Here is a 143,442-nt window from a genome sequence, read left to right on the forward strand (position 1 = left end):
TGAAGTCCATTCGAACCCATCCTTCTTTAGCATGTTGGTAAGGGGTTTGGCAATGAGGCCGTAGTCCCTTACAAACCTTCTATAGTAGCCGGTGAGGCCTAAGAACCCTCTTAATGCCGAAATGTCTTTGGGCAAAGGCCAATCGGTCATGGCTTCTATCTTGCGTGGATCCACTCTCACGCCTTGGCCGGAAACAATGTGCCCAAGATACTCAAGTTCTTCTTGCATAAAGGCGCACTTGGAAGCTTTGATGTAGAAGTTATGCTCTTCCAAGATACTCATGACTTGATCCAAATGCTTCATATGTTCCTCCTTAGACTTTGAGTAGACTAATATGTCGTCAAAGAAAACTATTACGAATTTTCGGAGGTGAAGCTTGAATACCTTGTTCATGGCCGCTTGAAAGGTTGATGGAGCGTTGCATAGACCAAATGGCATGACTAGGTATTCATAGTGGCCGGAATGGGTGCGGAAGGCCGTCTTGTGGATGTCTTCCTTCCTCATTCTAATTTGATGGTAGCCGGCTCTTAGATCCAATCTTGTGAAGTACTTTGCGCCATGGAGTTCATCTAGCATCTCATCCACCGTGGGTATAGGGAAGCGATCTTTGATTGTGGCTTCATTCAAAGCTCGGTAATCCGTGCAAAACCTCCATGATCCATCTTTCTTCCTTACTAAGAGGACCGGGGATGAAAATGGACTTGTACTTGGGCGGATTAACCCTTGCTTCATCATCTCTTCAACTTGCCTTTCGATCTCACCTTTTTGGAAGTGAGCATACCGGTAAGGAGGTACATTGATGGGCTTGCTTTCATCCTTGAGCCGGATCGGATGATCAAAAGGTCTTTGTGGTAGAAGATGGGTCGGTTGCTCCAAGACTTTTTGGTGAGCTTCAAGAAGTTGGCGCACTTGTAATGGAAGGGTGCTCATGTCTCCATTTGGTTGCGGTTAAGGTCCCCCCGCAGCCCCTCCTTGGTTGGCCATGACCACGGCGAGGCATAAAGCTCCCCCACGGCATAGCCTCTCAAGCATGCTGGCTTCACAAGGCCGAACTTCCTTTGGATGAAGTGCTGTCCATAGCTTCTTTTTGGTGCCGACTTTGAACTCCATTGTCATCGTTTTGTAATCGGTGATGACCTTACCTATATTCGAAGCCATGCGTTGCCTAGAACCACATCTAGGCCAACTAGTTGGAGGACATGTAGATCAGCCACTATGCGGACTCCTTGGATATTGAGTCGAACATCTTTGACAATGGCTTGGCATTGTAGACGATCTCCACTTGCAACCTTCACATCAAAAGGTTCGGTGGCTGCCCCCTTGAGTCCGATCCTATGCAAGGCATCCGGGTTGATGAAGTTGTGGGAGGATCCGTTGTCAACAAGGAGGGATACCTCATGTCTTCCGATCCATGCCATCATCCTCATCGTTGATGGTCGTTGTACTCCGGATAGTGCATGCAAGGAAACTTCGGCATTTTCATGGGCTGATCTTGTGGCTTCATCTTCTTCATCAATGGTGCTATCTTCGGAGGATGAAGTAGCACTTTCGTCGGCCTCATCTTCGCTGCTCACAAGATGGATGGCGAAGGATTGGCTGGGCTTGCATTGGTGGCCTTTCTCCCATTTGTTACCACACTTGAAGCATAAGCCTTTCTTGATGTATTCTTGCAACTCCTCTCGGTTGAGCTTTCGAACTTCATGTTGTGGTGGTTTGGTGGTCGTTGTTGCAGAATTTTGAGGCTTCAATTGCAAGGGTTTGGAGTCCTTGCGGTTGAATGGTTCCTTGGTTGGCCGCCGGTCATGGAAGTTGCTTTGATCCATGATTTCGGCCATCCTCATGGCATCTTGAAGTCGAGTAGGCTGCTTGAGCTTGATCTCCTTGGATAGCCATGATTTGAGCCCATCCACGAATGTACCAAGGAGTGCTTCTTCGGACCACCCTTCCACCATGGTTTGTAGTTGGCGGAATTGGTCGATGTAGTCTTGCACCTTGCCTTCTTGCTTCTATTTGGCCAATTAGCCATGATGATTGATGGTCGGTGATGGTCCCCATTGCTTCAAGAACTCATCCACAAACTCCGTCCATCCCAATGGATTCCCTTCTCTAGCGTAGAGGTTCCTTAGCCACCTCCACCATCGGTTGGCCCTCCCCTCCAAGTGATAGGAAGCTAGAGTCACCTTCTCCTCCCTAGGGATTTCGTACACTAGGAAGTATTGCTCCACTCTATCCAACCACTCATAAGGGTCACCTCCTCCAAATGTAGGGAAATCGATCTTCGGTTTCCGGATCCTATCATGCCGATCCGAAACCCTAACATCTTCTTCCTTTCTTCTCCTCCTTTCCTCCCTATCTCTCCGGCCATAAGGCCTTCGATGTAGAGGACTCCTTTGGGGCTCACTCTCTCCTCCTTCATAATCTCTTGGCCGATCCTCCTCTTGGATACCATCGGCCCATCTTTCAAATGGTTCTTCTCTTCCACTCCTACTTACTCTCCTTCTTCTTTCATTTCGGAGCCCATCACTACCATTGCTCTCCCTCTCTCCATATCTTTTTTCTAGCCTCTCGGCATTGGCATTGCTCTCCCTCCTCATGGCGGCCAATGTCTCCATTACATTGTCTAAGACATTGCCTAACCTAGCACTACTCCCTTCAATGGCCTCTATCAATTTTTGGTTGTTTGAGTCTCCTCCCGACTCTATGACAACTCTTCTACTTTTCTCCCTCTTGAAGACCAATCCGAACCTCCTATGGCCGTCACCCAAAGGATGATCCAGCCCTCCAATGAGTAGTATTACAAGCAAATGCACTCACCCCCAATTAGATCTTACAAGATAAAAATGAAAACAAAGATCTAATTTTCAGACCTCATATGAATTACAATGAGTATGTAGATCCGAAAGAGCTTACGTTACCACTTGAGATCGACCTTCCGTGGGTCTCAAACTAGTCGAGCTCCCGACGATCTCCTTGAAGAATTATCTCAATGAAAGCACCAGTGTTGGGCACCCGGAGACTTGCGGTCCCGATCCCCGGCCCAATCCTCCAATTGAAGTGGCTCGGTTGCCTTGTACCTTGGGACCGACTTGTGGGTAACGCGGCTCTTCTTGTTGTCTTTGGCCTTCACCAATGCTTAGTCCACACAAGGGAAATGGCAAAGGAAATGAATCGATGATGTGGGGAAGAAACTGAGATTCAATTCCAAGAGGACAACGATTCCATGGAATGGTTGGCCAAGGGACGGGAAGTGTCCTTGCCCTATCCTAAGAACAATCTAAGGGGAGTGATATGCTCCTCCTTAGCCCAAGCCTTTCGGCCGAATGACCCCTAAGGGACCTAAAGGATGAAACCCTTTACAAGACTCTAAGTCAAATTGATATGATAAAAGATGGATCCTTTGCTCGGCCTTAAGGGCCTCTACTTATAGGCCTAATGCCTTATTGGCGACATGCCTTCGGAATTCAAATGGTGTTGGCGGACTTCATTTGAATTTGAATTCAAATGCATTCGGCCATGTGCTTCATGAGTTGCTTGGCCGGCTTCGGTTTGAATTTGAATTCCAACCTTCTAAGGAAGGTCTTCAAGTTGGTGCTTGCGCCGGTTGCCATGTGCCGCTGTGGTTTGAATGCCTCTTGCTGTCGGGCTGATAGTGTGCTCGACTATGCACATGCTCGGCCTGGCAAGGCCGGCGCTGCTGTGCAAATCGCGACAAGCTTCAACAATATTAGCGTCGTCTCGGCCATCCGAATAGAGTCTATAAAGGCTCTAAGTAGGCTTATCCACTCCAGTCTTGCCGGTGACTTTGTTTTCATAGCGTACTGCTTTCGCTTTCTACTTCTTTTTTCTTCTTTTTTCTGGGCAACTGAAGGAGTCATTTAGACCAAGCCTCTCAACGATCGTGCTCGTTATAAGAGGAATGAACTGAATCGGATTATTATAACTTGGGAACAAGGCCACCGCAAACCCATATATAGAGAGCTAATCACGCTCTTAGGACAGTATTCTCGTACACCTTAATTTAGGCAAGCTTACTATTAATCTGATTTCCAAAAGTTTTTTAGCTATAGATTTAGATTGATTTCACCGTTCTCATTATGACATAGCAATTTCTAGGCTAATACTGCCAACAGTCTAAGATAGGCAGAGTCACCCTGGTGCGGTCGGTCCTCACCTCGGTTCCGATCTATTTGTTGACCAACTCCATACTCCCACCAAGGACCCTTGAGCAGATCTTCAAGAACTTCATTTAGGGGAGGCGCGATGGCAGAAGAGGTATTCATCTGGTAGCCTGGGAGGTATTGTGTCAGCCAACCAGGACTGGGGGTGCCATCCTTGGTGGCTATGCAGGAGGCCTTGCAGCGAGACTTGCAACCAAGTTTTTGTTGGAGTTTAAGAGTATCTGAGGGCCAAGTATGGGGCCATCCTGGCAGGGGCGAACGTCCAGACGCGTCGACACTCTTCACCTATTTGGCGGGAGATTTGTTGTCAGAGCCTTGCTGGTGCTCCTGGTGATCAGATAGGTCATCGATGATGAGCGATTTATTGATGCACTGGAGGACTACAGCTGGGTGACGAGTTGCCTATTAGCCGATTGCCGATCATGGTGGACATAGCCAGGTTAGCTGGACATAGGATCAGTGACTTGCTTGTCCTTGAGGAGGGCAAATGGAATGAGAGACTGATCCGGGAGGCTTCGATGAGCAGTTGGCAGAGCGGATCTTGACCCTTCCTATTCCATCTCGGAAGGAGCCTGACAGATTAGTATGGATGCCGACAGGGCGGTCCAGAGTACGTGCCAGGGATCATTCCAACTCTATCCATCCTTCTTATCATGTCTCCCACCAAATACAAAGTAAGTATAAGAAAATATAAAATATATAAATAAATCTACCTCATTCTATAAGTTTAAATTTTTGGGATGAGTGTTGATTTTAACATGATATTAGAACAAAGGTCCTGAATTTAAACTCCCCATTATTAAATATTTTACATGTTGGACTAACTCATTAAAGAAAAGTCCGGCCCACATGTAAGAGAAAGTGTAAAAAAATATAAAATATATAAATAAACCTATATCATCCTATAAGCTTAAACTTTTGCGACAAGTGGTGATTTTAACGGTAAGCAAGGACATTATTCTTTGCAATTTTTTTAAATTTAATTTTTTTGTGGAGGATTGCTGGGATTTTAATTTAAAAATATTTAAATTTTAAAAATAAAGCCAACCGTATTTCCTAAATTTTAGAATACAATTTCTGTTTTAATCCTGTATACGAAAACAAGTCTTCTTGCTGCTTATCGATTTTCAAAAAATTTTCATCGTTTTCATTGTAACATAGCAATTCCTGAGCCAATGCCGCGAACAAAATGGAACTGTTGTTCCCTAATCCTCCACCCAGCAGCTTATGCGGTGCCTTTGTTTTGTGGGAAAAGAACGTTACACGTCGCAACTTGCTCGTGTGCTTGTGAGACATTGCGATGCAAGCTTTTGGCAGCAGCAAACTGATTAAGATCATGACTTTTCCCACAAATTACCCGTACATTATAAAAATATAGAACGCTCGGTCAAGTAAAAGTGCACCATAATTAGTGGGGAAAAAGCTCTTGCCCTGTTTAATAAAATGATCATCCCATCAAACAACTTTATACCAAAACAGGCTAATTAGGCGAGAATGTACTCTTTAAATCGTCTCAACACCACTATTTGCCCTTATTTTCAACGTGTTCACGTTCTCCTTCTGGTGCTTTGATTAAAAAAATGGAATATGTAAAATGCATCTCTTTGCAAATTTATTCCTTCAGCAAGAGGGGAAAAAAAAAAAATATAAAGAAGCTGCCCATTCATTTGTCGCCCATGTATGGATGCCATCTTTTAAAAAGGTTATGGTGGTCTACCACGAAGCATCTTAACCTTCTTATGTATGAAGTCACCAACAGGCCCCAAAAGAATTTTGCCCACCACTTGGCTCTGAAAGAAAGAAAGTAGAAGTTATGTACGAACGAGTTTTGTGAATGTCGAAGGAAGAAATGATTAGAAAAATCTAAAACTAAGGTTTCGTGATTGCGTGATAAAATTGTTACCATTCTTTCGTACTTCTCTCTTTTCCCAATGTTACATGCACCTGGGTATAATATACTTAAAATGTCCAGTTGACTATGACACCCTATTGCATTTATAATATATGAAATTATTATTAGATTTCTCTTTTTTTTATAAATTAAAAATAATATTTATCTTTACTTTAATTGGCACCTGCAGCATTGTTGTCGTTGTTTTTGTTTTTCAAAGGAGTTGCTGAGCAGGACAAATTATCAATGCACCAAAAAATTTGGTTACCGATCGAGAGCCCTCCGCTTCGGCAGGTGGTTCTTTCCAAACATTACATGTGTATATAACTTTGATTCTTCAAAGTGATCCATCACCAGCCACTCATCGTGGGACCAGAGGCATGTGATGCTCCCTTCCAGCACGAGGCGCGTCTTGCGGGTTTGCCGGCCAAATTATTTGTCGTTTCCCTTGGTTTTGTGGTATCCTTGCATGGAAGAAGGGGTCATTCACAAATGCTGCAGTTGTTGGCGAGCGGCAGCAGCGCCCTCTCTCATGAGTCATGAGGCTCACGTGGGCGACCCGTGCGAGGGGCGTTATGGCCACCACCGGCATCTTCTTGTATCCCCAAGAAAAATCCAAGCGCATGTTACGTATTATATTATTATATCTTCATTTGACGGCCCCGGTGTGACGCCACAGAATACTGCTCATTTATCACAGTCTTCAGATGGACTGCGGCAGTTCATCTCGATCAATTAATTCTTCATTCTTGATTTCGGAAAGCAGCGCAAGAGAAAGAAAACGAGTAAAAAAATCAAAACATCAGAGAAACAACAGAGACGCTGGGAGACGGGAGGATATATATATATACATATATATACGGTTCTGGGTGCGGTGGACGACGGCCTGGATTTGCGCCGTGAGCGGGCTTTCAGTTCTCTCTGACCCCGGATTCCGTTGGTCCGGCTTTTGTCTTTGTCGCTTGGTATGCTAGCTGGTGAACTGGGGCTGTTTATTTGAAGGCCGTGTTGTCATAACCTTACAGTCGGGATTCTGGGGTTCTGGGTTTCTCTCCCTTCCTTTCCCTCCCCGTATACCTCTCTGCCTCCCTTCACTCCTGGGGCTCGCAGTAAGATTAGCCGTAGAGGGGCAAGGAAACAAGGAAAATATAATATAATATAATATATATATATATATATATATGTATATATATATATCATAGACGGAGAGAGAAAGAGAGAAAAAAAAAAGAAAAGTTTCTTCGAGAAGCCTAAGCAAGAAGAGCGTTCTTCTCCTTCTTCCTTTCTTTTCATTTTTTTTAATTTTTTATTTCCTAACCAGTTGCGACCCTTCCCTCGCTCTTTAAATTGCTCCGCTGCTAGCCTGCTCTGCTATATATATATATAAATCGATCGGGGGTGGCAGACTGGCAGTAGGTAAAACAGAGGGGGTTGGCTTCCTCTTTTTATCTCCAGCCGCATTGTTGGCCCTGACTCTTTGATGGGACGGGTGTTCAGGTGAGAGGTTGAGATCTCAACTGCGTCTAGGTGTTCAAGTCCCTCTTTCTCTTTCTCTCTCTTTCTCGTTCTCTTTCTCTTCGGTCTTTCCTTGTCGTAATCCTCCGAGGGCGTCGACCGAATGACCGACAGTCCAGCTCCACTGCATTCACTTGCGTAATTCCCCAGCAGAGCTCATAGCAACGAACAATCAATCATAGAGAAAAGGGAGAAAAAGAAAAACAGAGAGAAGGGAGAGAGGGAAGGCCCTTATAAATCTCTCCAGATCAGCCCCCCGGCGGCCATTCCCAATCTCTTCTTTCACCTTCCTCCTCCTCCTCCTCCTCCGGAGAGAGATCATGGAGACGGCATCGTCGACGGCGCTGCTCCCGGAGGCGTTCCAGGGGGCTCGGGACGACATCACGGAGCAGATGGGGCTGGTGTGGCAGCAGATCAAGGCGCCGGTCATCGTTCCGCTGCTCCGCCTCGCGGTGTTCCTCTGCCTGGCCATGTCGCTGATGCTGTTCGTGGAGAAGGTCTACATGGCCGTCGTCATCGTCATCCTCAAGCTCTTCGGGAAGCGCCCCGAGAAGCGCTACAAGTGGGAGCCAATGCGGGACGACCTCGAGCTCGGCAACTCCGCCTATCCCATGGTCCTCGTACAGATCCCCATGTACAACGAAAAAGAGGTCCTTCCCCCCCTTCTCTCTCCCCCCAACCCCCAATCGCATTCCGTCTTCCCTCCCTTCCCTTCAACGAGCCCGTCTTCTTTCTTACCTTTTCTTTCTCCCCCACGCTTTTTTTTTTTCCTGATATTTTACCCTCTGAAATCTTTTTAATTTAGTTTTTTGTCGTACCGGGGTTGATGCGTGTAGATTAATTTGGGAAAAAGATTGGGATTGAATCTTGTTTTGTGATGGCGATAATGTCCAGGTGTATCAGCTGTCCATCGGAGCAGCATGCGGGCTTTCATGGCCGTCGGATCGGATCATAATCCAAGTGCTCGATGATTCCACCGATCCTGTTATTAAGGTTTGCGAATTTGTGTATTCGATTTAATTATTCCGTTCAAGTTGGCATGAGGAATGAGCGCGTCGCTCCGTGAATTTCCCGTGGTTTTTTTTTTTTGGTTCAAAACCCGTGGCTTTTTCTCTTCGCTGGCGCCCTCTGCTTTGTCCTCGTGCCTTCCATCTTCGAACCCCTGCTTATTTCAGTCCTCGTCTTTAATATTATCTCACATGCAAATCCTCTGCTTTCCGATCTTGTGATCGGACCGCGCCAACATTTGCCTCCCGGTTCACCATGATCCATATCGGATGCCGATCCCCTTTTATGTTCTTCCAAAGTGGTGCAATCGATAGAATTATATATATTTTAGTTTGATCGATTGGGAAATCTATGCGGTGCAAGTAACCAGCACGAACGCGCGCGCAGGATCTGGTGGAGCTGGAGTGCCAGCGGTGGGCGAGCAAAGGGATCAACATCAAGTACGAGATCCGGGACAACCGGAACGGATACAAGGCCGGGGCGCTCAAGGAGGGCATGAAGCACAGCTACGTCAAGGACTGCGACTACGTCGCCATCTTCGACGCCGACTTCCAGCCGGAGCCCGACTTCCTCTGGCGCACCGTCCCTTTCCTCGTCCGCAACTCAGAACTCGCCCTCGTCCAGGCCCGCTGGAAGTTCGGTATGTCCCTCCCTCTTGCTTTCCCTCCTCCCAAGTCCCACCACGAGGCCCATGGCTCTTCCATTTCTTTCTGTACCCATTTTTACGTTTATATTTCCCACTTTCATGCGTCGAGTCTAGTGCAATTCGAGCGGCGCACGCTTACAATAATATTATAGTCCGCTAATTAATACACGAAAGCTGGGGGGAAACCTACCAATACCATCGTAGTAGAACAGAGTAGGTGGAAGGAAAAAGAGTGTCGGTGGCCATTTGATTATTCTTCGTCTCCCTAATTAAATTCCGTCCCTTTTCCCCCCTTCAAATTTACTCATTTATCCATGAAATTTACCCGGATGTTCTACCTTTCTAATTTCCTCTTTCTCCTCGGTCTTTCCAACGTGGCTCCCCAGCCTTCTCACTTTATCTTTCTTGTAAATAAGTTAATAAAAATCTTCTCAGAGGAAAAGGAGCAAGTTAGATAGAAAACCGAGATCATGGTTCGTGCAGAGTTGGAAGAGCGAGATCATTCAGCACGGCGGCGGCAGCTGCTCAAGGAAAGGAAGACCTGGTCAACCTGGCTTGAGCATTCCCCGTTTTACCTTCTCTCACACACTTTCCCCGTCCCCCCTAACCTAACTACGTGCATGCCATAAATATGAGCTGCCTACCAACTGCCTGCTCCCCATGCCATTTCTTCTGCCCCTTCCTTCCATCCAGCTTCTTTTTCCTTCTTCCCAGCACTCACCATAACAATTGTATGATATTTTCTTTCTTCTCTCACCTTGACCATGTTACTAATGTTACTCACGGACGCCCATCAATTATGGGACCCTGTTTTGACTCCACCGGCCTTTTACGCGTCCTGATTGTTCCTCACTCTCGCCTTTTTTTAATTAGAGCATTGGGGACCCCCTCTGGGGATCGCCCTAGTACTGGCGTCGCCGAAGCTTGCGGGTTACGTGGGGCCCGCCGTCCCTCTCGCCGACAAAAATCAAAAAAAAAAAAAAAAAAAAGACGATAGTCAGAGACGCTCCTCCCACGCTGGCTCCAAGCGTAGGTGGACCACGGCTCCTTTCAAACTACCCCCCATCTTAAATCCTACCTAATTAATCACCCTCATAAGTTATTCTTATGTCGTAACAAATCTACCTATACAACATAAATAAATAAACAAGCGAAGGGTTTTAACTTTTTATTGTTTTCCAAGCGAGTCTTATCTCACCGCTTCATTTATATATATATATATATATATATATAAAAACAAGGCAAAGAAGAAAAGCGGAGTGGCCCACCACCTTTGAGCTGTAATCCCACATCCCACATCCCACATGTGCCACCCGCTGCACATTATATGATGTACATTCGTCCCCTTGTCAGTTCTTTTTGAGTCTTGAAGCAACAGTAATCTAGGTAATCATGACTCGGGAGGAGACCAGGGAACGTGACCCGACTTCATTACGGCCAGCAAACGAGAACCTGGCAGACAGTCTCTCAACCTCTCGCATGCCAAGATTTCCGGGGACATGATCAGCCCTAGCACTCGGTGCTGGCTCCCAGCCCATGGCGGTAGCTAGATACTGTAAAAAGAAACTTCCACGTCAAGTGGCGGAACCTAGACGGGCATTGCCCATGGTCTCTTTTATTTTTATACCAAGTACATTAGTGTTCTTTGGATCAGGGTTAGCATTCACCTCCGCGCGAGTCCACCACTGGATCGCCCACCGCAAGATCTTAAAGCACTCGGAATTCTCTCATTCATCCACCCGCACGTATCTCCAAATGATCACTGGGTGAACCGGTGGTGGATTCATGCGAAGAAACAACACTAACCCAGTTTTTTTCCGGTCTCTCTCCGTGTTGTTTTGTACGGCTATATGTATGCATGCATGCTCGTGAAAGCGGGATGATGGGAATAAAGCAGGCTCTGGCCTCAGATTTTCTTCTCTTAAAAGGTGTGGTGTGGTCCCTGTCCCCCCTCGCTGTTAGAATTAAAGGAAGAAATCCTGCGCATCCAATCTTCTTTTCTACTACCAGCTGGCTACTTGGGTTGCCATCTACAACAGGGGTCGAGAGTAGTAAAACTCAAGTTTTTTTTTTTTATATATATATAATCTTAGCTGTTGCTGCTGCTCCTCCCACCTGTTTATTTCCACCATACCATGACCATCCCATCCCTTTTTCCTTCCACCCCATCCGACTCTCTGCGCCCTCACAATTTGCCACCGACACTCCAAATAATAGTATTCTCTTCACTTTTCAACTCTCTCTTAACAAAACTTAAAGTTACAATACTAACTAGCAGTAATATATGCAAGCTACATATTTCTTCCGACTGTATGACATTAAGTATACACTAATCAAATTGCTGTCATATGGGCGTCTTTTCAATCTGTCCATCGGATCTGCCCATGTCCAATAATGGTGCTAACAGTATGATTTCTTGTCGCCCGGTCCATTATTAGTCAATTCATAGGCACCGCCTCTAGCCTGGCTATAGATTACAATCGAACTGGATTTTATCGTTTCAATTAAGGAGATCCGCCCATTGATGGTGATCTCCATCTTTTATCTCTATGATGCCCGAGGTGGGATAGTGATCCGTAGGTTAGGTGGATCTGAATAACTCCTTTTATTTTTTTATTTTTTTAATTCTAACTAATTGCATTATATTTTACAGCGAATTCGGATGAATGCTTGATGACAAGGATGCAGGAGATGTCCCTGGATTACCACTTCACCGTGGAGCAGGAAGTGGGATCCTCAACTTATGCTTTCTTTGGCTTCAATGGTAAGCCCTCTGCTCCTGCTTGTCTAAATTTCCGAAGCTACTTAATCCATCATCCTTACATATCGAATAAGCTCATTTAAAGTAAACAGAACAAAGACCGATTCGTATTTCTACGAAAAGTTTGAAGTGCGACCTGGAAAAATGTTCGTCTCTAGGCAGTGAAGAGAGTGCCTGCACATATAGTGATTACCCTGATGACAAGGACATCAAAGGGAGGAGATCATCTCACAATGAGTACTGAAATTTTATATTATCATAAATATGAAGCTTTGGACTCAGCATTGATGCATAAATTGGCTCTGCCAAATTTAAGAACTTGGACCATTATATATATATATATATATATATATATATATATATATATATATATATATATATATATATTTCATTTTTTCATTTTTGAGCAGACGAGAACGTAAACATTGAAGTAAAAACTCAGTTCACATATAGGTAGGATTATATAAACCGGTAGAAAAGATAGAGAGGCACAAAGGAACTAACAAAAGAAACTGTATAGCAGGAATGTTGCTTTTGTCCTTGCAATCATTGCTAGCAAGCGGTTATATAGAATATAGGTTCCTCTCGTAAATCATTCTTTCTCATGATGATATAAAGTTGACTGGCTTTTCCATACAGGCACTGCTGGGGTGTGGCGGATATCAGCTCTCAATGAAGCAGGAGGTTGGAAAGATCGAACCACAGTAGAAGACATGGACTTAGCTGTTCGAGCAAGCCTTAAGGGATGGAAGTTCGTATTCTTGGGAGACCTCAAGGTATTTTCAATCGTTGTACTTATTACGGACTTCACAGCATCATATCATCTCAATGCCGCGATACAACTTTTGTAAATCGTATTCAGTGCATCTCGGAACGTTAGAACAAACTTGTAAACCTATGCCTTCTCATTCCCTTTGTAAGGTGTGGATCTTGAAAATGCCTTATAAATACTCTTGTGACAAGTATTTGGGACTGCTATATTCACTTGGGAACGCAAACCATTCCGGGTGCCACCATCTGGGTGATGCCTGGTTCGGGGACTGCAACATGCAACGGCTAGCAAGTCCTCCTCCCACTCCCCCCCTGCAATCTCATCCATATTTTATCACATCGCATATATGCTGCATTCGTGGCCAAATTATATTTCCAAGATCCTCACACTAATGCTTTACATATGAATCATGACTAGAGGTTATCAGAGTGTCACCAGATTGCTGAATTTGTTAATTTCCCAGGTTATTTAATCAATTTCCTTTTATCATTTATTCTCCGTATGTATGGATTCAGGTTAAAAATGAATTACCAAGTACTCTGAAGGCCTACCGTTATCAGCAACACAGGTGGTCATGCGGGCCAGCGAATTTATTCAGAAAAATGTTGCTGGAGATCGTGAGGAACAAGGTCAGTTCAGCACGAGGAAACCAGACTGGAGAACTTAAAACAGAAGTTGCATCATAATAATTATCTAATCGAGCTCAAGTTTTTATCTTAATGCAGAAAGTATCTCTCTTCAAGAAAGCACATGTGATCTACAATTTCTTCTTTGTCCGGAAGATTGTAGCTCATATTGTAACATTTGTGTTTTACTGTCTGGTAATCCCTGCAACTGTTTTGGTCCCTGAGGTGGAGATACCAAAGTGGGGTGCAGTTTATATCCCCTCGATCATTACCCTTCTCAATGCTGTTGGAACTCCAAGGTACTGTTATTTTTGCCATTGTGGCGGTCTCATTGCACCATTTTTTTTTTCCCTGATGAAATGAGTTACTAATTTAACCAAAAAAAGGTAAAACCACTACTCTAACAAATCAAAAAAAAATATGTAAAAAAAGGGAAAAGACAGCGAATTTGCTGTTTCCCTTTCTATTTTCTGCTTGTGTGGAAATCGTTTGAGTTCAATATTCATTTGAAACACCTGAATTTCTCAACTGTTGCAGGTCTCTTCACTTGCTCGTCTTTTGGATCCTTTTCGAGAATGTCATGTCTCTGCACAGAACAAAAGCAACTTTCATCGGCCTGTTGGAAGCAGGGAGAGTGAACGAATGGGTGGTCACAGAGAAGTTAGGAGATGTTTCGAAAACAAAAGTGGCTGCCAAAGCAGCCAGGAAACCACGGATCAAGATAGGCGACAGGTGATCCCACCCGTGCACCCATTCATAGTCAGTTGAAATTATTCCATTCTGTTTCTTCCATCAGTAAGTCCATTTTCATAGGAGGAAAGATAGTCTAAACTAAGGTTTGATTTGTAGGGTCTGTAATGGAATTACATGCAGAAGGATCGATTTCAACTGCATTCATCTCGATCATTTTAATGTGCTCATTTGTTATTCCTTATTAAAATCAGGTTACATCTGCTGGAGCTTGGAGTTGGAGCCTACCTCTTCTTTTGCGGGTGTTATGATGTGGCCTTTGGAAAGAACCATTACTTCATATACCTCTTCCTCCAAGCAATTGCTTTCTTCATTGTTGGTTTTGGTTACGTAGGCACATTTGTCTCGCATTCCTAATGGACCTTGGTTGGACATATTACCAAAGCCTTCAATATCCATTGTCCTGCCATCTCGTCTTTCTCAGGTCGTGCGTAGAAGCATAAGCAACCTCATTTGATGTTTGCTGTCATGGGGCAAACTCATGAACAGAAGGCTACATAAATCTCCACTGTTGCGAAGCATTCTTGCATGGAATTTGCATGTGAATATTCTGTCATAGAAGTACACATTTGTCTACAGAAATCTGTTAGATACAAAGGAGATCATGAACGATGAACAAGTGGGGAGTTTTGGGTCTCCTTCATAGAAGCAGCAGTAGAGAAACAAGACTTTAATCTGAAGGTGATAATGGGTAAAGAAGCACATCTAGATGGATTGCGTTTGTCAGATTTTTCAAATTCTTTTCTCCTTTTCTTCGCAAGTGTATGTCTGGGAAGGAAAAAACAAGGTGGTAACTTAAAAGTAAATTTTGGAATTGTCATTTGCATTTCTGTCTTAGCATTTTGCTTTGTAAGAGATGATACAGTTGGTCAATGTGGTGTCAAATTTACTGTTCCATGCTCTTCCTTCGGCTTTCTTCATTTAGATGAATCTGAAACCCTTGTTACAATACTCAGTCAAACCTTTTTCCTCTTTTGATTTTTTTTTTTTAAATTTTGTATGGCAAACCTTTTACTGTTCCATGCTCTTCCTTCGGCTTTCTTCATTTAGATGAAATCTGAAACCCTTGTTATAATAGTTAGTCAAACCTTTTTCCTCTTTTGATTTTTTTTTTTTTTAAATTTTGTATGGCAAACCTGTTGAAACCATGGAACTTCTAGATATAATGCTTTAAAGCATCTTCACGCTGATCCTTGGTATGCCTAAACAATATTTCTTTTCTACAGCAAGTCAGATGTACAAGAGATGATCAGAGTGCAGAGTAACCCATATCATATGAAGCAACCATGGAGAAGGTTGAGATATGTTTAGACAAAAGCATGAATGGATGAATTCATGAAAGAAGTAGAGTGCAACTCTTTGCTGTTTGTTTTTGGATGTGATCCCATGTGAGTAGCCTCCTAGGTTATAAGTATTTCTATTTTTTTTCATAAACAGGGCTATAAATGGGTTGACTTAGATTGGATCCATGCTGTATCTGCATCAAGATTCGGCAAAACAAATCGCACGAGGATTGGGGTTTATAAATCCGAACTCACTTCCAAACCTAATTAACAATCAGGCTGCATTCGGATTTTTGAGTTTTTTTTAGATTCAATCCAGAAAATGATTTTAATAGGCCACCTAACCAATTTTCAAAACTAAAGGAACTTTTATTTTAACGGTCTTTCTTTTTGGTTACGGATAATGGTCTTTCATATACGGTGAAATTATGGCGGGTTGTGATGACAAAGAGCATGAAATGGGAAGTGAATAATTAGTTTTGAAAAAAGTTCAATCACCTGGAGAGAATATTTAAGTTCTCATTTATTGATTACAATTGTAATCTAGTACAATTCAGATTTGGTAATTGACATATTAGCAAGCGAGAATTATAGAGAGCATCTATGAGGTAAAACGTAAATCTGAACATGGAGTCAATAAATAATTCATGCAACCAACCCTCTATTGTTTAAGTATGTTTGGAATTGCTTTTATTTCTTATTTTTTAAAAACAAAACCATGTAAATTGAGATAAAAAATATGTTTGTGTTATTGTTTTTTTATTTTCTATTCAAGTTATTTTCGTCATTTTTAGGAAAAAAGTGAAAGTAATTTTCAAAAATAAAAAACTCATATCTTTTATCATCACCATTGCCCCTGCCATCACTTTAACCTCTGACATTATCACCTTTTATATTACCATTGTTGCCACCTCCATCACCACCATGACTTGTGCCGTTGCTTTTGCCGCACCATCACTATCACCACTATTGCCGTCACCTCTATATTTTTAGTGCCCCCACCACCATTATTGTCGTTGCCACCACCTTTGCGCTGCTGCTATATGCTAGCACCTCACCATCGCTGCCATTATCTTCGCCACTACTACCATTATCTTGGCTGTTATTATCATGTTTCCAATTTTAAAAATAACTAATTATGAAATATATATTTTTAAAATTTAGAAATAAAATAAAAATATTTTTTATTTCAAAAATTGAAAAATAAAAATTATGCCAAACTATATCTCAATATTTCATATACCTCAGGTTTTGGATTTTGATATATTTTGATCCAAGTTCGATTCAATAAAAAATTAGATCCTAAAAATAGAATCCAACTTCGATCTCATAAGGTTATCAAAAACTTATACCGAATCTATAACCGGATATTGAGTATTCCGGTCGACTTATTACATTTTTTAGCACCATTTGCATCCATAAGCAATGGAATTCATCCCATGCATATTTGATCTTGGCTTAAGAGTTCCACCATTATTCTATTCCATCACTGTCTTTGATGTTGGCTTGATGACCATTCCCTTCTATCATCAACTAATCCTAAAAAGAGGAACACATTCAATGTATTTGAGGTTGGTCTGATAAATCCTTCGCTTCGTCAGCTAATCATAAAGGCAGAGCGAAGTAAGAACGTCTTGCTTTCTATCACTGAGTTATATCGGTTGCCGAATACTGACACCAGCTCGCCAGCATCTGGAGCAGCGCTGGAAGCCCTTCACGGCCGTAGCACCCAGCAATACGTTGATGAGCATAACAGCTAGGCCCTGCCGGTCAGCACAAATTCAGCTAGAAAACTTAATTTATCTCCTAAATAAGCAAATTTCTTTCACCACACTGAAAGTGTCCACTGGCATGATGATCGCGCTATATGTTTCCGGCTCCAATCATGAATCATGGGCTCTTTTCCTAGTCTGTTGACCTCTCTGCAAGCCATCCTTCGGAGGAGCTTCTGTCAAATCTAATTAGCATTATCAGGTCACCGAATTCTTAGCCACCAACCAGAGCTGGTGGTCCTGCAGCATCTCCATAGGCCACTGGACTCCCCAACTTTAGGGGAGCGTGGATTCATTCTTCAGCTTCTGTCTCTCTCCCTCACTGGGTGGCTGGGATTGATCCAATTCTTCTCAACCGTATGAAATGTATTGTCATAGTAATGCCCCTATAGAGCTTCTGTTTTTTTTTTTTTTTTTTGATAAAAAGAGGAGATGAAACTATAGTGCAAGAAACGGAACTACAAGATCCAGAATACGACAGAACCAGATATTTATAGCTATACATCCTTTAAACAAAAAAAATATAAATATCAACTCTGTAACACAAAGCAGTAGAGTTTCTGTTTTTCAGTCGCTACTTTTCAGCAAAGAGGTGTCGTGATTCTTCTCCTCGGAGTGGGGGTTCTGAGTGAGTTCCAAATCCGCGAGCCAGAATAAATTCAGGCTCATGCTTCTACCCCTTTTACGCACCTGCCTGCCTATAGTGGTTTTAAAGGGACTCAATTGTTGTCAACCTGACATTGTTATTGTCACGCCCCGAACTCGACAGCCGGATCTGGCCAGTGACACGGCTGCACACACTCACTCTAGAACAGGGCCCTAAAAAGTTTGTTAGGCCTGAAAAAATTATTACATGCAACTTTGAAAAAACAAAAGAAAAAAAAGACCGTAAGCTTTAGAACCTCTACACATTCACACCAACAAAATAATATAGTTTGAAAAAAGCAATCAACACTAAAATAAAAACATAAACTATGAAATTGCTTTTCAAACATTCAATATAACTCAATTAAACCAATAAAAATCATCATATACATGCATCAAAATTCCAGCTTATCAAAAGAAATATATTACAAATACCAACAACTAAAACCTTTTGTTTCGGATGGATCCTGGCAGCTTTCCAGTTTAACTCAAGGCAGCGACAGCTAGGAGACCATAAAAAAAAAAAGAGAAAGAGGCGAACGATGTTTACCTTAGTCCGGCGAGGTAGTTCGGTGGCTTTTCTGGTGGAGATCCGAGAAATAGATTTGGAGAAGAAAACCCAAGATCGGCTTCTATTTTTCGAGTTTTTGGGGATGGTGGTGGCGGAAGATCTTAAATAGATGAAATGCTAGAGTTTATTTAGTGTTTAGATCACCTTAAGACTCTCGGAGCCCAACAAGAGTCTTTTTCTCCACCTTTCATATGGGGCACGTTCAAGCTTTGGGCCTAGACCTCTTCAGGCAGGCCCATAAACCCACAAGCCCAAGCAGCTGGGCTACTAGTACTACGGTGATCAATTTATAGTTCCTGTGTCGGGGCAAACTACCCTGCCAAACTTAGTTATCCTCTCTTGTAAACTAGACCCTTTTCATAGGAACTTTTAGAATCGTCCACTGATCACCAAGTTTGAAACTATGTATTTCTCGGGGGGTAGAAAAAAAGAAGAAAACTGAAAGTATCTTTGCTTTTGTAGAGTTGACCTGGCCATTAGTTCAGGATCAGTTCTTAAAAAGTTGGCATCGAACTGATGGCCGGTCGGAAGAGAGCATACTCGAACCTTCCTTGGAGCCTTTCCTGACCGCTCGATGTCTCCATAGTGCTTGAGGAACGACGACCTTAAGCAATGTAAAAGAACATGAGAGCACTTAAAAAACGGATAAATCAATGCATGTACCTCATGGACAAGCTGGCTTCAAGGGGCTGAAGGATAACGCACAAGGGAGAGAACATGGTGAAACTGAGAAGCTGATAAATAAAATGCTGTGGGAATGCAAGATGAGGGTGGTGCCACGGCAATGGAATCAGACACGTGGACATATAAATAAGAACATGCGTCTCAGGTTTACTAGATGCACAAGATCCTGCATGGTATTCCACCCGTTTCAACATCCTCTGCAACACCACTTCAGAGAGCATTTCTTCCACAGAGTCCCGATGCCTAGTTTTTGAAGATTAACTTCAAAAACTTGGCAAACCCTCCCAAGAAAATTGCTATAAGGCTGCTAGGCAAGAGATCGAACAGGCATGTACCGAGTTCTTCCGCGCCACCCGTGGAAACAACTCCAAAAGCTGATGGCCAGGACAGCAGGCTACGAAATTGGAAGATGAAGGGACTTCTTTATTTTTGCCGTATAATCGCAGAAGCACAGTCGTCTCCAGGAATGAAACAACCCCTGCCAAACCGAGCCTTGAGACAATTAAATGCTGATGCTGGACCCGAGCGCTGCCTCCTAACGAAAATGCCAAAAAGGAATCCTTAAAGGTTCCTCGACAAACCAGATTTTTTAAGAGGGCTGTACCTTGATCAAATGGATATCGTGAGCTAAGAACAAGTAACCCGAAGCTTTGTGAATATATGGGGCTGTCAGGGAGAGTCGGTGAAATATGGACTAAGCTGGTCTTCGTAAGCAAGCATTCAGCCACTGCTTGGTACTCGCAGTACCCTGCAGAATACACAGATCACCTGGTTTGATATAAAGATAAACTCGCGTTGCTGGTTATGGTTCGCTACTCTTGTGACGCCACAATGGCTGAAGGCTGAAGCGTAAATCAGATAAGAGACTGCAATTAACAGTTTCATAGCTCCAATGTCTTAGGTTTACAAAACCCATGACAGAAGAAGATGCGTGTGAATGTATGTATTCCTAGTAACTGAAGCACAGATTCTGGAGATCAGACTGAACTAACTTTTGGTGATGCAAGGAGAACAAACAACTCTTGGAGGTCAGAATGTTAATGAAAGACTGCGAAAAAACAGATTATAGACGCCAACGAGAGAAGCGATACTCCGGAATCCCCGGAGATAATGCCAGAACAGTACAATACAGATCCACTTAATGCAGGAATTTTTGGAGAAAATTAATTTAGATAACAAAAAAAAAAAAGAGGGAGAAACTGCAGAATGAATTCAAGTTCGAAATTACAGTGAGACTTGCACAAAATTTCAAACATATGAGTAGCTGTAACTAAAGTCGGATTAACATACTTCGGCAACATCAGAAATTCCCGGACAGCATCCCAAACTACAACTTGCAGAGGAGTACCTTGTTTACCCTAGCAGTGGGTGTAACATGTGCTGCTTGCATGTGCACAAACACCCTCCGGAAGTTCATGTATCCAAACTTTCTTATACAGCATAATAAGATACTTCTTGTAGAATACAGGTTATACAACAAGATGGTATGAAGTTTGAGAAACTTCAAAAGATGAGCTACAATACAATTTTCAACATGACTCGCAATAAATTTATATGGTAGGTGAGAAAGCTACCTGGAAGAGATAAGTTACTCGACGAAGGTCAAAATCACATTCTTCTTGGATTTAACTATGTCAAAATGCATGTTACATCCATAATGAGATGGAAAATGAAAGAAAATATGAATAAAATTCCCCAACCTCAATAGTTATACTATAAAGAATCAAAACTTCTCAGGACATTAGGCACCATCCTACGTACCATGCTTTATCATCCGAGAAAGCTGAAGAAGACAGCATACCTGCCTCGGATTCTTTCAAAGGCTCTTAGGTCACCGTTGGAAGAGTTGTTCCTTCCAGAAGTTTTATCTCAATTAGTTTACTTAATAGTGACGTATTGGGAGTTTATGTTCATATTTAACTTTGACTACTCCGAGGACACCCAGTCGTCCATATCCCTTTTAGGAGCCGGACCCCTCCTGGTAGCGAGACATTAAGCTACTAGTTAGCTCCTAGATTGGTTCCAATAGCTTTCCATTAATCCTTTAGATCTTAAAATTTATTTTTCACCTTCTTACTTTTAGGTTTAGTTTTAATTTTGTCTAATAGTTTAGATTAGTGCTTAACTAGTCTAGTCTTCTGTTGGGCAGCTTCGAGGCTAATGCCATGCCTTCTCTACCTACAACACCCCAATTACAGAATAGAATGCAATTCTTGTGAGAATTTCAACATAATCGAGGAGGGAGAATCCACGAACATCACAATTCCAAATTCCTCTACATCTGCTCTTGATCAGCATGCTCTCTTTATCCTTTACCATGACTTATGTCACCTTTTCACTTCAATGAATAGAATTGCTTTCCATGTAAAAGATATTGAAAGAATTCTTGCGACTGCAACAACAAAAATTACCATTTATTGGGTTAGATTATATAATAATAGAAAGTGTGTGCTGCAAAACTACAATGAGCCTTGAGGAAGTAGGGTTCTAAGAGTCATAAAACATTAAGTAATCTCCACGAACGTAACATTCACAAATTCACATGCTAATCTGTCAGCTACAGTAAAACACTAGCTTGCAGAGTCATTAGATAATGATAACCTTCAGGATTAAGAAGTTTAATATCTGAGTCTTGCTAGCTGTTCTCCAGTATATGTAGGACCTTAACACATTGGGATGTTTGGTTGCTGAGTGCTTGAGAAAGAATTTGTATGGCCTGGAGAATAAAAACGTTAACAGACATCAAGAACTGTGTACGGTAAAATGTTGAAGAAAACAATATTAAACCAATGTAATTGGATACATTCAATGCATTAATACATCTTACTATGCACAGGACTTCGAAAATTATAGAAGTGCTCGGTCATGGCCAAGGAAAACCGTCTGTAGTTTCAACTGTTACGCAACATGTTATATGGGAACATAGGGTGAGGTTCAATCTAAATATGCATCAAGAATCAATATGGTCAATAATTTGAAAATGGTATCAAGTGATCCGTACGTACAAAGTCGTCCATAAATGCCAATCTGTAGTGATCCTGGGACAAGCTGGCAATCACACAAAGCATAAGCCCTGCCTCCATGCCTGTTCCATTCAGAAAAAAGATTGATACAATCAGAAAATATAGAATATCATCCCAAGAGTTTTAAGGGTAGGCATGCAAATAAACTGGGCAATCAGTGAAGGTATTTTTTTGAAAATAACCATAATCACACCCAACAGGCGCTGGCAAAACCTTTTCGGGGCGGATTTACTTGCCACCAAGGTCGCCTGATCTCAAGAAAGGGATCAGTTATACAACACACAACTTGGTTGATCAACACGTCAACAATTTTTATCATGTACCTAGGGAGAAATGCACAACCAGGTGAACTGCAAGGATATTACAAACCTTATACAACTCCTCATATGATGTACAGAAGTGTACAAATTGAGATATGAATGCACTTTGACTAGCTAAAGAATCATAGAGTAACAGTCTATTAAGTGGCTCCCTGAGTAAAGTTTGCACCACAGGCCTAACGACTTCTCTACAAACCCAATGTTTTGAAAATTTTTCAGTCCATCAATAATCTGAAAATTAAAAAAAACAGACGACACAAGAACAAGGAAAGATAAATAGCAGTAATGAATAAACAGATTTGAATAAATGAGGTTTGATTAACTAAAGATCGTCGGAGCTAGCTATAAGGGTCAAAGGCAATGCAAGGTCTATTTTGGGAAGAAAATGCAGCCAGAGCATAGTTCTTTATAGATGACCAGATATACAAAAATAAAGACAGAATACCATGTTTACAGTAAAAACTAACCCCACTCTTTGCATTCAAAAATGATATATAATTTAACGGTGAACAAAAAGAAGTTCATGTTTTCAAGTATTATAAATATTTTTGGCATCCATGCAAACTTTGAATGCAAGGTAAAACATCTATGATGTTGCAGGGAAAGGCTGACAGGCCTAACTATAGGTGCATAACATGATACAAGAATGGAAATGGGAATAAATGAACCCACAAACTCAGATTTATAGGATTTAAACGAAGCATTGGGGGGGAAAATGCAGAATATGCCGTCTGGAAAAGTGCATGTCAATTTCCAGCAACACGTCTTACCAATAACGATGTGCCTTCCACATCGAACATTCTTCTGACGGGATGAGGGCTGCTATATAGAGGTGGGCTTGTCTCTTTCTCCCTCCTTTTCCTTTCGTTAAAGCAAAAAAAAATATATAACGATGTCCCTTTGGGAAATTTTGATCTGGCTGAATTTTTTTTGGGTAAACCGGAATTTATAAAATAAATTTATAGGACGAGGTCACGTGACACCGTGACGCAGGCGAGGCGGCACAGGATGAGAAATTTCTATGCGCGCAGCAGCCCAGAGCGGAGAACTACGACATCCGTATTTACTAAATTAAATTAATAGAACAGCAGACCGCAACCCAGATAGGCAGGGCGTCTCCACTTTTCTCCCTCCGCCTCCTCCTCCCTACCCCGACGCGTCGCCCAAGCAGCGGTGGTCTTTCAAGGCTCTCCCCCTGCATCCGACGGCCAAAAAGGCGGCTGGCGAGCCCGTATCCGGTCACCTCCGGCAGAGGGGGCTTTCCTGGCAGTAAGTCTTACCTCCGTTTCTCTTCCTCCTTTGCCCTGGAGCAGCAGCTCCCCGCGCAACACATAAGTTTTCTTCTTCTTCTTTCCGAAGAAGGAAAAAAAATCCCCTCTTCCAGCCCCCTGCCCTAACCTCCCTCTTCCTCCTCCTCCTCCTCCTCCTCCTCGCGGGTTGCCGTTCTGCGATGCATCTGATTTGCAGTCTATCATTATTTCTTTGTTTTTTATTTTTTCCCCTTCTTTCTTTCCTGCATCCATCTGCTTGATCGATGCCGTATTCTCTTGATATCTGAGATGACGTTATGTATGCTTCCTCTGAACCGCGGACTTTCGCTCAAACGGTTCCGTATCTGTTGGATCTGCATGCCCCTCTCCCAATCGAGAATAATTTGAGCACATTCGTCAGTTGCCGTTGCGGGAGATGTAAAATGTTTGACGGATTACCTTTCATAGTTCTACTTTCAACCTCTGTTACCATGGATAGCAGCATCCGCGCAACGGGCGATGGACCTGTTATAGTGTAATTATCAACTTATTCTGACCCTGCGAATATACCATCTGTTTCCTTTTGTGAGGGAGTACATCTCCGGTCTCCTCAGACACATATAGCTTAAGTGTTGTTGCATAGTCATGTTTATCTGATTTCTATATCCGCAGTCATGGGTGCATATAAACGAATTGAATTGGGACTTTCTTAAGCTTCTCTTTGGATCCACAACCTTTTTTTCCAAAAAAAATAAAGGTTAAATTGCTGACATATTTGTTAGATATGTTTCATCAAAAAAATAATTATCTGATATCACCGTATTAATGTTTTATATTCACAGTGATATAGATTTTCATGTTGGAATGGGATCATGAATAGTTTTATCGGCATCAATATGAGCTCTACATGTAACATGATGTTGTTTATGCCAATTTATCAATTGTTGAACCACCTTACTTTGCACAAGTCAACCAACACTTGCAGATCAGATTCATCGATAACAGACATTGACATAGTTTACACAATGAACTTGCACTCATGAGTCATGAGTTTCGGACAGATGGCTTAAAAAATTTCAGATTTTGCCTTTAAATATGACGTAAGATGGTATTTATGTTGATTTCTCATCTATTAAAAATACAGTATCCTAATTCAAAGAAAATTAATAATGAATTTGAGATGATAGAAAACTTTGATGAAGATAAAATTTGAATATTTACTGTCTGGATCCCATTTGAATTTTGAACAACCGTTACTAGACATTTTAAAGTATCCCAACGCACAACACTCTTGGCCTAGGGAGGGTCAGATGTACACTGCTATATCTCTGCATGCGGAAATGTTGTTTCTATATTTCTAGCCCGTGACCTCCAAGTTGCAATGGAATAACCTCATTGTTGCAGAAGGCTCACCTTCTAAGAGAAAATATTCTTATGGTTGTACTTTTATGATTGCATTATGGATGGTTTAAGAAACTTTTGCCATGTTCTATTGAACTTTTGGAGAACCAAGTTCAAAACACAATAGAAAAAGAGTTTATATTCCTTATCAAGTTTATCATAATCATGTCTCATTAGTATATTTTTTGGTATTAGATATGTAAGATACTCAAGAACTAAATGTGATCAATATTCAAAAGGAATCTCTACAATTATTATAAATTTATAGTTAATTCTTTAGAAAAACTAATAAAGAAACTTGATGTATATTTGTGTCCGATGGATGAAATATCTCATGACCATACATGATGCACATTGGTAGCTAGGGAAGCATCCACTTTGTTGTTCTGGTATCATTTGGGGGCTAACTTTATTATTCTTCTATTCTCTGTCTTTTTATTCTTAATTATTAAGTTTTCATCTTATATGAGGTCAACTTTATGAAACAAGATGTTATCCATCACACTTTATGGACTTCTATAAAGTGACACTCAGTATAGATCAACCCTCTGAGTTGGTGTCAAAATTTTGTTAACAAGGCAACTCTAGGCATGTAAGGACAAACTTGGGGCCTACCACAAGAGCTAGAATGCCTTTTGGTGGTTAGGAGTTAGGACTGTCTTACTGCTGCAGATTAGGCAGTTCCTCTGCTTATATTTCACTAAGGCTGCTTTTGTTTCAGGGTTAAAGTGGAACGAGGCCTCTACTCTGGTTATTCCACTTTGAGCCACAAAATGCTAGAAAAATATCCTATTTATTCTAAGAGCAACATGATGTAAGAAGAGCTACTTTTTCCACTTAACCCTGGACTCCATCCAACATGGTGTAATAGTGTATTTTTAGAGGGAAGTGGATTAGAAGTAAGGTAATTCATCCATTCCATGCTATGCCGCATCCAGATACAGCCTTAAAGGAAACATGGTACAATCATATAGACCATCATGTGATTTTTGTTTCAAGGATCCTTATATCGTACTGCACAAAGAGTTAATGATTATTATCTAATAATATACACGTACATGCTATTTTGCATGAATGCTTCCACATCTTAATTCTTTTGACGACTTCAGTTCCCTCTTAATTGCTTGTGCACCCACTTCTATTCTAAGAAAATAAGGGACCATAGTACATGTTGAAAGTCTTATTTGGAGGCATGTTGTAATATACTCTCCGCAGACACCTCTAATGATAGAATCTTTAAATGGAGTCATTACTGCTGTCAATTCTCGATGTTGAAATCATGAACTGCAAGAAGCTTCAAATTTAGATTATGACAAAAGAAATATTTCCTAAGCCAACAACCTTTTAGGCATGAGATGGATGGATGCAAATATGTGATTGATCATTGACTGACTTGAATGCTTCACGACTTATTCGTTGTTTTCCTTTCTTTCTTTCTTTCTTTGTTTTTTTAGTAGAGGGAGCTGTTGGAGATTGTCAGTAGAAGCACCTCATGGCAAGAATCAAACCACAGGCATTGTTACAACAAAGCAAAAGGAAGAAGGGTCCAGCACGAATAAGTCTGACCAGCATCATTACTTGCAACCTCGTTGTCATTTTGATTGTTTTATCCCTATATGCCACTTACAAGCACTGGTATCGAAGGTTAGCATCTTTATGCACCATTTATATGTATATGTTCTATGTGTGTATATATTACTAAAGCTATAGTCATATTCATCACTTAGTTATATGAATGCACAACCTGGAATCTAAATTAGCTCCAGACTACATGACAACTATCAATTCATGGTTCATTATAAAATTTTTGGACTGCTTATTGTCTTGTAAGTATGCATTTAGGCATCTAAGTTTGATTCAATTTTATTGCAGGTCAAGCTATCAACAAGTGGTTGGCTTGCACAATTTTGAGGTACACACTTTTCCTCAACTTCTTTTTCAGTTTTGCCAATTTTATGGAGAAGGGTAATTCATTTTACCTGCAGCAGTGTGCATTATAAAGTTTTTATATTTATCTTTTGAAAGTATTCTTTCCGTTCTCTTCCGCCGTTAGATTTGCTTAAGCAACATGCAACTTCAACTTCAGTATATCATTTTTCACAATTCTTATTTTCTTTTTCATTTGTGTGTGTGGTAAAGCACTCAGAAACCTTTGGAGAATCAAAGAAACATGATCTTCCAAGCTACGCTGTAAGTTTCTCTGCCTTGAAGTTCTCAAGTTTAATATTGAATTTTGTTACTATTAATCTTTCAGAAGTTGATTTAAAAATTTAACTTATTGCATATATTTGTTCAACTTATTAACACTTTGATCAAAATAAACTGTTAGTTTCATAATCAAATTTATTCCTGCTGATCCATCATCCAGTCAAGCCCACAGCTTTGTCAACTATGTTATTTTGAATAAGTATTTCAATCTCCTATCTCATGCCAAAAAGCATGTAAGATGATTGGGTGAAAAACTTTGGCCTCTCTCTGCTTCTCAACTTTACCGATCCCTCTTACATTCCAGATAAGGACCTTCATGTGGAACTAGTATGGTACTCATTGCACCACTGCTCGTGCTGCTTGTATTAGTGGATCCGAGACTTCAATCTGGTCCAGGTGACACTAGTTCCGTGAGACAGCAGGACACTTAATTCTGTTGATTGTTATGTTCAAAATTGTATTTGCTAGTTTTTAGGCAGTATATGAATCAACTTTCAAGGAAAATTAAATCAATGTGTCTCTGATAATTAAGAAAAATTGGCAACTTCCTAAAATAGAAGTCGTAATCTTCGATGTTCTGTAGTTGAGCATACTGCTACTTGTGACTTGTAAGGTTCAAAAAATAAGATGATCTGCTAGAATTTTGGTTGGATTAAAAATTAGCACTTAACGCAATGCTTCTTTACTTTCATAACTTTTTGGTTTTGCTTCTTAGACCCTGGTTATGCTTATTGATCCAGCTTTTTTATCCATTATATTGCCAAATTCCTCTTTTTTTGAATTATCAAAATTTCTCTTTTTAATGACTTTATATTTCTGTTAGATTGCAGCTTATTGGCTAGAGAATTTGGTTTTCCATTTTTATCACTTCTTCAATCTTATATGTTTTTTTTTGCATTTTACTTTCTTTTTCATTATTAATAAAAGAATATTTCCTTTTTCCATAATTAGTAATACAGGAATGATTCAATACCTCATCTGTGTAAGATCGTCAACTGAATGTGTGGGTTTATATAAGGAATAATGATATGTTATTTTGTGGATTTGGTGATATAATTCATAGCATGGGCAACATTTTTCTCGACATCAATGTATGTTACTTTGTTTCTTAACCTAATGTTTGAAACACAATAGCCAATATGGCATCTCATATTATACTTTACTAACAATTCAACCTTTTGGAGAAGTGCCAATTCAACCTTTATCAAATTATAAGAACCAAAATTCATTGCCGTTGACACCTCACTGTACAAGGTTGTAAGACTGCATGTAATGTTAGATGTGCTTATCTAAATCCTTTTTTTTCAGTTGAATTGTGACTAGATTGTTGTCTTTTTGCAATAGATTTTGAACACCGCCAAAGGTTCAATAACCATGGAGCTCTACAAGGATGCTTCTCCTGACATTGTGGACAAGTTTGTTGAGTTATGGTGAGCACTTGAAAGTATTGCTGACTATACATGTAGATTCCTACTCCTTTTTCTAATATTTTTTTTGGCATTCCCTGACTCACCATGCCTAATTCATTCTCATAACATTAAATGTTATGGAATTTATTGACTCACATGTGACCCTTTTGCAATCCAATTGATTATTTTAATTTCTGGACTCCAGCTGCTCATCATCAGTCTTAGGTTATCCTGCAAGTAGTTGAGTTACTAAACTATACTAGCCTGTGTGAACACTAATGGGGAACATAAAATTTAGTAACAGCAAAAGTCTGCACATGATATTTTTAAACAGCACGGCAGCTAAAATACTATCAATCAGCTTGCATTGTCTTTCCCACTTCTCTTTTTGTCGAAATAATATGACTAGCAAATAATCTATGATGCAGTCGAAATGGTTATTTCAAAGGGATGCCTTTTCATCATGTGATAAAGAACTATGTAATTCAAGGAGGTGAATCTCAAAGACTTGGAGCTGTGGAAGATTGGATACTGCAAGGAAAATCCCATGGTCGACTTGCTATAAGGTTTGCTAGCTTGCTGTTATGTTGCTGGACAATGCTTTTTCTGTTAAATTCCATATTCTCTTGGAATACATAAATAGGTTATGATGTGCCGTATATAATTCAGTGCTGCTTTTCTTCTTTTATTTTTTGTGGACTGTTTTTTTGTTTGTTTTATTTGAACCTTCTTATCTGATATACACAGCCCAAAGCATGAAGCATTCATGATTGGAACCACAAGGGCTAATCCCGATGATAAAGGATTCGAGCTCTTTATTACAACGGCACCAATTCCTGACTTAAATGACAAACTTGCTCTCTTTGGACGGGTCATCAAGGGAGAGGATGTGGTCCAGGTAGCCAACTAAGTGCTCTCTCTCTCTCTCTCTCTCTCTCGCTCTCTCTCTCTCTCTCTCTCTCTCTCGCCCTCCTCGCCTACCATTCTATGGATTAATATATTTTCTTGTTTTCCCATAGAAAGACCTGCATACTATTTGGGGGATTTTGACAATTACCAAACTATTGCCAGAATATTATCGCTGACTATTCTACTATAGGGATTTTGACATGTTTGTTCTCTTTTTTTGAAAGGCACTTCATTTATAACCATTTGTGAAATGAAAACCATAACAGATGTAGTTATCTATCCATAAGCTGGTATTTTTGAGTTGTGACATGAGCAAGATAACTGTGAATTATTTGGATAAGAGTCACTGCTTAGGATTATATAAATCATTTTAAAGCAGTATCATTGCAATTTTTATCTGAGTGTCGTACTAGGTAGCACAATCTATGGCAGTCCGTTGCTTCTTACTTCTTTAATAATTATATTCCTTGTTTAAAGTATCATGTATAACACAATCTATGGCAGCACTATGTACAGATCTTCATACAGGTATTGCTTCTCATTATGTTTTAATTTGTCTTGATGATCTCAACTGTTGAAATGTGGATACTCTCTTTCACAAGCTTGTCTAGAGTAACGCTATGCGCTTGCTTGGTGAATAGGGCAAGCCTATGCCTGACCTATGAAGGACCTACTTTTGGATGGTTGACACTAAAACTCTTTATTCAATTAATTGCTTGAGGAACCATATAATGTTTCATATTGTCTGGATTTAGTAATGATAAGACTTGTAGCTGTTTGTGTGCAACAAGGTAACTATGGATGTTGTTAGTGGTACTTTATATTGTACCATGTTCCAGTGGCCAAGCTTTATGGTGCCTCGTGTCTTTTGACTTTGCTATAGTGCGACTAGTGATGTATATTATTATTGAATATGACACAATCAGCTAGTCTTGGCTGACTTATAAGAAGATATCGCCAGTTTGTTCTCTTTCCTAGACCTTTACTAGGTGTTCTTCAATTATTCAAAGGAGGTTCCATGTTAATTTGTTTATCTAGTTGGATCTTGCATTCTTTTACGAGTAATGAAATCATTGTTGAGTTCCATTTTGTGCATGACATAGACGTGTGGCCTTTTTTATGCATTATGGGTGTCCTGTTTGTCTGGGACTTGGTGGAAATTTCAGGATGTTTACGGACCTTGTCTATCATGTATATAACTAAAATGGAGGGTCGGCTTATGTTGAGCTCTCTATTGGCTATGTGGATGTTCATATTAATGATATCATTAATACAGTTCTTTGTTTTAGATAATAAGTAGAATTTTTATATCTATTCTAGTTATTATATATATCTAAAATAGAGGCTTGACTTGTGCTGAACTCTGTAATGTGGACACCCATATTAATAATGTCATTCATACGATTCTTTATTTTGGATAGTAAATAGAGCTCTTATTAGCTAATACAAGAGGAAGATAGGCCTATAACGATCACATATTAACAGACATTTGTTACAGATGAATATTACATTATCTGTTTCTATAATGATAAGCAAGTACAAGTGATAGATAATGGAGTATCGGACTATTACCAAATTAAATAATAATTATACTCATATAATTGTATAAATATAATTGATATTTGAAAATATTATCGAGCTAAAATAGGTAAGTATTATATTATCTAAACCGGTATTATTATACTAGTTTAGATATTTAACAAAAGTTTCTGCTCGGCCATCAGTAAAATTTATTGCTTACTATATGGTAGAAATGTGGTTGTTGAAGACTTCTATTTATTATAATTTGCTATATTGTTATATTCTATTTAGAGAACGATTAGAAGAAAGAGAAAAACTCTGCCCGTTATATTACACGAGGCCATTATTAGTGGTGGTGGTATTGATGATGAAAGTTGTTAGATAAAGGCTCAGCTTTTTCATTATGTAGATGCTAGTATTAGTGACGCTGATCTTAACAATGAAAACTTCTACTCAGCCATAAAATATGCAATAGAAATTTGCTATTGAAACCTTTTGTTTATTATAATTTATAGTATTGCTTTATTGTATTTTAAGAGCAGCTGAAAAAAAGGGAAAAAAAACTATATCCTGTTTATCATCTGGGTTATCTGCTAGTTTAGGGTAGATTTATTAACAAGTTGTTTTGGTTCATGCGTTGCAAATCTTTCGTTCCTGATACCCTTGAATATCTTGTCTTAAATGCTGGTCAGGAAATTGAGGAAGTTGACACAGATGAACATTATCGGGCCAAGTCCCCTGTGTGGATCATCGACGTCACACTAAAACAGGAGCTTTGAACAATGCAGTTCCTTTTTTTTATCCACCTTCGAGAACTTTTCTGCACCTGACTGATGGTCTGCATGCGGTACTATGATGTTGCCATTTGAAGGGCCTTCACGAGTCCGACATGGTTTCAACCGTCATGCGGTGCTTGGATTGAATTGGACTTGTATGGTAATAATACTTTCCTTTGGTGCATGTATAAAATTAACAGACAGTTGTTGTTGGACCGCAGTTTTTAACTGTCGGCACATCTGCTGGGAAGCATATAAACTGTAATTTTGCCATCCTTCACATATTGCATGATGTTTTCGGGCACTCTCATTGCGCTTTATGCGATGCTTGAGCTTGAAAAGTTTGCATCAGCCATTGTTGTCAAATATGAGACCGTTTATCTTTTTTTACGCAGCTTTTCCATGGTGCATCATCTTGATCCGTGACCGTATATTGTTATTGTGACTTTCATGTGGTAAAAGACGGTGTTTTATGTCATTAAAGATATTTGCAAGGATCTGCAGCCATGATGAGCGATCCCACTTGCATAGCTAAGCCTGTGTTCCTCTTTTCACTTGGACATCGCTGGCCGAGGAAGATGCGGTGGGAGTCAAATATGAGGCCGGACCCTTTAAATAATTTCTCTTCGCTTTTGATGTGTATGTGTGTATATACTATTAAAACGCTTCAAACGCATCCACGGTAGCCTGCTAATGTTGGGTCAAGAAAAGATAACGCCAAAACCAAACATGACAGCAAACCAACTTCAAATATTCTTGCTGCAGCAACATACAAAAGAAGGAAACACGACTCTCTAGTTAGGCCTGGAGGTAAGGGAGGATAGCGATCCTGGAGACCCCATCCTCAGCCTCCACTTCTCCGGCGACGACCGCATCGCTCGGCTCTAACATTACCTCCTCCTCCGGCCGATGGGTCCGGGTCACCTCCACCTTTTTCTTTTCCTTCCTCGTCCTGGCTCTCTTCGCTCTCTATATACTGCAAGTCCCAGCAGCAGGTGTATACATATACACACACACATACGCACGTATGTGCTGTTCGTGGAAGTTGGAATTGGATTGGCCATCCACTTGCTAGCTCACGTGTGATATAAATGCTGGAGGGAGAGGGGAGGCTGCAGCCCGAGCCGAGAATAATAATAGTAAAAAGAAAAGGGCGAAAAATAAATAAACGGAAGTTTGGAATGATAGCTCCGGAACAATCTTGGGCCATGTGGCTCCTTGCCATGTATCCCCACTGCTCCCTTTGATTTGGTACCGCATCGTGCCATTTAATGAACCAAAGTGGTTGGTGGAAGATATCTAAGCGGCATTTTTCAAGCGTTCCATGGCATTGCTCTTTGTCAAGACTCAAATGGACGGCCCCTCTCGGAGCATATTGTCCTTGCGGAGCATGCTTTGGGCCCAAATCTGGTACTAAGAAAAAAGCTTCCAGGCCCAATGCCACATGCCCGGCCCGCAGGTTTTGATTTGCTGCATCGGAAACTTGCCATCATGCATGATGCTGATATCCCAAACAATGCCGATCCCCCTCGTCACACGGCGGCTAAACTCCGAAGGTCTATTCTTGCACATTGCTCTTTTACTTGCTCCGTGTTTAGTTAGTTTTTTTTTGTTTCTTTGGCTTCCAAACACCATAAAAAAGAAGTCGGCGTGCGTCGCTATATATATATATTAGTAAAACAACCAAGAAACCCGTACTTGCAAAATTCCGACGGCCCGGCCATGTTCATCTCTCGCAAGTGCATGAGAGATCAACAGGCGGGCTCTGGTCTCCCGGGTGTACAGCATCTCGAGCACCCACCCGCGGACGGACGGCTGCGAGCCAACCGATGCACATGGGAGGAGGAGCTTATCTTTTCCTGCCCTAATCAAAAAGCAGTCCGGAGCGTGGGGCATGCGATGCCATTCAGATGCTGCTCGCAAGGCTGGGAGAACAAGCTTGCTGGTCTAGCTTTATTCTCCCCCTTTCCTCTTCCATTCTCTGACAGAGACCTCCACCCCCTCCAGAGGAGCAATCTTTAGTATCCATCTCTTCCATTCTCATGTCAAGCGGTGGCGCCAAGGTAACTAACTATGTATCGTCTCTCCGGTTCCAACTCTTATGCGGTTTAATAATTAATTAATAGGGATCAGAACACTAACAAATAGCAAATTGTGCAGAGATTCTTTCGAGCAAGTTCGTTTTCAGACTTTCGTGTTTTTTTTTTTTCAGTTTCTTATGGTCAGGGTGTCCCCCGATCCAGCTTGACCGGTCCCATGCCATGCTTGCACCTAACTTCAAAAGAGTTTCATCAAGAGACCCAAGCCTTTCTCTGCATGGGAGAAGAGGGAGAAAGAGAGGGAGAAACGACAATAGATCCACACGAATACCACAAAGGCATCACCGACGTCTCAGCAGAAGCAGTAGCAGTTTTCATGAATTCCATCCGATGCATAGCCTTCAACCACTTGAGAAGCAGATCCGTGGACAAAACACCGGTCCCCTCAAGCTACCACTAGACGAATGACAAAAGAACCAGCAGCAACAACAGACACCCAGAGACTCTTAGGTCAATGGTTACGGACATTAACATCAGAAAGATAATAGCAAACCCAACCGGTCATCAGGTCCCCGGTCCTGACATACTCGCTGAACTGTGATCTGCCCCCTAGCCTAACAACCTAATGAAGCAAGCATCACTCCGCATGTTAGAACCGCATGCTAGCGTTAGGACTGAAAGATACAGCTATCTCGATTCTACTCCGCGGGTAAGCATATGTTGATATCTGGTGAAGGTTTGTGCCCCGATGACTGCAGACCATGCCAATCTGCCGTCCGGAAAGAAGAGGAGTTTGGGTTTGGGGGGTTGCTCATGCTGTTTTCCGCATCCCCGCGGCCTTGCCCAGGTACTGTTGCGCTCGGGGTTTCGCAGTCATCATCAGGAGTTGCCTGAGTTATTGGCCTTGCCGCTGTCAATACTCCAGTAGATGCTGGAATTGGTGAGAACGCCGATTCCGGGGCAGCCTTCCTTTTATGCTCCTTGAAAGTGTTCGGCAAGAAGCTCCCGACCACCACCTGTAAGAGCAATACAAACTCTATCACTTACTCTTTTTAATGAATACTGCAACAAGATGGCATGGTAAATGAGTCGCAGTTACGTTCTAGTAAGAGAAAGGCCGATCTCCACCCCTCCCCCTCTAGGTCTGATGATTAACTGATCCAAACCACATCATGGAGCCACCATTTATTCATCCCAACTATAATAGGATCGAACTTGAAAGTACTAATAATAACCACCGCATGCATTAATCCTTGTCCCATCTAACGTAACTACCGAATAGAATTCCAATAACAAAAAACTAAGAACAGCGGCAGCAATGAGAAACATGCAAAGAGAAACAAACAAAGGATAGCTGCACTCATTTCTTTTGCATCTGCATCTCAAAGAAAGATAAATGCACTATGACTGTTTAAGTTAAAATCTTCCATACGCTATTCGACATCGTGCAAGTGTCGAAGTCGAAGATAGCTCGACCAGGGCAGGACCTGAGAAAGGCCGGCAAATTTGAATTTTTCTACGACCTCAGTTTGGCTTAAATTTGTCCATGCAGGACCTTGTTAAGCCCCAAACAACATGACCTCATGTTCTCTTGAAACCTAGGGACCAAGAATGCAAGATATCATGAAGTATTTGAAAAGCAAACTAAACAGAGCAGAATTTATGAGGTGACTGATGCACGCATACTTATTCAATTTATTCGTCCTATATGTACTAGATAATTGTAAATTCTTGTAGGCCTAAGCTTTCCTAGCTTAGTCCAGGCTCGTTCCCACTAACCGTGCTAGTTTTTAAGGCTTGGGCTTTAGTTATTGAGTCCAAAATTTGAGCGGTGGCCGTAAATTTTTTGGCATCCCTAACTTCAGAATCAGTCCTAAGACTGCACTCTAGCTAAATAAGCAAACCTGATTTCACATGAATGGATCAGCGCAAGCTCACAGGAATGTAATAATTACTTTCAGTACAGTGGAACTGTTCAGAAATCAAGATGTTACAAAAATGTCAATTCTTAGTGATTTCCACGTCAGAACTTTAGCATGCTAAAGTTCTAGAAAGCAAGAACTTGATCTTCCATGTGCTTCAATTTTCTCCTTCTTTTTTTCCTTAACAGAGAGCAATTTAAAATATACTAACTTTTTTTTGCTGAATATAAGAATATATATATGCTATATATATATATATGTATGTATGTATGTATGTATGTATGTATGTATGTATCTATGTATGTATGTATGTATCTATGTATGTATGTATGTATCTATGTATGTATATGTATATATATATATATATGTGTGTGTGTGTGTGCGCGCGTGCGTGCATGTATATATTTTTTTTCATACATAGTTGAATTGTGGAAGTGTGAACCTTGATGCAAGGTTGCTCCACTGTTACCTAGAGGTTACAAGTTCAAAATAGAAAACAAGCTTTCAAAATGAAATGCCTATGCTGCAGATTGATGTTCAAATCTTGTATACTATCAGTGTATATAGCAAAAAATGCAAGATCCCGGTGCAGAGAGGTCCATTCTATGCAACACTACCATGCCAGACTGCCAGTACGATAGGCATCGCTCTCGATTCATTGCCTATGATATGACAAGATAGCCTCTCTATAGCTGCTAAAATTGCATGACACGTAAAAGCTTGATAACTTCCTTCTACATGGTGCCGAACCTAGAAAACATGAGTTTCATTCAATTTCTGTTGGACATCATAATATAGCATATGGCACAGTGGCCTACAGAAAATTTCTGTCTGCCAGGTATCAGGATGATGCATACCCCATTGTAGTGCAGTATACGTCCACTTTGTATTACGATGTAAGAGGGGAGGAAAGTTCTGTTATATGATGCACAAAATGCCCGTTTTATAAGCCAAGTTGCTTGTAGAAGGCTTATTAGGAACTAATTTGATACGTAATCGACCCCCTCCTTGTCAGAGTCCGGTAGTATTAAGTACCGACCCATGTAGCTTTGCGCAGGAAAGCATTCTCGGTATACCACATGATAGTGCAATGTACCATGCAGGGCCTAAGAACGAGGCAGAAATTTAATAGCAAAAAGGAGAAGTTATATATTACTTGAATTGGACTAGCAGCAAGCAGCAATCCAGCGACTCCTCCACCAACCACACGACCGTCAGGGCCAGCAAGTGAGACACTTATCCCACCGCTTCTGCTACGTACGCCACCAGTTTCTGTGACTGTGAAGGATCCAGATAAAGATAGAATCTCAAAGCGACCCTGCATAATAACATAATAAAACAACTTAGAACCTGATGTATACCTTTTCGCTCGAGGAAGATGAACTTAAATGGAAGATATAAACAGCATCCAGAAAAGAGGGAGAGGAGGCAAACGAACATGCAGGTGAGACAGAGACTAGTTTTTGATCGTACAGTAGCACTGCTGACATGTTAGCTATCAATTGTTTAAATATACATATAACCTCGATCTTTATCTTATCATCTTATGAATCAGGGACATAAGTCTATCTATGCCAACCGGCCTTCTAGGCAAACTCAACAATCAGCGCCAGGTTGCAGCAGGCCATAAAGCCACATTGGCTGCAGCAATGACAAAAATTAAATCCTTAGCAGAAACATCATTTAGGGTATGTTTGGTCGAGGAAAGTTGCACTCTGAGATGGAATGAAAATGAGTGGCTCATATTCCAGCCATTTGATTAGGGGGAGTCTTATTTCAATTCCTATTCCACGGAGGAATGGAAAAGCCCTAATTCCCTAAAATCCAATTCCTTTTTTTTTTTTTCTAGTATTCAAAAATTTTCAGACCATGACCTGGATTTTCGCATGCATCATAATGAAGGCATGATCAAAAGTCACTAAAAAAGACGAACTCAAGTTCTTGCAGTTAGACATGGGTAGAAGTATCCCTACGTTAAAAGATGTCTAAGATGCAGCTGTATGCAACCTTCCGAACCACAATGATTAGGTTCGCAAGCTGGGTCTTCTGGCCTGGAAAGATAGGAGTTGGCTTAAGATAAGGAAGTTGTGAAGCCTCAGAAACAAGCTGAGAATGGATGACTATTGGCCGAAATATTTAGCTGTAAGGTTCTATGCATGACGATAGGGAGCATGAGTGGTAGACATGTCTCTGCACATTCCTCACTATAGGAAGCTTTAAGGAAATGGGCTTCCTCCTCAAAATGGATGCTTGGAATGGGACTCCCATGGGGACGCCAAGAGTTGCATCAGAGGAGGGAGTGTTAAGAAGACAAGAATCCTGCATGCAAAGAAAACTCTGAGAAGACTTGGAAAGAGTCCCTGTGATGAGACGGTGATCTACATGTCTCATGATCAACGTTCCGTTAAAAGAAAGATCCCTATTGATCATTGCTAGATCAACCCCACCCACCCCGCAAAAAAAAAAAAACAAAGAAAAGAAAGGTAAAAGAAAAAAGGAGCACCAATATGCTTTTTATTTTTAATTATGGTTTATATCCGTTGTAGCACCATCAGTCCATCATGAAATTTTGATATATCTAATCAAACATAACCTATATAAGCTCCTCAACACAATGTTAATATATACTATCTCATGCCAAGACATGCATGGGTGTGTATTTTTTATTTTCTCTTTTCATATGCATGATGCTTAATTCTAGTGATGTTAAGCCTTCAAGCCTTACATATTTTCTGATATGGATAATGGTATTTTAGTTTTATTTTTTTTTTTAAGAAAAAAAAGGGAAACCCTTGGACTGGTTGATATGTACTGATCTAAACTACTCATAAAGACTTTCTGAGGTTTAAAATTGATATAGAAGAAGAGCCTAAGAGCTCAAGTATCTAATTATAACATGGCAAGGTTAGCATGAAGATTGAAGATAATCGGAAATGGCATTCTTTGGTGGAGACGAAAAATTGAAAACCTGAGCGTACTCATATTGCAAGCAACTTTGGAGCGTAGATGAGTGGCAGTCAAGCTACAATTAATGATGCATTACGTTTCATCAGCAATCAAATAGTTGCGAATGTAGGAAAATAAGTAGTTGTAGCCCATGCCTCATATGTCAAGGTGCCGCCAGAAGAACCAGGCTGGCGTAGAGTGACGTTGGAGATGGCTCCATTTGCAGAGAGAATGCAAATCGCCCGTGGGCCCTTTTGGGAGAAGGAGAGTATCCTTGCAGCAACATCCTAGCAAGCCCAAAAGAATTCTTCATGGTCAGCATGAAGTTGCGAGGCGTGCGTGCGGTGCCATGCAAACACTAGTTTGGAAAGGGATGCAGAGAGAAAATGAAAACTCTCAGATTTGTAGTTGCGAGGCGTTACCTCCCCTGTGCCTACGGTCACGACATGCGGTGTGAAATTCCCTCCAGCCGAGTACGCAAACCACTCGCCTTCAAAAATCAAAAGTTTGGGATGTGAGATATGAGAGAAGTATTCCTTCCAACCCCAGCAGTACATATTTTTCAGGGGCTATTACGTGGCAAACAAGAAAGAAAGCCAGTCCGCACAGGGAATGCTTTCAAAGGCAGGGCTCTGATAAAAGCCACCGAGAGGAACAAAAATAGAAGCGGGGGTAGCTTGCGATAATCTATGAAATCAATAGGAAAGAAACCAGAAATCTCCTGTTTTTCCTTAGCATTACGGACTAGGCTTTCGTAAAGCTAGCTACGATTTTTTCCCCTACTGTGACCAACTACTGACTGTTAGGATATCAGGACACCGCAACATTTTTGGTTTTTTTTTTTCGGATTTTTTTTTGATTGAAGGAGAGGCTAAGCCACCCAGTTTATCCGGACACTGTAACTATAAAGTAAAAAAATAAAAAAAACAAATAAATAAAAATCGCCACCAACCCAAACAGTAAAAGAAATAAGAAGCGTCTGCACGCAAGGGAGGGAAGGAGGGAGGTTGGAACACGGAAGGGAGGTAAGGAAGAAGATGGTGGGGAGTGAGAGAGAGAACTGACCGAGAGCTGCAAGGAGCTGGCGCTTGCCGGAGCCTGGTGGCCGCCCTCTACCCCGTTTGCCAGAGAAGTCGACGCCGACGGGAGAGAAAGGGGAGCAGGAGGAGGTGGGAGAGAGCGCCAGGGACATGCTGCTCCCATCGGTCCCGTACTTCCGGGGCCTCCCGCGCTTCTTCCGGGCAAGGTCCTCGCTGCCGCCGCTCCCCATCCCCATCCCCATCCCTACCCCCATGCCCATGCTCATGCTCGTCGCCATCCCCATGACAGGCGGCGGCGGCGGAGGCACCACAGCTCCCGTCCCTACCGCGCCCGAGCAAGCTGGCGGGGACGGAGTCGGAGATGGAGATGGGGTGGAAGACGGAGAGTCCTTCGCTCCATCTCCTCCTCCTCCAGCTTCAGAAGGCCCGCTCACCACGACGTTCTCCCTCGCTTCCATTCATATATATACTAGCGAGCTAGCCAGAGAGACGGACGGACGGAGAGCAACAGAAGGCACCACCAGAGAGAAGGAGAGAGAAAACGGAGTGGTTGGATGAAGTTGCGATTTTTCTTCTCGTCTTTTTTCTTTCTATCCGGCCACTGGAATAAAGACGTGGTAGTGATGAGAAGGGCGGGCGAGTCTCCCACTCTTCTCGATCTTCTCTAGTCTCTCCTCTCCTATCCTCTCCTCCCCGTCAGTCGTCGGTCGAGAAAAAGAAAAGAAATGTAATAATATATTTAAAAAACAAAAACTGCTCTTGCTCCCTTTCTTTCTATCTCTCTCCCCTTTTCTCTTCCTTCCGGAGCTGCTTCTCCCTCCTCCTCCTCCTCCGGCTGCTGCGGCTGCGACCGGGACCGGGAGACAATCTACCTGGAAGGACCTAGCGGGGTCTCCTTTTCTCTCACTCCATTTGCTCTCCCTCTCCCCCTAAATGACCTCCGTACCCCTCGAGGCCGCTCCTGGTGACATTGATGCCGCCAATTAGGACACGGGTGGGTGCCCTCAGATTCGCTCACAGGGTTTGGGCTTGTTGAGACTTGAGAGAGGAGGAGGATTAAAGAGCAGGGAGCTGAGAGAAAATCCGAACCCAATAGAGGGAGATGCGGCACTAGAATTAACTTAAGAAGATATATATGATAGCAACCGGGGGAGGGGGGCAGGTGCTGGGGTTGGTATTATTATTACCAACAATATGGAGGACGACAAACTATAAAAAGAGAAGCGCGATTAAATTAATGCATTTATTTACAGTGCGGGGTTTGTTCTTTTCCCTTTTCCGCTTTTTGAATTTTGAAATCCGCACCGGGTCGCTCAACCATAAATGACCAAACGGTTGGCACCAGAATTCCCCGCCCCGAGTTTTTACTCAGTCGCAAAACTCCAGGATTAGAAGAAATAAATGGGAGTAGGTATGGTTAGGGAAGACTACCCCCTACTGAACTCCATCCATCACATTTTCTTTTCCCTTCTTCTCTTCTCTTCTCTTTTCATTTCTTTCTTTCTGAGTTAACATTTTTTATGTCTCAACAAGTAGCGGAAATCATTTCCTCAGAAAGCAACTATTTAATAAAATATATAAATTTATAAGCGAATCGGACAAAGCAATTCGGGGAAAGCTGGTGATGGCCTCCCAGGGAAGCAAGCCTCATCCACGCACATTGGTGGAGGAAGGGGATGGGAAAGGAGAATACTCTAATTAATCCGGTCAACCGTTGCTGCGCTGTAAAAGTTGAAATCTCCGACATCATACCAATAAATAATCAATACTTATAGCTTAATAATTAACCATTTGGGAGGAGGGTGCAAGTCCCAAAACCTCCTCCATTTCTGAAACGAAATGAAATCAGAGCGTCGTATTTGTATTTTTTTGTGTGCGTGTGATGGGTAGGCGATGGAGAAATAGGCTAAGGAGAAAGCTGGCATGCAGGGATATATATATATATATATATAACTTTAAAAAATAACAAGGGGGGAAAAGAAATATAAAGAAATATCCGCCTGCAAAGCAAGCATCGAATGCTCAAAATTAAAGCTGTCGATTTTGATGGTGGCCTCCCCCTTCCCTTCTCCTTCCAGTGGCATGGCGGACCTACCAACCAACCAACCTTAAACCATCCAAAAATCTCAAGCGTCTCTCCCCGGCGGACGCGCGGGCGGGAGCGCTTCCCCAGCAGGCCTCCAAATTGCGCCAAGAGGAGGCTGCAGCTCCGCTGTCTTCTTCCGAACAGCAAACAGCCCTCCGTCATGCTGACCTCTGGCTCTCAGGTGACCTCAGACGGGCCACGTCGGCCGGGAGCAGCTCAGCTCTCTTAATATGCTGATAATGGCGAGGGGCAGGATGCATTCTTTTAGCCAGTCGCGCATTGCATAGCTGAACTTAATAATTATTAGTTTGAACTTAGAAGTGAACGTACTCTTCCACTACGTTTGGTCTGCGACAATGAAAAAGAAACAGCACGAGTCAAAATGGAATGGAATAATGTGCAAGGAGTCGAAGCCACCTTAATTTCCCGTTCCCTAGCTTGTTTGGAACTAAGATCAAGAAATCCATGGAAATGAAACAGCAGCATAATTTCAGTATTTAAATATTAGTCAATTTACATTAATTTTTAGATATATCATCACCATCATCTTCTATTTCTTGTATACTTACATTTTTTTATCCTATTTATATTTTACATATTTAATTAAATATTATTTCTCAGTTTTTATATCAATTATTTCTATTTTATAGTTATTTTTATTGAAATTTATTTAACTTTTTGGGTGGCTACTATTTTCTAGTTATTTTTCATTTAATAATCTTGCTTATTTTTTAGTATTTATCTAATATACTTCCACCCTTTTTTCTCAATATTATTTAACAATTTAAATGTCTGTATTTTATTTTTCTCTAATGTGATCGTATAAGTATTATTTCTTTTTTTAATATTATTATTCGTCGGTTATATTCCATCAATTTTATTATGTATTTTTAATTACTTTTTTACTAAATATTTAAATTTTTAAATAATTTTTGTTTTATTTATTTATTAGTTAATCTATAATATTGATCTAAGATATTTTTATTTTTATTCAATAATAGCTATTAATTTATATTTTGTTTTTTATTTTTAACATGCATTTGATAATGCCCATTGGCTAGTATACCATAAATAGTAAATCTTTAGGTAATAGGTGATATGAAATTATGTAGAGATTTTTTTAATCTTTAACATGCATTTGATAATACCCATTTGTTAGTATATGGTACATAGTAGATCTTTTAAGTGATAATTGATATGAAATTACCGCGCATTCTGCTTGATATTTGACTATTTTATAAGAAAATTATATTATATATTTCTTGATTATTTATTTTATAGATCATAATCATCAATGATTAATTCACATACAAATATATCATTTGCCACTATTTTATAATATAAATATTTTTAATTAGTTCATTACCAGAAATATGATATTTTTATTTTCATAGGAATGACTGCTCCTCCCTTTGTTAAAGTAGAAATGTTATACCTTCAGATGAATGAATATTGTTTCCAAAACAATTGTGATTACATCCTTTATTGTGATACCAAAAGTCGGGATGAGGCCAAATTTGCAATTTTTATTTTATTACAATGCTCTTTTCGATGAATCAAACATAATGCTATTGTTAACCTTAAATTTTTACTAAGAAAAGATGTAAGGGTTGATTGGTTGATTTTTAAACATTTAGGTTTTAACCTTGCAGGTCTACTCATTTTGGATTGAGCATAGAGCATAATTGAAATGAGGCACATGGGAATCACGTGCCATTGTTTGGTCCCAGTAACGTACAGCAGTCAAATGTGGGTTTCGATAATTCCGGGCTATTTCCCAAGGATGGCTTTGTTAAAAAGAAAGGAAGACCATGATGAGAAGTCCCCTGACATTTCTAACAACTCGGCGCTCTTATCTACAATGACCTCCATGAATATTTTCATTCCAGAAATCTCTTGTATATATTTTAATTCTTAAGCGTGACGACCATTCCACCAGAAGGGATCGTCCAAATATACTCAATTATTTTCTTCTATGCAATTGTTCTTTTTGGTTGTTTTTCTTGCCAATGAGTTATTATTTTTCTTTCTATTCTCGTCTTTGTAATAGTCTCATCCTAATTGAAAATATAAGTCATTTTACAAAGACAAATAAAAAAATATGGTTCCCTGTTCAGCCTAGCTTTGTTGATCGGTCTACTCAGTGACCTCATCGACCATAGTTGAGTTTTTCAGAAACTATTTTTGGCATGCCTGATGGGACATAATAGGACAGAATGCCAAATAAAAATCTAAGAAAGTAATCCTGGATAAAACTTTCCAAGAAAATAGTCGCATGGAAAATGTTGAAATCATGATCACTAGGCAAGAAAATTATCATAGTGGGATGGATTTATTTTGTTGGAAAAAAAATTGTGGAAAAGAAACTTCTAGGACCTGGAAAGAAGCCTTGACTGATTTTCAAGACCAAGAATTAGCTGGAATTCCCCAATAGGATTAGAAATCGACCAAAGGGACAGTAATTAAAGGCCACGGGATGGCCAATGTATTCCGTAGTGAGTTTTCATTTTATGAAACTACACTTTAAAGAGAGATTTTTTCATGTGCCCTTTCAATCTTAAACTCAGAGGGTTGGCTAAGAAAAACCAATCAATCAGACCATTCAAAGGAGATAGTTAATTTATTTAAAGATTGATCATATATGTAGGTTAGCGAGTGATTAATTTGTGTGCCTTCTTTATTTTAACCCTGGGGGTATCGTTATGGTTCAATGTTCATAAGTATGATCGACTTATTCAACAACATAACCAGCGTATCATGGTCGATAAGATGGACCGGTCTTGGCTATTATTATGACCCATCAGCAAAATTGAGAATTCAAAATTATACCATTATCATCATTAATAAGCATGATTTCATGTCCTCATTCTCTCTCTTTCCTCTCTTTTTCTCTACCACTGTTCAAACCCCTAACCTAACTATAGTGACAAGTTTTCAACTAACAACCAAGGACGAGGGGTAGTGGTCTATATCATAGTTAAGGTACATGGTGAATGGATTAGATATTATAATGATATGGATGATTGACTGACCAGTAGTCTATTGCTATGATCGATTTTAACATTTGTGCTTGTGCTTATATGGATCAAAAAATGTCCATCTTTATTGAGTTGCGGGGGACAATATCTGTACTCAAAATTTAATAATTCAATGATCAACTATAGTCGATAGATAAAGATATAAGGTTAATCAAGATTTGGCAATTGTTTGTGCATGACACTTGAAAGAACCATGTTTGGCCATATCTCACTTATACAAGATATCGTATTCGAATGGTCCATTGTTGGAATTAACTCGCTAGAGAAAGTTATTAGAATAAGAGGGAGTTAGTCGTACAAGTAACAACCGACGACCATCAAGGAGGGAGTTATCAGGTTAAAAAACTGCCAAAAGAAGGTAAGTATTGCTTGAAACAACTACAAATATGTATGATAAGAAACAAGGACATTTTATTTGGGTACACACTCTACATATATGGACACTTAACTATTCCGATTGTGAAAAAACCTTCTACACCTCTTCTTTTTACCATCATGAGGGTTGAGAAAATTCTACATTTATGTACTGGTTTAAAGTTCTCTAACAAGATCTCCCATTCTATATTGAGAGAATTCTACATTTATGTACTGATTTAAAGTTTTCCAACAAGATCCCCCATTCTATCTTACAATAGATCGACCGAACAACATTCAGCTTTCTGGTGTGACGGTCATAAAAATTGCATCGAAAATTTGATCTGGATTGAATTCACAGTAATTTTGCACACCCGTGCTCTAAGTCTGCGCCAATTGGGACAAAATAATTACGTAAGCCTTTTGCGGGACCAACCAACAACAGACATTTCTTAGCACTCGGCGTGCCGCATCACCATTGGATCTTGAATGTATGGCTAGGGTTGCTCCTGCAAAGAGTCAGCTCTCAGCAGGCAAAGGAGAGATGAAGACAGACTTCCATATTTTGTGTGGAGCATTGGGTCACGTCAAAGATCGTCCTCTAAATAACGTTTCAATGGGCGTCAACATATGAGTTTTTGGTGTCCACGATGCACTTACGTTTCACGTGGTCAGAGGACTTATCAATGTCTTCATCATCGTGAGCTATGCTACAACAAAAAAATTAAAATAAAATAAAATAAAAAATCAAGAAGCTCTAACTAGACTTGCATCCTTTCAGCAACTTACCATCAAGATAAGCGACCTTTTGCTATTTATATAAACGGGTAAAGAAATAAAGGCACGAGACGATGGACGCAGATGAAGAGGAGTGGGGAAAAAGAGAGTGGAAGAAGAAAAAAGAAAGATAGCAGCAATAATAATAGTGATTCCGACTGCATCAACATTCACGCATTTGCTACAATTTCCAGTCGTCCCACTTTTTCTGAAGGATGGGACACTTGATCTGCGGAGGGAGAGAGAGAGAGAGAGAGAGAGAGAGAGAGAGAGAGAGAGAGAGAGAGGCACGCAATTTTGTCACGCCAGACAGATAAGCAGAGAGAGAGAGATGCATTATATTAACATATCATAGTCTTTATTTAAAGAAGGACCGAGCATAAAAATCAATGCCAAGCAGATAAAGCGGAGAGCGGTGCATTATATTATAATACAAATAGTCTTTATCTAAAAGAGCTGGACATATGTCATAGTCTTTATCCAAAGGGATGGACATATAAATCAAAAGGAGTACTAAAAGTACGAGATTCCCTAGCCACCATCATGTGAGTTTTCGGGGCTTGTTACAACTATCATTTGCCTACGGACAACTAAAAGCTTGAAATTCAAGATTAGAAGAAGGATTCCTATATGTAAGAAAAAGTAGGGTAACTATCAACACCACCGAACCTTCCGAGGTGCTGCCGTGGAGCTCAGGGCATGGAGATTCTTCTTAATCCTATCCCTTTCTCGATCCCTCCATGCATGACGCTCGATTAGATTATTTCAGTCGTTTAATTGGCTTAGCAGCGTCTGCTAGACTAATCCCACCATAGAAAGCAAGGCCAATGCATTCTATTCCCTTCTACTACCATCGACTCAGATCATCCACCGTCCATTCCGAAGAGCTGCACCAGTTTGTCATCGGTAAAGTCTTTGCCCATTAGGACGACGACCAGCTGGTGGTGCACGGCATCGCAAGCTCAAGATGCACAACTAAAGATGCCTAGGGTTCCATCATCTTAACCATCTCTGCCGTGGCTTGAAATGATGATTGGGGTTTTTGACAAAGCCTTGGTACTAGAGATATCATTGTATAATAATCTACGAGATGGGCATTTCCATATTAGATTCCTCGAAATACAACAAAGCAGAAAATAAGGAGCATCCAAGCATTTTTCGATTTTCTATTTCTGTTTTACTGCTTTTAAAACAGAAACAACAAATAAAGCTGCAAAGGCGACACGGGGCACGGCATCCAAACCCCCCCTAGACTCCACAGCCCCCTCTGTATCTCTGTCTTTTTTTCTTTTTCTTTTTTTTTTCAGTTATACGTTGCTGCAGCAGAACTTTCCGGCTTTTTATTTTCACCAGACTGTACTCATGTTAGAATTGTTTGAAATAAAATGCTGTTTGACAAAAAAAATAAAAAAAATCTTTCCGCCTTTTAAGCCCATATTTTTGGAGAGCTGGTTAAAAATAAATGAAGAGCTGAAGCAATATAATGTGCGCACTCGGGGGGGAAAAAGAATACAGCAGTCTCGATCATCATCAGTATTCGGTTCACGAATCAGGTTCAGGAGAGAGTTTGAAAAAATGGCTGTACATCTTCCACCAATTCACCGAGGCTTCCTCAACCGTCCGATATTCCCAGATATGTGGATTAGATTTCTCCCGAGCTTCTAAAATCTCCTGCAGCCAAATAGGGGCAGCCCTGAAGCTAGCAGCAAGACCAACATACAACATGTACCAGGCATACATGCGTGATGTGGAGAATACTGCAAACAACGACAACGAACCAAAAGACGAAAAAGGCCAACAAAAGAAATCAACAATAATCAAAAGTACAACTTTCGTTAGCACGATAGGGATTTTTTTTTTTTTTTTTGAGGTAAGTGGAGACTAAGGAGGTCAATCCTCCATTAGCCACCAAACGTTTTTGAAAATTCACGGCAGAAGTCTCGGGAACGTGAGAACTATATCGAAGCGGTTGCCTTATCCGGCCGCTCAGAGTCTTTCCACTCAGGCGGAAGAAACGGACGGGAGCCGTTGGTTGCTCGAGCCCACCGTCCAGCACGGAAGGAGATATGAAAAGAATGAAATATAATAAAAGAAAAGGTGGAGCGGAGGCGAGCATCGGTCCATCTCCTTTTTCGCTCTTCTCCGACGAAACCCGCGGACGATACCTCTGGGTCACCGTCGTGACTCCGCCGCCGTGGACGCCTTCTGAGCGAGGGCGGGGCGAGGGCGGGGCGAAAGCGGCCGACGGGCCAGAGGTCGGGATGCAGGGGAAGAGGTGGGAGCAAGGGAAGGAGCTAGGGGTTGGAGATCTAGACGATGGGGACTCGGGAGGGCGTCGATGGGCGCGGACAGGGACGGGGGAGAGGTCTCTCGTTGCAGGCGACGAGGCGGTGTATCAGGAAGCAGTGTAAGCAAGGATCGAAGCTTTGGGATGCGGAGGGGGGCGGGGTCGAGCTTCACGGTGGTTGCCTCCCATCGCGGCAGCGACGGTGGTCTCGTCGCCAAATTTTATCGCACACGATAGCGGAGGAGATAGACCGGTGATCTCCTCCACGGCTAACATTGACGGAATAATATCAGTGTAAGCATATCCGGACCCATTTGTATTTTATATATATATATATATATATATATATGTGTGTGTGTGTGTGTGTGTGTGTGTGTGTTGGGGGGGGGGGGATTGGATTACCCCACAAATACAATTAAAGCACCCAAATCAGAGGCCGAGTCGAGTCTCATGCAGGCCGAGCCAAGCTCCGAAACCGAGCCGAGCTCATGCAGGCCGAGCCGAGCTCAGAAGATCGAGCTCATGCAGGCCAAGGCCAGAAGGCCGAGCTCGTCGTCCACATGCTGTGGCCAAGCCCTGCAGCAGTTCCACCGCACCATGCTTTGCTTGCCGGCCACGCCATGGCATATCAACCAGGGACCATACCCTGCTACGACTGTCAACAATTAAATGCGCACGATCTCCACGGACCTCCAGCCAGCCCAAAATCTCAAGCCTTCCACGACAACTCATCAATTCACACGATCACGCGCAATCATGATGGTAACCCATTAATTCGTCCCGTCATATCACAGGTACACCTGTATCCATTTATAAAAGGAAAACCCCCCCTCCTTAGAGGGGGGACTCTGAAACCCAGAAAACATATCTCCTCCCTCCTTCTACACATTAGCCCCCTCTGACTTAAGCATCGGAGGGCCGGCGCCGGAAACCACCGGCTTGTTGCAGGTCTCCCGGAGGATGCCGCTCGCCGACGGACCGCCACCTGCTATTCTAGCATCGGAGCTCCTCCTTCTCAGCCGACGGTCGCCCCCGGGTTCAATTTCCAGCAACAGTTGGCACTAGAGGAAGGGCCCGAGTCGCGGCCATGAAGCTAAGGAGTAAGGGAGCCTCTAATGCCTCCCGGCATCGCGTACCAAGTCCTGGACACTCAACCCAGAACCCATCACCAAGGCCTCCGGCGGATCCAGTCCCCCAAGTTCAACCAGAGCAGTTCAACCTGCTTGTTCAACAAGTCCAAGCATTCACTGCGGCCGTTCAAGGCCTACAGCAAGTAGAAAACCAACATCTACTCTCTCCTCACGAGCATGAGTCCTCAGGACGCCGCTCAGGGCGTCATTTCTCTGTAGAGCGTCGCCACCACTAAAGCTCCCACCGAGCTCGACCCCCAAGCCGGAAGGGCTTGTCCCGCATCCATTATCCTGAGAGCTCGCACCGAAGCCTAACGCCTCGAGTACGGGAGCATCCATCTGAGGCGGGGTCTGTCCCATGCCAAGCTGCAACAGGAGCCCCACCCGAGCTCGGCAGAAAAGTCGAGGACTTGAAGCGGCAGATACAGATGCTTCGAGACCGAGGCCCAAAGCGAGACGCCGACCTTGACTTTACAACAGAGTCTCCATTCCCTCAATGGATCATGGATGAGGCAATCCCCCAGAGGTTCAAGATGCCACAAATTGAGCCATATGATGGCTCATCCGATCCTCTGGATCATTTAGAGAGCTACAAGGTCCTCATGACACTCCAAGGAGCCACAGACGCTCTACTCTGCAAAGCCTTTCCATCGACTCTCCTGACTAAAACCCAGCTCGATTCTCTCCTTTGAACAGTTGGGCAGGCAGCTCGCCACCCATTTTGCCGCTAGCCGGCGTCAGCGCCGGACCTCAGACTCCTTCTTCGACATCAAGCAGAAGAAGGGAGAATCCTTAAAAGACTACATCAGTCGCTTTACCTCGGCCACATGGGAGGTCCGCGATCTTGACCAATCAATCGCCATGTCGGCATTGAAGACTGGAGCTCGGTCCTACAAATTTCTCTTCTCCATCGAGAAGAGCTTCCCCACCGACTATCTTGAAATGTTGGCCCGAGCTCGCAAGTACGCCAAGACTGAGGAAACAATGGCCTCTTGGCGGGAGGCAGCCGAACAACCTGCCAAGATGCAAAAGAAGCACCAGGAGGAGCACTCCCAACCAAGTAGCAGATTCCCCTGGCATGAGAAAGAGCCTCCTTAGCCCAAAAGCCTAGCTCGCCCGGGGTCTCCCCTCCAAAAATTTCAGACGTACACTCCCCTCACATCTACCCGAGCAGAGATCCTCATGGAGATTGAGGGTCAGAGCTACCTCCGACCTCCATTGAGAATGCGATCGACAGAGTCGCGGAAGCACTCGAAAAAGTACTGCCGCTTCCACCGAGATCGCGGCCATGATATGGAGGATTGCTACGAGCTCCGTGACGAGATCGAGGCACTTGTCCGTCGAGGTCGGTTGAGTTGTTTTGTCCGTGATCATGCCTGCAGGAGAGAGCTCGAGGAACAAAACCCAGTGCCGCATGAGGAGCAGAATGACAACTGACCTCTCGCGGGCATCATCAATACCATCAGAGGGCGGGCAAGTAGAGGCACCTGAAGCTTCGAGCTCAGAAGAAGGAGCTTCCTCAAAGCATCCGTGCACTGCGAAAGTCACGTCTCCTTTTTCGATTAAGACCAAAAGGGTGTTGAGCCCTCTTTATGACGACGCTGTAGCTATTTCCTTCATCATTGCAAGGCTTCAAAAAAAAAAATTTGCATAATGAAAGCTCGGCTGACGCCTTATTTTGTAATGCCTTCCAAAGGATGAGCGCTCCTCTAGCTAGATTCACAGGAGATTCCACCCGAAGAAAGTACTATGAAGTTAAATCCTCTCATGGACTAGAAGGCCGAGCTCATGCAGGCTGCCGAGCTCGGAAGGTCGAGCACAGAAGGCTGCCGAGCTCGGAAAGCCGAGCTCAGAAGGCCGAGACCAAAAGGCCGAGCTCATACAGGCTGCCGAGCTCAGAAGGCCGAGCTTATGCAGGCTGCCGAGCTCAGAAGACCGAGCTCCAAAGGCCAACCTCAGAAGGCCGGTGCTGAGCCAAGTCCTGAGGGACTTCGAAGCTCGAAAGCCATCAAAATATCTCCAAAAGGTACAAGACGCCACTTTAGCTTTAAATAATTTTCAATATTTTACATATTTCCAGATCGGAGAATCCAAAAAACGACATACGGGTACTCTATCTCCAACGTCGCCCCGCTCCGAATAAGGGCGCACGATCGCCAACGGACGAAGTCCATCTCCTGTATGTGTCTCCAATGATGCCCCGACCAAGCTCGGGATGCCATTCGACGCCATTTGACGTCCTTCGACGACATTCGACGCCCTTCGACGTCATTTCGACGACATTCAACGCCATTTCGACGCCATTCGACACCATTCCAATGACATTCGACGCCACTTCGACGACTTTCGACGACATTCGACGAATTTCGACGCCTCCTACGACAACACACCCCGATCTGAGTGGGGGCACCCTGCTGAGTCGACCACAAGCCAAAGAAGGCCACTGAAGTCAACCTCGGAGCAGAGTCGTTTATCTCGGCTTGGACAGCTCGGCTTAAAGCCGTTAGCTCCGACTGCACGAGAGGTACATCTACTTAGCACATACATCTCCATAGACATTTGCCTATATTACAGGACAATCGACGACTGGACTACTTCCTTCGCTCGAGCCAAAAAGCAGCTCGAACTCGGAAGTCGGAGGTAGTGTTGGGGGAAAAATGGACCACCCCACAAATACAATTAAAGTACCCAAATCAGAGACTGAGCCGAGTCTCATGCAGGCCGAGCCGAGCTCCGAGACCGAGCCGAGCTCATGCAGGCCGAGCCGAGCTTAGAAGACCGAGCTCATGCAGGCCAAGGCCAGAAAACCGAGCTCGTCGTCCACATGTTGCGGCCAAGCCCTGTAGCAGTTCCACCGCACCATGCTTTGCTTGCCGGCCACGCCACGGCATATCAACCAGGGACCATATCCTGCTACAACTGTCAATAATTAAATGCGCACAATCTCCACGGACCTCCAGCCAGCCCAAAATCTCAGGCCTTCCACGACAACTCATCTATTCACACGATCACGCGCAATCATGATGGTAACCCATTAATTCGTCCCGTCATATCACAGGTACACGTGTATCCATTTATAAAAGAAAAATCCCCCTCCTTAGAGGGGGACTCTGAAACCCAAAAAACATATCTCCTCCCTCCTTCTACACATTAGCCCCCTCTAACTTAAGCATCGGAGGGCCGGCGCCGGAAACCCCGGCCACCGGCTTGTTGCAGGTCTTCCGGAGGATGCCGCTCGCCGACGGACCGCCACCTGCCATTCTAGCACCGGAGCTGCTCTTTCTCAGCCGACGGTCGCCCCCGGATCCAATTTCCAGCAACAATATATAATTACATTTATTTGAAAATTGAAAATATAAGCAAAAATATTGATCTAAGTAATAATTAAATTTTGTAACTATAAAATAAAAAAATAAATTACGTTAACATAGTCATTTATTTTTTAAAAAAGAACATGATACTATATAAAATTAAATAATATTATAAACAGAAAAAAAAACATTTTTGATATGAACACAGATAGCTATTATTTAATATTTATTATTATTGTTGTTGTTGAGCGGCGTTAAACTCCGGTTTCTTCTCATGTCTTGTTACATGCTGGACGGTGGGATGTACGAGACTCAGTCAACCAGCCAACCAACGGCTTCCATCCGTGCGGCCTGATCTGTTTCCTGTTCGAGAAGAAAGGGCTGAGCCGGAACCGTCCGCTCAAATACGGCCCTTTGGAGCACACATTTTTGGGCTTCTAAGAGTTTTGGGCTTCTAAGAGTTTTGGGCTTCCATGCCCCTTCGACACAGAAGCGAGCAGTTCTTCACAAAATCTTACCGGTGAATTCTCTTGCAGTAGCCAAACCAAACCAACATTCTAATGTGATGCCATGGGGTTGTTTTTGAGGAATCTAAATCGATGTCAAGAAAGCTACAAATAGCTGCAATAACTCCGGCATTGCTCCCTTCTCTTTTTGTTCCTTTTTATTGTTTTCTCAAATTTCCAGTCATCGGCTGCCATCTAAAAATTTAAGCAAATGCAGATGACATTCATAGAGGCCGGGAAGGGGGAATGCCTGAGGTAGATGGTTGATAAAACAAGGGCAGCACTACACGAATGAATACGTTGGAGAAAACATGGCAGCGGTTATGTCAGTCAAGATTAAGTGGTGAAGAAACCAGGGAGATGGTATAAACAAGTGCAACAAAGATATGCAGGTGCCTGGAGATTAAGTCTCGATCAAATCTTTTCTCCAAATAAAAAGGATATGCACGCGCCTCTAGAAATAGACGAGCTCAGGCTCGCATTGAATGGTCGAAAGGACAAGGAAAAAACAAGCTAGCATGAATCGAAGAAGTGAGAGACAGGATATTGACTTATTTTTCAACAAAGAATTTGTTGATAAATAAAAGGATAAACCCAAGGGGGGCGTTTGGTAACCCCAACAAGATCACCACGGTGATCTAAAATCCCCGGTGATCCGAATGCTGGGATGATTTGATCCCCGATAATCTAAGATCATCGTGTTTGGTAGGCCATGATCCAGTGATTAAAAATCCCCGGATATCTATGAGTAACTTGTTTGGTATGGTACGGAGATCCAAGATCACTAACTACATAATATCACAAATACTCTTGATATATCTTAGATGAATTTTTTATGTATTTTTAATTCTCATGAATTAAAAATGTAAGTCAATATACTAATTCCTATAATAGCTCCATAATTTTGTCACATATTCTACTTTTAGTAGCCATTATCATATATTTATTAATCATATAAAATATATTATAATAAAATATTAATATATTTATCAATATATTAATTATTAATATATTCTATAAAATATATTTATTACACCTATAAATTATTAATCTTATAAAAATATGTTATTTTTCATTATAGAATTAATATTTTTATTTATACTTATAATAGATTTTTTTAATACTAATAATTATTTTGATTAGAAAAATAAAGTAAATAGGAGTAATATAGTAATATATTAAATATTTTTATTATATCAATATAAAATATAATAATATATTTCTAATAGAATTTAAAATTATCCTTCAATAATAATAGGATAATAATATGATTAGTAATATATTATAATATAATATATATCATTAACATAATATATAATATCAACATAATATATATATATATATATAACATTGACATAATATATTGATAATATATTGATATATCAATTTTTCTGCTAACTTGAGGGTATTTTTGTCTTTAACTTTCAATCCAGGATCACTGCCCTGGGGTGATCTTGGATTCCCGATCTCAAGGACGGGTATCCCATCATCGAGTTAGGGGGTGATTTGAGGAGTGGAGGTGATTTAAGATCACCGCCACGTAGGATCACCGTGGTGCAACGAAATGCGGTGATCTCATCACCTTCACCCATATCACCCTTGATCCTAGGACGATCATCCCATACCAAACGCCCCCAAGAAGGTTTAGAAATCCTCCCCTAAGACACACACATTAAAAGAAAGAAAGAAAGAAAAACAATCAAACAAAAAACCGAAACAGAGAAAAGACGTAGCAAGATCATATGATGCCTCAAAGACTAACAGCATAAGCCAAGAATAAACTATGGCATACATCTTACAAATCAAAGACATGAGTCAACCAACACTAATCAAGCATTAGAATCCACGCCGAATGGCTGCAACACCAATTAGTAAAAAAAAATGCAGAAAGAAATTATTTGTAAGAAGGCCATATCGGAGTTCTTTAATTTGATGGAAAATGACTTCTGAACAGTACATTAAGGCAAAAAAGGCAAATAGATCCTCGAGGGAGTTATCTTGTCAGATACAGGTAGGGGTAAAAGTTACAAGGCAACTAGAGAAAAAAGTTAAATTATCCATGGACAATATAATCTTAAATTATTCATCGATGCATTTGTAGTTAACTAGGTTATTTGTCTAGGCTTAGAAGAATATATCAATGTGAATGTAAGGTATAGTTAGAATGATGACGAACCTGGACTTCTGATGACTTTTTTTGTTTTAAGGCTCAAACAGTCAAAGAGAGCATTCCACTTCCCAAAGCAATTGTCAAATTCTCCATATCTGTAGTATTGTTGCATCTGGTGAAATGGAGCTGCCATATGGTGCACAAGCATCAGCAGATGGTACAACTATAGAGAAATTGAATTGTACATAATGAGACAACAAGACTAACCCTACAAGTATTTACATCGCATCATAAACTGAGAAGTTGGCATTAAATTCCTTGCTACAGAAAGAGAAATTCTTTGATGCACGTGAAAACACAGCGTTATATGAAAATTGTATCAACAGTGTAGTCATCACATCCTCAAGTCTTGTGCAATCTGTTCAGGGTCAACATATACATGATCAAGGTATTACATCACTCTGCACCACAACTTATTTCTATAATGTCCATCTCTGTTTAAATAAATTATACATAACTTTCTTTAAAGACTAACATGAAGTGTTCGATCAAAGTAATGAACATTCCTTATTTCATGTTCTTCAAAGATTAATATGAGGTGTTCAATCAAAGCAATGAAGTTTCCTTATTTTCATGATTTGATGCAGTCAATGTGGAGGCAATTCCTCTCTTTTCTCCAATTGATAACCATGCTTAAATCACTAACCTTTCGTAGCTGCATATCACAAATAAAATTCAGAAATTGAAGGTACTGTCTTGGAAATATGCACCTTGTGCCATTGAATAACATGGTTGCATATTGGGCTAGGTCATCCCATATACTCAGAGGACATTGTGTTCGCCTGAGCTTGGGCTTAAGAAATTTCGACACAACTTGAATTTAGGTGAAACTTTAAGCCAGATATGCATGTGCATGTATGCATGTCTCTGCATTAGAGATGTTGATTGTAGAATTACATAAGGAAATGTTTAACTGAACACAACCTCTAATCCATGAAATACAAAAAACAAAACAATCAATGTACTATTTCATTTTCCCTTACTACAAAGCTTGGCAAATCATTTTATGTTTGAGCTAAGCTCAGGTTAAAATCAGCCAACCAAGATTTGGTGTATATGGTTTGAGCATTTCTCATTAGATTGTGAGCCACGATCAGGCCAGAATATATAGGGCTATCCTGTGCTAAAACAAGCATTTTGCAGCATAGATTGACCGTAAGACCACCTTTTACTTGGCTCAGCCAGCCCAAAATGCATCCCAAACCAAGGCTATCCCAGAGTTTATGAGCTGTTGCATTGACAGTGGAATACGGGGGCTTGAGGCCAACAAAATACCCAACAAGGGTTGATTCCCAGGCTTGTCGACCCTCATCAGCAACCCCATTGAGTGGTTTAACCTTAACTCTTCCTTACTCAACAGCAGGAGCAAAATAACATAAATAAAAAGAGGTGCCAAAAAAAAGAGAATCCCTTCTTCACAACCAAATCTCAAATAAAAACTTAAAAAAAGAAGAAAGAAAAATCAACTGATTCCACAACTGCCGCAAATGAATTCTTAAGCCCATGACACATAGATCTAAACATCCAAATAAAGGGGGAAAAACGAGATAAAATCTGGTAAGATTTCATTCATAGACTTCAAATTATATTAGTAAGGATGGTCCTATGCCTTGAATTGAAACATAAGCAATCCAAATTTGGTCACAAGCATTGGCTGAAACAAATGAACCACAACCCTCAAACTAAAGCCAGCAACTAAAGGGGGGAAAAACATAAATTCCTAATCCTGCCACAACAGTCTAAGCTATTATAGCTTGGTTTGGGTTAAAAGATTAGCATTTTGTAGCACTTAGATAGTTATACTTCATTGAGGTAATGCTTAAATTGAAAATTATATTAGAGGAATAACTTATAAGCCCAATGCTTCATAGAAAAGTAGCTGCCTCAACTTGCACTGGCATGAATTCCTAATCTCGCTGGCCAACATAATTTTTACATTCCATTATCGAATCTCCCAGATCCAATGGTGCCAACCAACGATAAGCTTTCACAGAATTGGATTTTTGAACATGGTGTTGTCTGAACTTGTCTGTTGATATTGATACATCAACATGGCAATGGATCATCATTGACAAAAAGATCATAAAAAGCCTTGCACTCATTCATGGTCATCATATTTAAACACAATAGCCAGTCCATGGTGGATTGCTAACTGAAAGATTTCAAACCTCTTGATTCTTCCTCAATCAAGTTTGAAAAAACCAAATCACCAGTTTTTTTGTGCTTCTATACTTGCGTTCATGTTAAAACTATATGATCTTTTAGAATTGGCTCTCAAAGGATCATTTTGTCGACTGCCCAAAATTTAAGGATGCATTCATTTACTATCCTTCAGGCAGGCGAATAGCTCAAAAATAGTCTGACCAGATCATCCAATGTGTTCAATTCTCATGAAAATCACCCAGGAGATCAATGACTGCAAATTTAGCCCTTTCAAGCCTCTTTGCACAAGGCTTTCTGGACATGTTCCTGATTCAATCCAAGTTCTAGGCATAACTATCAAACCACTCTGAAACTACGAAATGTAGATCTGATCTACGATGTACGTAGATTCAGAAATCAAATTCCATTTTTGGAAAAAAAGAGTAGGAAAAAGCTCGAGCTAATCATACCCAAAACCAAGTGAATCCTCAAATCCAGCAAAGCTTGAATCTTAGTATGAAATCCACCACGCAGGAAAAAGATTATCATCAATACTCAATCCCACTAGACCTGCTACGAGCACCCGATTGCCACCTCCACCTCCATTGCACCGGAGGGAGCAATAAAACAAATAGTTGAGCGGCATAAGGCGGTATCGTTCCTCCCACCTAGATCAGCGCCCTGCTTACTCTATGGTTGAAAATTGGAATTGGAGCGGCCCTAGAGATGGGTGAATAAGCTGTTGAGCAAAAACGGCAGAAGATGCATCTCGGGAAGACAAGATATAGTCAGAGACACACTCGATTTATAGGGACATCCACCATTCGGACCTCAAATCGGAAGATGTACAATCGTAATCTGAGAGCAAGCAGAGGGCTGGGCCGTTGCTGCTCCCACTTTGGGGGCTCTCGTCTCTTTTCAAGACCCGGAAGATCGACTTTTCAGCCGAACTAACGCGCGTAATGTAACAATCCAAATCAAGCATATATATAGAGCGAGCGATGGCCATGGCGATGGAGCATTCAGATAGTCAGAGGGAGGGAGAGAGTGAGAGAGAAGGATTGCGTGCGTACAGTAGCAGAACCAGAGAGCGTCGAAACATTTGGTGCAGGAGAGACGCAGGGCCTGCGCCTTGGGGGCCGCTGAACCTGAACTTGAACTGTTGTCGTTGGTGGTGGTGGGAGCCGCCGCCGCCTCTTGCTTGGGAGGATGATCCATCTGGGTCCAAGAGAAGCGCAAACTGTTTATTATGGAGGCCTCAATAATTAATATGGACTGGAATCTATGCTGGCGAAGAGGAGGAAAGAGGACGACGACGGAATCGGAAAGGCCCTTGGCCTTGAGCTGGATGCCGCCGGCTCCTCTCCCACCGGGAAACTAGGAACTGGGAATTAATTGAGTATGGGAAGGAGGGGGCGCCCTTTCGGCTGACCACCTAATGGAGGACGGTCCTCGCTGGCACGAACGCTTCACCTCCCGTGGTCCCGTGCACACCATACTCAGCGTCCCTTAACCGCCTTTTCCAACATGGGGTGGCAAAATATGATCCGATCCACTAACGCGATTCATATTCGATCCGCTATAAATAATTTTGAATTTGGTCTAAACAGATTCGGATAATAAACAGATTGATCTGTTTAACCTGTTTATTAATTGGATCGGATATGGGTTTTAGATGTCTGACCCGTTTAACCCGTTTAACTGTTGGACTGATAGATCAGGGCCACAACCCACAAAGCCCGGGGCCAGCCCAACTCCCTGCCTCAGCTTGTTTTCTTTGCCTCGGCCCAACTCCTCGCCTCGGCCTAATTTCAGCCCAGGTCACTTCTCCTTAGTTAGGCTTAGGGACCTTAGGGTTTGTGGCCGCCCGATTCTATTTCACAGTTTTCACCGCCTCCGAGGCCCGATTTCACTGCGCCGCCCTCTTCCCTCAACGTCCCTCTCCCGGTCTCCCCTCTCCTCTCCTTCGGATTCTTCGCCTTCGCCCTCTCCTCCGGACCTTCGCCTCCGCCCTCTCCTCCCCTTTGCCAACTACTTCCGCCTCCCCGTCAATGGCGACCGCGACAGGGACCCGAGCAAGCCCATGGACTACGATGGAGGTAATGGCACAGCAACTCAAGGATTTTGACGGCTCGGACCCGAGCAGCGGGCGGAGGAAAAATCTTGCGGCCGCCATGGAGCTGAGGAGCAAGACGAAAGAAAAGGAGCAGAGAAATTAGAAACAAGGAAAGAGAAACTGTGAGTTGTATCTCTCTCAATCTCTTCATTTCAAACCAGCAGGCACCCTCTCTCTCTTGCCAAAGCCCCAACCCCCCACCTCTCTCTCTCCGTCGAACCCTCCCAACCTCTCTACATCTTTGATGACCCAAAGATTGATTTTGATGATCACAAAACCTTGAAGTATAAATACTAATGTTTATGTTGCAAGGAGAAAGATATTTATTTTGCAAGGAATATAGCAAGTTGGAAGAAGGCCTCCAAAGCTCTCAAGTTGGAAGAAAGCTACAATTTATTGGCCCAAGCTTAAAGTTCAAAGGATTCAATTTGGAAGAGTAAAATCAAAGGAAAAATTCAAAAGAATAGTCTTCGAGTCGACTCCTGAGGATTTCGAGTCGACTCCAATGTTTACCGAGTCGACTCCGGAGAAGTTTGAGTCGACTCCTAGGAGTCACAGGCAGAAAAGTCAGAGAGCAGTTTTCGGGTCTGAGATTCGAGTCGACTCCAGTGGAACGCAAGTCGACTCCGATGGTTGGTAGGTCGACTCCAAAGAAAGCAAGAGTCGACTCTCAGCGGAACACAAGGAAAAAGTCAGAGAGCATTTTTGGGACTCTGAGATTCGAGTCGACTCCCGCATTGCACGAGTCGACTCCGAGACTCCGCGACCATCAACAGACAGAAAACCAAGTTACTGCCTCTGAGATTCGAGTCGACTCCCAGACAGCTCGAGTCGACTCCAAGACAGCTTCACATCAAAAAGGCAGAAGACCAAGTTTCGCAAACTGAGAGCCGAGTCGACTCCAAGGAAGTTCGAGTCGACTCCAAGACTGGACGAGCCAAAAGACAGAGGATCGGGAGTTCGGGCTCTGAGATTCGAGTCGACTCCCAGGACAGTCGAGTCGACTCGAGAGGACAAAATTCAAAATTGGATCCACGGACTTCAGTGGATGAGCCGACTCCGAAATTGCCAAGTCAGCTCCAGAAGTTGGCGAGTCGACTCCGGGTTAAGACAAGTCGACTCCCAGTCGAGGATGCACCATAATTCAAATTTGGAACAGTGGCCGAGTCGTCTCCAGTAAAGCACGAGTCGACTCCTGCAACAGGCGAGTCGACTCCTGATCGCGCGAGTCGACTCCGATCCCAACGGTAATATTGTCAGGAAGTGCAGACTGTATCCAACGGCTCTATTTTTGTCTCTAACGGCTAGATTCTTGTTTCCACGCCATCTAAAGCTATAAAAACAAGAGGAGAGCTAGGGGAGAAGGCATGGAAGTGGGAGAGATCATTTAGGAAAGAGATTCCAAAGAGATTACAAGGAAAATCTCCCATAAGCACAAAAGGGCCATTCAAAGTAAAATAGAGAGAAGAAGAGCATCCAAGTGAATCCCAAAGCTTCCTCTCCATCCGTGTGCTGCCTCGGTGATCCTCTACTTCGTGCCAAATCAGAAGAGGGTCAAGTAAAGAAGAAGCCGAGCTCCTTCATCTTCAAAACTCGTTTGAGGGCTTCTCTTTACTCTATTTGTTTATATTGTCATATTTGCTTGTTTAAGAAGCTTTGTTTTGTTTTATACTTTGTTTTAATATCTTGTAACTTGATTCAATCAAGGGATTGAATCAAGGGGTTAAGGTTTGCTGGTGAGCCAAAGGGAAAACCAACTGTGTAAGGTTTGTTGGTGAGCCAAAGGGAAAACCAACTGTGTTAGGTTTGTTGGTGAGCCGAGGGTAAAACCAACGAGTAGGGTTCGATTGTGATCCCGGAAAAACAATCGGAGTGGTTCTAGTCGGTGAGCCTGGAAAAACCGACCGAGTTCGTTGTGCGCTCGTAAAACAACAAGTTGGGTTGTGAGCTTGTAAAACAACCGGCTGTAATCGGTAGGATTATAGTGAAATTCCCAAGAGGTCTTGGGGAGTGGATGTAGGTGCTGGGGTGCACCGAACCACTATATGTCCTTTGTGTTTGTAATGCCTCTAGTTATTGTCTAACTAACACACTTACTTACTTAGATAAATTGCTTGCTTAATTCTTATCCGCACATCCTTTAGTTGCAAGCATATTTAATCAAGTCGAAGTCTATACATCAAACCCTTGCTAAGTTTAACTTTCACTGTGCATCTATACAACTTAGCATAGTTAATCAAAAAGTTTTAGAAGTAGCATAAAAGTTTTGAAAGACCCAATTCACCCCCCCTCTTGGGTTGTATCTACTGGGCAACAAGTGGTATCAGAGCAGGTGCTCTAAGTTTAATCATTGATCTCACGATCAAGAGCCAAAGATCATGACAACTCAAATAGATAGTTTTCTAGGAGAAGGACATTCAATTAATACACCTCCACTATTTAATGGCATAAACTATACACATTGGAAAATATGCATGCGCATCTTTATTCAATCACAAAACTATTACTTATGGAAAATCATAATAAATGATCTTCACATACTCTCTCAAACTTTTAATGAAAAGGACTTAGCACAATTGAATGCTGATGCTATGAACATATTATATTGTGCTATTCAAGAAACAAAGTTTAATGAAATTTCTGCATGCTTATCTGCTAAGGAGATCTGGGATACTTTAGAAAATATTTATGATAAATCTCAGATTAGCTCTCATGTGCTTCAATTACATTCTAACAATGAGACAGCAGAAAAAGGTGTTGAATCTCCCACCTCAGTCGAGTCGACTTCAAGTATTTCAGAGTCGACCCTCAAGATAACCGAGTCGACTCCAATAAGGTCCGAGTCGACTCCGAGGCAAATCAGCTTCCTAAAGACAAAGAAAAAGAGGAAGCAAGAAGAAAGGAAGAAAGAGATAAAAAGGAAGAAAGCCTTGACCAAGAAAGAGTCAAGCCAGAAAATAAAAGTTAGGAGCAACAATGATGATATTAGCTCCAAGAAACTACAAGAGGTAACGGACTTGTGCTTTATGGCACAGGAAGACAAGGTAAAATCTGAATCTACTTTTACCTCAAATGATTTTCAAGACGAATTCTCTTATGATGAATTATTAAATGCTTTTCACGATTTGTATAGTGAATGTAGAAAATTAGCTGTAAAGAATAAAAATCTTAAGAAACTAAATCTGAAAATTTCAAAAGAAAATCAAATTCTAATAGATGAAAAACTGAAACTAACTAGTAAAACTGAAATCTTAATGAAAGAAAATCAAGAACTAAATCAAAGAGATCAATCTCTCACTAAAAGTCATGATAAACTTAAGAAAAACAATGAATTACTTTCAGAAGATAACAGAAGATTAACTAAAGAAGTTGACAAATTAAGACCTGTTGTTGAAAGATTTACCCTCAGCTCTGAAAAATTGAACCTAATGATAAATAATCAAAGAGCTGAATTTGATAAAGCTACATTAGGATATCAACCTTGGTACACCCAAAAATCTTTTAAGAATATGTTTGTTAAAACAGTTTTTAATTATTCTAAAACAGATTCTTATAATACTGATAAACAAAAGCTAAGTAAAATCTCTTCTGTTGTTCCTAAATCTATACATTACAAATTTGATGAACCTAAAAGGGAAAAACAGAAAACCGAAAGTTTTTCTACTACTCATGTTCGATCTAAGTTTGTTAAATTCAACAAGAGGATACAGAAATACATCCCTTGTAATCCTAAAATCTGTAAATTCATGGACAAAATAGCTATTAAGAAAATATGGGTTACAAAAGGAACAATTATAGATAACCTACAAGAACCCAAAAGAGCTTGGGTTCCTAAGTTGAAAATATGATTATTCTTCAGCAAATATGTCTAGCTATCCAAGGTTCTAATAAAAGATGTTATCTAAACAATGGGTGCTCTAGACATGTGCTAAGGAATTGAATTTAAAATATAATTAAGAAGAATGAGTTAAATAAAAGAAATAATGATATAAGTTATTATTGCATCCTCTCATATTGAAATTACTTTAGTATTCGATTAAAATATGAATTGCATGTATTGATCAATTTTGTGATATAGAAAATACTTTTGGAAATATAATCAAATCACTTCATTTTATAGTATACTTTACTCACTATTGGATAAGTTGCAAAATGATTAATTTATTAAGAATAATTCTATGAATTCTCTATATGCTTGATTGAGAGTTTTTATCCATGGCATTATTGTTTATTGATCATAGATATGATAATGTGTACTTGGTATGTTTTTGAATATATGCACTATGAATACCAAGATTAAAGAAACCATCTTTAGCATACAAAATCAACTCATGCTAGTATGTACTTAATCTCAAAAGACCTTGCCATTGGCTTACTTAAAATTATCTTCTTAAAGGTCAAAGTTTGCTATGCATGTTAACTAAGGAAACAAACAAGAATCAATTTCTAAATCTAAAGATGTTGTTTCCAACACTAAGTTTTCAAAAGCTTACATTAGCCTTGTTCTTGGCACTCAAATTGAAATATTTTCTGCATTGGCACAAACTCACAAAAAGCGATCAAATGATAAAGGTTTGCAAACTATGAAAGTAATGTATCATGGCATAGTTTTGAAAACCAATTTTATGTTAAGTTGTGCACAGAAAATAATATTAAATTCGATTATTTCAGCACCAAGGACACCTTAGGTAAAATAGGATTAATAGAATCTTTGAAGAATTGAAAAAGGCAATGTTGTATGATAGTCATCTACTTAAATGATTTTTAAAAGCTATCATCACTGCTTGTCATACATATGACTTCTATTAGATCTATCTTTGATGAAAACTTTTTTTGATCTTCTGAAAAATAGAAAACGAACTATTGCGTATCCCTCATATTTTTCAGTCGTACATGTTATGCTTGATATGTTCTCTTGAAAAATAATGCCAAATCTAATAAAGATATTTCTATCCTTGGATATCATTCATCAAGCAATGCATATAGAACATTCATGAAAAATTCTAGTTGTAGAAGTATCAATTTATTTTATTCTTTATGAGACTAATGATCTATTATCAAAATACTAAAATCAAATTATATGGTTAAATCTTTTACATATAACAATCTGAAAAACTTGTTAATTAGAACCAAATTGGATTTTTCAGATATACACTTAATGATGACTACTAAAAGATTAAATCAAGAAAAGATGAAATAGATCTTGATAAGATTCTTGCATGATTAGAAGTAAAAATCACCTTTATCATTTGTTTGCTTTATAAACATTATATCAAATGAGTGTGTAGAATGGACTCCTATGTGCTTACTTTATATATGTTAGATAACCACCATATTTGAAAACACTCATTACAAATATGATAAAGCATTATATGATTTGAAACAAGCATCAAAAGCATGATATAAAAGCTTAAGCAACCTTGTTGATAGAAAGTAATAGTGATAAATCTATGCATCAAAAAGAAGAATCTATGATATCTTGCTTGCTCATAGCACATATTGATGGCATCATTTTTGTTCTACCAATGAAAATTTATATGAATAGTTATATTGCAAGGTGAGTTTGAAATATGATGAATGAATTAACATCTTCTCTCAAACTCCAAATTAAGACAAACAGGAAAGGGGATCTTCATTGACCAATGTTAGTCCACAAGAAAACTCTTATAGAAGATTGGCGTGAAGAAGGTATATCTATGACCCCATCTTGTAGAAATTGTAAAGGATGAGCAAAGTAGATCTATTGTTTAAAGCTGTATTGAAGCATGATAGAATAATTATTTTATCATACAGCTAGTAGACCAGATTGTATGCTCATTATGTGACCTTGTGCAAGACTTCAATCTAACTTTAATTAATCATATTTTATTAATAACAAATACGTCATAATCTGAATTTTGATAGAAACAAACGTTTAAGATAAGTTGATTAAAACTTAGTTAACACATCTTATTGATAATTATCTTAAGCAAATAGAATCTAAACTAAATTGATTTGACCTTGATAAATCTGTCTATTGCCTCACATGCTTGTCCTTGAACTATCTTGGTCAATGAATCTATCTCTTTAGTTCAAGTGATATGTGCTTGCTTATATTTAGGAAATCTCTTGAGTAAAGTGACTCAACATGCAACTATTGTCATATCTCATATCGAGTCATCTAATTAAAAAAAAATATATATATATGTTGGATGAATGCTTTGTATCTTAAAGAAACTAATGACCTTCCTTCAAGAAAGAAAAATGAGAAATTTCAACTTGAAGGATATCTTCATGTAAGATACACTAAACATTCACATGCAAACAAGAGAGAGGATCTTCTTCAGCCAAAAGTTCACATATAAGAAATCTAGTTTGGCTCGAAGAACATATAATGAATAGGTAATTTTAGATACCTTTCTCACAAATTAATTGAGCAAAGTCAATAACTTAAATCCTATTATGGCATGATTAAATTCTTTAATTATTAATTTTTGATATCATGTCTATATGTGTATTGACTGACTTATACTTTTAGAAATTGTTTCATGGTTTGCTCAATCTAAAATATTTCTATGGCTGTATCATAACCATGAAATACACAAGTATATGATTAAAACTCTGATTTAGAATGACTTGTGAGAAGCTACGAATTCTTGGGCATAATGAAAATAGTATTTGCATGATATACCTCTATACGATACATTTCATTATTTCTTTATTCTGCTCTTTCATGTAGATTACTTGAGAATAACAAAAAGAGAGAGAGATAAAGAAAAGAAAATGGACATTGTTCAAGAGATGAAAAATCTGAGCAAAGGCAAGTACTTCAATCTTAAGGAAAAGCAAAACAAGCATAATATATTCGGCACATTTGGAAGGGATAAAATCTATAATTAATTACACTCAAACAGGGAGAGTTTGAAGTAAACATTTTAACCTTTCTATATTGCTCATCATAGGGATGGTGCCAATGGGGAGGCTAGTGGTAGTACCCGGCACTATTTGACCCAACTATTCGGTGTAGGGCATATTAGGGACGGCACAAGAGGGAAGCTAGTGGTAGTACCTCGTATCCCTTCCCAACTCTACCGGATATGGAGCAAATAGAGTATAGAGCTTAAGAAAGTTAAAAGAAAGACAAAGTAAATGAAAGTATACAAGAAAGAATCAATTCAAATTTTTAGTCACATGGAAACACACTTTAAGGATGAAATCAGTGCAAAATTATATTTAAATAGGGGGAGTTTATTTGAAAAGAATTGATTTTGATACTTGACATGCTTGTTCTTAATATTTTAATGTATGACTTAACACACACTATATTTTGCATGTGGCATGATATTTTAAATTATGGGTTCTCAATATCTTTTGTAGTATCCCATACTTGGACAATTTGATTGAATATTTGAAATGCTACATAACATCTTTTGTTTGGTTTTATTGAAAAGAAAATTCAGATTTGTTATTCACAATCATCGTTAAAATCTGAAAGTTAAATAAATTTGTAAAAAAAGGAGAAGAGAAGGATATCTCTATTTAGGCAAAATGAATTGAGTTTGTCTTATCCATCAACTTGCTTAACTTTGGTATATAATGTGCTAACTCATACCAAAATTCAACATAAATACAAATATTCTGAATATGCTTGAAATATGTGTTTTCAATCGTAATGATTTAAGATAAGCTACAATGTGGAAGATCCATATCTCAAATTATGACTTTGAAAGCCTCTTTTGAAAATCTTTATGAAATTCAGAATCTGATTTCGTATAAAAGCTTAAACTCAATATGATTTCTAAATAAAATCTTAATTTAAGAAAAACAGAATTAATTTTGATGCCTTGGTTGATTGCTCCGATACGCATCCGAAACATATCTTTTCTTATCGTTAAAATGTACTAATATTGGTCCAAATGATGTGTCTTTCGATGATCTTGATTGCAAACAAAAATTTCTAAATATATGATCTTATTTTGATATTAAAAAGATTTATTGTGTTTCATGAATACATTGGTGAAAAACTATGATTAAGAAATTGAGTTCTATAAATATATATACCTCAATGATCATCTATATGTTTTTCTCTCCTACATTCTTAAAGATTTCCATCAGAATATCAATAGAGTGAATGATCTTAAAACTAGAAATATTTCAGTTCACTCAAATGACTCTAAAAGAAAGAAAATGTAAATGCTTTTGAAAGAAATTGAGCTTCAATTGAATCATTTTCTGATTAATACTTTTATACATTTTCTCTAAGATTAGGAGAAAGCATAACTTGTTCTTAAAGGATTAGAAAGAGTGATTACTATAAATTCTGAATAATTCTAGATCACTCTACATTCTTGATATTACAGAATTTCAGTGTTATTCACGTTTATCACTAAAATCTGAAATTCAACAATTTAAAATGATTAAAGAAGAATGCATCTTTTGAGGGGGAGCTTTAGATATTCAGTATCCTATCCCAAAGACACTTTATTTTGATGCATGCTTTGAATTTTATGGATTGATTTTGATGAACCTCCTTATATTGCAAGACATGCTTTAATTACCTTGAGATGAGTTCTATAAAGGTTGTCTTATCTCAAACCTTGAGTCTTATGAAAATAAGCTGAAACTTATAGAAAATATATTTTTGAGATTGACAATTTTGTTGAACATTATCTTAGGATTCTAAACTCTTAAATGGAATGATCAATTGAGGGGAAGAAAGAAAATTTCAGAAGGAGAGGTCTTATTGGACTTAATTGCATAAATCTATAGCTAAAGGAGAGAGAAAGAATACTAAATGAAAAGTAATCCTAATACTCTCCAATATGTATCATCTGAAACTTAAATCTGAAAATTTTTATGATACACCTTGAGGCGTGTTATTTGGTTAGTATATCTTATGCATCACTCATGAACCAAATTACAAATCTTGAGAGCCTCTAATTTAATGAAACAGGGGGAGAACAATGTATTAAATTTTCTTGAGTATCTCTTAGAAAATCTATTTTGAACCTCACTAATGAGTCCTAATTGGCTTGCTCTTTGGAACTTCAATTTTGTGCAAATTCATTATTTTATGTATCAAATTGTGCTTATTTTTTAAAGAAATAAAAGAAAGTCTTTAAAAGAGCTCTAAGATGTATCAAAAATTGCATGAATGTATATTTTGATATTTGTGCCCCAATGCTCCTATTATCATAAAAGAACTTTGAAGTCATTAAGAAAATTAATTAAATTGCTCTCATGGTTGATAAAATACTTAATAGATTGGGCAAAAGGTCCTAAATGAACAAGCTTTCATACTTATTATTGAAGAGAGGTTAGATTTCCATTCGTGTGGTACTTCTTGAATTAACTTAAGAAAGATTCCACCTACACTTGCTTAGAAAACTATCTGTGGTATCACATTCGATGTGTTCTGCTCTGAAATTATCTTAATTGGCTCTGATCTATGCTCATTAATCTGATTCTAATATTATTGCCTTGAGTTATATGATTCATATCCTTGCAATAATTTGACTTGCAAATCAGAGTACAATAAGGAAAAGAAATATATGAGCATTCTGATCTTTGTGCTTAATGTTTCACTATCTTTTTGATGTTGTCAAAAAGGGGGAGAAATCTTTAAGTATATGCTCATAATGCGTTGTGTTTTTGAATTGTATTACAAAGCTGAAATTGAAATATGTTGATTATGTTAAGCTGATTAAATCTAAAAGCATTATCATGAAGTATGTTTTAAATATACATGTCTTCTACTTCATGCAACTCAGCTATGTATTACTTCTAGAAAACAATATCTTTTATATTGCATATACTCCAAGTTTTGTCATCATCAAAAAGGGGGAGATTGATGACCCAAAGATTGATTTTGATGATCACAAAACCTTGAAGTATAAATACTAATGTTTATGTTGCAAGGAGAAAGATATTTATTTTGCAAGGAACATAGCAAGTTGGAAGAAGGCCTCCAAAGCTCTCAAGTTGGAAGAAAGCTACAATTTATTGGCCCAAGCTTAAAGTTCAAAGGATTCAATTTGGAAGAGTAAAATCAAAGGAAAAATTCAAAAGAATAGTCTTCGAGTCGACTCCTGAGGATTTCGAGTCGACTCCAATGTTTACCGAGTCGACTCCGGAGAAGTTTGAGTCGACTCCTAGGAGTCACAGGCAGAAAAGTCAGAGAGCAGTTTTCGGGTCTGAGATTCGAGTCGACTCCAGTGGAACGCAAGTCGACTCCGATGGTTGGTAGGTCGACTCCAAAGAAAGCAAGAGTCGACTCTCAGCGGAACACAAGGAAAAAGTCAGAGAGCATTTTTGGGACTCTGAGATTCGAGTCGACTCCCGCATTGCACGAGTCGACTCCGAGACTCCGCGACCATCAACAGACAGAAAACCAAGTTACTGCCTCTGAGATTCGAGTCGATTCCCAGACAGCTCGAGTCGACTCCAAGACAGCTTCACATCAAAAAGGCAGAAGACCAAGTTTCGCAAACTGAGAGCCGAGTCGACTCCAAGGAAGTTCGAGTCGACTCCAAGACTGGACGAGCCAAAAGACAGAGGATCGGGAGTTCGGGCTCTGAGATTCGAGTCGACTCCCAGGACAGTCGAGTCGACTCGAGAGGACAAAATTCAAAATTGGATCCACGGACTTCAGTGGATGAGCCGACTCCGAAATTGCCAAGTCAGCTCCAGAAGTTGGCGAGTCGACTCCGGGTTAAGACGAGTCGACTCCCAGTCGAGGATGCACTATAATTCAAATTTGGAACAGTGGCCGAGTCGTCTCCAGTAAAGCACGAGTCGACTCCTGCAACAGGCGAGTCGACTCCTGATCGCGCGAGTCGACTCCGATCCCAACGGTAATATTGTCAGGAAGTGCAGACTGTGTCCAACGGCTCTATTTTTGTCTCTAACGGCTAGATTCTTGTTTCCACGCCATCTAAAGCTATAAAAACAAGAGGAGAGCTAGGGGAGAAGGCATGGAAGTGGGAGAGATCATTTAGGAAAGAGATTCCAAAGAGATTACAAGGAAAATCTCCCATAAGCACAAAAGGGCCATTCAAAGTAAAATAGAGAGAAGAAGAGCATCCAAGTGAATCCCAAAGCTTCCTCTCCATCCGTGTGCTGCCTCGGTGATCCTCTACTTCGTGCCAAATCAGAAGAGGGTCAAGTAAAGAAGAAGCCGAGCTCCTTCATCTTCAAAACTCGTTTGAGGGCTTCTCTTTACTCTATTTGTTTATATTGTCATATTTGCTTGTTTAAGAAGCTTTGTTTTGTTTTATACTTTGTTTTAATATCTTGTAACTTGATTCAATCAAGGGATTGAATCAAGGGGTTAAGGTTTGTTGGTGAGCCAAAGGGAAAACCAACTGTGTAAGGTTTGTTGGTGAGCCAAAGGGAAAACCAACTGTGTTAGGTTTGTTGATGAGCCGAGGGTAAAACCAACGAGTAGGGTTCGATTGTGATCCCGGAAAAACAATCGGAGTGGTTCTAGTCGGTGAGCCTGGGAAAACCGACCGAGTTCGTTGTGCGCTCGTAAAACAACAAGTTGGGTTGTGAGCTTGTAAAACAACCGGCTGTAATCGGTAGGATTATAGTGAAATTCCCAAGAGGTCTTGGGGAGTGGATGTAGGTGCTGGGGTGCACCGAACCACTATATGTCCTTTGTGTTTGTAATGCCTCTAGTTATTGTCTAACTAACACACTTACTTACTTAGATAAATTGCTTGCTTAATTCTTATCCGCACATCCTTTAGTTGCAAGCATATTTAATCAAGTCGAAGTCTATACATCAAACCCTTGCTAAGTTTAACTTTCACTGTGCATCTATACAACTTAGCATAGTTAATCAAAAAGTTTTAGAAGTAGCATAAAAGTTTTGAAAGACCCAATTCACCCCCCCTCTTGGGTTGTATCTACTGGGCAACAATCTTTCTCTTGCCGAACGGAACCCCAAGGTCCCCAACTTAGCAACCCCCCACCTCTCTCTCTCTCCCCGTCAAACCTTCCATCTCTCTTTCTCTTGCCGGAAGAAACCCCGATGAATGACGGCGATAGCGGACCGGGGAATAGTGATAGCGGGCCGAGGAACGGCGACAGCGGGCCGAGGAGCGGCGATAGTGGGCCGAAGAGCGCCGATAAGCTCCCTGGTGGGGAGGATGATGGAAGCACCGAGCACGGGTAATCTCTCTTCTCTTTTTATTTTAAGTATTTAATTTCTAGTTTTTACAGTAATAATGTAATATTTAGTTAAACGAATAAGTATAAACCAACACGACCTGTTTAATCGATCTGTTTATTAAATAGGTTAAACGGTCGGGTCGGATTATCTTTTTATTAAATAGGTCGGGTTCAGGTTGCAATTTCTGACCTGTTTATTAAACAGGTCAGGTTCATGTTTATACTTTTCTGACCCATTTAACATCTGATCTGACCCGTTTATGTCTGATCCGACTGTTAGATGTATGCCCTAAAAGCCAATCTGGCAGACACATTATTTATTCTGGGACATAAATTTGTACTTGACTTTATTATTATTGAATAATAAATGGGCATCTTTTTCATTCATATTTTTTATGTGTCTATGAATCGTCCAAGAAATTAATAAGATGATGATACATATTCTCAAGAGTTGAGAATTTGAGCCATGTATCATTGGTGATTAATTTCTAAATGCTCCTGATCAATGGATCATCACGAGGACGGTGATCGATCCGATCAGTGCACAGATCACTTTTCTTCTGGATGGACGAGACTCGAGTCCACAGTGTAGGGACACTGAAGTGATAGTGCAGGTGCTTGTTAGAGAACAAAGGTACTGAGCGTGACCAAGACAAGAAGTCACTTGGATGTCTATCCACTCGTCAGTGACTTGCTTGATGTTGCAGTAGTATGACTGGTCCTTTGACTTGCGGTGCTTCGGCTACTCACAGTGAGGTTATTGTAGTTTGACTACACGTATACATGGTCTCTAGCCATATGGGTCCTTGTAGTGTAGATTGGCTGCAGTAAGTTTACTGTAGGAGTAGGGTATGCACTTACATGGAATCTATCGACCTTGATAGAAGAGGAGTGATCCTATGTGATTTGTTAGACTGAGTTCTAAGACCTTGGCCAGGGCAGAAATATAAAGTGGAGAAAGAGTTTTTCACTATCGAACTCAAGTCAAATAAATCTAGACATATGACAGACGGCGGGGTTTGACGAGTTTTCCATGACCTCCGATCTGTAGGGATCCACGATAGAAGGACTGTATCATACGATAACTGCACCTAGAGGTTCATCATTCTATTCTACTGGGTGGCCACTACATACTGCTAGGTGTCACTAGTGGATGGTGAGACTCACAGGGATTATCTCGATGGTCGATAATCCCTGGTGAGTTGAGTTGGAATTGTTTCAACCCATTGAAAAAAGTTTTCAATGATATTGTGATAGAGATCGCAATATATCTCACTACCAGACAGAATGGAACCTATGGGGTCACACACATTAGAAGTATTGATCGATCCAATGATTGAATTGTGATTAAGAATCACATATGATCAATTAGATTGATAAATGGTAAACCCGCTAAGAGTTAGTGGCTAGAAGAAGGAATAATTGCAATCGGATTGTAATTTAATTTAATTAATTAGATTTAATTAATTGGACTTGATCATGAGGCCTACTTGGAGTAGGATCTTTGGAGTCCTAATTGGATTAGGATTTCAAATTAAATTAGAATCCTATTTGGAATAGGATTTCTAAAGTCCAAATTGTCTTAGGGCTGAAAATTGAACAAGTCCTGATTAGATTAGGATTTTCTTAAGTCCTAATTAATTTTAATTTTAATCTAATTAATTTTATGACTCCTAATTGGATTAGGATTGAAGAGTTCAATAGAGTCATGGCTCAATTAAATTCTAATTGGATTAGGAATTGGAGGAAATTGAAATGGGTTCACAAAAATTTTATTTTGACTAGGATTGGACTCAAACAATGGACCCAAATTAAAACCCCCTTTAATTTATTTAAATAGCAGATTTAAATGAACTTGAGGGAGGGGCCCACGCCCCTCCCCTTGGGGTGTGCGTGGGAGAAAGAGGAGGGGCGCACGCCCCTCCTTGTTAGCCAAAAAGAAGAGATAAAGATGAGTTCCTAAAAAATAGGAACTCATCCTTATCTCTTAACTAATTAAAAGGGAGCATGGAATTTCGAAAAAGATGGATGTTTTTCTCCTCATTCCAGCCGTGAGCACCCTCCTCCATCTTCCTCCTTTGAGCCACAATCAAGAGAAGAAAAAAGAAAAGCCTAAGACGCCCTCTTCCTTTTTTCATCTTGGTTCCAAAAGGAAGAAAAAGAAAAAGGCTGCAGGGCTTTGTTCTTGTTCCTTTGGTTCTTCCTTCTTCTTTCTCCTCTCAAGCCAATCAAAGGTTGATTCAAAGGAGAGGACTTCAGCCATCCATAGCCATCTCTGCAAGGGAGCTAGCACCCCGGTGAGATCCAAAGGCTTCGATCGAGTCAGTACTTCGTGTGGATACCTGTAGAGGCCGGACGCGTGTGCGGCTTCCACTGAGCCTTGATCAAATACCACGTAAATCAGATTTGCGGAGACCATCTACCCGCACAAGGTGAAGATCTGATCTTCTTAATGATTTTAAAATAGTTTAAAATAATTTAATTCTAATCTATCTACAAACGAAAGGTTTTAAAATACGTTAATGCGATGAACAGATCCCGCATATATTTTTCTGCTGCAATCTGAAAATTATTTCGAAATTTTCATGGCATATGAGGGATGCTAACAGTGGTATCAGAGCCATGGTTATGTAGATTAAGATTAGAATTAAATTTTTCAAGGCATTTTAGATCTCAAATTTAAGGGATTAGGCTTGCTGAAATTTATGTATGCAGAATTTTCAGCTTGCTGATTTTTCTGCATACTAATTTTTAGATGCTTAGATTAATGATTCTAAAGCTTTGATAATGTGATTACAAATATTTAGAGTCAAATCTAGCATGATCAGCAAGTCATGAGATGGAATAATCAATTAAATTACAGATCTAAAAATAATTTTTATGCATGTGATGCGTATGGTGATGATCATGGCCAATTGCTTACCTGGCCAATTGTTCGATTACCTCTTATGAAGAACTCAAGTTGCAAACACTAAGACTTGATTATGCAATATTAAGTCCATAGGTCTTCCACCGTAGTAGAGCTGCTAAGGTCTTTTCGGTGTTGATTTGTCTCGGCTGGACACAGTGGGCAAGTTGCATCGGAGGACTGGACCTCTCTATTAGACATGAGATGTTGTGGGGTAAAGGTGGGGTTGGGCACCAATAACTGTTAGGTGAGGACCCAATGACGACTTTATTTCCGCGGTTATACGGTGGGTCTGAATTAACTAAGTAATGGGACCAATAACTGTTAGGTGAGGTCTTCATCACTTAGAGACCAAGTAACACTGCAATATGCTTGAGAAGCATTGTACAAGAGTTGTACACTCATCCATTTATATGTCACCAATAACTGTTAGGTGAGGCGGCATGTAAATCGGTGAGACCGCAGTACCCACTAGAAATCCTAGTCGCGTAGGGTTTTCGTTTCTCCATCAGGGGAGTATGAGAGATTCGAGAAAATAGTGGGAGCATATTTGTTTTAAAAGTCCCTAGAACAAATTAAGTTCAAGTACAAAGTCTAACTAGAATCTTTACTCTCTACAGATCACAATGTCAGCTTCAAACCCTTTGACCCGAATCCTTGAGACCAACAGACTGACCGGATCCAACTATAAAGACTGGCTTAGGAACCTGAAAATTGTTCTGAATTCTGAGAAAATAGGGTATATGCTCGAGAATGATATTCCTAGGCTACCAGCACGTCCTACTGATGATCAGCGTAAGACGCATCAGAAGTGGACTGATGACGACATTAGGGTCAAGTGCTACATCATGGCATCCATGACTAACGAACTTCAATGCCAGCATGAGAACATAAAGACTGCTAGAAAAATACTGGCTCATCTGCAAGAGTTGTATGGTGAGCAGAGCCGCACTGCACGCTTTGAAGTGTCCAAGAGGCTCTTCAAGGCAAAGATGCGTGAGGGGCAGTCTGTCCACGATCACTGTTTGACTATGATCAAGGACCTCGAGGAACTTGAGAAGCTCGGTATGTCCATGCATAAGGAACTGCAGATAGATCTAATCCTGCAATCCCTTCCTGATTCATTTGGTCAGTTTATAGTAAACTACCATATGAATAAAATTGAATGCACTAAGACCGAATTGTTGAATATGTTGGTAACTGCTGAAGCGGCCTTGAAAGGTTCAAGGGGCTCTGTTCTGGCTGCTGAGCTGACTTCTGGTTCCAAGAGAAAGTCTACTTGGAAGAAAAAGAAGCCTGCAAAGAAGCACAAGAAAGACAAAAAGCCTAAGAAGAAAGTTCATAAGAAAAAGGCTGATGACAAAGGAAAATGTTTCCACTGCAACGTCAACGGCCACTGGAAAAGGAACTGCCCTTCATACCTCGAGAGCCTGAAGAACAAAAAGGCAGACACACCTTCTGAAGGTATGTTAGATTTGCTCGTAATTGAAACTAATCTTACGGTTTTTTCTACTTCTAGTTGGGTTATAGATTCTGGTTCTAGTGCTCATTTGTGCACTACTATGCAGGATCTAAAGAAAAGTAGGAGGCTGGCAGAAGGTGCAGTGACCCTTCGGGTTGGCAACGGGGCAAGAGTTGCTGCTGTGGCTGTAGGCACCTACCCTCTGCGATTACCGTCTGGATTTAGTTTATTGCTCAAAGACTGTTATTATGTACCTGCTGCTAGCAGAAATTTGATTTCTGTTTCATGTTTAGCACAGGATGGTCATGTTTTGTCATTTGACAAAGACTGCTGTTCTATTTATTTCAGAAATAAATTAGTTGCACGTGGTTTCATGATTGACAGTCTTTATCACTTGCATATTGATGTATCTGTGAATGTGTCTGAGCAAGTAGTGAATGCCATAGGATCTAAAAGATCGCGAGATGAGATAAACCAAAAGTATTTGTGGCACCTCAGGCTTGGCCATATTGGAGAGGACAGAATGAACAAATTGGAGAAAGATGGGCTTCTCGGCCCATTGACTTCTGAGTCATATCCAGTTTGTGAGTCCTGTCTTCAAGGAAAAATGGCTAGATTACCTTTTGTAGGACATGGGGAGAGGACCACTGAAATACTTACCCTGGTTCATACTGATGTATGTGGCCCATTTGATGTGTTGCCAGGGGTCGTTATTCGTACTTCATTACCTTTACCGATGACTATTCACGATATGGGTATGTGTATCTTATGAGATACAAATCTGAGTCTTTTGAAAAGTTCAAAGAGTTCAGAAATGAAGTAGAAAAACAGACTGGAAAAACCCTTAAGGTTTTTCGATCAGATCGAGGAGGAGAATACCTTAGTGGAGAATTCCGGGACTATCTCAAGGAGAATGGCATAGTCTCACAATGGACACCTCCGGGTACACCTCAACTCAACGGGGTGTCAGAAAGGAGGAATTGGACTCTATTGGATATGGTCCGATCCATGATGAGCTTCACAGAACTGCCTATGTTTCTTTGGGGAGATGCCTTATTATCCGCGATTTATTTATTGAATAGAGTTCTCTCTAAATCCGTTCCTACCACACCGTATGAGATATGGCATGGTAAGAAGCCGAGTCTTGGTCATCTCAAGATTTGGGGATGTTCGGCCCACGTCAAGCGACTACAGGCGGACAAGTTAGAGCCTAGGACCATAAGTGCTCGTTTCATTGGATATCCTAAAGAGTCATTAGGATACAATTTTTACATCTCAGAGGATCACAATGTGTTTGTGAGCCGACATGCCGTCTTCTTGGAAAAACAGTTTATCCTTGATAGAGGCAGTGGGAGAAAAATTGAGCTTAAAGAGAGAGTCTCTGAAAAGCAACGAGTCATGGATCCTATAGAACCTATTCATACAGAGCCAGTACACGTAGTACCTCCTCCACCTCGTAGATCTAGTAGGGTCTCCCATCCTCCCGATAGATACTTAGGTATACTAGTAGAGGACACCGAGGAAATGTTCCTCATGGGAGATAGGGAACATGTACAGGATCCCAATACCTACGACGAGGCGATATCTGATATCGATTCCGAGAAATGGCTGGAAGCCATGAAGTCAGAGATAGACTCCATGTATTCCAACCAAGTCTGGACCTTAGTAGATCCACCAGAAGGTATAGTACCTATTGGATGTAAATGGATCTATAAAAGGAAGATAGGTTCGGATGGAAAGGTAGAGACCTATAAGGCAAGGCTAGTAGCGAAAGGGTATAGTCAGCGCGAAGGCATTGACTATCAGGAGACCTTTTCACCTGTAGCCATGCTGAAATCCATTCGAACATTGCTTGCCATTGCAGCATTTTATGATTATGAAATATGGCAGATGGATGTGAAAACTGCTTTCCTGAATGGATATCTTGATGAAGATATCTATATGGAGCAGCCTTTGGGTTTCACTTCCAGTGATGGTGATCACAAGGTCTGCAAGCTGCAAAGGTCCATCTATGGACTAAAGCAAGCATCTCGGAGTTGGAACACTCGTTTTAATGATGCGATCAAATCGTTTGAGTTCATCAAGAACGAAGAGGAACCGTGTGTTTACAAGAAGGTTAGTGGGAGTGCTGTCGTGTTCCTCGTACTGTACGTGGATGACATCCTCCTGATAGAAAATGATATTCCTATGCTAACCTCGGTCAAGGTCTGGTTATCAAAAGAGTTCTCCATGAAAGACCTTGGGGAAGCATCCTACATTTTGGGGATAAAGGTCTATAGGGATAGATCTAAAAGGATGCTTGGCCTATCACAAAAGATGTACATAGAGGAGGTACTGAAGAGGTTCAGTATGGAAAACTCCAAGAGGGGTCTATTACCCCTTAGGCATGGGATTCATCTCTCCAAAAAGATGTGCCCCAACACATCTGAAGAGATTCAACGCATGAGCAGGATTCCTTATGCTTCTGCAATAGGAAGCCTCATGTATGCCATGCTGTGTACACGACCTGATATAGCCCTTGCTGTGAGTGTCACTAGCAGATATCAGTCGAATCCAGGTGAAGAGCACTGGACAGCTGTGAAGAACATTCTTAAGTACTTAAGAAGAACTAAAGATTTGTTCTTGGTCTTTGGAGGAGCATCGGAGTTAAAGGTAGAAGGATACACAGATTCAGACTTTATGACTGATATTGATGATAGAAAGTCTACATCTGGATATGTGTTCTTGTGCAATGGTGGTACGGTAAATTGGAAGAGTTCCAAACAACCGATCATTGCTGATGCTATCATGGAAGCTGAGTATATCGCCGCCTCTGAAGCTGCAAACGAAGCCTTCTGGTTCAACAAATTCATTGCAGAGCTAGATGTAATGCCATCGGATGCCATCACACTCTACTGCGATAATAATGGCGCCATAGCTCTTGCTAAGGAGCCAAGGTCTCATCAGAAGTCCAAGCACATAGAGCGGCGCTTTCACCTCATACGTGAATACCTCGAGAAGAAATATGTCGAGGTGCAGAGAGTAGACTCCGCGGACAACGTGGCAAATCCGCTCACTAAGCAGTTAAATCAGCAGAAGACAGAAGCCCACCTTGAGAAGATGGGACTTAGATATATGGCTGATTGGCTTTAGTGCAAGTGGGAGATTGTTAGATGTATGCCCTAGAAGCCAATCTGGCAGACACATTATTTATTCTGGGACATAAATTTGTACTTGACTTTATTATTATTGAATAATAAATGGGCATCTTTTTCATTCATATTTTTTATGTGTCTATGAATCGTCCAAGAAATTAATAAGATGATGATACATATTCTCAAGAGTTGAGAATTTGAGCCATGTATCATTGGTGATTAATTTCTAAATGCTCCTGATCAATGGATCATCACGAGGACGGTGATCGATCCGATCAGTGCACAGATCACTTTTCTTCTGGATGGACGAGACTCGAGTCCACAGTGTAGGGACACTGAAGTGATAGTGCAGGTGCTTGTTAGAGAACAAGGGTACTGAGCGTGACCAAGATAAGAAGTCACTTGGATGTCTATCCACTCGTCAGTGACTTGCTTGATGTTGCAGTAGTATGACTGGTCCTTTGACCTGCGGTGCTTCGGTTACTCACAGTGAGGTTATTGTAGTTTGACTACACGTATACATGGTCTCTAGCCATATGGGTCCTTGTAGTGTAGATTGGCTGCAGTAAGTTCACTGTAGGAGTAGGGTATGCACTTACATGGAATCTATCGACCTTGATAGAAGAGGAGTGATCCTATGTGATTTGTTAGACTGAGTTCTAAGACCTTGGCCAGGGCAGAAATATAAAGTGGAGAAAGAGTTTTTCACTATCGAACTCAAGTCAAATAAATCTAGACATATGACAGACGGCGGGGTTTGACGAGTTTTCTATGACCTCCGATCTGTAGGGATCCACGATAGAAGGATTGTATCATACGATAACTGCACCTAGAGGTTCATCATTCTATTCTGCTGGGTGGCCACTACATACTGCTAGGTGTCACTGGTGGATGGTGAGACTCACAGGGATTATCTCGATGGTCGATAATCCCTGGTGAGTTGAGTTGGAATTGTTTCAACCCATTGAAAGAAGTTTTCAATGATATTGTGATAGAGATCGCAATATATCTCACTACCAGTCAGAATGGAACCTATGGGGTCACACACATTAGAAGTATTGATCGATCCAATGGTTGAATTGTGATTAAGAATCACATATGATCAATTAGATTGATAAATGGTAAACCCGCTAAGAGTTAGTGGCTAGAAGAAGGAATAATTGCAATCGGATTGTAATTTAATTTAATTAATTGGATTTAATTAATTGGACTTGATCATGAGGCCTACTTGGAGTAGGATCTTTGGAGTCCTAATTGGATTAGGATTTCAAATTAAATTAGAATCCTATTTGGAATAGGATTTCTAAAGTCCAAATTGTCTTAGGGCTGAAAATTGAACAAGTCCTGATTAGATTAGGATTTTCTTAAGTCCTAATTAATTTTAATTTTAATCTAATTAATTTTATGACTCCTAATTGGATTAGGATTGAAGAGTTCAATAGAGTCATGGCTCAATTAAATTCTAATTGGATTAGGAATTGGAGGAAATTGAAATGGGTTCACAAAAATCCTATTTTGACTAGGATTGGACTCAAACAATGGACCCAAATTAAAACCCCCTTTAATTTATTTAAATAGCAGATTTAAATGAACTTGAGGGAGGGCCCACGCCCCTCCCCTTGGGGTGTGCGTGGGAGAAAGAGGAGGGGCGCACGCCCCTCCTTGTTAGCCAAAAAGAAGAGATAAAGATGAGTTCCTAAAAAATAGGAACTCATCCTTATCTCTTAACTAATTAAAAGGGAGCATGGAATTTCGAAAAAGATGGATATTTTTCTCCTCATTCCAGCCGTGAGCACCCTCCTCCATCTTCCTCCTTTGAGCCACAATCAAGAGAAGAAAAAAGAAAAGCCTAAGACGCCCTCTTCCTTCTTCATCTTGGTTCCAAAAGGAAGAAAAAGAAAAAGGCTGCAGGGCTTTGTTCTTGTTCCTTTGGTTCTTCCTTCTTCTTTCTCCTCTCAAGCCAATCAAAGGTTGATTCAAAGCAGAGGACTTCAGCCATCCATAGCCATCTCTGCAAGGGAGCTAGCACCCCGGTGAGATCCAAAGGCTTCGATCGAGTCAGTACTTCGTGTGGATACCTGTAGAGGCCGGACGCGTGTGCGGCTTCCACTGAGCCTTGATCAAATACCACGTAAATCAGATTTGCGGAGACCATCTACCCGCACAAGGTGAACATCTGATCTTCTTAATGATTTTAAAATAGTTTAAAATAATTTAATTCTAATCTATCTACAAACGAAAGGTTTTAAAATACGTTCATACGATGAACAGATCCCGCATATGTTTTTCCGCTGCAATCTGAAAATTATTTCGAAATTTTCATGGCATATGAGGGATGCTAACACCGACCCAATTGTCACCCCTATTTTGAACCATCCAAACGTCTTTAGTAAGATTAGAACTTTTATAAGAGGTTATTTCTGTTTGGTAATTATATTTCTAAAATATTATGGCACTTTAATATGTATTTAGTAAATAAATTGAGAAAGTATTTTTTAGTATGATAAAATAACCATAAAAGATATTGCATGGTATTGTACAACAAAACATAATAAAATATAATATATAAATATATAATATAGTATAATATTACTATAATATAATATAATATTATTATAATATAGTAATATAATATTGTATACTATAGCATAATAATTTAATATAATATTAAATTATTTAACATAACATATCAATATATTATGATATAATGTAATATAATATTATATTTATAATATAACACAATAATAAAAGTATAAAATATTATAATTATTAGCATAAATTAATTTTTCATAATACAACATAATATTAAATTATTTAACATAACATATTAATGTATTATAATATAATGTAATATAATACTATATTTATAGTATAATATAATAATAAAGATATAAAAAATTATAGTTATTAGTAAATTAATTTTTCATCCTTCTAATGACTATTTATCTCTGTAACAAATTTTCTATCAGATTTCTAGAATTGCAAAGGGACATTTTGTGTAATTGTTATATTTTATCAAGGATATTTTGGTCAAAAAAAACAGCTTTCCGACCAAGCCTAAAAGTGTTTTTTCGAAAAGTTTCAAAATGGAGATTCTTCCAAAAAGTTATTTTTAGCTTTCAGAAAAAGTTAAAAGAGCTTTTCGAAATTTTTATCAAACACTCCTATTTTATCTAAATTGTTTTTGAAGGGACAGAAAGTATTTTTTGCCCCTCCAAAAATTCTTTCAAACGGGGCCCAAATCATCATCCTTCCAATTCATCCTTAATTAATGTTATTCCCATCTCTTTACAAAAAAAATTAAAATTCTATCCTATCTAATTCTATACTCTCAATTCGTGATCCACTCAAAACGAGAAGAAGAATTTATTTTTGATATTTGTCATGTCCGCACAAACAAAAAGCCATGCAGCTGCTCTATATAGTCCCGCATGCTTACATTGTTTTACACTCGCAACAGTCCGAAGTCCTCTAAATAACTGCACCGCAGTCTATACGTGAGCACACGGGGAACAAATACATGATAACAACATAGACAGCCACTTGAGCAATAATTTTAACACACACACACACACACACACACACACACACACACACACACACACACATATATATATATATATTAGAAGAACATCTAATCACAATCAGAATCAATTTTACAACCAGATCACTCCGATGACAATCGGACGAGTCCGACTGGATCTTCTAAATAGTAAAACAACGAGATAGGAAGAAGAAGATACGCAATTACCTGGAAGCGTGAGGGGTTAAGAATAATATATTACCTTTACCTTGAATCTTTTTTGATGGATACATTTTTAGGTTACCCAATATGATGAGTGCGCATTATGGAGAATTCTTGCATGCACGGTTGTGCTGGTGCGCTGCCACCAATATAAGCTTTATTCATCGTGCGCCCGTGTCTCTGTGATAGGCCTATCGCAATATACTGTCAGCAATTGGTGGTGCACACCGGCATGACTGTACATGCAGCGCACGTACATTAATACCAAAACTATAGATGACTCTACGATGCAGATATAAATTTTCTGATCAGCGGTTACCATTATGGCATGCCTTGGCTTATTGCTTGCCCTGGTCTTCCACTGGAAGGTGGCTAGAAAATGTTTTAATCATTTGCATACATTTCATGTTAAGTTGTTGAGAATCTAGCAATATTGCATATTTAATACCATTCTCTGCAATGGCCATTCTTGATGTGATTTAAATTGATATAGATATTGATCGGAATGTTGCCTAGCTACGATATCCCCAATCTGGATTGAAACGAAGATGCAGATGGGACCATTCTAAGAGTGAGCATCTGATAACATCTGGTGTACGATATCACTCATCGGCAATTAATTTCATCTCGACCATGCAGTCGTGTGATAAAATGCAGATGCAGACATTCCCCAGCAGAGTCTCACAACCTTCAGCTACAATGCCAGTAGCAACACCATATCATAGAAATGGCCCATTAAAATGTATGCAGTAGGAGAAGCTGCACTAGGTAAAATTATAACCAACTCATGTTTCCTAAAATTCTTACTTGACGGCTTCATGGGATTTCACATTGATAACATGTGGATTTGCGAAGCTTGCCATGACCCAGCACTCAAAAACCATAGTATGTATAACGGACTAAAGAATTTAGACTGTAAAATGGAATTTGTTATTTGCAATCACTCTCATAATTTGCATCATCAAAACTGACACCAAAAAAAAGGTTGCGCCTCAACACAACATGAGGGAGATTATTCTATTGTGACTTGGATGTTGAAACATGAAAACAACCTTTCTGCATGTGCTGCATATATTTGACCCTCCTCAATCCTAGACCCTCCTCAATCCTACAATAATAGTAGCCTCATATGCTAGGATGCCCTTTATCAAAACTGATAGCAAAACCACCATTCTTCTACTTAGTTGTGCACTGCTTAGACATGTGCAGGTTAGATTACAGAGCAACTGTGCTGGCAGGGAACAATAACAAAAGCTTGGCGCTGATGGAAAGGATGCAAGATGGCTGGACAATTAAGAGCTATAATTGGACATAAACGAGTTAGGTGAGGTATAGATTGGACAATGGAAGTCCCACATCAATGGTCCAAGCCATTTGATGTGGTCAACTACCTGTAAATTGCTTACGCACAAAAAATTATATGATTTAGGAACCCAGAGTGTATGCATCAAGTGACCAACAATATATATAATTTAATATATTTACATTGCCTAATTTTTGACTACTTGATGAATAAATGAAGGATTTCTAAATCACATAAATTTTGGTATATAAGCAGTTCAAAAATAGTAGATCGTATCTAATGGCTCGGATCATCAATGCAGGATCCCATCATCCAATCTAGATCTGACCAAATTTAAATGAATCTAAATGGAGATCCACTTGTGTGCATCCCTACACACACACACACACACACACACATATATATATATATATATATATAATAGATTGTACCTCACTTTCTCTAGCTTCAATAATGTGCCCAGGCTCACATGTTGCTATGGTTAATTTATGAAGGTGAAAATCCTTGTGCCATATGTTGGAGCAACTAGTTCCTAAATTGGAAGGTGATTTTGCTATTGATCTGAAATCTTTGTGGCTGATGGTTGAAGATTTAGGCTACCTTGTTGAAGGAAGGCTCTTCTATTTCAACTTTTGAGGTACCAAAATAGTTTTTAGGAAGTATTTATGAATCCAAATTTTAAATGTCTCTCTTATAATCTACTTACTTACCTCTTAGTTAATCAAACAATCTTTTTATATTTATTGCGAATGTGTTGAAGGATAACCAAAACACCTAATTTGAAGCAAGATATAAAAGTTACAACCTTACAAGCTTGTTTTGTAGGAGTGAGCACAGCACAATAATTGGTTAAACTAAAAGAATGGTGGGTAATTAATCTTCCGCCATATAAGATTGTATTGATTTGATTGGATCTGCTAATGAGGGCTTAAAATCCTTTAAAAGCAACCACCAAAGTGGCTTGAGGTTGCTATGGGATGCCGAATACATAAGCAGGGTGAAGATAGTTTTATGGTTAAGAGGTTGATAGTTCAAATGGTATGCAGCAAATATGGCTTAGCTGTTGGATGATGGCATGACTTTGAATTGGGCTATGATGCAGAAAATATTAGAAGGGAATTGTATAGTTGGTGAGTCATGGTTGCATCTTGCAATAACCTGAGTAGACTTACTAGAAATGATAAATGAAACAATACTTCATAAATCCATCTCCAAGTGGTCAGGATAAGGATCGATAAATCTAAATGCTATGTTAAGCCCAGGATTGAGGTCCTTGCATGCATATGTATCTAACTAGTTAGATGACATGCATGTTAAATGCACCGTGTCTAACCCATGAGCTCCGAATATGGCTACGCATGAGGAGACTTGCGCGGACATGGGTCCCTAGGTGGTTTGCGACGGCTTGTAATCAGGGTTTAGGAGGATGCTGGTGGGGAAGGGTTACCGTTGGTTCCCTCCCTTCGTACCGCTTCAAAATTTGAATTTATAAAGCAGGTACGCTAACAACGGGGAACATTGGTGCGGTCATCCCGCCCAGCATCCAACCCCCGCCGCGTCCGCGACGATAATTCCAGTCGGGGGGGGGGGGGGGGGGGGGGGGCTTCTGCATGACACGAGGCGACATGTCGTCCCATTTCTACCGCGCTGGCCACCCGGTCACCCGCCCGGCTTTCGACGCGCTCGCTCGAGTCAAACCCGCTCGCCCGCCGACCTTTATCTTCATTTTTATTTTTATTTTTGTCAAAATAAAGCATAATCAAGCCCACCGCCAACGGGCATGACCGCAGCGGTTCAAGACTCAAGAGTTAATTGAAAAATAGAGAAAATAATAATAACCCAGGGGGCGGCGACTCGAGTCACCCGAGTGGAGAAGACAGGCCCGGGGGGGACGCCACTCGGGCGATGCTGCTGGCGGTAACGTTCCCACCCTCGCACTCCGAGTCGGAGTGTGCACCCCCCCTATTTCACCGACCTAGGGCTAGGGTAACACGATCCAGGCAGGCTCTCTCCCCTCTCCGTCCGTCGTCTCCTCTCCCCCTCCCCTCCCCTCGCACCCTAATCGCCTCGCCTCCTCTCGCTCTCTATTCTGTCGCTCTGGATCAGGGGCGGAGGAAGAAGCGACTCTAAGTGACCGCCTCTGTGGATCATCGTCGCCCAATCGGATACGTCTCTCCCTCTCCCCCCCTCTCTCTCGCGTTCCCTCGTTCGTTCGTTCCCACAACGTGGAAATCGTATCGCAAAATCGGAACTTTTTAGGGTTTTTTCTTTCTTTTGGATCTGCTGTTCCGTTCCCATCCATCTCGTCCCAGGGTTTCTTTCTTTCTTTCTCTGACGGATTCGAAGCCCTCCCCCCCCTCCCCTCTTGTATGCAATCCGAGGAGGATGCTTTCGGTTCTGAAGGCAAACGGATCGCTTTCTAGGGTTTCGTTGCTCGCGCTCTAAGGAATCGGAGGGAACAGGTCTCATAGCCGAGGGGGCATGAAGGAGATTAGCATTGCTGAAGAGAGGGCGGATCGGGGATCCGAAGAGGCCACGACGAGAGATAGCGATGCGCTGGTCGGTGGTTATGTGGGCAAGGATGTATCTGGACCCAGGAGGGCCCTACTGGGGAAGGTCGCATCCTACGACGGCGGCAGAAGAACGTACGGCGTCGTGTACGAGGATGGGCATCGCGAAGATTTGGATCATCAGCAGGTCTGCAAGATCCTCATAGTCGAAGACGGGGGATCGAATATGAAGCTGAGCCGCAGGAAGAGGAAGCTGGACCAGTTGGCCTCCTCGGGCCCTGGAGACTTGATGCGGCCGAACACGAGGTCTAGGAAGAATGCCTCTGATGTCTCGGATGGAGCTGATACCCCTTCGGCTAGCAGGTTAGACTCTGACCTATCTGAGGACGCCGACTCTTCCAGCGATTCTTGTGACTATGCCCGTGCTCGGGCCTCTGTGTCATCCCAGGAGATCCGGATGCTGCCTCTGCCTCCATCCTCTGGGGATATTGCTGTTCCCGAGGAAGCGATCAGTTATTTATTCTCTGTGTACAATTTCTTAAGATCGTTCAGCGTCCAATTGTTTCTGAGTCCCTTTGGATTTGATGATTTTGTGGGCTCGCTCAACTGCAATGCCCAGAATTCGTTAATGGATGCCATCCATGTCTCCCTCATGCGGGCTCTGAGGCAACATCTTCAAATGCTTTCGTCCGAGGCCTCGGAGCTAGCCTCAAAATGCTTAAGGTGAGTATGCGCTTCCTTTGTCTCCTTATTTATGAGTAACTACTTGTTAATCAATTTTCTAGTGGCTTGGACTTTGGAGGTTAAAAGATTTTTGTTCTTTTCTTTTCCACATTCTCCACAGACATCAAGATTGGACCTTGCTCGATGCATTAACTTGGCCAGTTTTCTTAATGGAGTACCTTTACACAATGAGATACATGAAAGGCCTTGATGGGAAGGGATTTAGTGCCGCTCTTTCAGAAAGAGAATATTATGAGCTTCCTGTGGTCATGAAACTCAAAATTCTGCAAATATTGTGCGATGATGTCATAGATTCTGCAGAGCTAAGAACTGAACTAGAAACACGGGAAAATGTGGAAGAAGATATAGAATATGGCATTGGTGTCAGCGTTCCTCCAGAGAGCAGGCCAAGGAGGGTGCATCCCAGATATTCCAAGACTTCAGCTTGCAAGAGTATAGAAGCTTTGGAAAAATCTGTTGAACCAAGCATACAAATTCCAAGCTCTAAAGTTAAAGCAGAACCATATTCGGATGCATCAGTTGCTGCTCTGGATGGAAATAGTGATGAATGCAGGCTTTGTGGTATGGATGGGACTCTGATTTGCTGTGATGGATGCCCCTCAGCATACCATTCAAGATGCATAGGCCTGAGCAAAGCATTTCTACCTGAAGGGGTGTGGTACTGTCCAGAGTGCATGATCGACAAGCTTGGCCCTACAACTTCCAGAATAGGAAGGGGAGTAAGAGGAGCTGAGATCTTTGGCATCGACATGTATGGGCAGATGTTTCTGGGAACCTGCAATTATTTGCTTGTGTAAGGATTTTCTTCTGTCAGCTAGAGTTTCTTATCCTGATAATTTCGTTAATTTGCATATCCTTATTAAATCTGTTGCTCATAAGAAATATAGATGTGGCATCGCAATAATTGGACCTAGTGCTCTGATCTCCTCCACCATTATTGCATGTCTTTTCATCTTCCAGTAGGATAGCTCCTTTATGCTTTTGGGTCCATAAATTCAAGTACTATTCCTTATTCTGTTCATAATACCACACATAAATACCTTATGATGCAGCTTTTTTCTCCTACCTATATACTTTCTGTTAGCATGTGTATATACATTTATATGTGATGTTCAAATTCTTATTATCTGTATTTGCTCTATAGATCCTGTTAAATGTTTTTGCTGATTGTTGTCTTGAAGTTGTATTTCAGCAATCTAATCGTTCATGTTTTCATTATGCGAATGAGTGCTGCAGGTCTGGGACGTCATTAGATTCAGAGCCATTTTCTAGATACTACAATAAGTGCGATGTCACCAAGGTCCTCAATGTGATTTGTTCGACAGAAGAAAATGCATCACTGTATGCTGATATCTGCGAGGGCATATTAAAATATTGGGAGTTCCCACCATCCAGTTTGCATGGAAAAACTGAACCCATCAGCAATCCACTGACTGACAGGGAACCTATAACATGTCACTTTCCACTCTCCAAAAGCTCAGTTAACAAAACTGTTAATTTCATTAGTGATGCAGAAGGAGAGAACTGTGCTATCAAGAAAACAGATAGCAATGCAGACAGTAATGCAAGTTTAAGTCGGAATAATGAATGCAATGAAGCCAGGATCAATGGCTTTGCATTGAACTTGGTGGAGCAGCCCAACTTTCCAGTGAAGCCAAAATATGATTTGGCAAATGCTGAAATGTCTGTCAAGAAGACACTAGATACTTCTGATAAAACATTGGTACCTCCGAAAGATGAACAATTTACGTCTGAAAATGCTCCTCTGGCAATCCAAAAGGTTTTCTCAGTTATTCAAACAAAGACCACTGAGCAATTTGGTAATGGATCTGTTCCAACTGATGTGTCTTACTCAAACCAACCAATTTCTGCTGAAAGATCAACATTGCAAGACAGGAATTGTGCTTCAGTAAATAAGAATGGAATATGCAGGGAAGATGCTGGTTGCTCTGTTTATTCAACAAAGAATGATTCTCTGAGTATATCTTATGAAAGCAAAGGGAGTCAAATTATTGGTGAGAAATTCAGAACTCTAAGTGACAGGAGCTCAAGTAATTTAGCTTTCTTCAAGGCCCAGGGTTATGTGAACCAGTATATTCAAGGTGATGTTGCTGCATCAGCAGCTGCTGGTCTGGCTGTTCTCACATCTGAAGAGAGTAAAGATCTGGAAGCTCATGCTTCTTCTAATCCTAGGAAAACGGTGGCTGCAAACATTGCTCTGCAAATAAAAGCATTTTCTGGAGCGACCATTCAGTTTCTGTGGCCAAATCCGGAGAAAAAGCTCATGGAGGTTCCAAGAGAAAGATGTGGCTGGTGCATTGCATGCAAAGGTGCAAATACAAATAAAAAGGGGTGCTTGCTAAATTTAGCTGCCATCAATGCCATTAAAGGATCTGCAAGAAATGTTAGTGGGCTTCGTCCAATTAAGCATGATGACAGCCACTTTCCTATAATTGCTGCACATATTGCAAACATGGAGGAGAGTTTGCGTGGTCTAGTAGTTGGTCGATTGTCTGATGCAGAATATAACCAACAGTGGCGTAAACAACTACGAGAGGCTTCCAGCTGCCGGGTCCTAAAATTCTCATTACTCGAGGTTGGTATTCTTTTTTTTTTTGTTTTTCCTTTTACTGATTGTGATTACTTGGTTTGGTTGACCTGTTTGAGCTGAAGCTGGGTGGCTGTTTTTGTTTGGAAGATGCTTCTAACCTCTGTTCGTTTGTTTCAACATTGTGACTACATCTCAGTGCTATGGACTTGTGAGGGAATTAGCTAAAGTACACAAAGAATGCAGGCTAATTAACGCTATTTGCTGTTTATTTCATCTGCCTGCTCCTGACCCCTTCTAAATTTGGATACTATTTGACATAGATGCTCAATCCATAATTATCATTAGATGCATTTCCATATACTTAGCCATTGTATCTAAACACTTCCCATCTGAAAAGTGCTTCATCGTTGACACATTTGGATAGCCTGCTCGATAGGCTTCTGTTAAATTGATAATGATGAAAATTGTATAGATGAAAATTGTATAGATGAAAAAAAAAGAATTTACAATTACCAAAAAATGAATTTACTGGAAAGTGATTTGAAACGGTATAAGTGTTTCTTTTGTACCAAATAAGAGATTAAAAAAGCCTCCTTAAATTGGAGTGGCATGCCTTTTCAATGGTTTCTCTTGCACTAGAGATGCATATTACGTTCTCCCTCCTTTTTAAGCATTGTTTCTCATTCCCTACCATGGAACATTATGTTCCTCTTGTTTTCAAGTTGCTTTGTCCCATGTTTCATAACCAGTCCTTCATGATAGTTCAAACTATCACCATGGTATTTCAGGTATGCCTCACAATGCACAACCTTTGCTTGGTAAATTTCCCCCAATATACTGATCATATTGCATCTTGAATTTCAAATATATGATGAACAAATATGTATCTTAAATAAAATGATTGGAATATTTCCTCTTAAACTGACTGTTTATTTGTGATGATTTCTTCATTTGGAAGTATCGAATTAGATTATGAAAAGGGTTGATGGAGGTTAATTCACGTGGTGATGAATTGCAATCTTTTAGGGTCTCTTTGGTTGCTTAATTGATTCTATCCAAGAGTGCAAGGTATTCTCTTCCCATGCTTCTTGTAGTTCCATTTGGTTTGATACAGTTGCTATAATTGTTGTTATGGTTTGATTCCATTTGGTTTGAGGAAAGTGCAACTGTTTGAAGGAAAGCAAACTAACAGGGCTTCAGGTCATGGTTTGAGTTTGATCTGAATACAAACAATTAATGCGTATTGCAATATAACTATACTATATTAAATTGCCAAACTTGAATTTTAGACATATCCTAGTAATATTTCTTTTGCCATTTTTTGTTTTTAAAAAAACCTAGAGTGTGCCAAACAATATATCTTCTGTAATATTGTTTTTTTTTTTTGAAACGTATAATAAGCCACCCACCTTATCTCTTTCATGAATTCGAATTAAATTTAATTAAGAGATCTTTCTAACAGACATTTTTCATTCTTAGGAAAACCAGACTTTAATTGAAATTCAAAATCCATCTTTCTCATGCCCATCTTTCTCTCATATAACTATGTGGACAACCTACTTCTTTCCTGAAAAATCCATACTCTAAATGGTATCCATTCAGAGTGTATTTTATGTGCATGTCCTCGTGCATCATAAAATACTGTGCCTTATTAATAGATTGTATTTAAATACACTTCTTCTACAATTTTAATATTCCCTTCCTAATAAAAATCAGACTCTAAATTTTTAAAATTTTTTCCATTTTGATCTGACTCTCTTTCTTTTGTTTTAATTGTCATCTCACCATCCTTTTGGTTGGGAAAAAAAATATTTTACATCTACTCACAAGCTTTCTTGTCACAAATTACTGAGTGCATCCAACATTTTTCGTTTCGTTTATTAACTAAACATTCTTGTAGCTTGATTTTCTGACAACTCCTTTTTCATACTCATTCTACTCATCTCATGGCCCTCTTTCTTTGTACATATTTTAGTTAACCTACCACAGTTTCCATATAAATGCCTGTGAATGTGTTTGATTTACCCCTTTATGCACTAACATGGCAGGGGAATAGATTACATGCGACCTACATAGCATAATTAAATGCTGCTATCCCCTTGCAAATGCTGCAAACTAAATATGTGTTGGCTCTTTAACATGTGTATGTTAAACTTTAAGAAACTGATTGACAATTGGTAGCCTATAATTTGGGAGGCACTCGCCACTAATTGGGGGCATTTCATTTTTAAATGAGTGCAATATATGGGGGTGGCATCTAGATGGTGTCAGCTGGATAGTATCAAAATGAGTGATTAGAAGTGATTTATGTGCACTGTCATGAACATTGACCGCCAAGTTAGTGCGTGAAGGATGGCATAGACTTCTGTGCATGAAGAATGGCATAGACTTCTGTGCATGAAACTTGAAATAGTATTTTTTTTTAAAAATCTCTGACCCTTGCATTTCTATTTTAAAATTATTTTGTAATGCTTAAAATCCAGTTTTTAACAAATTCATGTGATTGGATAGTCTCATATATTTATTCCAGGAGGCATCAAATGAGTATACATAAAGCTGACCCCAAATAGTTGGGATAAAGCTTGATGGATTTAATACTCATAAACATATAACTTCCTTTGTAGAAAAAGTAAGTTTGTTATTGTATTATGGAGGATTGGCTCTTGGGAATGTTGAGATGCGATCACGGGCCTCTGATCATGGAGGATCAGCTCCAACTAAAAGGAGTTTTATTCCAGCAAAAACTCTAGTTAAAGAAACAAAGCGTGGAGAGAAGACATGATTCACTTGAGACTTTTTTTCCTTTACTGGATACTTGCACACACACACACACACACACACACACACACAGAGAGAGAGAGAGAGAGAGAGAGAGAGAGAGAGAGAGCCATCATGCAGATGGAACTAAAGCTATGGAAATTGCACAGTATCTAGTAGCAAACACAACCAAAGTGCCAAATGGTGGCTTCCATGTTTTGTGATTATAATGCCCAGAGAGCGACTTAGTGCAAGGGTGTCATGTTAAGGCCTTACAAGACTTCGCCTCCACAAGGGCTCAATGAAGTTAACATTATACTACTAAAGATATAAACTATCAACTTACATCATGGTTTAAGCTTTATATCTGACAAGTTTGTAAGATGCCTTGATTTTGCTTGTCTAAATTAGCAGCTATTTCTTGTTTTTAACTCACTTATGTGCCTCATGAATCAAGAAAGGAGGGAATTTAGGTAAGAGAGCAGGATATACTTAAAATAAAATACAAAGCTTGAGCATCTCAGAAGCATTGTGTAATTTTATTTGAAACATTCAAAGCCACTCATGATTTGATTGTACTTCTATTTGGTTTTATTTTTAAATTGGAAATTGCAATATTTCATCATGGATTCACCCAAACCTTATATTTGCTGCAGCTTATCTGATGTGTCTCCAATGGCTAAGCATTTGTGATTTTTTTCACTCTGAGTAGTCTCAGTGATATATGATCCATGTTGCTTATCAAAGATAGATGGAGGAAAAATAGTGCTTTGAAAGTAATACATAATGTACTGCTCATGTTTCCTCAAAAAAAGTGGGTCATTTGTGCTTATCTGTTGCTTTTCTTCCTTTTTAACTATTGACATTACCAGATTGATAATGTTTTTATGGCTATGCAAGGGCCGTTGCCTGTAGACTTTTGTGAGCCAGTGTAACATTGTAAGGGACCAGTGTGTAGCTGTAAAAATATTCAAAAACCATAACTTTGAGTCATATTCTGCTGCGTATTATTGGTTGTCATTAATTGCTATTATGGCATATGATGGCTCATGACTGTAAATTGTGGTGTTGTGTAAACTATATGAAGTTCATTATTCTGTGTGAACTAATTGTACCAGTGCTAGAGTGAAAAAGGAATTGCAACTTAACATTATAATATCGCCTGCTGGAAACTGACTTGACTTTTTGGGCAGCTTGAAAAGTGTATTCGTGGGATTGCTTTTTCTGGAAGTTGGTTTAAGCTGGTGGATGATTGGTCAGTTGAGTTATCTGCAGCATTGGCTGGTGTATCACGCATTGGATCAAATCAAAAACGTGGGCCTGCTGGGAGGCGGAATAAGCGACAATCCTTTGCATCTGAATCTGCACCGCTGTCATCTGATGATAGCTGGAAGGATGTGCAATGGTGGCGAGGAGGAAAGCTTTTGAAGGTTGTTTTCCAGAAGGCATCTCTTCTGAGTGCACTAGTCAGGAAAGCAGCTCGTCAAGGTAAATATTGTGCTCGATTTTTTTGTGTCATTTTTCCTGCTAGTTTCAGATATAAGGCTGATGATTATGGATATGTCTCTTTCATGCCAGGTGGTATTAGAAGGATATCTGGTATTTCTTATCCTGAAAGTTCTGAGTTTCCTAGAAGAAACCGACAATCTGCTTGGAGAGCTTCTGTAGAAATGAGTAAGAATGCATCTCAGCTTGCTCTTCAGGTAGTTCTCTGTCCTATTATCATGCCAAATATAAATTGTCATTCCTTCAGTATTCTTTCAGTAATCTTTTCCACTAACAAAAATTTGCGTGCCAATCAGGTCAGGTATCTTGATGCTCATATAAGGTGGAAGGACCTTGTTCGTCCTGAGCAAATCCTTTTGGATGGGAAAAGTTCAGATGCTGATGGCGCTGTTTTTAGGAATGCAGTCATATGCGATAAAAGGATTGTTGAAAATAAGATGATATATGCAGTTACATTTTCCAATCAGAAGCATCTTCCCTTGCGTGTAACAAAAAATATTCTAGAAGCAGAGAATATCCAGGATGAGAATGGCAAGTTGTGGTTCTCAGAAAATCATATTCCACTGTATTTGATAAAGGAATTTGAAGTGAGAGTTGGTGTCACACCTTCACCTTGCTCGACGATGTTAAACTCACATTATTTGCTGAAGTTTCAGAAAAGACAACTGGAAACATGTCGCAAAGATATTTTCTTGTATCTCTTGCGCAAGGGGGAGAAACCCAGCAAGTGTTCATGTGCATCATGTAAACGTGATGTTCTTCTAAGGTAATTTGTTTTTTGATAATGTTGATGATTTTGTGAATCAGGTTAAATAGGTACTTGCAATATTTTTTCCGCTTGCTAACTGCTATTTTGCTGTTGCATTCTTTTATGTTTTTAATGTCATTTAGGGATTCTGTCAGATGCAGTTCTTGTCAAGGTATGATCATGCCGAGCCTCTTATGCCATTTCCATCTCTTATGTTCACATTTTAAGAACTGAGAGTGGGTAATTCATAACTGGGATCAGATTAAAACATTTTTTCCCGACTTTTTCAGGTAATTGCCACACATATTGCTCGATATCTTCAGTTGCTGACAAGATTGCTGATCCAGGCTCTAATTTTACATGCAAATTATGTTATCATACTAAATCTGCTACACTCAATACAAGTCGAAAGGAGATTCTGGACAACCATTTGCCCTCTCAGAAGCAAAATCCTTTAGTGGCGGGTCCCAAAATCAGGCTTCAGATTGGGTTTCCTCCTGCTGCACAATCAGTTGGTGCAGCAGAAGCTCATCCAGAAAGGAGGCCTTTAGCTTCTGGTTCTAATTCAGAATGCAAAGCTAAACGTAGTGGAACATGGCAGTCATGTGGTCTTATATGGAAGCGGAAGAAGGGCGATGAGTCTGGCCAGGATTTCAGGGCCAAAAATATTATTCTGAAAAGCAAGGAGGGCATGAATCCTTCAAAAAAACCGATTTGTTGCCTCTGCAATAGGTCTTACCGTTCAGATCTGATGTATATCTGCTGTGAGAAATGCCAAAGTAAGCCTATAACCAATACGTAAGTTTTAACGCTTTTTGTCTTTGGAAATATCTCCGTCAGTTGTCTGAGCCTTTGTTATTTGCAGATTGGTATCATGCAGATGCTTTACAACTTGAGGAAGCCCAAATTTTCAATTTGTTAGGGTTCAAGTGCAACAAGTGCCGGAGGAAAGGCTCACCAAAGTGTCCCTATGTAGATCCAGATTACAAGAAGCCAGAACCAGAACCATTGAATAACGGAAATTCAAACAAAGGGACTGCATCTGATCTCCCTAAAATAGCACATATTACTACCGTGGATTCACTCCCGGGAGAGGAAGATTTGGTTGCTGTGAATGATGATCCCCTGCTTTATTCTTTCGGAAGAGTTGAGCCAATTGTGGAGCAAACACTGGAAACTGAAATCCAACTGAATGGATCTGGATTGTTGTCCCGAAGCCAGGAAAAGTTGTCTGTCAGAAGGCCTCAAGCAAAGCATGGAGCTAATGATGGGTTTTATGCACCTCCAAATGCCGACCCTAATTGCACTACATATTCTAAGAGCTGGTGTGTAGGAAGAAACAATGTGCCATGTAGAGCAGCTAGAAATGAACTACCTGCAACCAACGAAGCAAACTTCATGAGTGTTTCTGAGAAAGAATCATCCCCTCTAATCGGATGTGATTTTTCGAAGGGTAGTGATTATGGAGATGTGGCTTTTGACAATGCCGACATTAATTACCAGTGGCATGATCCAGAAGGTGGGAACTTTGACGGTATGGAGTATGAACCACAGACATATTTCTCATTCACGGAGCTGTTGGCATCTGAGGATGGGGATGATCAGTATGATATGCCTATGGATGCACCAGAGGACGGGTGCCCCCCCGGCCGTTTTGATGAATTTGGGACTGCTTATCAGGAAGCATCTCCCTGCAATTTATCAGCAGTGCATGAGGTGGGGTCTGGGAATGCCTACTTCACTGCCAGTGAGGCTGCATTTGATGGTGTGGAATGTCAAAAGTGCAAGCTCAACGAGCCATCTCCGGATCTCACATGTGACATCTGTGGGCTGCGGATACATTCACATTGTTCGCCTTGGGTTGAGAGCGAGGAGTCTTCCGGAGACGCCAATTGGAGATGTGGTGGTTGCCGGGAATGGAGGTAGTCTAAGATCTTTGGTTTTTGCGGTTCAAGTTCTACGAATGCGGTTTCTGTTGATTTCGCCAGCATGTGAATCCAGGATACGTTGAGGGAGCCAAGTTGGGATCGTTGCAGAGTCTTGGTAAAAGCAAGGCCTTTAGGGAAGGGAAGCAGCTGGGCTGCTCGTTGTCAATTTTCCAACCGGTGGTACCCTGCTGTGAATTGGCTCGTGGAGGCGCAGCTCATGCGCAGTTTGAATCTCCATGTTTCTGATGTTCAGCTGTGAGCACCGGTCGATTGCTTTTAACCATGGAATTGGTTCAGTATGATGCTGGCAACGTAAGCAATCAGACATTAGAAATTGTTGAACTGTATATAAGAGGGTGAAGGGTAATCGCCCTTTTCAGAGGTATTCAAACTTTGATAGAATCAATCAACATACTTGGTTTTGATTTATCCGCGAGACCGTATCCCGAGTTCCAAAGTAACTGTTGCTTTGCTAGCAACTTAAATGTAGCAGCGACAGCTTATCTATGTTTTGGGGGCGTGTAGGCTGCCTTGGTTACTCTCCCGGACGCACCCCTCGGCTCCTCATGGCAGATGAGAGAATTGGTGCGTGGCTGGCTGGCTGGAGTATATGGGTAGCGGTTCTAAACCGCTGTGCAGCAGAAAACGAAATTGTCTTACTGCACTCCGACGTTACGTTTTGTGCCCGTGTGTGGTAGGCTTCCATGCTTTACGTTCGACCCTGGAGGTTGATGAGCTCTCTGTGTGACCGACTAGTGTCCTATATAGTATGCTTTCTGAATGATGAAATATAGATCGAGTAATTTAATCTGCTTCTAAATTAGAAAACTTCAATGAAACCAATGTGCCACGAGGATCGCTAGAAATTCAAAATTACTCGTGATCAGCCTCAAAATAAAATTAAAAAAAAAAAGAAAATGGTGCTCGTGCTTCCCAGCACATAATCGGATAGGGAATAAACACACGGGCGCGGATACAAAAGTAGGCTAACAAGTGGAGTGGGGACTTCTTTCATTTTTTAATAAACGCAGATACAAATGCAGATTATGGGACATCCTCGTTTATCAGCATTCACAAAATAAATCAGAAAGGAAGGAAAACCAAATGACCAAAAAACGGCATGTTTGTGAAGACTAGCTGTCATGTCCGCCAGGAGATCGGCTGCTTGGTCGCCTCTGTAGAAGCAGCGGTGGATATGAAAACCATCGAGGGACCGTGCTCGATAACTGATAATTAGGCCTAGTTATATTCTCGAAAAGAGAGCGCTGTCATTTTGGTTGCCTGCAGGAAGTGAACATGTCACTTACTACCCTCAATACACAAATGGAATTAGTATATCATAACCAAGACTAAGACGAGTTTCCTGCGCAATGACTTCGTCCGAGGGATTGCTTGAACATCAGATTTTACTAAAACAGGCTTATACCCTTTTTCTTTCTTGTCTTGTTCTGTTTTGAGAGAGAGATTGGACGATCTTCAATGCAAGTCCTCTTTTCCGTCTTTGGTTTTAAAATTTCCAAATTAGGTCGTCTTTTTTGGAATTGATAACATCCATGCCATGAGAGAGAGAGAGAGAGAGAGAGAGAGAGAGCGCGCTTTGCTCGCCTCGGAGACTCTGGACACTCATGGCGCAACTTTCATCAGCTCGATGGAATGCCGTCCTTTCTGGTAATTTGCAGTCCCTCATCTCAGCATTTTTACCTGGCAGATCCTCTCTCACGATCTCTGACTCGATCTGTCTTATAGTAGTACTCTTCTTTCTAATCTGAATATTGGAATGCGACTGCCTCTATGTGTATATTAACGTTTGATTCATCACTGTAGTGATATTGGTGTCAGGTATCAACTCCCAGGTTTGCCTTGTTTTTTTTTTTCAACTCCGTCGCAAATATGTTTCTCAGTTACTTGAGGTTTGTCTCCCAGTTTGTGTTGTTATTTTTTTTGGAATTAACTTCTTTAACTAGTTCTGTATAACTCCCATATTTGCCTTGTTTTTTTTTTCCCAACTCCGTCGCAAATATGTTTCTCAGTTACTTGAGATTTGTCTTCCAGTTTGTGTTGTTATTTTTTTTGGAATTAACTTCTTTAACTAATTCTGTATAAAATATAATGCATATAAATGCACACATAACAATCTGAATATCTTGCATTAAAAAAAAGTTTTTTTTTCACTGGAGTGGAAGTCCCACTTGTTTCATGGATTAATAACGAATAGTTAGGACCACTCATCTGCTGACATTCAATGAATAAAAAGCCATTTTTTTGACTATAGGAGTGAAGGATTGTCTGAAAATGAAAGCAGCCCCTTTTGCTTTGTCCCTGCAGTGTGGGCGTTGCCCATGTGTTTCACCAAATTTATAGGCCATTTAACACATGTACTGTCGTTTAAGCCTTTTTGAAGGCCGTACATGTTATTGAAATTGCAGTTCCTTCGTCAATCTTCCCGACGTATGACTAAACCTGCTCTTTCCCCAGTCAACATGTATAAAGAAGGTTTTTCTCACTTTAGTTATAGTCAAGCATGAACTAAATTGTTCATTCTTTAACAAAGTGAATTCTGTCCCAAATGAACTAGAAACCTGAATGTGCTCGAAGATGACCTGAATTTAGTGAATCTATGACATATAAAAATTTCCCAATTGTTGTTACATGTGATTTTAATTAAATGACCCTGGAGTCTGACTGGTGATGCTAGGACATAAATTTCCTGAAAGACGACACTAGCGTTCAAGTTACAGCATGAAAAACCAGCAATATGATGGTTGGTCCTGATCACATGCTCGGCTCGGCAACTTTTAATTCATCTTAACTCATTTAACTTAGTGACGACTTGTTCTAACTTGGCCATGTTAAGGTCTTGAACAAACAAAAATTAAGAACATGATTTGGCCATTTTTTTTCTTACAGATTCACTCCGAGTCATAAAAGACCGGACAAGACTTAGTTAGATTTTGCTCATTTTTTAATACTACCTTAGTCATCTTGGCTCTTTGGCTTGGTAGCCTTAGTTTTTGACTTGACCAAGTCACAAGTTGACTAGCCAAGTTTTCCATCCTTGGGTGAGATGGAAAGGGGGTCAAGAAGATGGGCGGGTTTAGGGTTCGTGGTGGTGAAAGAGAAAAGTGATGGATACGGATGGTGCATAACTAGAGACCCTTGGGTCTTGGTAGTATGGGAGAAATGGAATGGTCAACTTGTGGGTCAATCACAATCAAACCATGAATTGATTACTCAACCCAACAATGGTTTGGTCTAGGCCACTAGGTACTGAACATTGATTTTAGGAATTAAGAGTGCTATATTGAAGCGAATGTACCGATGCTATTTTAAGTGTGCTTACAAAGTAAGGTTGGCGGTGCCATTTCTAACTGTTTGATTTGGGGCATACCCAGTTGTACCAGAGGCCGACTGAGATAGTTCCAGCTTTCGGATTGAGAAATCGGTGAGGGAGAGAGAGAGAAGAAAAGAAAGGAAGAGAGAGAGAGAGAAAGGAAGGGGAGAGAGAGAGGGAGGAAGAGATTGGCGGAGTGCGAGAGAGGGGAGGGGGGAGAGATAGGACTATCAAAGCCTCTCTTCTCCGCTTTGCTGAAATAGGGTAGAGCCCATGTTTGGTTTCGAAATAGGAGCTTCGACTTTTTTTTTTTAATATTTTTTTTGATTTTTTTTAGTAAAGGACTACATCTATTATTTTTTGAATTTATTCCTCGAGCTCACCAACTTCAGTTGTGCATCTATAGGCTTTCCTTGTTGATTTTCCACATTGTGCGCTGTCTTGCTGCTTCGAAACCTTCTTATGCAATAGTTATTTTCTTCTTTGAGTTTTATTTAATTTCTAAGCCATTGTCTATTTAGAAGTATATTGCTGCGGTTCCCATAGAAAGCATAGTTTGTCGGTCAATTAATTTGCAATTTGACATTGATCAAGGATTTTGTGTATTTTATGTAAGAAGAGATGATTGAGCTCGAAAAATGCTGGCCATTTCTTTAATTAACGGTAATTGTGGAGTTTCTTGGTTTTAGTTGCATCTCAACTCCTCAGTAATTAAGATGGTAGAGTAGTGGTTTTTTATGTTGCTCGCTGGTGCAACGGAAATACTCAAGAGGTTCTTAAGTTCTGCATCTCTGGGCTATGCTGGCCTGGCATTGGCACGGTGTGTGCCGTGCTGTTCCAATGCTTGGCATCTGCTGGCACGCAGCCATGCCGCGTGTTTGTTCCGGCCATGGCGCACGGTTCGTGGTGGTAATATTTTCTTTCACTTAGTTCTATGCTGAAATGCTTTATTAATTTGAAGTATAAGTGGAGTGTGGAGGTCTCTCTTGTTTTCTGATAGCTCTCATTTATCTGGCTATATCCATCTGCTATGGTAAACAAAATCACTGTCCATAAATATATTTCTACTAGCTGTACTAGATTGGCGTTGTGCTGTTGAGTGGCATTTCCGCTTGCTGACAATGTTTCATCCCTACTCGATTTGCTTTCTACAGTTTATGCTATATTTTTAGCAGAAGGAGAAGGCAGCATCCTTATCCACTATGTTCGTGGCAATCCTTTTGAGAGAAGGGGGAAAGGTGATAAATGTACATGCGGACATGACCTCTTAATTACATATGGTGAAACAGCTGTTTCTCTTCTCTCCTTTCAGAAACTGTTCTCTGTCCCTCTTTTTCAAGACAAACAGTACTGAAGTTGCAAAATAAGGCACTTACGCTTCTTATTTTGCTTCCGGGGATCTTAACTTGGTGTGGACATAAAATGTTTACTTATATATATATATATATATATATATATATAGAGAGAGAGAGAGAGAGAGAGAGAGAGAGAGAGAGAGAGATCGGATTTATGCTGGTAATAGGCTTCCTTCTCACATTAATTGCTAATTTTGTGGACACAACGGTACCTGGTGGTTTATATTTCAGAGAGGCAGTCTGGGGCAACTGATACCTGCGGGTTGCAAGCGGCCGGGTGCTGGATGGGCACAACTAATTGGCAGCCTGTTCATTAGATTGAAGTTGAAGGTAAAAATTTCGATTCATTGGATCGCCTTTCAATTTATGATTGCTATTTTGGATTCGGAGCAGGATGTGTTGAGATTAATGAGCTAAAAGATTTGCGTCGGATTTTATGTGGAGCCGCAGATTCTTGGTTCGCGGATGAGAAGCTTGCGAAAAATACCAGCTCGATTTTTGACAGGTCAGTTTCGATGGCGCTTAACATCATATAGCTAATAAATCACGGTTGAATCAATATCAACTTGGGTTGCGAACTGAAACTTATTAACCTGTAGACAGTCGGCAGCAAAATTGCTCTCATCTAATAATTCCGTATGCTGAAAACTATTGAGTCAGGATCAGGACCACTGCTTTACAATGCTGTACATGCCTCAGTTAAAATTGCTACAAAATAAGCTCTTCACCGCACGAACCTTGTTAAATGTTCAAAAAGTGTTTCAACAGTCCATACCCAAAAAAAAAAGGAACGTTAAGATCAGTATAGAGGAAATTCGGAGCAACTGCTTTACAATGCTTTACAATGGTTCTTAAGCCCTAAGGAGCATCGCTTTACAATGTTGTACCTCTGAGTTTTCTCAAAATCAATTTCGATGGATTTATCTTTGATGGAGATACATGAAATGGTACAGATTTTGTTATTCGGAACTCGTCTGCCAGAGTTGTGGCGTTGGGGCCAGTCATTCGTCAACACATCGGATCCGGGTGTGGAGCTGCGGGCCGCTTGGGCAGGCCTTCGTCACACCCGGTATGTCTTACGGACTAGTTCCATTGTCCTAGAGGAAGATTCGACCATTGTCATCAGTTGGATCCGGAGGGTTTTTAGGAGCAACGGTTGCGTCCACCCATTGCTGCAAGACATCTCAGCTATGGTGAGGGATAGCAGAGTCTTTCAGGCCAAGCATGTATTCCGCGAAGCTAATAGTACAAGAGCGCCATGCCTTATTATCCCAAATTCATGCCATGCCAAAGTGTCCTTTGCGCTCTAGATCAGCACAAATAATCAATTGTCTACAGATAGAGCATAGAACATTTTCTCCTTTTGTTATTTTATTATTTTTTACTAAGTGTTTACTAATTATTTGGTGCGTCATTAAATTGACGGACGGATGAAAATGCAACTGCAACATGAAGCCAGGCCTAATTTACATCTTAATGCCCACAATTCTCTTTCATGTGCTTATTATTCCCGCTAGTGTTCCTTAAACAAAACCATGGTTGAGGGTCAGAAAGTTCAGTGATGATAAAAACTTGAAGCCGACAATGAAAAATAGTGTAGATTATTTTTCTAAGCACCTCATTCTTCTCATACCAGGCAGCTATTATATAAAAAATTAGAAATTACTTAAGTCTAAATCCTGGTAAAATAGTTATCAAGTCTAAGCGAGTTAGAAAAGTACTATCTTCTCTGGTTTAATTAACCATCTGGGATACTTTTATATGTAATATAACGATTCATAGTATTGTAACAGTTGCTATATAAATATTAAAAATTGTGAAAAAAGAGAACTAATATAAGAAAGGTATCTATAGGACTCTCGCTCGTTCTCAAGCCAAAAAGAAAAGAAAAGAAAAGAAAATCCGTACAACAAACTATTATAGTTATTATATTATATTTGTACGTTTTATAAATTGCCACCCTTGTATCATTAAACCCTAACTCCGCCCTTCCTGCTTCCGTAGGGAATCCAGTATCGGGCCTCTGTCTTCTCTCGTCGTCAACCATCCGGCTGGCCATGGCGGCCATGACGACTGCTCGGGTCCTCCGCCGCTCCCTCTTCCGGCCTCTCCTCGCTCAGCCGCTCTTCCGCTCCCACAAGACCTCCGCGTCCTCGCCGTCGCCGCACCGGCGGTACCCGCCCCCTCCCCCGCACGAGTTCTCGAAGCCGTGTGAGTTCCTGGGTAGCTGGACGCCGGCAGGCGACCCCAGGGAGGCGGAGGCGAGGCTGCACCGGCTGCGGAGGGACTACGCGAGGCAGGTGAAGCAGCTGCGGCTGGGGTACGCCTACGAAATGGAGATCCAGCGGCAGGGGCAGCAGCGCAAAGCCGACGCTCGCCGCGAGGCGGCCCGCCTCGCCAACGAGGAGAGGAAGGCCGCCAAGGCCGCCGCCGCCCAGACCCGTGCTGCCGAGCGTGAGGCCTTCCAGGAGGAGTTCCGCCAGACTCTAGTACATCCCGTTCCTATTCCCATCTCTACATTGAATTGAATTGATTTGGGCTTTTTCTTTTTACATGTAAAAGAATTATTTTAGACTGCTATATTGCTCTGAAATCAGGCATGTATTGGAATGGAATGGAAATTATTTTAGATTATTATATTCCCATCCCAGCCTAGCCGTTCGACAAAATTCCCCGTCCCTCTCCTTTTCTCGCAGTCACACGACCTCCTCATAGCTTGGGCCGCTCTTGTCTCTACCATCTCGATCGCTTCGCCTCAGCACGGCTGCATGATGCATACGGCCACTTTGGTTGAAATCCCTCCAGAAGGGACCTGCAAATTCACCTCCTTTGTTTTCTTTTCTGCAAGACCCCTACCAAATGCTGTTAGTAAATCAGAAAAATCTATCAACCGGGGTAGAAACTTACGGATTCTAACGTCGTTGTGGTAAACCTGCCCTTGAATTCCTCTCATGCTTTCACTCCTATTCTGATTTGAACTCTGAGCTTCATTTAAATGTGTTCATCCCATAAATTACGCACCTGCTCTCTCCTCCCTGCCTACTCCTGGTACCTAAAGTTCGGGGGTCGGGGGCCTTGTTTTCAGATGAATAGATGGGTTTTAGATAATATTTTTTTAAGTCTTTCATGATCCCAGATTTTGAGTGCTTCACCACTTGTGCTAAATTTGCATTCATGGTCTACTGTCTAGATATTGTTAAGGGGATAGGATTTCATTTTATGCTGTTGAAAGTAAGTGGGGACCTTGAGAATGAGGAGATAGTTGAGTATTCTGCTGTTATCTATGAATTACTTTATCCAAGCATCGGGGAGTATGCATGGACTCTTGCTGCTGGATGCAAACTCTGTCTAGCCTGAATTGCAAATAGGTGCAGCCCCACGGCACTAGTTTGTGGAAGCAGCGAAGCACTGCTCTAGAGGTTCCTGTAACCATATCCATCATTGTCATCATCTAGACTTGCCCAAATTATCTGGAATGGGATCAGCTTATTGAATCCTTTTTCGCTAGTCTTCTAGAAAGGCCTACATTTGGTGCTATTGCAAGCTTGCACGGATCCTTTTTTTTTCACAACTTCCGTCCATGTCATATTAGGCCTTTCCCTCCGCTGTCCAAATCCTCGAATAGAGATTCCAGTACCTCTCTTAACCAGTTCTTCTCAATTCACAGTATGTATCTGGATTGTCTCAATTAGTCCTCCTTTTGTTTGCTATCAACTAATAATTATAAATGACCATATTATCTTAATTGATTCCTTTTGTTTTACTCTCAGTTGATGTAACTCCTATAGCTCCTCTAATTTATTTGTTGCTCTCTTTACTCCTAGTTTTACCATGTCAGAAAAGCTGACCAAAGTGTCTTTAAGTAGGAGAGAGAGATTTTGTAAGTGATTGTATCACCATAAGGTTCTAGTTCCTAAGTTCATATTTACGAGGTTGGATACTGTTTAGTGGTCATCTTTTTACCATTCTTTGGAAATCTATAGTGGATTCGAAGCACACTATACATAAGGAGTACCGATGCTTGTCATCTATGGGTGTTTCTCTTAAGAAAAGTTAGGGTTATTTAGTCAAGAATGGTCATGTCGTAAAGTCATGCTCTCCCTCTTTCCTCCTGCCTCCTTGGTGGCTTCTTTTGGTAACTTTGTTACTTGATGAACTCAGTCATCTTCATATTAGCTGTTCCAGTTGTATTTGTGGTTCATCATTTTTCCTTCTTAATTTTGCTTCTAGCTATTGGCATGGAAAATTTGTAGGAAGTTCAAACTCCATTACTTCAGGATTGTGTGCATATACCATTACCAGGCTTCAAAAAAAAAAAAGGAGTATTGTTGGAATATCAAGCTAAATACAAAGTATAGGAGGAGATCATAGTTATTGACTTCGGAAATGGTGGCAGTGGTTCTTTGTTCTTCTATATGGCTGGAAAAGCATCTTGATACGTGATTCCTCAAATATTTTTGTAAAAGTTGATATCGTGTATCACACCTATTATTTCTTCAGTCATGTATTGACCTAAGACTCGTAGACGTGAACCCTACCACATAGGTAACAACTGTGTGCTCATCAGAACCATCAGTAAAATTCAGACCCCTCAATCAACTGAGACTGCATTATTAGGATAAATGAATTTCGCTGGCATACTTATGTTTTGTTTTTGTTTGGCACTATGCATTTAAAACTAGTAGGCATTCACATTTTTTTGATTTCATGTTCATCTGACAACAGTTGAAAGAAAGAGCTAAGAAATTGCAAAGTTGGAGAGCGAAAGAGAAAATGAGGGAGCAAAAGAAGAACAAAGAGAAAGAGCTTTTGCATCAGCAGAGTTCAGTGTGGATTTCAGAGGAAAACTTGGAAAAGAGAATATTAGAGGCAATAGTCGATACAACACCACTCTAGTCCAATTTGAGACTTGCCAAGCTGTTGCCAGGTTTGTCACCCTTTCCATATTTATAAATTACTACACATCAAATTAAGTGCTCTTGTTGCTGCACCCCCCCCCCCCCCCCCCCCCCCCACAAACAAACCCACCCATCTCTTTCTCCTTTTCTTTTATTATTTGCATATGTGAGATGGTCAAAGTTCAGAACATCAAGTTTTATGTAGCTAATTAAACAATTGTAAGCAACAACCGGACTTTTCAAAAAAAGGATGCATGCCTCATTCAAGTGGATTTTACACTTTCAGTCGCCCTATTATCATACATTGCTTTAGTAAAATTCTGTTCTGAATCAAGTGTTTTACCTTAAAAGGCTTAACGATTAACTTCATATTCAAATTAAGTCGATTCAGTTTAAAGCACTCTAAGACAACTACCTAGCATGTCACAGCAGATAAACTTTGCAGTGAATGAATAAGAAACATATGCCTCCTTGTTTCATCTACATACGATAAAAATGTGGCTGACATGTAAAGTATGCAAATAAACTTGTCAAGAGTATTGATTTAAGGACCAAAATAACAGTCAGACAGGAAATCTGATTTGCAGTTGTAGCCATTAATGGGAGCATTGCTAAATTCTCTTATATCAGGTATTTATTTGATGAGCACCAAAGCTTTTAGCTGGAGTACTAAAGCTATACAGTTGGTTTGATAGTGTCACCTTGAATAGTTTTGAGTGGGAAACAGTTCTTATAAATTATCATGCATAAACAATCTTGGATCGAATTTACTCTTTGCAGATAAGTTAAAATATATTTGTATTATCGCACCTTATGATTCTCATAAACATTCACTCGAGAACTTTAGGAGGTTGGTTCCTAGTCATATTCAATCTTCGATCTTTTTTAAAAAAAACTGAAAAGCAATCTGTTTCAAATTTGACTATTGCATTTTGTGTTCCATTTGTTTTATTTTCAATAATTATGTAAATAATTTGATTTTAGAAACAGGCATAACTCAGACATCTTATTCCTTTCATGGCTGTAATTAAGACTGACGTAAATGGAGGTAGGGAAATACAAGTGATAGGTCTTATCAAAACAAAGAATTTCATGAAAGGAAAAGAAATTGAAAGATCTCAGCAAGATAATAAGAAAACAGAGAAATTAAAGGTTTGGCTTCATTGTCTACGCATTCTTGTAACTTTTAATGTAGTGAAGTTATTAAGGAACCTGAAATGATCATAATTTTCCCTTGTGTAGTGCTTTGATTTGTTTGTCACTTTCCTTGCAAGCGAGCAACACATTATGGATGTAATATGATTATGTAGAGTAGTTAAGGGGCAATTCTCCTTTTAATCTTTTTGACGGGTGCAGTTATCCTTTTATTAGCTTTTCAGCTGAGATATCTTTGCTGGAATTGGCAGTGGTGGGTATTCAGACTTGGGGGTTATCTGTCAAAATAGAGGCATTCTTTTAGTGGGCCATTTTAAATGCCATTCAAGAAATTGTCTTGAAGCGGCCACTTTTGGTGTTAATTCTGCTGAACCTTTCATCTTGGGAGTTTTCTTTTGGAGATTCACAAGTTCTTAAGCTTCATCCTAGTATCCCTTGACTACTGCTATTTTTGTTTATCACAGAAACTATTAATCGTATGATATCCGCTCCTGGTACAGGTGGATTTGCCTTGCTCCTGCCAAATGGGTATGATGGCTTCAGCGGAACTCCATAGGGTTAGCCATGCTGGAGCGCTTCCAGGTCCATAAGAATCATTTTGTTTTCCTGTTACAGGATTTATTGGACAACTGATTTGCAGATGGGTGGGAATTACAAGGTTGATAATATCCTGGTCATAATGAAGTTTTTGATGTCTGTAATAAATCATTTTAATGCACTGCACCGTCTTTGAAATGATTATTGACCATCAACAAAGATAGATAGATAGATAATTAGAGGAAGCCACGCAACTAGTGGCGCCCAGCTTCTTGATCATTATTGATTAGGTTGCTCCTCCATGGATGTTTTTGACTATTGTGCTCTAAATCACAGGGAGGTTAAGATTGATCTGAAAAAGATTCGTGGCCGCATCCACCTTCGAATTGAATATGAACATGAACACGACCATGGTTCAAGATCGAACTAGCAAGTGGTCCTGAGGGTCATGGCTTTGCCCCTCGCGGTTGATTTCTGCTGTGGGGTTGTGGCCTGTCGGTGGGGTTTGCGTGGAATTGGCAGCTGGCAGGCATGGTCCAATAAAACAATCAGATCCATCCGTCTCGCTTCTTTTCCGCGCTCGCGTATCTCTCGAATATCTCCTTTTGACCTTCTTGTTCCCTGCTTTTTATCTCCCGAAGCGATGAGAAGCTTCTCTCTCTCTCTCTCTCTCTCTCTGAGCCCCCCTATGGCTATGGCTGTGACTGTGAAGCGTGTCGGCCGGTAATCTGTGGCCCATCGCGTGCCAGATAGCATGCGTTACTTTCCGCGGTTGGTTGGGCGGAAACCGCGGCGGAGGCATCGGGCCACCGAGTTGTCCAGCACCATGCACCGCCATGCCCTTCTTATTCTTCGACATGAATGATGATCGTTAATAACAAAACGACTGCTGTTCACGTTTTGCATCGAGCAACGCATCACAACCTCTCTTATTTCTTGTTAGTGCGAAATTTTCGCTGCTGTATGCCTACTCCGTGTCTTCTTATGTTGCTGATTGCTGAAGGCTCCATGAGCGACTTGATTATTCATCCCTCGTTAACATACTTTTACGTATCGCAGCATGTCTAAGCCTAGCAGGTAGTCTGCATCCGAGGTCGAGAGCTTTTATCAACTTTTAAGCGGTCATCTTTACAGGAAGATGAACATATAGATAGAAAGATGTGGGTGACGGTTAGGGGACATTTTTTGAACCATAGGCAATAGGAAACAGAAAAATAGGCATTTCTCTGTAGTCTCGACTGGCTATCTTGGGTCACATCATGGGTTGTTACAATCTCTAAACTATGAAGTAGAATCGAAGGGCAGAAACGAAGAAGGATTAAATGTAAGGCCAAAACAAGGGATTAGCAAGGGATGTGAGGCAGGATGCAGTTGGCGAGGGCTATGATGCGGTGATAACCTTAAGGGCTCGTTTGGTTCGCAGGAAAAAAAAGGGGGAAAAGTGTGGTCAACAGGAAAGTAATAAGATGCCTCTTGTTTGGTTGGAGTTTTCAAAGAAGAGAGAGATGGAAAAGTTGTATTTCCATGGAAATATGATTCCCACATTTCATGAGAAAGTTTTTCTCATGAGAAACATGAGAAAGTTACTTTTCCATAAGGCGGGAACCACTCCATTTTTACTTTTTCGCAAAAACGCCCTTCAACATTAAAGAAGCATTAAAGAGGCATTAAAGACCTAATTTTTATTAAGGGCATAATAGAAATTATACATAACTTTCATAGGAAAGTGGATGGCCAACCAAATATAAGCATTTTGAAAATTTGTCACTTTCTCTTAATCAACCAAATATGTCAAAAATAATTTCCTAGACATTCTCTTCCCTGGGAAACAAATTTCTAAGAGAGAAAATGCTTTCCGCGAACCAAACGAGCCCTAAGATAAAAGGGTGGCACGAGCAGAGCACAGAGAGAGAGAGAGAGAGAGAGAGAGAGAGAGAGAGAGAGAGAGAGAGAGGCATTATTATTCGCACCTACTCTAATATTCCATCACCCTCATTCAGGACCACTCCTTTTCGTGAATTCTATTCATAAACCCAACTTACTCTAATATTCCATCGCCTTCACTCATGACCACTCCTTTTCGTGAATTCTATTCATAAACCTCAGTTGGCCGGGGAGAGATAGACCAATGGGGAAAGGGGGGTTTATCACATGTTTTTCTTGTTATTAGAATAAAAGGAATTAGTCAAGCAAGGTAATCCCCGTCCACCAAAAAAAAAGAAAAAAGAAAAAAAAAATAGTCAGGGCCCCGAATAAAAGTCACCTGCGGCCCCACCGTTGTAGCAGCAGCAGCAGCAGCAAAGTTGAGTTAGGTGTCGTATAGATGGAACCCCCCCACCCCCCCCCCCCCCCCCCAAAAAAAAAAAAAAGGAAAAAAAAGGAAAAGTAAAAAAAGTCTCTTTCTGTCTCTCCGTACTCGGTAGGCTTTTTTTAAAAAAGCAACAAATGGGACCTTCCACTCCCTGCTCGTCCATTGAGAGGCTGAGACCAGCTGCCTTTCCTCCGTGTTTTGAAACTTAAAAACACATTCCCGCCGAACGAACCCAGAGATTGCGAGAGAGAGGGAGTGAGAGTTTACCCACTCCTTGATCTTGGTCCCTACCGCAGGTACACTACTAAATTTTCCACGCCCGCTTCTCCCTTTCTCGCTCGCCTTCGTTCATGGCTTCGTCGCCCCTACTGTTACTACTCTTGCTATCTTCTCCCCTCGTGATGGCGGTGGCGGCTGCCCGACCCCAGCCCAACGCCAAGCCTAGCGACACGGACGCCCTGACCATCTTCCGGTCGAGGGCCGACGCCCACGGCAACCTGGCCGCCAACTGGAGCAGCCCCGACGCCTGCTCCGGGCGGTGGCGTGGCGTCGGGTGCTCCGGCGGTCGGGTGACGTCGCTCGCCCTCCCCTTCCTCGACCTCCGGGGCCCCCTCGACCCGCTCTCGCACCTGGACCAGCTCCGCCTCCTCGACCTCCACGGCAACCGCCTCAACGGCACCCTCCTCCCCCTCCTCCCCGCCCTCCACAACCTCAAGCTGCTCTATCTCTCCCAGAACGACCTCTCCGGCGAGATCCCGCCCGCCGTTGGCCTCGTCACTCGCCTCCTCCGCCTCGACCTTTCCAGCAACGACCTCGGCGGGCCCATCCCGGGCGACGCCCTCGCCAACCTCACCCGCCTCCTGACCCTCCGCCTCCAGAACAACCTCCTCAGCGGCCGCCTCCCGAATCTGTCCGCGGCCCTCCCCCGCCTCGTGGAGTTCAACGCCTCCAACAACCAACTCTCCGGGAGGGTCCCCGATGGCATGCGCGCCCGCTTCGGGACGGCGTCCTTCGCCGGCAACGCGGGCCTCTGCGGGCCCGCCCCTCCGCTACCGCCCTGCTCGCTCATACCGCGCGACTCTCCTCACTCCTCTTCCTCCTCTCCTCAGTCGGTCGTGCCCTCCAACCCCGGCACCAGACCGGGCGCCTCATCGAGCGTTAACGCCGTGGGGGATGGAGGAGGAGAGAGAGGGAGGCGCGACGGAGAGGGGCTGAGCAGGGGCGCGATCGTCGGCATCGTCGTCGGAAATGCCGTGTTGCTGTTAGTGGTCCTGTCCCTGCTGTTGGCGTACTGCTGCTGCGTCAGGCAACTCGGGGACAAGGACGGCATCAAGATAGGCGGCGATGGGGATTACCCCTCCACTCTGGAGGCGGCGGAGGAAGAGAAGAAAAGGAAGAAGGGCGGCAGAGACAGCGACGGCGGAGAGAGTGACGGGGCGACAGCGCAGAGCAAGCTGGTGTTCTTTGAAGGGGAGGAGGCGGAGGAGGACGGCAGCGGGGGGAAGAGGGGGAGGAGGAAGCGGTTCGAGCTGGAGGAGCTGCTGCGGGCGTCGGCGGAGATGCTGGGGAAGGGAAGCCTGGGGACGGTGTACCGGGCGGTGCTGGAGGACGGGTGCATGGTGGCGGTGAAGCGGCTCAAAGACGCCAACCCCTGCGCCCGCGCCGACTTCCACAAGTACATGGACCTCATCGGCCGGCTGCGCCACCCCAACCTCGTCCGCCTCCATGCCTACTACTACGCCAAGCAGGAGAAGCTCCTCATCTACGACTACCTCCCGAACGGCAGCCTCCATTCTCACCTCCATGGTGCGGTACCTTAACCTTGCCTTACCATTACCTCTCTAGCCATTCATAATTGAATTGAAATCCCCATCATCGTCGTCGTCGTCGTCGTCGTCGTCAATTGGATTTAGATTTCATTGTGCGCACACTATTTACAGGCAATCGGGGTCCCGGGAGGATCCCGCTGGACTGGACGACCAGGATCAGCCTGGTGCTGGGGGCGGCGCGGGGGCTGGCCCGCATCCACGAGGAGTATGGGCCGTCCAAGGTCCCCCACGGCAACGTCAAGTCCTCCAACGTGCTACTGGACAAGAACGGCGCCGCCTGCGTGGCCGACTTCGGGCTGGCGCTGCTGCTGAGCCCGGCCCACGCCACCGCCCGCCTCGGGGGCTACCGGGCCCCCGAGCAGGCCGACGCCGGGCGGCTCTCCCAGGAGGCCGACGTCTACGCCTTCGGGGTGCTCATCCTCGAGGTCCTCACGGGGAGGGCGCCCGCCCACTACCCCCCTCCTCCTACTCACCATCATCATCATCATCATCATAATAGTAGCAACAGCATTACGAATAGCAGCATCATCGGCGTCAGCCTGCCGGAATGGGTACGGTCCGTGGTGCGGGAGGAGTGGACGGCGGAGGTGTTCGACGCGGAGCTGCTGCGGTACAAGAACATCGAGGAGGAGATGGTGGCCATGCTCCACGTGGGCCTGGCCTGCGTCGCCCACCAGCCCGACCGGAGGCCGGCCATATCGGAAGTGGTCAAGATGATCGAGGACATCAGGGTGGAGCAGTCGCCGCTCCCTGAGGACGACCTCGACGAGTCTCGCCTCTCCCTGTCGCCTTCCCTTGCCACCCCCACCGAGGACGGTCGCCTCAGCTACTGATCTCCATCGATCCCTCCAGTTCTCGTTGTCTGTCTTAATAGGAGGAGGAGGTATTGTTTCCGCCGCTCTAGAGAATGTCGTCTCTGCTTCCTTTCATTATCCCTCCGGTAATCAAGCGGCCCCGCCCCCTCTGTATGAACCAAGCGTTCTAATCAGCTTTATCTTATTTTATTTTTTTTGGGCAGCGCTACATGATCGCCGAGCCTGGGTTGCTTAAATCATATCTGACCACTTCCCGAAAAATGAAAATGATGGTCTATTAGGTCACCGACATGTCAGATCGGACTAGTCGATCGACGAGTTCAATCTATCGCGGGATGCGATTTGATTTTCCTGCAGGCAAAAGAACTTCCCAAATTTCTAGCTGGACAAAATAATATATATAAAAAAATCAAGTAAAAAATAATAATAATTCGCAAGTAGATGAAATTGATTCATATAAAGATAATTGAGCCAAGGACGAGGAACTCATGCCAAAGAATCGAGACATAAAAGACCCATGGAAAATTCACCTCATGGAATATTCTTCTGGTTGTAGCTTCGACCTCCGGTTAAACTTGGTGTAACTTCTGGAAATTGATTGCAGAAAATGGTTTATAAATTTGTTAAAGGCCACGTTCCTTTTAGTATTTGCTTGGTTTCAGGAATAGTTCTATTGCGCACTTGCCATCCTTCGGTTATTTATTCCTTCGCTCTAGATGTCAATCAATCATAGGATGAAGCGATAAATATCGTGGTCAGATTAATCTATGCTAATTCAAATTAAATCTTAGCTATGTGCAAATTTTAGGTTTAACATGTGCCCCTTTTTTAAGAAATTCAAAATTCGTTAAATACTCGAAAATTTGGGAATTTGCACTGAGTTAATCCCCATGATTACCTTGAAAATGCTTGAAATATGTCATAATGATAGTTGCTTTATATTATCATCTCGCCTGCCATCATTCTTCCAGTCATTATACAACAAAACTGCGTTTTAAAATAGAACTTCAGTACCATTTCAAGTCATTTTAAGCTCATCTCTTTCTCCTGATTTTTTTCTTTGCTTTGGAATTTCCCAATCTTTCCCTTCCTCTTTATCCTATCAAATATCCGAAAACATGGCTCCAAAGTACATAGTGCCATGTGATATTTGGTCTCCTGCCAAAATTGATGGTGATTAGGGGCAACATCAGGCAAGATTTGAAAGATACAATCCCTTTAGAAGCTCCGGATATATATCTACTGTCCAAGGAGGAAGAAATTCTACTACAAAATAAAGGTTTGTGGTGAAAGAATCAGCCAAAACATTGGTGCTCGCAAAGTCTCTCTCCTGATTGGGATGCTTGGGTGACCAGAACGACGGAAGCAAAAGAAAATTTATAGAAATCACTCGGAAATTATGAGTTTATCGGCATGTCAAAGTACTTGATTAGTTTCAAAAATAGTTTGATTGTCAGAAAAACCTGGTTTTGGTCGAGATCTATGAATGCCTTAATATTTCTTTGCAACATAATGGGTTCGACTCTATTAGATGTTGCTTTTCTTCTTATATGGCCATGCAAATGCATGACGTGTGGGGCTCTCGTTTAAAATCATAACTACCTGATACGATACGAATTTGCCATTTTTAATAATTACACATGCCAGCTCAACCACTAGTAGTAGGGCAACACGTGCCATACGGAGTCAATAGCCAAGCAATCTTTAAACAATCAGCATAGGTGATTACAGCTCGGTGCGATCTTAGTGTTCTAGATAGGGAAGGTTATAACTGCCTAGGTCAGCAAATAAGAAAACTGCGAAATAGCTTATCCGAAAATCGCATGATTTGGATCGTGTGAGATCAATGCCCTCCTCTCTATATCAACCAAGTTCGAGGATTCTCAGGTAAGAGACTTTTCGTCGTGCTCTCACCTTATTATTTTCACTCATATCTTTATTATTTCCTCCTGAAGTTTTACTTAACTTAAGCATCGGAGGATCTTCGTCCAACGCATTCCAACGACCCTTGATCAATTTCTTTTGGCTATAGATCAAAGTCGGTACAATGCAATCCATCTCCAGCCAACTCGAGCAGACCTAATTTTGTCTTCCAGACTGTTGGTTCTGTCTGGTCAGAATTTCAGCGGCAACTGGCACTGGCACTAGAAGGAGGACTCTTTTGAAGCTTTCCTAGAGATCTGAGAAGTTAAAACCTAAAAAAAATAATCACTAGCCTATCGCTAACTAGCCTCAGCAGGAGTCTAACGACTCACGGCCTAGCCACCAGAGATCACAAGCTCCTTAACTTGCCCCTGAAGTGGTGACTGTTGAGCAGTTTAATCTGCTCGAATAGCAAGTGCAAGCTTTGATGACCATGATGCAAAATATGTAGCAGTCGAACCAGCAGCCACACCAAGTCGCCATGATGGCCTGACACAAAATGTCGATCCTCATCCTAAGAACCCCAAGCAATGTTAGGAAGATGGTCACTCTGGTGCTCATTCCAAGATGGGTTCGAGTCCGTATAGTTCTGAATCTCCTCACTAGAGATCTCCAGGAGGGAAGGCTTTCTAACGATCAGAAGGAGGCCTCAAAGATTTAATATGAAACTCTACAATATATGCTGATCAATGATCGACCATACAAAAGGTCCTTCATTTTACCCTACCTCAAGTGCCTTTGACCTACCAAAACTAAGTACACTCTTCAAGAGGTGTACAAAGGCATATGCAGAATTATTTGGAGGGCAAAGCCCTAGCATACAAAGTCCTGGGGCAAGAATATTATTGGCCAACATTGCAAAGGGACGCGGCTCGGTTCATGAGGAGATGCGACTAGTGCCGGTGGCATGCTAACATCGAGCACCCACCAGCAGTAGAGTTGACTCCGATCAGCGCCTCTTGGCCTTTCACCCAATAGGCTATGAACATCCTCGGCCCTTCCCATCGACAACCAAGTAAAGAAAGTTCCTAATTATCACCACTGATAATATTACCAAATGGGTCGAAGCAAAACCCCTAATCATATTCATTGAGGAAAAGGTCCGGAGCTTCATCTAGAAATCTATAATTTGTTGGTCCAAAATTTTCTGCGTCCTTATCACCGACAATGGCCAATAGTGTAGCAACACTTAGTTCAATAAAATCTGCACTGAGCTCGGCACTAATCATTGACTCACCTTGGCCGGCCATTTCCAGGCCAATGGGGTAGCTGAGGTTACTAACAATACTATTTTGCAGAGCCTGAAGGCTAGACTTAACCGAGCTAAAGGCCTTCGGGTAGATGAGCTGCCTAGTGTCCTTTGGGCCTACTGTGCTACTCATCAAATTTCAACCAACGAGACTCCCTTCAGCCTCTCCTTTGGCACTGAAGCTATCATTCCCGTGGAGATCAGCATCTTGTCCCAGTGGGTGGTGTCATATGACGAGCAGGTAAATACTAAAAATCTCGACAGAAACTTTGATCTATTGGAAGAAGCAAAGGAACAAGCTCGAGTCAGAAAGGCTGCCTACTAAGAGCATGTGGCCTAATACTCCAACTCCTAAGTCAAGGCCAAGTTCGTCTGGCTAGGAGATCAAAATAACATCAAAGTACTACAAGTCAGATGTGTTGTTTAGAGATAACCGACTAACGAATCACCAATGCGACTGATAGTATAAGTCTCATAGAGGCTATCGATCATAAAGCCCATGAACCTAACAAGCCTCCCAAAGGTCACCGATCATGAACTAAATATTGGGTGAGTCTCATCAAGACCACTGATGGTGCTGCACTCAAGCATCGCAAGTCGGCGAAACTTCCCAAAGGCCACCGAACTGTTAGCCAAAGCCTCTAATGCTAAGAAGTGAGCTCGAAAGTGAATCCCCTCTTCCCATGAAGATAACTCAGAAACAACTAAGACCTTCGTTCTATTAGCCAAGAGCCGGCAAAATGATCTAGTATAAACTAGGCTCGGATGAAAGAAAGTATGTCCGACCTAATCACCCAGGTGCTATCTATCTGAAAAGACCAACTGACAAAAAATCTGGTGAGCACAACACCTAATAATCCGCCTTTTCAATCCAGAATGGAGGCCATAGGACAAGATGACGACCTTAGAGTTGCAACAGAGTGGGACAACCCACCAACTTAAAAACAGTGAGTGTGCACAACCCACAAGCTCAAAAGTGCCGATAAGTAAAAGGACCAAGGTCCGAGTTGACCATAGGCCTCACCGACAAGTGGCCTAACTCGCAAAGGAAACCTAAGAGCCACGGTTCGATGTTTACCTTGGCAGCTATCGGAAAGCCCTCTCAAATAAGTTTATAGTGTTCCTATTGTCTACTGGTCGGTGGGGAGAACGATCCCCTTAACTGAGGCAGATGATTTCATAGTCCGACCGAGGTGGTGGATCCCTTCCTCGAAAGCGAAAGGCCAAGAAGAATCCCCGAGAGCGGAGCATGGAGGAGGCATTGATGCCTTAAGAGACAACAGGATCTCCACCTCAAGGTCCGATGGGGGGGGGGGGGGGGGGGGGGGGGGGGGCTTCAGTTGAAGCCCGGCCTTTCTGGAAAGTCGAGGTGGCCACAGCTGCACCCCAACCTGAATGGGAGGCGAGGCACTGTGGTTTTTCTTAATGGACAACGATGACCTGCCTTCCATCACTCCCTATGGTTGGTTGTGACTTCCCTCCTAAATAACAACTTGCCCATCATGCCTACATAAAAAAAAATGAAGTTAGAGAAAATTAGTAATAATTGAGAAAAATGGAAAAAGTTGAGAGATCCTTATCCTGAGGCCAAGCAGGACTCGGCCCGGCATTGACCAAGGTTTGCTCAACCAACAACTCCTGAACAGAAAGAGCCCTAATGCCATGCAAGGTCTCTAAAATCTGTTGCTCAAGGTCGATGAGATCAGGGACTTGATTCAAACTTTTCTTTGGGGTGCCCCAAAAAGAGATGAACCCCCCAGGGATGCACAAACAGCATAAGAAAAGAAATGGCCTTTCCAACCGTGCACCAAGGAGGGACCGTCCTAGATCAGGTGGCACCTTTCCTAGCAGAGAGGTACCACCAGCTCCGCTCTATGGGGTGCTCCTGAAGAATTTAACATGCATGGTACAACTCTATTGTAGGCTGAATGCCATGCAAAGCAAGTGGATATACAAATCAATAATTATCCACTACATGTTAGGGGCTAACTAGACGAGCACTAATCAAAAATGATTGAGAAGAAGAACCACAAAAGATGGCAAAGGAAGCCTTAGGCATGCCTTTAGAGTCTCCGTATAAAGGCTAACATGAGTGGCGAAGTGGTCGTTCACCCTCTCCTCAGGCTCTAGTAATCTGAAAAAGAGGCTAGTGAAAATATGATAGCACCTCTTGAATCGGTCTAAATCATCCTGATCCAGGACACATTCTTCAATGCTAGGACCATAAGAGACCTTGTTTTCCATGCCTTTGGAGCCATTGGAATGCTGGCCAAAAGAAGAATCCACAAAAAGGTTGCCTTCAGAATCCAACCATTCTAGCTCGACGAAGTGGAAAGAGAAAGAAAGAAAGAAGCGTAGGACCTCAAAGAGAGGAAGCTGCTAACCTATGAAAGAGCACCGAAAAAGGGGGAACGGAGAACCACTTGAAGACAGAGAAACAATTTTTCCAAATCAGAGCGAAAGATAGAATGTTTCACCCCTTATCTAGAACCCCGAACGATTCCAATCCAAGTATCCGAAAAACTATCAAGCCGCCACATATCTGCTCAGTATTCAGCATTCTTAATTCCCGCGGATTATTCCCCGTCAGTGCCTCAAGAAGGCGAGACTACATTGATGATATTCCTGCATGTACTTGTGTTGCTTCGAAAAAAAAAACCAACATCGTGGAATTCATGTTAGACATTAAATATGGCTTCAAAAATATCTAGGCCCAATTGGATATCTTGATTTTGGTTCAGCTGGCTCACCTGATGGGTGGCTTGGCTATTTTCTTCACCTAAGTCGAGCATAATGATTTGGGCTCGAAAGCAGGAGGCAAGTGATGCGGCGAGGATTTGTTGCTTTCCAAAATTACTCTTGTTGTGGGAATAAAAGGTTCGAACTTAGTCCCACATCGACTAGATAGCGGAGAGGTCTGTTCCTTAAATGGAGGGAGGCTATCCCTTTCTCTTCAGATGTGCCTTTTGTGGGGCAAAACCGTGCGTGGGAAAGAAACTCTGAACCCCCTCCCAAAGCGGACAATATCTCTGAGAAAAATCAGTCACTTCTACTATCTGAGCCCGGTGGGGACTAAGCTCCAGGGTTCGGGGGATACCCTCGGCCTCATCAATGGTGCTTTTGTTGAGAGCCCTTGATCTCGGCACAGACTTCTCCACTGGAGGGCTATGTTGTGGGAATAAAGGGTCTGAACTTAGTCCCACATCAACTAGATAGCGGAGAGGTCTGTTCCTTAAATGGAGGGGGGCTATCCCTTTCTCTTCAAAGGTGCCTTTTGTAGGGCAAAACTGTGCGTGGGGAAGAGACTATGACCCCCCCCCCAAAAAAAAGGATAATACCTCTAAGGAGAAGCAGTCGCTTCTGCTGTCTGAGCCCGGTGAGGACTGAGCACTGGGTTCGGAGGATACCCTCGGCCTCGTCAATGGTGCTTTCGTTGAGAGCCTTTGACCCCGGCACAAACCTCTCCGCTGGGGGGCTATATTGTGGGAATAAAGAGTCCGAACTTAGTCCCACATCGACTAGATAGCAGAGAGATATGTTTCTTAAATGGAGGGGAGCTACCTCTTTCTTTTCAGAGGCATCTTTTGTGGGGCAAAACCGTGCATGGGGAAGAGACTATGAACCCCCCCAAAAGCGGACAATACCTTTAAGAAGAAGCAGTCGCTTCCGCTGTCTGAGCCTAGTAGGGATTGAGCTCTGGGGTTCGAGAGATACCCTCGGCCTCATCAATGGTGCTTTCGTTGAGAGCCCTTGATCCCGGCACAGACCTCTCTGTTGGGGGGCTATGTTGTGGGAATAAAGGGTCCGAATTTAGTCCCACATCAACTAGATAGCAGAGAGGTCTGTTCCTTAAATGGAAGGGGACTACCCCTTTCTTTTTAGAGGTGCCTTTTGTGAGGCAAAACCGTGCGTGGAGAAGAGACTATGAAACCCCCCCAAAGCGGACAATACCTCCGAGGAGATGCAGTTGCTTCCGCTATCTGAGCCCGGTGGGGACTGAGCTCTGGGATTCGGGGGATACCCTCGGTCTCATCAACTCCTGCCAGCTTAATCCACTAGTAGGAGGGCAAGACATGTCAACGGAGTCAATGGCCAAGCAAATCTCCGAATGATTAGCATAGGTAGTTAGTTATGCCTTTGCACGATCTTGGCGCACCAGTTAAAAAAGGCTACAATGACCTAGATCGGCAGGTAAGAAAAGAGCATAACAGCTCATCTGGAGATCATGCGATCTAATCACACTAGATTAGCACCCCCCTCTATATAAACTAAGCCAAGGTATCCTCAGGTAAGAGACTTTTACTAGACTCTCATCTCATCATTTTCGCTCAAATCTCTATTGTTTCCTTCTAAAACTCTGCCTGACTTAAGCATCGGAGGATCTCCAGCCGAATGCATTCTAGAAACCCTTTGATCATTTTCTTTTGGTTGTAGGTCGGAGTTTGTACGACGCAACTCATCTCCAGTCGAACCGAGTAGACCTGCTTTCGCCTTCTCGACTGCCGGTTTTGCCAGATTAGGTTTTAGGTGGCAACACTACACATGTTTATGTTTTAGAATCCAAAATGTCTAGGTTTAATTTAAAGTGGGTTAACCTTGAATTTTCTTAAGAATTTGATTAGACAATCTAGATCGATCTTCCTTTTGAAAAGATTTACTCCAAATTCAATAGGTTAGAAGTCTTTAAGCCAATATCACTATAAGTAGAAGTCTTCACCAAGATTCTTAATATTTATCAGTAATGCTATATGTGATAATTTATATAAGCATCTCATGATTGAAGTCTCTACTCAATATTATATTTTTCTAGCTGCTTAATCATAGCAAGATCCATTCGAATCATAAATCTAGACTTGAGTTTAAATTAATACATTTAATAGTCTCTAACAATTATGAGAAAGATCTAGTAGCCCGATCCAAATATAAAAATTTAATTTATTAGAATTTTCTATCAATTTGCATAGTCTATAGTCTAAAGAATTTAATCCACTAATAAAAATATACCTATTTGCAGTATCCCAACATTTCAATTTCAAATATAATCCACAAGAAATTTAACCTTGAGGAACATTCCTTTCTAATATTATGAAAATTTTTTCTTAGCTCACTCCAATACTATGACATATCCATGTACAAAATCTACTCTACTAATTAGTAGCAAAACTAAAAGTATGATCGCATCTACACTCATATCAAGTTTGAACTTTCAGATCATTTAAATAATATTTGAACATGGTATAACCAATATGCCATGGTTAACCTTCCTACACTTATCTTTGATCAAACCTCTTTTATCATGATCGGAGACAAATAATCTAGTTCTTTTGTACTCATCGTATACCAAACCCAAAGCATACATTTTATCATAATGCATGGTGAACTTACACCTAAGCACTGAATTTATATCCGTTATTTTTGTTATATCTCAAGTAATCATAATCTCAAGATCTGATATATTTCTATCACGTTCCTCGGTAATCTTAAATCTATCCTTTGATACATTTCTGTCATAGTCCCCAATGATCTTAAACTTAAGCTCTGATACCATTTCTGTTATCCCTCAAATCCACCACCCGGGTCTGGAATGCGACACGGCTGCAAACTCTCTAGGGCAGAGCCCTAGAGGATATGCTAGGCCTGAAAATTTAATACAACCTCAATATCCTTAATCAATAATGATCTCAATTCGTACCAAATATAAAGTTGGTCCAATTACAAAATTTGATCATCCAACTAGTATCAATAGTGCTCCATCTAAACATTTTCTTCACCTATGATCTCAACCATAGCCATGTACTATGTAACTTGCAACTTTGAAAAAGAGAAAGAGGAAGAAGGTTGTGAGCTTTACTATCCAGTAAGAATCTCAAACCACTACACCATAAATAATAAGAAAATAATTAATTAACAATACTAGATATATGAATATTGTATCAATACTCGAAAAGCTCATAAATAATATATACATAAGTTCTCATTATCATCTTTTCAAAGAAGCATATATATATATGTGTGTGTGTGTGTGTGTATGTATATCAAATGTAACCAATTGTTCATCAACAGTTTCTTATATCATGTCATCAATTTCTCATTAACTTGATTTTTAGGTTTCTCATTAATTAACTTTTCGGCTTTGGACCAACTGAGATCATGACTCAGTTCAAGACTTACAAAATATCATATGTAAGCTCATGGTAGCTATCCTCATGCGTTAGCCCATGGGCACTATCAAGATTCCACGTGTAAGCCTGTTGTGGCTATCCCTATGCGTTAGCCTATGGGCGCTATCATGATTCCACGCATAAGCCCATGAAGGCTATCACACGCATAAGCTAATGAAGGCTATATTTACATGTTACTCTTGTCAAATCGGTTACCACATATACAACAATTTTTTCTTAAATTTAAGATATATTTGTACACATAATCATATTCTCAATATGTGATACGTATAATAACTATTCAAATATATTTGTATTGAAAAATATATCATCACATGCCAAATCAAATTTATCGATATAAAGCTCACGTTGCAAATCTAGCGGTATAAACCAATAAACATATATATATATATGGATGGTGATTGAGTACAAGAATTTTTACCTTTATCACAATCCAACACAGCTACAACACTATCAATTCATACCTAACATATCGAGTCAATATAAAATCAATTTATCCCTTATGAATCACTCGCCATATTAATGAATCAATTATTTAGAAAGTATATAATTTTAGAGTCCTAATATTTGAATTACCCATATTCTCTATTCTCCTTTAATTGAAATGAAATGTAAATGAAAGGTCAGGGCCTTAGCTTAATTTAGAAACTAGAATGTAGAATCTCATTGGGCTTCTTTCTATCCGAATGACCGTAGCTCCAAACAAAACTAGGACCGACTATGAAAATAGATTAATATAGAAAGATATACGAGGTTAGCTAGATGACAATGCCCAATTGTTCAAATCGGTTAGTACAGCATAACTCTATCTATCTAATTAAGAAATATATATCTAATAAAAAAAGATAATAAATCAGGGGTTATCAATTATGAATTCAATTGTAGCTGACAACAATCAGGTGCAGGATGGATAGGGTCGACTGAGCAGCAGCATTCGACGATTCGAGTCAGTCTGCTCTGGTAATCCAATCAGTCAAATCATAAAACAAAAATCAGACTATAATACAAGTAATACAATAGGAATTTATGATGATGGAGTCCAACAGTACTCGACGATAGTTGGGGTAAGGCTAGCGCGATAGGTGGTCACAGAGGCACTGGTCTAGAACCCTAGACTAGGGTTGACCCGGGCCCACAACATCTAGGACCCTCCTGTTGGATCCATAGAATTATACGAAGAGAAAATAAAGAAAAAGAAATCAGAAGAGAGAGGAGAGAGAAAACTCTCTTTTTTTTTCCAAAATAGGGGAGAGTCCATCTCTTCCTTTCTTTTCTCGGATCAGAGGGTGGAAGGCCAAGGTCGCCCAGCCCCCGGTGATGATGGCCTCGGGCGGCCCTTCGGCCACGGCCTTGCCAACGACGGTGGTCTGCCGGCATAAGGAAGGAGGAAGAAGATCAATCTGCATCATCCACCTTCAAACTCTTCAAGTCGACCCTTCATCGTGGCTATCTATCCAACTATAGTCACACGACCACAAAGGTCCCCAAGGGCGGTGCAGCTCAGCTTATTTCGGTAGCCAGCGACAGTGGTCAAGGAAGTAAAGAATGCCAAAACAGGGCACTCCTATTTCGGATGGATCTCAAGGAATTGCCGATTAAATTACATTGTGACAACAACCACCCAACCGACAGACAAGGAGGAAGAAGAGGTTCAGGCCCTTACCTCGATCCGACGAAGTGTTCGCCAACATTTCCGACGAGGAATCAAGGAGGAGACTCGAGAAAGTAGATTTAGAATTGACGGCAAACTTTGGAGATTTCGGTGGTGGAACATAAAAGAAGATGCACTTCCATGTGGCAACCAGAGACTCGGTCCCCCACCACCTTCCAAACCCCGCTCCCCCAAAGCCAAAAAAAAAAAAAAAAAAAAATGCAAACCTCATTCTTTTCGTAAATGTAGAGAGAGTTCATCATTAATAGTAATTAATGTACCACTGTACCACAAGCCTTTCTAGAGTAGATAAATTGTATGTGGTTTTTTACTGTAATTTTTTTAACTGGCTAAAAAATGTGTCACATGAGGGATGCACGTGTCACATTTTACATGCTGTTCCTTTTGCATATTCCACGAGTCATTCAAGAGTAGATAAATTGTATGGTGCCCCAGTTCTTATGTCAACCAGAACCCTATTTGTGCTAAAGTTGTAATGGAAAAAAGAAGAAAAAAAAAACTCTTCCAAGGTATGCTATTAGTGCCTTCATATCTAGCAGCTTGACATAAATTGATTTTATTATTTTCCAAGTATTCATAAGGTGAAGCTCCGCCTTTGCTGAAGTCCCATGTGTCATTGTCTGCCTTTTTATAAATGTCGTGACAAGTATGTTAGAGTTTGCAAAACAACTGAATATGATATGTACAGGTAATTCTTGATATTATTATAATATTTCAAATCATAAATAAATAGTTTTCATTATGCTATAGACTTTTCCTGATCTAGAAACTTTACTGATAAATCATGATGCAGAAAAGAAACTTTCTCAACTCTCTGTTGATAAAATCAAATAGGTGTTGCAGGTAACTATTTGCTTTTATATATCTGATTGTGACAATTTTAAATTTCAGTTTCTAAAACTTTTAAAGGTTAGCTTCAGTATGCATGCTATGTTTTGCACTTTATGGATAAGAACTATCACCCACTTATACAAAAGATATCTCAATAAAGCTTTGCGGTAGGTTGGGTAAATTTTTTTGTGCCTTTAGAAATATTAACATATTTTTAACTGTAGGGTCTTAGAGAAGATCTTTTACTGATAATCAAAACGTATTACAAAGGATGGCTTAAAAAGAGCTTCAAAGTACAGTGGTGATTCTTGCCCTAAATAAAAACATCATTTTGTAAATCACCTAATGTCCAATACAACTTAACTTTTGCTTAATTTTAGTTATTAGCCTTTTCTTACTATAACATTCATTTATATTTATCATCAAAAAGAATAGCAATAGACATTTACATTTTTTTGGTTTTACTATGCCATGAGCTTCGCAGAAACCTATTATCAATACTGCCCACAAAAAAATCTATATAAGATGATCTACCATTGATTACTACAATCCCATTACGTTACTTATTTTGTTCATTAATTTTTCTTAGTACTGGTATCATTTTATATGCCCATATTTTTACCAAGCCTTACCAACAGTAGCCACACTACAAATTGTTTAACTTATATTTTTCTGTATGGAAAACCCAAATTTAATGATAGAGAATAAAAAAAAATTCCATTAAATTTGCTTATCCTATTTTGTAATAATCGTTTTCGACCTTTTCTTCCTTTTTTTTTTTTTCTATGATAGGAGAAGCAAAATAAATATGAAATTCCAACAACCTCATCAACCAAGGTGAGAATAAAAAGAATTTTTTATGCAAAAGAAACTTTAATTGTAATTGTATTTTTGCGAGGAAAACAATTTCTGTATTTTTGCGCTATATAAATCTTAATAAATAGTAGTTTTTTATGAAACAATCATGTTAGACAAATATATCACAATTTTGTACATTTAATGTCCAATATAACTATAGCATTTCGTTCACCATATTTCTATTAATTTTTCTGTTATTTAATTAAATCCTAGCTATCACATTATACAAGGATAGACACCTCAATAGTTGCCGGCCTCCTCTGACACAAGCATCGGATTGGCGAAGCCCCACTTAAGCAAAAGTGCAGACTAAAGTTGAAGCATGAAATGAACTCGTTTTAAAAAGAGGTTTGATGTCACATAGATCTCCAAGGTTTGGCACCGTTTTGTAGGCAAAGCATTATAACTCATCAGCTTATTCGCCCGGACTGGTCAACTAATGTACCGACTTGGTCTCCACATAGTGCCCTTGAAATGTTTCCAGGTTCTAGAAGATTAAAGAGAACAACTGCAAGACAGAAGCAGGAAACCAACGTTGTCAAGGTTCAATAGAATACGAATATGGATCAGAATTAATGAACTAACCTGGAATGTTATTCTCTTCACAGAATGTAATTGCTGTCATATCCATGGCAGTAAAGCCTCTGGAAACTAACTCCCTGAATGAAATGTGCTCAAATGCAACATTATTGCTGTTTCTGGAATGACAATCATAAACACCATCTGCGGTAGTACCTTTTAGAACAACATCTGCATTAACTGCCAACGTGGATACAAAACATCAGAGAACTTGACATCAGGACAATGTGAGTAAAGGAGGAGAGAGGAAGAGTGTGCACGAACTTTCAGATTAAGATAGTCAAATTGTGAGTTTTTTCTGTTATGTATATAGGAACATACTTTCAGAAGCTCTCAGGGCAGCTGCTGTGTCATTGCTGAAAAGTGGATTTCCTGTCCCAGCCCCAATTCCACCAAATATAACGACTCTTCCTTTTTCAAGATGACGGATAGCGCGTCGCCTTATGTATGGTTCTGCAATCTCTTGCATCATTAATGCAGTCTGTACACGTGTTTCAATGCCAATCTTCTCCAATGATGCTTGAAGCAATAGAGCATTCATTACCGATGCCATCATACTGTCATGATTCACATATAATGACAAGGTTAGCAAGACTAATCTCTGGGAGTTAAAAAGCTTTAATATCTTTGTCTTGCACTGGCAGAGAGAAACAATGTGTCAAACAGAATACGCATCCTAGTACATTTGTGAAAGGGCATACAACAGCCTTCAGATAACATAAGTTCTGCAGTTTAATTTTCCTGTTTGATGACTTTGTGTTAATTACCCTGTACACAACCAAGCGGCTTTGTTTGCAAATTCTCCATGTCACCAATCTGTGCTGTAATGTCTCATCAGATAGTGATTCTCCTTTACAAAGAATCATTTTTATTCAGGGTGAAGTTTAGGTATGACCCAAACCATCATGATACTGCCTATCGTGTTGGAGCTCATTTTGAACTGAGATCACTCCCACAAGTGACATGTGTCCTCTAAATTATAAGCTGATAACGATAATTGGTCTTCTAAATTTTGACAGACACACGTCAACAATCAAAGCAATATCATGTCAGCATTTGCACAGGAGTAGCATCATCAAACCATGCCCTTCTCTTCAAGTCATCCACATGAAAATGTAGAACTCTTCATGAAGGTGGATCACAAGTTTTCCAAATGTTCATTGTAATACCCTTCGTTACCATATGTTGCTTCCACAGACATTCATATGGCCTTATCTCACTCGTTTCTAATCTTGCCACAGGCTTGCTTGTCGGAAATATCATAACTTGATTTCTTTTGACATGTCAGCTACAAATATCGGTTTATCTTTATGCTTGTGTTCCGTGCTGTGCATAGTTGCATCATCATAGCTCATCCTATGAACTCGATGTCATAGCCAATAACCATCCAATTTTAATAATATTTGGTTGTTGAATTATCTTCTCTTTGTTTCTTATTCCCCAGCCCATCTATTTCATGGCAAATTCTCATCATGTGATACACCATGAGTTTGGGACTGAGGGCTTGACAGTATCAGATAAAGTTAGTGAAGCGAGCACATATCATAATTTATAACTGATGTGGGGCCCCGCGGGGGGGGGGGGGGGGGGGGGGGGGGGGGGGGGGGGGGGGGGTGCAAAATGGATCGTCCTGCTCAGGATAAGGGATCGTCCTATCTCGGCCGAGCAAACCACAACGCCAATCAAAAAGAACCGCAGTCCAACTCAGAACCAGCCCGACTTTGGACTCCACCGAAGGCTCAGTCGACCTCTGCTGAATCTCTCCACTACCACGACCTACAGCAACTTCTTCTGATACTTATAATAACGTCTCGGGCCCGAGTTCGAGACGCCCTGCTGTGTCAACTGCGAGCCCAAAAGCTCCTTCGACCCCAAGAATATTTGCCGACCCGCCCCGACCAAGCTCGGGACGCTTTCTATACTTACCGATCCGCCCCGACTAAGCTCGGCGCCTTCTATACTCGCCGACCCGCCCCGACCAAGCTCGGGGTGCCTTTTATATTCGCCGACCCGCCCCGACCAAGCTCGGGGCGCCTTATCCATCAACACGCCCGGACCCTCAAGCTCGGGGCACTCTACCAAGGAAGCTAAGCCGACCTTGCCAAATATATGATGCGACCTCTCACCGAGCTCGGCCCCGCCTACGGCCGCGTCCATGAGCGTGCCCATGCCCGCCTACGGAGACGTACATTGCAACGCGTCCATGCCATGCTTCGCTTGCTGGCCAACGACAATCAAGGATAACGCCATGCTGCTCCAGCCATACCCTGTTACAACTGTCAACGCCTTACCGTTCACGAGGACTGCACCATGCGCCTCAAGCAAGCTCTAGCTACGCGTCGTCTGGCTTGAAGCTATCTCCTCTCATGATGAGAACGGGCCATACCTCTGCCACCTGGGCACCTCTACAGGGATTATAAATAGCCCCAACAGGTAACGCCTAAGGAACTTTTGATTCATCTGAGATCCACCCTAACTTGAGCGTCGGAGGGCCCTCACCGGAACCACCGATAAGGCTTTGTGCAGGTACGCCGTCGCACGGGAGGTGGCTCACCCTCTTTCTCAACATTCCGGCAGCTCCTTCGACTCCTCCGGCGTGGTCACCCTCGGGCCAAATTTGAACCACAACAATAACAATAATTGTCTGTTGATTTATTCTTTCTAGTAACCTTAAACATGGCCTATATGTATAAAGTTTGTCAAAATTACATGTAATATAGCGCCATTGTCATTAGGTGTAAATCTAGCATATTGACTTCATTCCCTATGAGAAATACTCTAAAACTCACTTCCCATAATTCAGAAAACAATAAATTGATCGACTATAAATTCACATTAAAATTGACTAATGCTACCACCTTTTTATTTATAATGCAACTTTCTAAAGGATTTTTGCAGAAAGGATACATTGTATATGTGTTTTTTCAAATCTGGACCACTTTTTTCCTGCAAGAATGATCCATTTTTAACATTTCGGATGCTTTCGCTCCTGGCTGCACAGATACATTCCAAGCCACGAATGTGCGTTGCATGTCCAACAAATATGTGCATTCAATAATAAAAATTTTGCGCATTCATATAAAAGGAAAAAAGTGGATGCACTATCAAAAATATTTGCATTGACTTCACTCGAACATACAGCAGAAATGTATCCATAGCACTTAAACATACGGCAGAAGTATATCTCTGTAGCCAGTGGCAAACACATCTAAAATTTGTAAAACTAGGTCATTATTGCAAACAGGTAAATAAATGAGTAAAAGTGGTCTGAATCTGCAAAAATGGAAAATAAGTGGCTTTTTTTTGCCAAAAAAAAATCTTTTATTAATAGTTTATTGATGGAGAAAGTATTTACGCATAGTACAAAGATAAATCAACAGCAAGTTATGACAGAAGAATTCTACATAAAAAAAGTAAAACAAAAAAAGCTGAATTAATACTAATTATAGAGAAGGAAATGCATCACCTTATTTGGTATGTTGTAGCTCTATCAATGCCAGTTGCAGCTACCCAGGTATCGCTATAAAAGAAATTTTTACCTCCAACAACAACTGCCACCTAATAAACAGCACAAACCAGGATAGCACAATGGAATATAACAAAGTTAGAAGCTGAATCATGGGATTGCATTAGCATTCCACCAGATGTCAAGAAGAACCGAGAATACCTCTACGCCAACACGGCTAGCCATTGCAATTTCCCTTGCAATCAGCATGGTTACCTGAAGAGAAAGAACAAAATCCAACTTTAGGAATGCATCCAGTGCAGTTCATCATGGTGTATGACTGTATCTATCTGATAGACAAAAAACAGTTCTGTACTTCAGCCTTAAAAGTAAGACAGAATATAACCAACCTTTGGGTCAACATTCTGGGGACCTGCCCCAACCAATGCAGCACCACTAATTTTCAAAACCACTCTCTTCCACCTTGGATTTGTTAATGATTTCATTTTTGAGTTATTTGTTAAGTTTACGTGGCCAGAAGCAACAAGTGAGTATCTGCACATGCAAGTATAATCCTGTTTGAGAATTTGTCTGCATACATATGTGTATGTACGTAAATATATCTTGCTGAGAAACAATCAAAACAAAAAAGGCATTAGTAGACTGCTGAGAAAGTAAGGCATCCAAAACATAACCTAAACTCACTGCATGATAAATGTTTCCCTGCAAATAAAAAAAATTTAGCAAACTTACTTCAAGTCAGTACTTTTCTTTCATTGGATATGGTAGGAGACGAGAAGGGCTATCTAATTGTTAGTTGCTTGAATGGGAGGGGTGCAGAAGCAGGCCTTGATACATCAGTATCCTAAGACCATTTGAAGTGAAGAAGCACTCAAGAAGCAGGTGAAGGTTCAAGTTTCTGGAAGCTTAGGAAAAGGGTTCTGGTAAAAATTTCCTGCTACTAAGATCTAACTAAATGTTTTAAGTTACCAACATTCTAGCAAAGTCACAGAACATGTTCAGCTTGTTACAATTTACAACCCCTGCCTGGTGAACCCATACAGCTTCCCTACAGCCACAGAAGACTCCATTGACTCCAAATTTCCCAAAAAGATTCTTTCACTTCTGAAGACGATATACTTTACCATCTACTAGAACTGTGATAAAATGCACAACATTGACACTCTCTAGTGGCATCAGAACTCTATGTTAGCAAGGTTATAAATTAGATTGCATGGTGAATGCACAGATAGAAAAGGGCTGCATTGTATGTCGTACCGTATCGAACTGAACAGTACTAAACGTACCGTACCGTACCGGTTTGATACTGGTACCGATATGGATGACGTACTGACCCTTGGTACGCCAAAAAAAAACTCCGTATCATACCGTACCGATACTATGCTAGTGTAGCACCAGTATGGAGTTCGGTACCGACACGGCGAACCTTGATTCTGAAGCACATGCACTATTGAAACAAACTCCCCATAATATGAGCGACCGTAAGTTGGTAACAACCTAAAGCTATGAACATATCCATTGTCTACATCTATGCTAAAATTTGGTGCAGTGCAAGGATGGACTTCTAGAGTTTCAAATCTAGATCATTGCTACCTTCAAACCTTTAAAAGCGAGAACAAAAGCATCACTTGTACTTTAATCAACGAAGAACTTATTTGAGTTCCTCTATAATGATCATAAGCTTGTGATGCATAAGGATGGAGATTGATAAAAAAGAATTGGGATAAAACTCAGATTTGAAGTCTACTCAAAAACTAATATAAGTTAGCATCAACAGGAATACTTAAAATTGGGTATATGCCTAGAATGACGTAAGTTTGGCATCGAATAATAGCAACAAGTTTCAACAAGGGATGGTATGACATCCACAACAAAACTGTGCATTCTTTAGTATAAGAAGTATTAGTCAAATAGGGATACAGAAGTGGAATTTCCTTTCAAAAGGTGTGAAAAAGGTACAAAAGATAACATGGAGATTCTTACAAACATCTCATCCCATGCCAAATTCCATTCTTGGCTTAGTCCATGAGAACTAAGGCTCTGTTTGGCTGCTAGAAAAGTGAAAGAGATGAAAGTTTGTTAGGGATGAATCTTCTTTCTTGCTGTTTGGAGGTAAAAAAAAATCATGAAGAGAAAATTAAAAATAATATATAGGACCAAATTTATCTCTAACAAGCCTAAATTTTTTCTTCTCCATGGTAGTGAATTTGAAAGAAAACAAAACACAGAAAAATGGCTCAAGATAACTTAATCATATCTTAACCACCTTCTCAAATAACTTTCCTTGCAATTTTCTTACTTTAACCAAACATGAAAACACTCAATTTTCTTTTATTTTTCTTCCTTTTCTTTTCTTTCCTTTAATTTACTTTTCTTTCTACTGATTTATTCTTCTCTTAGGGACCAAACAGAGCCAAAGTGAAAGATAGCAAGTCTATTTGTTTCAGATGCATTATTACTGAATCAGATGACCAACAAAAATTTTCAAGGTGCATGCCACCTCCCATCACCTAGCTTAGAATGATCCAAACTCAACCTCAACAAAAAAATGTGGTTAAAATTTTAGCTGCCAGCATATGACTATAATGCACAAAACAACAGCCTTCTATGTCTTGTTTCTATCTAATCCAAAAAAAGAAAAGGTGCCAAAATATCAAATCATCAGAGTGACTCTGACCCATGAACAAAGCACAATTTGATTGCCCAGCATTAACTACATATATTATTACAAAATAATGAGTTCCTAATAGGACCTCTGACAACACATCAATAAGGAACCATCTAATCTTTATCCTCATGCCACTTCAAATTTAAATCTCAAACGTTGAATTGCTCCTTTAAGAATTCATCCAGAGATAGGCCATCATGTATTGAAATTTGAAATAATCAAGATTCAGTCAGCAACAGCACCAGCCCAATCTTAAGCAATCAAGAAAATTGAGAAAAACGCAATCTGATGAGGTTTGCAATGGTAAAATCATGCAGCAAATTACACAGACTATGTAACCACAAGCAGAATATCCAAATAGCATTATATATAATATCTAGAGTTCTGATGGAAGCAAGCCACCTTCCATACTGGTTTCCACCAAATTAGAGTTACAGCAAGCAAACAAGCCAATATGCAAGCTGGAAGTTTCTCAAAAGCAAGCAATGAGTCGTGAGCAGAAGAGTCTTTACCTAATGAATGTGATTTTTTTTAATTGAAATTAGAAATTCACTATAAAAATGTAATGGAATCCCCTCTCACTGGTAATTTGATATCAAATGCTTCCCCATCATATATAGTTAGGTTGGCAATGGATCAGGTTCGACTGGGTTATGAACAAATCGCATAGGAACACATAAACCTTGATCTAACCTGACATCAATTGGTTTCAGCTGATACCCACCCATGTGTTGACTCCCTAACCCAACCTGATCCACATGATTAACGATAATGTCCTTTGCTCTATACAAGCCAAAACCCAATCCTATGGTGAATTCTCAATACAATTGAAGGAAAAAAAGATCCTGGTTCCATTTCTACATTTTAGAAGAGACTTGTCACGCTTCAAAAAGATTATCCCATGGTTCATGGCCCAATATTACTCCTCCCAGCTAAAACTTTACCCTCATAACTTGGAGTCGGATAAAAGCTTTAATCCGTGCCAAGCTGTATAAAATTCATGTAAAATGTGACCTACCTGATCCAAATTGAAAACCCGTGGAAGATGCCAACTTCCCAAGCTAGCAAAGTTGTTGAAAGTTGTACCAAATGACCTATGAGTCTATGATCAAATCCCGCCATCACTGGGGTTTGGAGCGTTAGGGGTATTTCGGAGAAGACTATCACCCATTGCATAGCCCACTGTCTATGGGCCCTTTCTACCAGAAAAAAAAAGAAGGGAAAGGAAAGAAAGAAAGAAAAACCCTTGACACAAACCCAGCCAAGACATGAACAGGTTGGGTAGGGTTTTCAGGTCAGGTTAGTATTTTTGTCATCCCTAATACGTAGTCAAACATGGCAAGTGTGACGCATGTGGTTAATTCAAGAGTAGGGAATGTTTAACAGATGCCTGTGAATTCATCAACTGACAACATGTTAGAAATATTCTGTATGAAAACCATACTCTCTTTTAGTTGTTTCACTTTCTTGATTCACTCTTAAAAGAAAGAAAAGAGGAAAAAACCAAAACAAAGTAAAATATTCTTTTAGAGAAAAGGCATATTTGACGGATACTTCTGAAACCACTAACTAAGACAGGAAATTTGATAGATGACCATGATCCTAGTAATTGAGAAATGTTATATAGAGCATGCCATGCACCAACAAAATTTTACTTGGGCATGCAGAATGCATGTAACTAATTCACAAGGAAGGAAAATGCAATGGATGTTTGTAGACCCAAGAAAACCATAAGATGGTGCTCATCATGTGCCATATGTGTGATCAATTCAAGAGCGAAGCAACATAGATGGTTGTAATTCGATCTATCTTCTTTCTTTATCAAAGAAGAAATCAAGAGGTTAGTACCTGCTTAAACAAGTTTCGATAAAACTAAGCGCTCCTGTAGAACCACCAAAGCACTTCCCATATTCATTAAAAATCATCTTTAAATTATTGGGTGAGCCATCCACCAACAAACACAAGCCTTTGCCAATATAATAAGAGTTTCACTATCAAGGTTCGCCGTAGCGATCGATACATGTGCATACCGACTGTAATGTACAATATTGGTATTGAATTGGCATGCGGCATGGAGAACGTATCGACACTCGATATGCCGAACCGACCGTCGTACTGGACGTATCGATATTGTATTAAAATGCCGGAAGGTCAAGGAAGTTGGTGACCTGATGACAGGGGAGCCGGCGACCGAAGCCCCGGTGAACGGCAGCCGTAACTATAACGGTCCTAAGATAGTGAAATTCCTTGTCGGGTAAAGATTTCAAGCTCTACCATAGAGGTTGGTCCCACTAGTTAGTAGTAAGGCTGCAAATGGGTCGGGTTGACCCGAGACCCGATCCGGCCCGACCCGCGTAGACCCGACCCGACCCCGAATTTTAGGACCCGCGGGTCCGGGTCGGGTCCTAAAATTGGACCTGAATCATTTTCTGGGTTGGGTCTGGGTTTACCAAACGGACCCAGCCCGACCCGAATGGACCCGAAAAGAGAAAGAGAGAGGGGGAAAAAGCAAAAGAGAGTTTTTTTTTCTTTTTTTTTGTGTGGGTCGTAGCACTATTGGTCCGTCAGGATCCTCTCTCGGTCCATTACACTGTTGATACCTCTGGGTCGTGTCTCGGTAGCTGGCTTTTCTTTCTTTTTTTTTTTCCTTCGGTTTTTGGTTTCTGTTTTTTTAACTTTTACAGGGAGGAAGTGAGGGAACACCGAACTGAATATGGGTCATGTGCTAGTTTTCTGCAATGGAATTGGATTTTGGAAGAAGGTCTGGGATTTTTTTTGTCCTCGTGAGAGGGGAGCTGGGAGACACCAAGTTCCGTCCAATCAGTCATATGGACAAAAAATAGTGTGATATGAAATTTGGCTTGTAGACCGACTTAGTAAGTCGGGGTCATCTGTTCCGACTGGAGATCAATTGCAAGTCTTTCAAGTCATGGGTCACCCAGCACCTAATAATTATGATATGACCAAATTAGATTTGCCCAAATTCTTTCCCAAAAATACAAAAAAATTGGATCCGATTTGGACCCGAACCCGACCCGACTCGGACCCGGATCCGACCCGGACCCAACTCGGACCCGACCCGACCCGATCTTCAACCGGGTCGGGTCTGGGTCCAAAGTTAGGACCCGAACAAAAAATCGGGTCGGATCGGGGTCACCCAGGACCCGACCCGACCCGACCCATTTGCACCCCTAGTTAGTAGCAGTTTTCATCAACTTAGATGAGTTGGAATTCCCATCTTTTTCAAGTAGGTTAAACGAGCACATAGGAACCTCTGCTAGCAGGATCATATCGATAAAGTATTGGTACGGATCTGGTACCGAGACAGCGAACTTTATTCCCCATCATAGCAATGTACGTAACTAGAGATAGCACATCTTCAATATGAATTCTGATAAGTATCTAACAGTGAAAGTGGTGATCACACCCCAAAAATCTATGTCACAACACCTTTAAGATGTGAGTAGAATATGGAGCACGAGCATTGCACGTGGTAGTAAAACAAGTTTAGTTCAATATCTTTTAAGATAAATTTATATAACATATCTTATTTTTAAATAAAGCTTTGAATTGATTATTGGTATAAAAGATAAAATTAACAATAATAAAAATAAACAAGCATTAAACTTTTGAAATATTGACTGGAGAGAGAGGATTAAATATTTGCGAATGATGGAGATTGAGTGGGAAAAGGTCATTATATAGGGAAATAGAGATAGAGGAAATAAGTTTACCACATAAAGAGATATTAGTGAGGATAGGATAAAGGAATTGGAGCTAAGATGTGGGACTTGGATGAGATAGAGAGAATCGGTTAATTGGATGCATATTTTACTTTTTGAAACAACCCATGTTAATAATTGTTATATAATAAAGTTTATTTAGTGAATCAAATAATATTTCATGTGTGGACAAAATTAACACACCCAAGGAGACCTCGGATGCCCTTTTAATATAGTATAGAGTAATACAGAACCAACTATATAATATGAAAGATCTGATCAGGACATTTCATTTTCACAATAGTATGTTTCAATGGATTGAACAAGTAATCATGAATTTACTGGAAACAATTTCCTTTAATGTTCTATAAAATGCATGTTTCCACCTTCTCATTTTAATTTGTAAGTCTAGAACCTGTTTCACTATCCAACAATCCCCCTCTCATTTCCTTTTCTAATAAGAAACCCTCCTTTTTTTTTTCCTTTCTATTGCCCTCATTCTGTTGTAACAGATTTTCTTTCTTTTATCTTTCAATCAAGCTGCCAGGTCACCTCCACTATTCTTTTTACTTTTCTTAATTGACATTTCTATTTGTTTCGTCTCCTAGATTTTTTCATCTAGCCCCTCTCTTTGCTTTTATGTTTCTCAGAATGCATTTTACATGCCAACACATCAAATTTGCAATCCCTCTTCCTCTTTTTTCCTTCTTCTTAGTTCTTTTTTTCTCATTTTCTTTGAAGGCAACAGCAGCAGCAATTCACTGAGCTCTCCTACCAGGCGTTGTATCCCATCAAATGTGGAAATGTTATTGCTCCTCTCCATACCTTACCTATTTCTTCCTTTTCTTCGTCATTCTCTATGCTTCTTCCTAAATTCCCAGTTTCTTTCTTCCCTTGTCAGCACATGTCAAGCAACAATATCAATGCAGGAAAAACCTACTCTGAGATCAACTCACAGCAACTGACAGTAATGGCAACAGCCTACAGAAGCATCAGCAACCAACAAAAATTAAAATATCTAAACTGCCCTTTACGACTGTTAGATTGGTTGGCAAAGCTAGTATACATTGTTTTAGATCAAAAGAGTTAGATAGGTCAGCAAAAGCTTAGAATATTCAAATCCTTTGATCTCTATTTATTTAATTGAGACTAGGTTACTATTACGACTTAAATTTCACATTGTCGCTGCATTAATTCCATTTTAGAGGCCAAGGCATCTCTGTACTCCTGTGTTGTGTCACATTTAGAGTGAACCATCCCTCCTCAACCCCACCCCACCCCGCCCTTATTTCCAAATCCTGATTGAGCGACAGCTGCTTTCCACACACATGGCTATTTTGTTGAATGAAAAGACTTTTCCATCTGCCTCCTTCAAACATAAAACTCAATGTTTTGCTAGAAGCTAATAACATGTCCTCCCATCTGAAGACATGTTCATTCCCCTCTTCATCATGGCATACATCATTTCCCTCTGCTAAGTGCATGTACCATACTTTTTTTCATATCTTCAGTTCAGAACTTCAAAATCCACACTTCTTTTTATGGTTTATAATCCAGTCAGAGGAACCATCATAATTAAGTCATGATTATAACATCCAAATCATTCATAGTCTGGGAACTTCTATAAATTTGCAATAATTATATAGCATAGACTGGTTGCTTTTGTTCGTGAAAAGGGACAGTACTCTGCCTGCTTAGGGCCCCTAGAAATTCCAATAAAATTCCACTGCAGCTACGGACCGATGACCAAACCTCATCTGGAGATCATAAACGATGATTTTTTGACTCAATACACTGGAAATGCTCGTGAGAATCTACCTTTTGGCAGCTCAATCAAACATCAGAATCTAATCTCTCTTTAGACGGAAGGAGAAATGCAGGATTTTTACTAAGGAAGCATTAGCATAAAACAAGCCAGAATGCACGAACAAAGAAAGGAGTCAAATTGTAGAGAAGACAAGGGGAAGAGGGAGAACGGACCTTTTCATCTGCCTCGTGACCACAGCGGAGCCACCTATGGCTCCGGACGTGTCTTCATCGGCAAGAGCCTTCAAGGAGGATGAGGAGCCGACAATCTGCTCCATCTTCTTGAACCAGGGCCAGTGGCTGACGGCGAGGCCACCGCTGCTGAGTCGCTGGCACTCGACCTTGTAGCGCTTCTTTAGGTTGTCGATCTTGTTCTTGCACTGCTCCACGCTCTTGCCGGCCTTCTGCTTGTCGCAGCGGTCGCTGACAAGGGTGGCCACGTCCTCCCAGTCCCTCCCCCGGAGGTTCCCCCGGTTCAGCTGCACGTACCTCTCCGTGTACGCGTCCAGGAGGCTGCCGATGGCCGTGTCGCTCCACTCCTCCCGGTCCTTGCGGTAGTCCCCCGAGGAGGACATGTGTCGGCCCTTCTTGGCCGCGCTGTTGTAGCAGTAGGGCGACTCGCCGTCGCTGAGATCGTCCCGGTCCTTGCGCTTGGGGTCCAGCCGGGAGGCCGGAGGCGGGCCGTGGTGTTGGTGCGGGTGGAGGTGGACGGAGGACGTGGCGGCCCCGCGGGACTTGTGCTCGGGGTTGTTGTCGACGTCATCGTTGTCGTCGTCGGGCTGCGGGGAGCCGAAGGGGTTGGCATCGTCGGCGAAGCAGTGGTGGTGGTGGTGCGGGGGGGGGCTGACCTCCGGAAAGGCGGGGGCGCCCCCGGGGCGATTGGAGGCGTCGGTCTGGCCGAAGGCCTCACCGAAGTCCTCGGGGTCCTCGTGGCCGGCGCCGCCCACACCGGCGACCCCCTTCTTGGGGCTGGCGATGGTGGCGAGGGGGGCAAGGGGGCGGGACGAGATGTGGAGCGGGCCCTTCGTCACGTAGCGGTGGGCCGCCACGAAAGCGCCCGCCTGCTGCTGCTGGTGCTGCGGCGGCGGCGTCGGCTGGGACTGCGCTTCGTCCCCGAGGAGGGCGAAGTCGTCATCGCAAGATGCCATGGGGACGGTGGCGGCGTTAGGGTTAGGGTTAGGGTTTCCGGATCCGAACCAGGCGGAGGGGAGACGCAACGGGACGGGAAGCAGACGACGTTAGTAGGGAGGAGCCGGATCGTCCACGGGAGGCCGCTTAAATGCGTGACGGTAGGAACCGCCCGTGACTTATTATCTACAGAACCGTGACGGGAGGTGACGTCTCCGTTAAGTAGCACCTCACACGTTTCCAGGGGGTGGGGCCCCGCAACGCAATACGCACCGCCGACCATACTCTCTATCTCCCTCTCTCCAGAGAAAATTAAAATCGAATAAGGTAAGAATAAGGCATTTTCTCCGTGCAGTACAAATGTATTATATTTGCATAAAAAAATTAAAATTATATGGAATTGGCTCCAAGGACGTACGCTTGCTTGCTTGCTGCTGTTTTTATTTTATTTTATTTTATTTTTTTTGATAAATCGGCCGCCCATACTAATCTTGCGTGAGCATTGTCAACAGAGTCACAAGCCAAAATATTCCACAAAGGTAGAGAATCAAGTACATAATGAGTCTACAAAATCTCTCCAAAGTGATAAGCAGCAAAGGAGGCAACCCAATTAGCAGCTCTGTTCGCCTTCCGGAACACATAACCAATCTGGAACACAGCATACTCCTATAATAACCGTCTGGCATTCTCTAAAAGCGAATGGTCGAAGACTTCCGGCCTCTCCTATAGAATCCACTCTACCACATCCACTGAGTCCCCCTCCAGGATAACGCATTGGGCCTCTAGAACTTGCCTCGCATAGGAAACACCCTCTCATGCTGCCCTAAGCTCCGTCCTCAGAACAGATAACTCGAAGGTGCGTCGCCCACCAGTCACAACCAGCCTGGACTTATGATCCCTAATCACAAAGGCAGCACCCATGTCTCCTCCACCAATGGACAGACTGCTATCAAAATTCACCTTAAGGTAGCCAATAGGTGGGGGCTCCCAGAATGTGAGTACATACTTAGGCGCTAAAGCAGCAGAAAGGAAACTCCAGATGTCCCTAGCTACCTCAGATGAAGTAATCATAGTAGTCTTGGATACCTCACTGGCCTGACGGATAGCTTTATCCACCACAACCCTTGGAGGGACTCTCCTACCCTCGAAGATTCTATCGTTCCTATCCAGCCAAATGTGACAGACCAAGTGGCACCAACAATGCCCCGTGCAACAGAACTCGGAGACCGAAAGGCCGACTTCAGGAGTCAGAGTAGATCCTCAGCGGACTCATGGACCTCAGAAGGGGGAAGGAAGCCTATCGCCAAATCTAAGCAGTCTGTGGGCATTGTAAGAGGGCATGGCTGATCGTCTCCTCTACCTCCGAACAATCCAAATATAACGAAGAAATCCCCATTCCCCTCCTCGCCAAAATACTTCTGATCCGTAGGCATTCTTAAGCCACCTTCTAGATAAACAGAGTAATTTGAGGGTGGGTCTGCATCCTCTAAATCCATCTGCAGTCCGGTCGCCTCGAGGCTACGTTCCATCCCGTCCACAAATCATTTGGACTTCAGACCGGATTTAGGCGCGAACTTCTTTCCAAATCTTGGCCCAATCCTAGCGGGCGCTGGGCTTGATCCGAACTTGCCCTGTGACTCGAAATTATAATGCTCGGCCTAATCCAGCAAACCCGAGCAAACCTGGCCTGGCCCGACGAATCACGAGCCAACACAGGCCACTTTTCAGCCGATGATTATCGACGACGATCCCACGGCGCTGCGGACCTATCCTCAATGGGTCATGTACCATGCCCAAACAAATTCCTCACCTGTTGGCGTCATTTTGGAATTAGACGCGCAAAGCACATAAAATCGGTGGCTGTGAAAGGAGGAAAGGCTACAAATTGTAATGCATCAACTAATTAATCAAAGATGAAACGAGAGCTTTTCATCTTCTACACGAGCTCTTTTTGTATATATGGGATGAATCTCTCTCGACCTGTATATCAACGACAAATGGAAACTACAGCAAATATGCTGGTCAATTATGCATAATTTGTATAAAGGTTTAGGTCTCTTTCTCTCTCTAAGAACACCTTAGAGAAAGAAGCTCCAGGGTATATTGTCTTGGGCTCCCTCCTGTCCTCCTTTGGCTAGGGTTGTGTTTTTCTTCTAGTTTTTCTCGTGTTATAGGATACTATGTTGTTGGTTTTCTTCTTGTGTTATAATAGGTCTTCATCCTAGTTTCTAACAGTTGCCACCAAAACCTGATCCGGTGATCTAAAAGACGTCGATGGATCCACACAGTGGATAAAGATTCACTAATATACCCACCCACTCTTGCTTAATATCTGGTAGAGCATGGGTGGATGTGCATCTAGGGTGGCCAGATATGTCTGCCATGAAGCGAACAACACAACAAACTTGGTGGCTACATTTGTAGCAGAGTACTCTGGAGGCGTTCTCTAGATCGGTACCTTTGCCATTCCTTCTGCACTGAGCGATATTTTGTTTTCCGACTTTATTGGATGTAGTCATACTAGGCATGTATGATAAATCTGCTTTACCAAAAAAAAAAGAGAAGAAGATAGAAGGTCATCGAATATGATCCAAGTGAGGGCCCTCCAATGTTTTAGTCAAAGGTAGAACTTTGAGAAATAGCAAAGAAGAAGGAGAAGAAGAGTTGGAAAGAAAGTAGAGAGTATAGTCGTATTATGTATATAGTGCATACTCAGTACCTTAGGCCTTTTTTTATAGACGAGGAATTCTTGTCCCACCTGGGTTGGACTCTAAAGTCCAGAGTCAAGTGGAGAGCTAACTCTCGGATTTTCTTATCCAGCTTATTCTAGAAATTCGAGTCCAACTAAAATAGGTGTATGATTGGTGGATTGAATTTTGGCTACATCACTAGCCTTTCAAAGCTTTGTTGGATGGTAAAAACCAACACGAGTTTTTGATGGTTGCAGGCAACGCCATTGGTCCTCATAGTCCCAAAGTTAATAGATTAGTGTCTCGTACTTTGTTTTATTATCGAGGAGATAGAAGGAAGGAGAAGCTTCAATAAGAAGCATCAACATGCAGCTCAAGGAAGGAGGACAATTGTTGACTCCTGTATTTTTTTTGTTGATAAATTGGTTGATTTGAATTAATCGAGTATAAATACATTTGTGGGAATCAGAAATTAAAATATCAAAAAAAATGAATAGGAAGATCTGTTGAAGAAACCCATAAAATAGATCCCGTATAGTTTGCCACATAAAATACCATCCAAGTAGCTCATTGTTAGCTTCTTTGTAAATATGTGAAACCTCAATTGATAGCAGCGAGTGTATCATTTGTCAACAATCCTATAAGAGTAGATGAAAGCTTCTGTCAATAAGAAGTAGAGCCATCTAATAACTGCCATAGAGTATCCTTATAAATAAATTTGTGAAGCCCTTAATATGTATATAGCATAGTTCGAACCTTTCTAGGCTGCATGTAACTCCATGATTGGAACTGTGGTATCAAAAATTCTTACATCGCTTCCAGCTAGTAATGCATTATTAGCACTTCATATAATAAAGCCTGCTCCACCAAAAGCACCTTTTTCCATTACATTTCCATCAAAATTGATCCTAAGGAAATAGGGGGGTGGTGACTCCTAAGAGAAGTAAGATAATTACGAGGATTCAAAAATTAGATAGAGAGAGCTACAAATTGCCCCTATTGTCTGAGGTCTCTCTGCAACAGTCATCTAAAGAAATTCATAAGCCTTAATCTAGCACTCTGTCTCATACCTTAGAAGATGCGATCATTCCTTGCCAACTGGATATTATAGGCAATGTGACAAATCAAAATTGCTTTCTCCTTTCTACTATCACTGAAACATCTCTCTAATAGTATGTACAAAAATCATCCACATAAAAAGATGA

General features: G+C 41.1%; 8 protein-coding genes across 13 annotated transcripts; 5 read left to right on the plus strand and 3 right to left on the minus strand.

Moving 5' to 3' along the window:
* Positions 1–7,281: 7,281 nt before the first annotated feature.
* On the plus strand, positions 7,282–15,042 carry LOC103719864 (glucomannan 4-beta-mannosyltransferase 9). Its single transcript, XM_039133342.3, has 9 exons — positions 7,282–8,234; positions 8,479–8,577; positions 8,980–9,232; positions 11,892–12,002; positions 12,639–12,775; positions 13,287–13,400; positions 13,497–13,696; positions 13,935–14,129; positions 14,342–15,042. The coding sequence occupies exons 1-9, from the start codon at positions 7,905–7,907 to the stop codon at positions 14,502–14,504; spliced, it is 1,602 nt and encodes a 533-aa protein (XP_038989270.3). The 5' UTR covers positions 7,282–7,904; the 3' UTR covers positions 14,505–15,042.
* Positions 15,043–23,423: 8,381 nt separating this feature from the next.
* On the plus strand, positions 23,424–32,309 carry LOC120113005 (peptidyl-prolyl cis-trans isomerase CYP21-4-like). Of its 2 annotated transcripts, none has more exons than XM_039133343.3 (8): positions 23,424–23,714; positions 26,551–26,740; positions 26,969–27,008; positions 27,236–27,286; positions 28,649–28,734; positions 29,142–29,279; positions 29,461–29,611; positions 31,836–32,309. In XM_039133343.3, the coding sequence occupies exons 2-8, from the start codon at positions 26,589–26,591 to the stop codon at positions 31,920–31,922; spliced, it is 705 nt and encodes a 234-aa protein (XP_038989271.2). In that variant the 5' UTR covers positions 23,424–23,714; positions 26,551–26,588; the 3' UTR covers positions 31,923–32,309. The 2 variants fall into 2 exon arrangements, with proteins under 2 accessions (XP_038989271.2, XP_038989272.2); XM_039133344.3 differs by having other exon boundaries at positions 23,574–23,714; positions 26,554–26,740.
* A 1,999-nt stretch (positions 32,310–34,308) lies between these two features.
* Positions 34,309–41,054, minus strand: LOC103696331 (AT-hook motif nuclear-localized protein 7-like). The gene is made up of 5 exons (XM_008777924.6): positions 39,892–41,054; positions 39,249–39,316; positions 38,982–39,113; positions 37,037–37,198; positions 34,309–34,974 (listed from the first exon to the last, which is right to left on the minus strand). The coding sequence occupies exons 1-5, from the start codon at positions 40,322–40,324 to the stop codon at positions 34,657–34,659; spliced, it is 1,113 nt and encodes a 370-aa protein (XP_008776146.3). The 5' UTR covers positions 40,325–41,054; the 3' UTR covers positions 34,309–34,656.
* Positions 41,055–46,358: 5,304 nt separating this feature from the next.
* Positions 46,359–59,151, minus strand: LOC103696330 (uncharacterized). Of its 3 annotated transcripts, none has more exons than XM_088720729.2 (4): positions 59,103–59,151; positions 58,741–58,885; positions 55,532–55,651; positions 46,359–47,878 (listed from the first exon to the last, which is right to left on the minus strand). In XM_088720729.2, the coding sequence occupies exons 2-4, from the start codon at positions 58,883–58,885 to the stop codon at positions 47,664–47,666; spliced, it is 480 nt and encodes a 159-aa protein (XP_088576855.1). In that variant the 5' UTR covers positions 59,103–59,151; the 3' UTR covers positions 46,359–47,663. The 3 variants fall into 3 exon arrangements, with proteins under 3 accessions (XP_088576855.1, XP_088576853.1, XP_088576852.1); XM_088720727.2 differs by having other exon boundaries at positions 58,999–59,133; XM_088720726.2 differs by lacking the exon at positions 59,103–59,151 and having other exon boundaries at positions 58,741–59,096.
* Positions 59,152–86,329: 27,178 nt separating this feature from the next.
* Positions 86,330–97,661, plus strand: LOC103696328 (PHD finger family protein). Of its 2 annotated transcripts, none has more exons than XM_026800849.4 (9): positions 86,330–87,721; positions 87,843–88,535; positions 88,979–90,338; positions 94,244–94,538; positions 94,629–94,753; positions 94,853–95,322; positions 95,448–95,476; positions 95,595–96,102; positions 96,170–97,661. In XM_026800849.4, the coding sequence occupies exons 1-9, from the start codon at positions 86,970–86,972 to the stop codon at positions 96,198–96,200; spliced, it is 4,263 nt and encodes a 1,420-aa protein (XP_026656650.3). In that variant the 5' UTR covers positions 86,330–86,969; the 3' UTR covers positions 96,201–97,661. The 2 variants fall into 2 exon arrangements, with proteins under 2 accessions (XP_026656650.3, XP_008776138.3); XM_008777916.6 differs by having other exon boundaries at positions 95,595–96,083.
* A 6,222-nt stretch (positions 97,662–103,883) lies between these two features.
* On the plus strand, positions 103,884–108,706 carry LOC103696327 (uncharacterized). The gene is made up of 3 exons (XM_008777915.5): positions 103,884–104,407; positions 106,644–106,845; positions 108,472–108,706. Exons 1-2 carry the CDS (start codon positions 103,976–103,978, stop codon positions 106,812–106,814), a joined length of 603 nt encoding a protein of 200 aa, XP_008776137.2. The 5' UTR covers positions 103,884–103,975; the 3' UTR covers positions 106,815–106,845; positions 108,472–108,706.
* A 2,274-nt stretch (positions 108,707–110,980) lies between these two features.
* LOC103696326 (Leucine-rich repeat protein kinase family protein) lies at positions 110,981–113,671 on the plus strand. Its single transcript, XM_008777914.6, has 2 exons — positions 110,981–112,625; positions 112,760–113,671. The coding sequence occupies exons 1-2, from the start codon at positions 111,170–111,172 to the stop codon at positions 113,479–113,481; spliced, it is 2,178 nt and encodes a 725-aa protein (XP_008776136.2). The 5' UTR covers positions 110,981–111,169; the 3' UTR covers positions 113,482–113,671.
* Positions 113,672–126,208: 12,537 nt separating this feature from the next.
* LOC103697738 (uncharacterized) lies at positions 126,209–139,887 on the minus strand. Of its 2 annotated transcripts, none has more exons than XM_039133345.2 (7): positions 138,594–139,887; positions 130,613–130,757; positions 130,425–130,478; positions 130,224–130,315; positions 127,079–127,314; positions 126,764–126,937; positions 126,209–126,686 (listed from the first exon to the last, which is right to left on the minus strand). In XM_039133345.2, exons 1-7 carry the CDS (start codon positions 139,565–139,567, stop codon positions 126,589–126,591), a joined length of 1,773 nt encoding a protein of 590 aa, XP_038989273.1. In that variant the 5' UTR covers positions 139,568–139,887; the 3' UTR covers positions 126,209–126,588. The 2 variants fall into 2 exon arrangements, with proteins under 2 accessions (XP_038989273.1, XP_088576856.1); XM_088720730.1 differs by having other exon boundaries at positions 130,613–130,793; positions 138,594–139,690.
* Between the last annotated feature and the right edge of the window lie 3,555 nt (positions 139,888–143,442).

This window comes from Phoenix dactylifera, chromosome 4 (assembly GCF_051530095.1).
Source record: "Phoenix dactylifera cultivar Ajwa chromosome 4, Ajwa_hap1_PhDact_Kaust_v1.1, whole genome shotgun sequence".
NCBI classification, from domain to species: domain Eukaryota; kingdom Viridiplantae; phylum Streptophyta; class Magnoliopsida; order Arecales; family Arecaceae; genus Phoenix; species Phoenix dactylifera.

What these genes read in the sequence shown, in the direction of transcription:
- LOC103696331 (XM_008777924.6), bottom strand. Translation starts at nt 40,324, where the DNA reads ATGGAAGCGAGGGAGAACGTCGTGGTGAGCGGGCCTTCTGAAGCTGGA. An exon ending in GCGGCACCTTGACATATGAG is followed by an intron (nt 37,199 to 38,981) that starts GCATGGGCTACA and finishes GTTATTATGCAG; the next exon opens with GGTCGCTTTGAGATTCTATC. An exon ending in TTGCTGCTAGTCCAATTCAA is followed by an intron (nt 34,975 to 37,036) that starts GTAATATATAAC and finishes TTGCTCTTACAG; the next exon opens with GTGGTGGTCGGGAGCTTCTT.
- LOC103719864 (XM_039133342.3), top strand. Translation starts at nt 7,905, where the DNA reads ATGGAGACGGCATCGTCGACGGCGCTGCTCCCGGAGGCGTTCCAGGGG. An exon ending in TATTCTTGGGAGACCTCAAG is followed by an intron (nt 12,776 to 13,286) that starts GTATTTTCAATC and finishes GTATGGATTCAG; the next exon opens with GTTAAAAATGAATTACCAAG. An exon ending in TGGAGATCGTGAGGAACAAG is followed by an intron (nt 13,401 to 13,496) that starts GTCAGTTCAGCA and finishes ATCTTAATGCAG; the next exon opens with AAAGTATCTCTCTTCAAGAA.
- LOC103697738 (XM_088720730.1), bottom strand. Translation starts at nt 139,567, where the DNA reads ATGGCATCTTGCGATGACGACTTCGCCCTCCTCGGGGACGAAGCGCAG. An exon ending in TGCCCTGAGAGCTTCTGAAA is followed by an intron (nt 126,938 to 127,078) that starts GTATGTTCCTAT and finishes CCACGTTGGCAG; the next exon opens with TTAATGCAGATGTTGTTCTA. An exon ending in TGAAGAGAATAACATTCCAG is followed by an intron (nt 126,687 to 126,763) that starts GTTAGTTCATTA and finishes TCTGTCTTGCAG; the next exon opens with TTGTTCTCTTTAATCTTCTA.
- LOC103696330 (XM_088720729.2), bottom strand. Translation starts at nt 58,885, where the DNA reads ATGGATCATCCTCCCAAGCAAGAGGCGGCGGCGGCTCCCACCACCACC. An exon ending in CGCTCTCTGGTTCTGCTACT is followed by an intron (nt 55,652 to 58,740) that starts GTACGCACGCAA and finishes ACCATATGGCAG; the next exon opens with CTCCATTTCACCAGATGCAA. An exon ending in AAAAGTCATCAGAAGTCCAG is followed by an intron (nt 47,879 to 55,531) that starts GTTCGTCATCAT and finishes CGTTGTTTGCAG; the next exon opens with TATTCTCCACATCACGCATG.
- LOC120113005 (XM_039133343.3), top strand. Translation starts at nt 26,589, where the DNA reads ATGGCAAGAATCAAACCACAGGCATTGTTACAACAAAGCAAAAGGAAG. An exon ending in GACAAGTTTGTTGAGTTATG is followed by an intron (nt 28,735 to 29,141) that starts GTGAGCACTTGA and finishes TCTATGATGCAG; the next exon opens with TCGAAATGGTTATTTCAAAG. An exon ending in CATGGTCGACTTGCTATAAG is followed by an intron (nt 29,280 to 29,460) that starts GTTTGCTAGCTT and finishes TGATATACACAG; the next exon opens with CCCAAAGCATGAAGCATTCA.
- LOC103696327 (XM_008777915.5), top strand. Translation starts at nt 103,976, where the DNA reads ATGGCGGCCATGACGACTGCTCGGGTCCTCCGCCGCTCCCTCTTCCGG. An exon ending in AGGAGTTCCGCCAGACTCTA is followed by an intron (nt 104,408 to 106,643) that starts GTACATCCCGTT and finishes ATCTGACAACAG; the next exon opens with TTGAAAGAAAGAGCTAAGAA.
- LOC103696326 (XM_008777914.6), top strand. Translation starts at nt 111,170, where the DNA reads ATGGCTTCGTCGCCCCTACTGTTACTACTCTTGCTATCTTCTCCCCTC. An exon ending in CCTCCATTCTCACCTCCATG is followed by an intron (nt 112,626 to 112,759) that starts GTGCGGTACCTT and finishes CACTATTTACAG; the next exon opens with GCAATCGGGGTCCCGGGAGG.
- LOC103696328 (XM_008777916.6), top strand. Translation starts at nt 86,970, where the DNA reads ATGAAGGAGATTAGCATTGCTGAAGAGAGGGCGGATCGGGGATCCGAA. An exon ending in CTAGCCTCAAAATGCTTAAG is followed by an intron (nt 87,722 to 87,842) that starts GTGAGTATGCGC and finishes CATTCTCCACAG; the next exon opens with ACATCAAGATTGGACCTTGC. An exon ending in AAACGTGATGTTCTTCTAAG is followed by an intron (nt 95,323 to 95,447) that starts GTAATTTGTTTT and finishes AATGTCATTTAG; the next exon opens with GGATTCTGTCAGATGCAGTT.